Below are 142,857 nucleotides of genomic sequence, written 5' to 3' on the forward strand. Positions count from 1 at the left end.
TAGGCAAGCATCTACCAACTGAGTCACATCCTCAACCCCTCACGCTAATGTTTGAAAGATATTTCTACTAGACAGAGATGGACACATTGTCTAGAATTGCAAATTAAAAACAGTTACTTCTGTAAAACTGTGACACAAACACCCAAGGGAACAACTTAAAGGAAGAATGGCTCATTTTTGCTCAGTTTCAGAGATTTTTACCCTTAGCTCTTGGCTCTGTTGATCTCGAACCTGTAATGCAACAGAACACTATGGTGGTGGGGCAAGCGGAGGAAGAGGAGGCAGGAAGGAAGCAGAGGACAACAAAGGGCCTGGGGTAGGGCACAATCTTCAAACCAGCTCTCTCCAGATAGGCCCCCCAATAGTTCCCCGAACCTCTGAAAATGGTGCCAGCAGCTAGGGAGACTGTTCATCCAAGGACTAAGCAACAGGAATTATCTGAAAAGAAACACATGAGGGGGGAAAGTTAAAAACGAAAAGTAGGCCTAGCATCCTCATTTTCATCTCTTAAAGTTCAGCATCTGTATCCTCACCCTTCCCGTGTTTTTACTTGCCACGCCTCATTTTTCCTATAGTATTCTGCACGTGCGCAAATTTCACATTACTGCATTTCGACCAATTCCATCGTCTGTGTCAGTCCAGGCAGCTTCAAAGGATGCATTTTGTCCTTCTCCTTAGGATTGCTATTCTTCTTCTTCTTCTTTTTTTTTTTTTTTTACAGGTTTTTTTTTTTTTTTAACAGGTTATCTCACAGGACACCCTCCACTGTACATTTCCTGGGTTGGATGCTATGAACTTCCAACCCAGTGTTCCATATATATTCTGGAACTTTGTCTATTCATAACTACTGACTTCCCTGTGTGAGTCCTAGGCATTGCTCCCTCTCAGCTGTTAGGAGGATATTTTCTCTTACACCTGCACGGCACGTGTTGAGCGGGGCGGAACACCCGAGCGAGCTCTGGAGACCCCTAAACGATCCTTCCCTGCAGCCCTCTCACCTGACGTTCTGCTCTGCAGATTCTGGTCTCCTTGTCCTCTCTTGAGTCCCATCCCTGTCTCAACATAGTGAGAGCACCAGACTTTTTTGTTTTCCCCCCCGTCCTGCATCAGCCTGAGCCCTAGACCTTTGGTTCTCAACATGTAGGTCGTGACCCCTATGAGGTCTGAATGACCCTTTTACAGGGGTCACCTGAGACCATCAAAAACCACAGAATTTACATTATGATTTATAACAGTAGGAAAATTACAGTTATAAAGTAGCAAGGAAAATAATTTTATGGTTGGGGGTCACCACAACATGAGGAACTGTGTTAAACGGATGCAGAGTTGGGAAGGCCGAGGACCACTGCTCTAGGCAGGAAGCTGGAGAGACTGCCTGTTTGCTTCCTGGCTCTTAGAGATCACTATCTGCTGTTGTCTCACACCTGATTTCTTGGTTCCTGTTGTTTAGTAATGTTTTGTCCTGGGAAATGTGGCTAAGAGGCTTTGTTGTGGTTCCTGTAGGAGGAAGATGAGGTGGGACAGGACAGGATCAGCTAGTTTGAATAATTTCAGCAGACTCCGGGATCAGGGCTATCTCTGCTTGTCTGGCACCAGGCCCTGGGGTGCTTAAGGTAGACCACAGAGGTTCCGAGTGTATGGGCTCCACAGGGACCTGATGGAGGAGGCAGAGGGCCACAGATGTCAAGACATCAGAAGTGCAGAAATTACAGAGGCGTGATTAGGGGCTAGAGAGATGGCTCGACAGTTAAGAGCATTTGCTGCCCGTGCAGATGACCTGAGTTTGGTTCCCAGCTCCCAGCTTGCAGTGCTCCATAACTGCGTAACTCCAGCTCCAGGGATTCTGAGGCCCTGCTCCGGCAGTCGTGGTCAACAGGCATGCATGTGGTGCACAAACATACATGCAGGCAAAACAGCCATACACATAAAATAAAAATGAGAGAGAGAGAGAGAGGGAGGGAGGGAGAATTAATCCCACCCCTGTTTGCTCAGATGTCTGCCTTGTCCTACCTGTCCAGATTCAGCCTGCCTCACCTGCAGTTCTCCCACACACCATCTGTGACTCAGGCTCAGGGGAGATAATGGGTCTGATCCGGGGCAGGAAGTCAAGGCCTTTCTTCCAGGCCTGAATCTCCTACACAGCAGGAGTCTGCGCTGGGCTAATAGTTCCAGAGGCTGGACTCACCCTTGGAAAATAATGCCACCCGGTGTTAATCCAAATAATTAGTTTGTGGTGAGTTATTCGGGTTTCTTTCTCATAGCTAGTAGGCCACTGATGCTATCACAAATTAAAAATCAGCCTTAAAGAAGATAGTCCCATGTCCCAGAAAGTATCCTGAGCCTAGCTCAGCACTGCTTGTGATAGGACTATGAGCAGAACCCAGTACTGCCCAGGCAATTGAATTCAGTTTGGAAAGACTTAGCATCCCCAAAGCGTGTGTACAGGTTGCTGTCTTTATTTGGCCCTCTGCCATGGGCTTGATTCATATTCTTTCGCTGCTAACCAAGCTGGCCAAGCCCTGGATTTGCCTATGGTTCTGGAAGGATCCCTGCTTCTGAGATCACATGTCTACAAACCTGGCATCATGTTTTCTCCCTGGGCCTGAGAGCCTATTGGACTGCCTGCCTGGACTTGCAGAGAATCACGGAGGCATCCAAAGGGCCCGCCTTTCTGGGGCGTTAGTATGTTTGGTCCCTAGACCATGGCTATTTAGACATCCTTGGACACAGTGACCTCACACAAAGTATATGCTTGTCCACAGACTAGGCATTGTCAACTTAATGGGATTTAAAATCACCATGGAAACACACCTCTGGGTGTGTCTACGAGAGTGATTCCAGAAAGATTTGCCTGAAGAGTGAAGATCCACCACTAATGGTGGAGTGCTAGACTGACACAAAGGAGAAAGGACATGGGTGTTCCTCCCTCTCCACTTCCTGGCTATGGCAGAAATGTGACCAACTGCCTCAAACTCCTGCCGCCATGATGGACTGCATTCTTGTCCTATAACCAAGATAAACTCTTTTGTCCTTAAGTTGTTTTTTGTTTTAAATCACGTATTTTGCCACAGCAATGAGAAAAGGACTAATACAACAGAGTAGGGAAGCAGCTCAGTGGTAGGGCATGTCCCTAGTTCAAGGCCCAGCATGGAAGAAGGAAATCCTTACAGCACTCCGTGTTGGGTTGGCGGGGTAGTGGCTGGCTAAGGTGGAGGTGTGAGGGGGCATTTCTCTGTGATTTCCATCTCAGTGACAATCAGATTCTCAAAGGGAAGCATTAGACACGCCTCCGCCTCCCCATCTAGCCTGACTCACGTCGCTCAGCTTCCCTGGTTGTATCAGCACTTTCAGAGCCTTTGCCTCCTATTACCTGTAGAACGCCGAGCCTCTCCCTGCTGCCACCGGCCGCTGCTCATCTTGCCCTTGTCTGCACCTGTGCTCTGTCTTGCAAGACCACTCTGTTTTGTGGAATTAGCCCTTCTTTCCTAAACGAATTTACTTCTCCCTGGCCTGGAAAGGTTGCAGAGCCTCCTGTAAAAACAGCAATGACACCTGCCTTACCTCTGCACACCACCGTCTTACCTATTTCACACGGCTGGCATCTCCTCACTAGCCTCTCCACCGCCCAGTGTTTCTTCACTCACGTCTTTATTGCAAAACTATATTTGTTATCACTAGATTATGCTCCTAAATTTTTTTTATTTTATTAATTTTATGTGTATGGGTGTTTTGCCTGCACACCCTGTGCATTCCTGGTGCCCTCGGACATCATAAGAGGGTAGGAAACCTAAGTGGTTGTGAACCACTATGCGGGTGCTGGGAATTGACCTCTGGTCCTTTTCAAGAATATCAAGTGCTCTTAATTGTTGAGCCATCCCTCTAACCCCCCTTCATGACTTTTAAATCCACTGTTATATGGATTAAAAGTGAGGCATCTGAGGGCCGGAGAGATGGCTCCAGAGATCCCGCTACGGCAGAAGAGCAGAGTTCGCTTCCAGCGGCCTGGAGGCAGTGTAAATCAGCTGAGCTGCCTGGAAGAGGTCAAAACCAACTGAGGCACCTGGAAAGGGACACTCTCCAGTCCGTGGAGCTGCCTGCAGGCTGTGCAGTGAGCTCCAGGTTCCCAGCTCTCTGAGCTGTCACCCATGCTCAGGTGGGCTTTGGGGATACAGCCGTCTCTGAGTCGTTTCTGCTCCTGCAAGTCACCCCTTCCCCACACTCATCTAAGTAACTCCTGTGAAATTCATTGGTTCACCAAGTTGGACTTTGGTGGTACCTGTACTTTGCTCTTTCCTGGGCTCCCTATCTGGGCGTGTGTTGCGCCTCCCCAGAAAAGCTTTTGTCACAGAGCAGGTGGGGTCTCGGGGGACGGGTTGAATCATCGCAAGCCTTGGGAAGGTGAATGATGGAAGACTGAAGGAAGGTGTTGCGTGTGTGGTAGTTAGACTGGAGTCGTGAGGAACAGTACACAGGGTCTCCCTTCCCCCGAGCAGTTTGAAACAAACAGATTAGCAACACAAAAGAGCGGCAGGTGGTGCGCACCGTGTCCCCTCCATTATTGATAAAGGTGAGGCTGGAGGAGTCAACGTCAGATGAGTCAACGTCAGAGGAAAGGCCACAGGCTCTGAACAGCTCTGCCCCGGGTAGCTCGCTCCAGTGCAAGGCTCTGTTGTGTGGATTGTCACCCAGCCACCGAGTGTCTTCAACGGAACTTTTCAACCCACGTTTAGTGGGTAAATGGCGCTTCCAGCTGACTCTATTATTCACAATAGTTTATTTTGGACTATCCTCCCTCCACTCCCCCAAAAGCATTGATTATGTCATAGGTCTTTCAACCTATTCACCTAAAGCAAGCTGGAATTCCATCCCGTGAGAATTCACTGTGGGTCTTCTTATTACACAGGGCTCCTCCGGAAGCCCACGCTTGAGCCGGGAGGCCTTGGCCTGCTTTAATTTCGAAGGTTCTAAATGTTAGAGTGAACGAGACTCCGTTTCTGAGATCTATCTATACCAATCCGAGCAGTTTATCACGCTGGACAGACAGCGGCTTGCCTGAGAAATCAGGTTGCTAGAGTCCAGATCTGCCGTCTGGAGTCATTCAGAGGCTGCGGTCAGGGGGGCCGCTGGAGTCTGGTGGCTAGGAGCGGGGAAAATCCTTGAACATCTGGGCGTCCTCGGAAGGAAGTGGCGTAGGTGGTGGAGCAAACGGACTAAAGAAGAGCAGGGAAAAGCAGACAGTGAGGAGTGAGGGCTTCTTGAGGCTACAGGTTCCTGAACGAGACTACTTCAGAAAGAGCACGGGTTTCCCAAGCCGAGCCACTCCCAGCATGCCTGCAGACCAAGTGCAAACTCAGCACTTCTTGCGGTGCATGCCTTCGCGGGAGCATTTTGTCATGGCAGAAGTAGATCTGTCATTCCGGGCACGGATTCTATTACAAAGGAAAGAGGGTGCGGACAGTCACACAACCGTTGCCCACTGCTCAGCACTTTCTGTAATTCTCACTACAGCTCTTCAAGGTCGACACTGGCGTCTTCAACGAGGTCCAGGCGGGGAAACAGCTCAGCGAGGAGGGAAGTGGTCTTAATGAGCCTGGAACTTCTGGCTCCCTGCCTTCAGAGATGCATTCTTCTGGCAGTTTCCAGTAGACCAGGGGCATGTCTGCTCGGGTAGGAGAGGAGCAGGGAGAAGCCGCTGTAAGGGTGTGGGCATTGGTGGTAATTGGTTGGGTCATCTCTTGGGCTACATTGGAGTTTAAGCCTGAGTGTTATGTGCGTTGAAATATGTATGAGTTGGGGGGGGGGGGGGAGAGGGATTGGCTAGAATTTGGTTCTTGAACCATGTGAATATGCGGGTTGAAGCTCTTACGATGGCAAAGGACGAGAGGGCTTGGATTTTATGCACGGTGTGTGTGTGTGTGTGTGTGTGTGTGTGTGTGAGCTTTGGGATGTGTTGGGGTGCTGGGTGGGGAGACGTCAGCGCCTGGGTCATGTATTCAGGCTGCGGTTTGCTGGACCTTGTGTTCTCCTGGGCACATGGGAGGGGGTGTCAGGCCTGGGAGGCCCGCCCCGCCCTCCTCTGCAGGTGGGCCGGGTCGGCCGCGGGGCCCCGCAGCGCTCGCAGCTCTTGGCTGGCGGCCGCGCCGGGCTAGCAGGGCTGGGCTGGGGCTGCGGGGCGGCGCCGGGACAGGAAGCGGAAAGCAGCAGAGAGCGGCGGCCGCGGCGGGGCTGTGCCTCCACTGCAGCCCAGCGCAGGCCGCGGAGCCGGGGCGCGCAGCCGAGAGCGCGGGCGTGGAGCGCGGCGGGCCGGCGCCGGGGTGAGTCCCGGGAGTGGCTGGAGCGGCACGACGGCCGGGGACTGAGCTGGGCGGGAGGTCAGGCCCAACCGCGCGCGTCCCTGCGCCTCAGCACTCCGACTGGGGTCCGGGGCCTCGGGCTGGGAGCCCCCTCGGCCCCTCGGGGGTCTTGCTTCCTGGAACCCGGATCCTTCCATCCCTGCCCCGGGCTCTTCCGCCGCATCCCACTGCCCCGAGTCCCGGGGCTGCCCGCGCTACCTCGGACGCCCCTTTGCCCAGGCTGGCCTTTGGAGTGCGCCCCTGGTTGCGCGTGCCGAGGCGGCGGCCGGGGAATGACGGCGTGTCGGAGGGAGCGGGTGGCTGGACGCGCCGTGCAGGGCAGGACACGATCGGGGTCCCCGCCAGGGCTCGGGGTCACCTGGCCGGGCTTCGGGCACCCGGACGGAGCTGGCTTGTGTTTCTCCCTTCGTTTACAAAACCGCAGCCCGGAGGCCTGGGGGGCGCGGCCCGCTGCGCATCGCGGAGCGCAACAGGCAGGTAGGAGTTTACTTTCAAAAGCGCCGGGGCGGAGCGGAGAGGCGTGCAGCCAGTCCCAGCCGGAGGAGGAGTCCCTGTCCCGGGCAACCTCGCCGCGCCCGTCCGGGCAGCCTTTGCCACCGGTAGGGACTTAGTTCATCCCGCAGCCATTGAACTGAACCCCCTCGCAACGCGCCCAGGGGAGTGCGAGGCTTTATAAAAATTAAAAGCGTCGGTGGTGGCAGCAGGAGAGGGGCGGAGCCGCAGCCTGGCGGCTCGGTGATGAGAAAGGGGAGACTCGGAGCAGGACGATCTCCGTGTTCACGTCTCCGAATCGGCTGTGATGCCCTGACCGCGAAGGTGAGCTCCTCCTAGAGAGATGTCAGGGCTCTTCATCGTGACGGTTGTGTGGTTGGCGCGTGCGTTTTGATAAAACCCACTTGAGAGGTCTGTGGTCAAGATGCGTGGGTTCCAACAGGCTAATTCTGAAAGCTAGCAAGCTGTGAAGGCCGGTGTTTTTACTGACATGTTTATGTTTTACAGGGTTTGCTGAAAATACTGTAAGTTGTATCACCAATCCACGCTGCTAATTAGCCTTCTCCTTCCAGTGGGTGTGTTGACTATCCAACTCCTAGGCTCTGTGCGTGAGACAGCAGAAACAGCCTGCACCGAGGAAGGCGTAATTAGCCATTTTATGTAACCACTAATTAGAGTTTTTAGAATTGAATTAAATCAGTGTGATAGAGATGGGACTTTGATGTGTGGGAGGAAACTGTTTTATTCTACATTTCAAAGACGTATCCAGGAGCATTTAGCATTTCCGAAGGTTGGCGGCTCCCAGGACGATTAGCCAAAACACCCAGTGTGAAGTTTTCAGGGTTGGCCCTGCTGACAGTGTGTCTTGGTGGCAACTTAATTTGTAAGTAAAATGAGAGGGTTGTGAGAGTGTCAGTTTTTTTTTTTTTTTGAAACTGCCTGCCAAGTCTCTCTCTCTCTCTCTCTCTCTCTCTCTCTCTCTCTCTCTCTCTTGTCTTATTTATTGAGCAACAGGACCAAACCATACAGGAAATTGAGTTTCCTTACCAGGCAACAATTTTGTGACATCGTCTGTGGAAGAATTAATGTGGCAAGTGTGGCAAGTCTGCTTTAGTGTATCCCCTCATGTACACCTAAAGCCACACCCCGCTCTGCCGCTGCTGTAGTTTGGATTGAACGGGCGCTCACCATGCTGGTGAATAGTCAGAGGTCTCATTTGGACTTGGAGGCTGCTCCAGATTAATTTCCTTTCTCCTTAAAGGTCCCCCCCACCCCCTCGACTGAGCCTATGAGTAGGAGTTGAACTGCAGGATTCTTTGTAAGGTTATGTGTGGTTTGGAACAATGCACTATTGTTGCCTGCTGCCTCTCTAAGTAAACAAACAATTCTGGTAATTGCTACATAGCATTCAACTTTCCATGGCTCCCTGAAATCCGTCTCCTGAAAGTCAGACCCTTACTGGGGCACTCGCTTGTTGTGTGTGTTAATTTGTGTGTGTGTAACCTTGTTTCCTCAACTGTGCCCTAGCATTCTCCTTTGTCTCCCCTAAAGACTTGTTCCAGAGATTGAGATATTTCATTAAGTGATGTCAGGCTTACCGCACAGTAGGCGCTTGATGGTAGACTCTAACTGCCATTATTTCAGGGGCATGAACTAACTGTGGCCAGCCCTGCTCCTGCAGGGGTGTGAGTGCTCGGCCACTTTCCATAAGGAGGATGAGATTCTGTGGCTGTGGCTGGACTCTGTTTTTTGCTATCTAGGTCCTCCTGGAGACAGAAGAAGAGCCGCCCTCATCCTCTGCTGCTCCTGCCCCTCCAAATGCCACTTAGAGCACCAGACCTGGCACCGTGGGATGTGTGCTGTGCGTCACATCTGTTTCTGAAACTTCCAAACCCACTAGGGGGCAAGGGTTTGCTTGAAAAGAAATATCCATTATCGATACAGTAACCAATCCATATCCAACTGCCAGGGATGTTCCAGGGGTAACTAATGACTCAAGCAGGTGGCAGTTAGTCCGGGTATGTGAGTTGAACTAGTTGGTAAGCCAGGTAAAATGAGGCTGACATTTTCTTTCCTGATGAATGAACAGTGGCCCATAGCCATACATTTTGAAGAGCTCTGTCACTGGAAGAGGATCATTGGTTTGTCACAGGTGCCTGAGGTCTGCGGAGCCTCATGTCACAGATTTGGATAATGTTTTATCATTTACAGGTGTGAGTTCAGCAAAGTGTCTTACACACTTTGTCATACTCTCTGCACTGTTCTTCCTAACCGGAGACCCTCCAGATAAAGCCACATCTGCTGTTCTCTGGACCCCTTGTACAGAAGTGTTCTACCTTCCCAGGCAGAGTCCCTTTAATTAATAGCTCTGAGGAGAGCTGTTGATGTTCTTATAACTTCCTTTCCATAAAGGTTAGCTTATGTTTACCAGGTCATTATCATAACCTGTTATTTCCCATATATGTTTATTTATTTTTTCTTTTTTTGAGCACTGTTTTTCTCTCAAGTAGAAGTCATATATTTTATTGGAGTAAATGTGAGTTTAGGGGAAGATTCTGCTTGGGGTCACTGTCTTTCACCTTGTTTTAGTACAGGGTGAAGGGGGAGATTCATTGCATGCTATAAGATGCTATCTTGTTCCCCAGGCTCTGTGGTTTGCTGTACTCCGGTCCAGACTGGAGCAGGATGCTCTTGGGCACACGCTGAAACAATGGTACTGGTCTTCCCTGAGCACAGCTGGGCTGTATGTTCTGTTGCTGAGTAAGCTGCCCTGTGAACCAGCAGTACAGCTTTGTTCTGGATAGTTCTGAAGTTGTTGGGTTTTGGATTTTGTTTTGGTTTTTTCTACTCTGTGTAAGCTTTCTTCTGCGGTGAAGGCATGCCTCTGTGTCCTGAGATCGGCACATCTTTCATTCATTCATTCAGCAAATGTTTATTAGGTGCCTCTTGTTTGCCAGTTGCCAGGGAGACAGTAAGGAACATGGTCCCTGCACCCCAGGAGCCTCTTCAGTAGCCTGATGGTCACTGATCACATAAGTGAATGTGTGGCCTGGAAGAGCTGTCAGGAGAGTACAGGCGGTAGGTCGTCTAGATGTGGATTGAAGGCTCAGCAAGGTCTCTCCAAAGAAGTATGTTTATACTGAGAGGGATTAGCCAAAATGGTGTGCGTGGAAAGAATGAGTCCCAGCAGATACACTAGGCTCAGGTCAGGTTCCAAGGGTGGAAAGAACCAGGACCCAGGAGCTGGACTGACCAGACTGTTGATCAAATGAAAGAGTCTGTTTTAAAGTTCAGGGGATGCCATGAAAGGATTTGGAGAAGGAGATTAGATTAGCCTGGCTGCTGGCCAGCCTGGACCAAACACAGTACAGGTCCTGTCAGGGGCCAGCATGATAGACAGCTGCAGGTTCTAGGATTTCCTGTGTTCACTTCTGCTGTATCCCATCCTGGCCACAGCAGCAGTTCATGAGCTTGCTACCCAGGGAAACTGATTTCTTTTTCTTACTTTGTTGTCTTTGCTGATAAAGGTGTCCCTCCTGGCCCTGTCCTGAGTGTTGTTAATTCTTCTGTGTGTACATTCCTTACAGAGATAAGTACCAGGATTTGTGTCTTTGTGAACTCATGGTAGCCCTTACCTGAGGCCAAGCCCTTTCTGGACGGAGTTCACTCTGCCTATTACTAGTTTACTTCCTGACTCCTCACTTAGATCTGAGGTGAGGCAAGAGTTGGTAACCATGGTAAAAACAGAACAACCTAGGAGGACCAGGCTCTGTGTGGGCCAGGGCAGGTGAGGAAACCTGGAGATGTTTTCTAGGTTAGCTCTCTATCACTGTGAGCTGGGAGAGGATGGGGAAGGACCTGAGGACAAGCAGAGCTTGATGGTGGTGGGATGTGTGGATGAGCGGGAAAGAGCACAGCACAGAGTGGGTCCATCCACCAGACAGGAGTACAACATCACTGGCAGAGGGAAGACTAAGCCAGGACCTACGAGAGAGGCTGTGGCTAAGAGCTGAATGAGTGGGAAAGGAGCATTTGGCTGGACTTTTCAGGAAGTGTTTGGTTCCTGTTGTGATCATAATATTTGGGGGAGGGGCTTATTGCTCCTCATGCTAAGGAGTTTATCCCCAGAGATGGAGAAGAATAAGGGGGGATGTGCCCTGAGTGTTACGAGATAACTTGAAGGGGGATGGGTGAAGGAGTGTCATCAAGCTAGAAGCTGCATACCGGCAGAGCTTGACTAGGGCAGATGGAGTGCCTCGTTGATGCTGTCTTCCTAGCATTGCTGAGCAGGGTCTAGTGGCTACTCATTAAATATGGAGGTAAATCAATTCGGTAAGAAGGGCCTGGGAAGAAAAGGATAAGGATGTGATGTTAAGGATTTGAGTCAAGGCAACGGAGGGAGAAGAATGGAGGATTTGGTGGCAGCAGAGAGGGAGGGAGGGATTGCAAACATAGCTTTTGCCCTTTGGTTAGTATAGGCTGGAACTGTGGGATAGAACCTGGGCAAAGGTAGTTGATAGAGTTAGGAAAAGGCTTTTGGGAGGGCTGTTGGGAGCTGTGATTTCCATTGAGGGACATGCCTGGAGTTGCCTTAATGGATGCTCCACATTTTGATGGGGACAAAGAATGATGACCTTCAGCCAAGGCGGAAGGAAATGAAATTGGATTATACTGGAGGTTTTACCTCTGAAGACTTTTTAAATCCTCACAATAATCTTGGGACGGGAATATTAACGGTGACCATTTTTCTGTGGGGCAGAGCAGAAGTGCCTGCCCTGAGGTAAAACCTATAGGAAGTACAGAATCAGACTCAGGGGTGGTATGCTGGGTTGAGTCTACCTTTCTCTAAGATACTCCTCAATAATTGGTGAGAAGTCAAAAATTAGAGTAGAATGGGGAGCCACGTTTCTGCTGGAAGGCAGAAACAAGCGTAAGGATGAGAGGAGTTAATTATGAATCTAGAGAAGAATGCTCAGTTTTCTGAAGAAGGTGCCAAGGCTTGGAATCTGCAGGTCAACACAAAGCCGGGCTAGTGGCTATCAGGAAAGAAGATTGTCTCAGGCTAGGCTCCACATCCTGGCTGTACCTCCTATAGCTGGTTGTCTGGCAGCCAGAAGGCCAGTGAGAAATGAGTCCAGCCCAGAGCAGAAAGGAAGGGAGACTCTAACATTGCTGAAAGTTCACTGAATGGCTGGTGAAAAGCCTGGGACACAGTAGGAGGAGAAAAGGCTGGACCTGCTTAATCCAGGGGCTGAGCTGATGTTTTGAGAGATGCCTGTTTGGTTTCATGTTTAGTCTTTACAATCACTCCCTTCCCCTCAAACAGGCTGCTTGACTTTTTTTTTTTTAATTTATTTTTCAATTATATATTATTTTACATACCGATCATAGCCCCCTCCCTCCTCTACTCCCGGTCTCTCCCTCCCACTTGTTTCACTCTACCCCCCCACTGCCTTGACTTCAGAAAAGGGGAGCTCCCCCCCAACACTAACCCCCTACTGCACATCAGGTTGAATCATCCACTAAGGCCAGGCAAGGCAGCCTGGCTAGGGCAAAGTGATCCAAAGCAGGCAACAGAGTCCCTGTTGTAGACAGCACCCTCTCAACTCCACATGAAGATCTAAATGCCCATTTACTGGGTGAAAACCCCACAGCTCAAAGGTTAAAATGCCTTGTTTCAGTACCCAGCTGACAGTGAGCAGGTAGCCTAAGGGGCAACCCCATTCTGCCCTCCGCAGCTGAGCCTTGGGTGGGGTAGCCTGGAGGGAGGGGCTGGCTCTCCGCCCTGCTGCTCTCTAAGCTTTAGAAACCACCAAAGGGAGTCCTCAGGGCCATCCACTCTTACTTTTACCCAGTGCATCTGGTGCCCACGCTGAGTGTTGGCACCACCGTCAGCTCATACAGGCATCAAAGTACTCCTGGTGCTCACGTGTTTTACATGGGACTTCAAAGAGATTGCATCGTTTGACTGAGGTCCCACAGCTACGAAGCGAGGCAAGTCTGTGTGTGTTTATAGCTTCATCCTGGGAAATGGTGGCTGGTCCATCAATTCCTGATTGACAAGCAAGCACACTGAGACTCAGGAAGGCAAGGAAAGGGTGATCACAGCTGGCTGAGCTTCCTAGGTTTTGGTTCTTGATGGCAGACGGCTGTTAAGTAATAACGTGATGTGGAACAAGAGGACCAAGTGTCGGAAGAGACTGCTACAAGTGGCATCAAAATGGGAAAGTAGCCACAGGCAGGGCCAGGGAAAGCAGTTCGCTCTGTCATTGCTCTATGTACGGCCCTAGCACTCCTGAGCAGCCTCTCCTGGCTGCTTACAAACGTGGTTGTGAAGTGGATGAATCAGTGCAGTGAGCAGGGCTTGGGGAAGGAGTGCAAGGCTCTGGCCTTTGGATTTAAGGCCATAAGTATCATTTCTTACAAATATGTGCTAGTTAGGGGGTTGGCTAAACTCTAAGATAATCTCTAAGATAAATTCCTAGTGAAATCATGAGCTGAGACATCTAGGACAGAGCAGGTTCTCTGTGGAAACAACCTTCTCCTCCACCTGGGAAGTGACAGATGCTATGTCTACGGTGTTCCCAGTTTGAAATTTCTCCCCGTGTGGCTGTTGCTGAGGTCTGGGAGCCTGAACCTCCTCCCACTTCAGGCAGGAGTATGGCCTGTCTCCTTTGTTTTCCTTCACGCTTACCTCACTGGCTCTGTTTGTAGTCTTAGCCTCCAGGACAACTGCAGGGTGGGGAACCGTGTTGGGCCCTAGACCAGCCTTGGGAGAGGGGTGCAGGAAGAGGCAGAACTTAGGTCCGACTTTCTCGGGGTGAAGGCTGAGCAAGTGGAGGCTCGGGAATGTACTTGGGAGTGTTTCTAATTTGTTTTTATTGCAGAGCAGTTTTTGAGGGAAGTGGGAAAGGACCTGGGACCTTGCAACTCATAAATCACCTTTGCTGATGTCCCTGCGTAGTCCCTTCCATACGTGATTGTACATCATTGTAACGGTTATATGGATTTGCTGGCTACCTGCAATCTCGTATCCTGCTTGTTAATATCTCAGTTCTTTATAGTTGTCATTTTGTACAGAGATGTGGTCTTTTCTTTGACTGACCGAATCATATTTTGCTCCAGCTATTCCTTGGCTTGGGGAGGTGTTTACATTGCCTCTAGCTTTTTATTTTCCTAGGCAGCAAGGCAATAGTGGTGGTTGTTGATTTTTAATTATCTAAGATAAATTTCTAGGAGTTTGGGTTCTCAAAGAGACTAAGGAAAAAAAAACTTTAATTGACTTTTGGGAAATGATGGCCAAATTGCTGAATAAGTGATTTTCCTGAGCGTTGTTTTTATAACTGACAGTTGCAGGTGGGGTAGACATTTGTCTGGGCGTCTGTGTGAGAGTCAGTTAGTTTTACAGCCAAAGCCATGAAGGTGCCCAGGTCTCTCTCAGACTTTCTTCCTGCTGTTGTGATGTGTGGTCCAGCTTGCTGGACACCCCACTTGCCTCTCAGATGCCAGAAAAGCCTGTTCCTGGATGACTGGTGCATTTGGAGGTTCGGGTTTTATGTTGACCGCAAATTCTGTAACAGGGACCCCAGAGGACAGTTGGCTGTTCTCCGTCTTTGACTCCGAGGATTGATCTCTCCTTTTTCTCCCCTTTCCAGAGTCCTGTTGAAGAGTAGCGTCTCTGTGTCCCACAAGGCTTTCGGAGCTAGTAGGTGAGACTGCGTGGGAGAACAGTGCCTGCTCCTTCGTCAGAGGAAGCTCGCCATTGCTATGGATACCGAATCCACATATTCTGGATATTCCTACTACTCAAGCCATTCAAAAAAATCTCACAGGCAAGGGTACGTAAGTGACCCACCCGTCCACCCTCGTAAATGGGAATGCCTGCTGGTCGGTCAGTAGGGCTTCCTGTAAAGAGAACCAGTTCTTCAGCGGCCAGCCTGAAGGCTCAGGATGCCGAGGGTTCGATCTGCTGGTGCGTGAGAAGCCAAGCTGTAAGGCGGTTGGCATGCTCGGAGGAGTCACCACACTGCCAATTTCCATTTTATAGCTGCCATTAGAGTTGATGGCCTTAATGTCTCACGATTGGTTTTAAATTAAAGTTTCCCCGGCAGCAGAAATGCTTCTCATTTCTAAGTACTTCTTATGGATGTCATTTCTCTCAGAGCTTTACCAATTCTGTAAGTGAAAATTAAAAAGCCGATGTTAATTTGTTGCTTCACCCGAAGATGCTAACTCACAGGCATCTTCCCCAAGAGCATCTCAAACATAAATGCGCATGCGTGCACGCACATAGGTGTGACTGGCCTGGCATCTGATCTCTCTTTGACTAGTCTTCAAAGTGAGAAAGCCTAGTGGGCTCTGAAAACAATGTCCTGAGTCTTGGGGCCAAATTCTCCTTCCTCTGCTGAATGAAGACGCCTGCATTGTACTCAGAGTGTCATGTGCATTCTGACCTGCAGAATGGTTGCCAAGTGGGGGAGTGTGTGTACATGGATGAATGGATGAGCAAACAGCTTAGGGACGAAATGGTGGTCTGTACTATGCAGAGGAAGAATGCAACTGTGAGATGGGTCTAGGGCCCTCCTTGTAGAGCTAGTGAAGGCTGAATGAAATGTGCATGGAAAATGATTAACTCAGCCCATGGTAGGTGGTCCCTCGCTAGTAGCTGTGTTACTGCTATTTATGGCCTTGCTATTTCAGCACCTTTGTTTGAAGGTGACAACTGATCCTAGCTCAGTGACCCAACTGTGGCCACAGCTGTGTGCTGTGTGGAAATGGTGACCGTCCTGGTGTTTGCTCTTCCCAATGAGCAGATCACCATAATCTGTGCCCAGAATAAGATGTACGTTCCATGAGTCCAGTGTGAACAGCCACACCTGGAAAGCAGCCTGCAAGTGTTTTCCAAGATGCCATGTGTGACATCTTCAGAGAAGGGGCTCTTGGCAGTGGTGACTTAGGGATGGGGAATTAGCCACTTAAACTGTTTCTCTCTACTAATTAGTATCTTGTAATTTCTTAAAAAGTGAATGGAGGCCACATAAAGGGGCAGAGGCCTTTAGTCCTAGCACTTAGTGGGCAGAGGCAAGCAGATATTTGTGAGTTGGAGGCAAGCCTGGTGCGCATAGCAGGTAGAAAGTTCCAGGCCAGGCAGATCGGGCTACACAGTGAGATTCTGTCTTAAAAGAGATGATAATAATAATAAAGTGAACGGAACAAAAATATAAAGCTTTTCAAAGATAATGCTCATGAGGCTCCATTATCTTAAGGGAATGGACCTCTGGGCATTTTGTTTGTTTGTTTGTTTGTTTCTTTTGCTTTATTTTCTAAACATTTCTGTATTGTTTGTGTGCTGTGCTAGAGCCCAGCTTGCCTTTCCAGTGGGGACCCAAGACACTTGGTTCGGGTGCTTCGGGGGCAGGGAAGGAGAAGGCCTCTAGTGACACTACAGCCCAGATCCGGAGAAAGCCCTGTTTTAAAAAATAATCACAGATTTTGATCAGTGGACAAACTTAACAGATTTATTATAAAACACTAGAAACGGCTGTTCCCAAATACCTGCTTTTGGGACCTAACTGGAAAAAGCAGCTGGCCTACAGCGTGTCACAGGCTTCCTCTTCCATACAGTATGAATGGGAATTTGGGGTTCCTTTGGGGGCTGGGGGGTGAGTAGGGTGGCTTTAGAATGGAGCCAGCCTTGGTTTCTTTTGTCTGCAAGCCCACCAAGACTTGCACACTTCAAGGCCCATTGCTGCTTTCTGCTGCTCCCTAGGCCTCCTGGGGACCCAGAAATGGATTCTCTAGTGCTGTTATGGGAACTGTAAGAGACTATAACTTTCAATTAAGATGACATGCAGAACGCTTAGTTCTTTTCTTGATCCCTTGTGGAAAGTACTTGGCAAATGTAAGTTGGAGCTGAGGCTTTTAATCAATTGATCAAGGAACGCTGCAGAGCGCCTACTGGGAGGAGAGCTGTCTGGCACTCCAGCTGGCTCCCAGTTGATCAGGGACTATTGTTGAGTGCCCATTCCAAGTGAGTGAGGGGTTTGAGCTTAGGGCTGAGTAAGTGCATTTGGTGGCTCTTTGAAGCCCTCTCTCCTACTGTTGCATTGAATTGTCTGAGGGAGGACCACAGAGGTCATAAGGAACTATGGGGCAATGGTTGTAATCCACTCACAGTGGAATGCTCAGCCAAGGCAAGGACAGTGTCCAGCAGCAAAGGAGCCCTCCGCAGTCATGGGAGCCAGCTGCCTCAGGCATTTCTTGTCCCAGGAGTGCTCCGTGACAGCCTTCTCTGCTTGATGATTTGTGGGGAGTTTAAATGGAGGAGTAGGAAAAGAAAGGGACCTGGTCTTTTGGTAATTTTAGTGCAGCTCCAACTCAGAAAGGAATAATGAAGTGCCTGATGACACTGATTGTCTTGGAGGATTGGCTACTGTCCAAGCCGTTTTCAGACAAAGCGGTCACTGATGCCTGTGGTCTCCAGAGAAAGTCCAGTTCTCTCTGTTGAGAGAGTGTACAGACTATAGCCAACCTCATCTAGCCTTTTGGTTTCCCATGTCAACAGCCACTGGAAGCATTAAGTGCCATTTGGGGAGTACCTGCAAGGTCCCATATGGCCAGCTTCTCCCATGCTCACAACAGTCCCGGAATAGTGGAAGTTGGGGACTCTGCTTCATAGGTGGTGGAACTGAGGCACAGAGAGGAACGTGCTTACCAGACATTGCCAGGCCAGTAGGATCCCTCGTCAGGTTTCAGGCTTGTTGGTCCTTCGGAAGGAACGGGCACCTTTAAAGGAAAATGTGACTAATACGCTCTAAAATGAATTGTTCTAAAGGGCCGCCCTGGCAGTGGAGGATTCCAGAGACCCAGAGCCTGTTTGTTCCACGCCCAGCAGGCCTAGCAGTCCATAGGCAGTGGACAGGTCGTGAGTGGGTGGGGGTAGAGGAGGGAAGGGAGGAGTAACCGGTGGGATGGCTTTCCCCATTTAGAAACAGACAAGCAGCAGAACAGGAGGAAATAGCCTTCCCAGGAAACGCTGACTGTAAGTAGGGACAGTGTGGGAATCTCGGGCTTTCCGGCTGGAGTTGTGTGTGTGTGTGTGTGTGTGTGTGTGTGTGTGTGTGTGTGGCTGGGGAGGGGGGTTTACAGCAGCTCCCCAGGGCTCGGCCAGCGAATTATCTAAACGATGATGCATTTACCTGGGCACATGGTTGCCTCTTGCGTGCTGCCACTTGCTCTCTCCACCCTCTCACGCATGTGTGCATGTGGATACACTTATCTTTGCACAGACAGGCTTATCTTTATTCCTGTGGACCCAGGAAGCAGGAAGACAGATTCAGAGATAAAGACAGAGATTCCTGTGGTCGATGAAGCCGCCCAGAAAGGGCCCTCGGGTGATCCTTACGACTCAGGCTGTTAAATCTTGAGTATCCTGATGTTCCATTTATTGGTTTATTAAACTGTTTACTCTCCCCGGAGTCTTACTTCTATACTCCTAGACACATCTTCATCGTTGGGGAACCCTCTCCTAGGATAATGGGCAGCGACAGATAGAGGCCCCTTAAACTTAGCCATCCCAGGCTAGCCTCAAATCCTGTATGTCACCTAGGGTCACAGGTATGTGCCATTAGGTCTGGTCTATGCGGTGTCAGGGATTGAACCCCGAGCCTCAGTGATGCTGGGCAAACACTGGGCTGACTGACCTGAGTCTCCACTCCCCTGTTCCTGCCTCTCCAGCTGCAGGGATGACTGTTTAGGTATGATCCACAGCGAAATGGCCTCTTGGAGGTTTGCAGTTCTGCAAACTAGAAAGCACTGGGTGGATGATGAACAGTGTTTTTCTTGGACATCACTGTTACGTCCTGGCTCAGCTTGGAGACCTGCCCAGAGCAGTAACTAACAGCAGTGATTTCTGTAACTGCCGTGTGCTGTGACTCACTCCCTTCTATGGTGAGGCAGATCCGAGGAGCAGCTCACTCGGCACCGTGCTTGTAGGGGCCTCACTGGGTGCCTCGCTGGGTAGCCCTCAATCAGAACTGCCCTCAATCAGAACTGCGTGCTGCTCTTCATCAGAACAAAAGGTGGATTTTCCTTTATGCGGATATGTCTGTGTGAGTGTCTTCAGGTGCCTGTGGAACCCAGGAGCTGGAGTTACAGGTGTCTGCCAGCCTCTGGATGTGGGTGCTGGGAAGAGGACTCAGATCCTCTGAGAGAGCAGTCAGTGCTCTTAACTGCCAAGCCATCTCTCCACCCTCACTATTTTAATAAAGACTGCTACACAGCTGAACACTCGCGAGTTTGATCCCCTGCCACTCACACGGCTTCGTACACAGACGCAGACTTCTAAGTAGGAATTCCCACAGCCTCCCCAGAAACAAGGGGTGGGAGAGTCTTCAGGAACGATTCTTGCGGTCCCCTGCATCCTGATGGCCTGGGGTGCTGGTGGGAAAGTGTAGATTCCTGTTGTCTCCCTTCCAGACAAATTCCCCCGAGGGCAGGGCCACCCACTCTCTGCACTCCTGGTGGTTTGTCTGCACAAGGGGTCTGAGACGTGAGAATACTGGTGGCAGGTGCGAAGATGAAATGTTCTTTGGGCTCCTAGATAAAACGTTCTTACCCTGGTTTTACCTTGCGTGTTATCCAGGGAGTCCTGAGATGAAGCTGCTTAGAGGCTCTCATCTCAGTGCTTTTGCATCCTTTAGGAATCCAGCTGGGTGGTCCAGGGGTTTCAGACCTGGTTGGTTTCCACCTGCTTTCCGCCTGATGATGTTCAGGAATCAGAAAAGGCTTTGGTTCCAGTGGCCTTCTCTGTCACAGGATTTGACCTGTGGGATTTTTCAGTAGAGAGCCAGGTTAGATAAGCATGTGACTATCAAGAGAGTGGCAAATGGAATAACAGGAGGGGGGAGTGGAAAGGGGCAGGATCATTCCTCCGGGGCCATCCAGCTGACTGCAGGTGGGACCCGCTGGATTAGCAGTTCTGGATTTAGCCTAAAACTCACTCTGAAGCTTGACCAAGCTGGGAGCAGGAATCTCCCACTGTTTACCGTTGCGCACAGAGAATGCACTTTGGGGTGCTGGTTAGACAGCCCCGAGCACAGAACTAAGACTGTCCACAGTCACAGCCGTCGGGGACTTCCAGTATCAGCTTCAAAGGCCCATTTCCTAACCCCAGCAGTGTGACTGTCTAGCGGTATAAAGAGCGGGGCTAGGAATAGTTTACTCTATAAAATATCCCAATTTTGGATATTAGAAAGAGGAAAGGGACCAGTGTAGGAGGGGGAAAGAAGGCAAAAGGGGGAAAGATGGTCAAAGTACGTTATCTTCGTGTATGAAAAGTGTCATAGTAAAATGTTATTGTTTCATATAATTCTGTATGCTATTTAAAAAAAAAAACAAAAACTAATTGCTCCTCATAGTGGCTTTGATTAGAAATGGTGGCAACAAATTTGGCTTTAGTTCCTGTTCTTCTTCTTACCACAACTTTTGGAAGGCACTTAAACATTCCGGCCTAGGTGTTCTCATCTGTGAGACGGGGCAGTAATACAGGCTTAAGTCATTTGTTAGAACTGAGTGGCACTAGCACAGTCAAACAGCTAGCCAAGTGCTGTGTAAAGGAGACAGGGGAGGGGAAATCGGCATCATTCTCTGATTATTTGACTATCTGCCTGGTTGCCTGGCTCAAACTACACACAGCTAACCATAACACATCATTTCTAGTAGTCAGCTAAGAATGGAGCTATTGTCACTGGAAACCCTTTGTTTCTTGAAGGAATGAACCACTTGCTTATCCAAGGGAGGGATACCCAGGATGGGAGGAGTATTGCAGTAGCTCTGCCAAGTGGTCATTTTGTTTTAGGAGTTTTTGTTGTTGTGTGTTTGCTAAGTTAGCAGACTAGTAGGAGATAGATCTGTAGTGGGGAAGAGGATTTGGTGATGTGCTCATTGCTTTTTTCTGTCATGTGGCATCATCATGGCCCCATTTCATTTCCCACATAGGGAAAACTGAGGTCAAGTAATGTGTGCAAAGTCACACATCTAATATTCGGATGGAGAACTGACTGGCTCTACATGCAAAATGGGAAACCTTGGGCAAGAGGACAGGTAGCTATGGGAAAGACTGATGTCAAGTAGCTTGTGGGACAGGAGGCCAAGAGAACACAGGGACTTTGATGCCACTTTACTGCTGATTGACCAGCTTGTGACCTCTAGGGCTTTGCCACTGTGGCTGATTCCTTTTGTAGTTTTAAGACTCAACAGCAGGGTGTCCTCCCTCTGTCTCTGGAAGACCACCCACAAAGTTCCTGTGGCGTGAAAGCCTGCTTTTTTCTTAGGTGGCCTGAAGATGCACACCCCTGGCTCATTTGTTTCACCTTTGTTTTTGTGGGTATTTTTGAACTCGGCCAAAACCTATGGGAATGACTTGTCCTGTTGAATTTGTAAGAATGAAAAGTCAATGATTCTCTGTCCTGGTTTAGGATTTTCTTTCTTTTCTTTTTATCCCAAAGTGTAGGTGGCATCATGTCCCAGATTTATATTTCTCTTTTTCTTTTCTTTGTTGCCAGATCAAAGTTTGGGTATGATTCTGTGTTCTTCCAGTAAAAGACATTCCTAAGTAGTTTAGGCAAATGATAACCAAATCAATGGAGTAGTAATTATTACAGTGAAATGTGCCCCCATCCACAGTCCTTCTAAAATTAGCCTCTGATAAAATTTGATCACTGTTGGTGGAGGAATGGCAGGCTTTGTTTCTGGTGTTGAACTGGCAGAAAGACAACACTAAATAATGAGTTCAAGGTAGCCCTTCCTTGCAGGTTGTGGGGATGGACGGGTATCAGTGCCCTGTATAGGGTAGGGTTGGGTATAGGCCTAGAACTTTCCTCAACTCAAAATAATTTGTGTGTGTGTGTGTGTGTGTGTGTGTGTGTGTGTGTGTGGCTAGAGAATAATTAACCTGATGTAACTCTGATATCTGATGATTGGATTATTTCCCCTCAGGGAAAGAACAAGAGAAAGACACAAATCACCACGGAATAAAGATGGCAGAGGGTCAGAAAAGTCCGTCACTATCCAGGCTCCCACTGGAGAGCCCCTGCTGGCAAATGACTCTGCCCGCACAGGCACTGAGGAAGTTCAGGTAAGGATCAAAGGCACCCCTCCAAGCCTGCTGCTCCTCAAGTCTGGCTCCTCTAGGCAAACGTTTTCCTAAGCCTTGTTGCAGTAAGTTCTCTTGGGTTTTTAACCTTTATTTTTCTAGCATTTTAATGAGTTTATCTACTTCTCTGGCTTGTCTAAGGACAGCGTGTCCTACCATTGAACAGCTGGTCCTTCTGAAGTCTGATTGGTTGGCCTCCTTTGAATGATGTTGGAAAGAAGCCAGCTTGGCTGATGACAGGTCAGAAAAGGGAAAAATTGCAAGCAAGACTCCCTGGAGACTCATTCCAAAATGGAATAGGACCGCAGAGGGCAGGAACCTCCCTCTCAAAACAAACAAACAAACTAAGGAATGCTTGACATTGACTCGAAGAGACAGTCCAGAAACCAGGTATATGAAAGAAATCAAGGCATTGGCAATCAGATGGCAAGCATAGAAATCAGGGTAAATGAGATAATACTGAGTCAAAGACCAGAAATGCATCCTGCAAACTTTGGGGTTAGCAGTGGTGGTCTTTGGGGTACTCTGTGTTAAGGCCATGGGTTGGGGCTGGGACAAATCTAGAGAATGAGTTTCCTCTGTCCAATTCTAGTGGCTTCTCTGGACCAGACTGCAGGACTGCAGGACTGCACCAGGACTGCAGGAATTTCGATTGTTAGGCCTTGCATATTTGAGCAATATTCGCATTAAGACTTTATATGAAGTCAATCAATTTTAAATATCAGTACTTTGTTACTTAAAAACTCGTGTGGGGTCATCTTTGAGTCCCAACTGTCTGGCAGCCTCGTTGTTGATTTAAATAAACGTATGAGTTATATGCAGAAGTATGTTTGAACCACCCCCCATCTCCTGAAATGTTGCATGCCCAGCCTTGCCTCACATAAACAAAGCATTGTGTGAATACACAGCTGTAAAGATATGGAAGATAAGCTGTATCGTGTATACCTGTAGGTGCCTGTAGGTACAGGTGGCATTTATAATCAGATAGGAAGACTGGAACTACAATCCCTGAAAGGATGCAGGTGCCATCAGGATGCATAACTATGCTTCCCCACCGAATGTGGGGTTTGTTCAGAAGTGAGCAAATATGGATGATGGATGGATGGATGGATGGATTGGGGATGGATGTGTATAGTCTTAGGACTGGATCATTCTTAAAAGCTTCACAGCTCAGTTTCCTCCTAGAAGTGTATTCTGGGGTGCTAGTAACCACTGTGAAGACATTTCCATCTTTGTACCCTGAGTTCCCCGGGAAGCTGTTGGTGTTTACAGTGGGATGGTGTGATGAGAAGGCCTTTTAGAGGTCCTGTGTCTCAGCAGCCCTATTAACTTGAGGAACTAAACTTTTGTTGGCCTCAGCTTCTGAGAATCTAGGGGATTAGATTGCTCAAGTTCAGATCCATCCCCTCCTCCCAAGACCTCAAAGTTGAGAGAAGCCTTTGTAGAGATACACTTTTTTTAGACTGAGATGTGCATAGGTTCTTAAAATGAGCAAGGATTTAGTTAGCAACTCCCTGGCAGGAAGTTGGATGTACAGCTGAGTCAGAGCAGTGGTATTACACAACAGGATGTCCACATGATATTAGTAATGGTTATCTCAGCAGGGATATCAATCGAAAATGCAGAAACCAGCCTTTGTCTTCTCTGGAACACTTACTGCAAAGCCAACTGTTTTCTATAGCCTGTGAATTCGTACTATATTAAAAGCAAGTTGTATGCCTTTGTGGTTTGTCTTCTTAAACTGGCCACAATTTCACACAGAAATGAAGTAGTTCTCAAGGGTAATCTTTGATAAGTTTTAACAGATGAACCCACACCCTCAGCACAAAGAATTCTCCTGGCTCTTCCTAGCCAATTCCTACCCCCAACTCCACCTCTCCAGGGCAACTGCTATTTTGATTTCCATCTCAGTGGATTGGGTTTTGCTTGTTGTAGAGTTAAATATAATTGGAATCATATGAGTTTTTCCCCACTCAGCATGATGATTTTGATATTTATCCATCTCCTATGTGCTTCAACAGTTCACTCTTTGTTATTTTTGCTGACTAAGTGTTCCGTTGAATTGACCACAGTTTGGTCTCTGTCCCCCTAGTGGGTGGACATTTGAGGTACACACATTCTAACTATGATGGATTAAACTCCTGTGAATATTTGTATAGGTATTTTGTGGATATATTTCATTAACTTTTGGTGAAACCTAGGAGTCGAGTTTCTAGACCATACAGTTAATGCATATCTAAATCGCTGTGGAAGTGTCAGGCCGGTTTTCTTTTCTTTTTTCTTTTTGTTTTTGTTTATCTGAGACAGGGTTTCTCTGTGTGGCCTTGACTGTCCTGGACTCACTTTGCAGACCAGTCCTGGCCTCAAACTCACAGAGCTCCACCTGCCTCTGCCTCCCAGAGTGCTGGGATTACAGGAGTGTACCATCACGCCCGGCATATTAAAACACTGAGAGGAGACCTGGCTGCTTCTAACCATTGTCTGTGATCGTTTCTCTCATGATCTGTGATACTGTGACTTTCCTAGTTGATGGCCTCCGTGTTCCTAAGCTGAAATCTTTACTACCCACCCCCATTAATGCTCATGCAATCATGAATTATTATTAATTTTTTTTTAGTGATAAACATTACTTCTTTGCCTGGATCTTTTAAAAATGAAATATAATGTTTTTATTAATCCTTTGAGAATTTCATACCTATATGTATATTTTGATCGTAGTCACTCTTCCTAATAACTTCTCCCAGGGGTCTGCCCTTAGCTTCTCCCCGTTTCCAAATTAAACACACAAATCCACACATTCACGGCTAGGATCTTCATATGCTACAAACGTGGTTTCTTTGGTTATGAGTGATCTGTGTTGCTGTTTTATCTGTGAACTGAAACCCCATGTATCATAAGCCGATGTCTTCACGCCACCACTTTGATACTATGTGTGACAGTTTTTCCTAGTTAAATCATACAGATAGTTTCTGGCGCATCCTGGCTCTGCTGTGCTCTGAGTCGGAGTCCGAGTTTCCAGTGAAACAGCACAAATGTTTGACAGCCTAGCAACAGACTCTTGTTGAAAGAACTGACTGAGTGACCCCGTCAGCAACAACCTAGAAACTTTAAAAGAGAAAGTAATGGAGTTAAAGATATAATAACCCTGATATTCCTGTGCTCCCGTTCAGTTTATCATGGAAACCTATTTAGAAAGAATTTTTGAGCTGTTCTGGCCATAGACAGAACTTTGAATTTTCTGTAGTCAGTGAGAAATGATGTCAATTGAGAAATGATTCCTTACTGAAGTGAGTCCTATGAATGTCATACAGAAATTTAGATAATGTAGGGTTCAGGTGTGGATGGGTTTGCCTTCGTGTGATAGGAATTCTTCTTTTATGCCCTCTGCTCTGCAGAGCCACCAAAGGGTCTAGAGTTTTACTTTGTAAGCCTAGAACTTAGCATGAGAGAGGTTTCCTGGTGTAAGAGAGGGTGTTCTCCTGTAGTGGAGTCAGCATAGGGGAGTCTAACAACTGCTACTCACGTTGGAGGAGAAAGGCCCAGAGTCCTGGCCTTTTCAGTACAAGGGCTGACAGTGTATCATAGGAACGAATCTTCAAACAAACAAACAAAAAATTCAAAGGTTAAATTGTGTTGTCTGTGTTCAAAGGGCAACTGTAGAATACATTTTGAAAATTTCAAGGAAAAACGCTCAAGTTAAAAATGTCCCTGCACTGCAAACGAATCCTATTTCCATGTTTTGAAAAAGTTGGGTGACTGAATTCTTTTTATTTTGTGTGGCTTTTATAAATGGCCGTCTTCCCTGTCATCAGGATGACAACTGGGGAGAGACCACCACAGCCATCACAGGCACCTCGGAGCACAGTATATCCCAAGAGGACATTGCCAGGATTAGCAAGGACATGGAGGACAGCGTGGGGCTGGACTGCAAGCGCTACCTGGGCCTCACCGTGGCCTCGTTCCTTGGACTTCTCGTCTTCCTCACCCCCATTGCCTTCATCCTGCTACCCCAGATCCTGTGGAGGGAGGAGCTGAAACCCTGTGGCGCCATCTGTGAGGGACTGCTCATCTCTGTATCATTCAAGCTGCTTATCCTGCTCATCGGGACCTGGGCACTTTTCTTCCGCAGGCAAAGAGCGGATGTGCCTCGGGTGTTCGTGTTCCGAGCCCTGCTGCTGGTCCTCATCTTTCTCTTCGTGGTTTCTTACTGGCTTTTTTATGGGGTCCGCATCTTGGACTCTCGGGACCCAAACTACAAGGACATAGTGCAATACGCAGTCTCCCTTGTGGACGCGCTGCTCTTCATCCACTACCTTGCCATCGTCCTGCTGGAGCTGCGGCAGCTGCAACCCATGTTCACACTACAGGTGGTCCGCTCCACCGACGGAGAGTCCCGGTTCTACAGCTTGGGACACCTGAGGTAAGGGGCATGAACACTGAGCAAGCGGGAAGGGTGACCGGTAACCCGAGAACCGAGAACGTGGCTGGTTCTCAGCCGGCAGGGGTGAGCTGCACTCCCAGATACAGACGCTAAGGCTGGGGCCTGACCCTCTCTGCTTCTGCTAGGAGCTGTGTGAGGTGAGGAGTGTCCATTCCTTCACAATGGCGCTCCAGCCAGGTTCAGGGTTTTGCTGGACTCGTCCTCTGCGTCCTCGCTGGAAGCTATCAAAGTAGTGCAGAAAAGATAGGTACTGTGATGGCTGACTTGTAAACTTGGCTTATGGATAATGGATAAGGCAGCTAGTGATTCCATGTTGTCCAAAATGATGCACCAGGTACTTAATATAGCCAAGTTTTGGAATCATCCTAGTTGTCCACCAGCAGATGAATGGATTACAAATATATATATATATATATAATTATTAGTATATTATATCATATTATATCATATTATATTATATATACATAACTCTAATATATATATTTAGCTATAAAGAATAATGAAACTATGTCATTGACAGGAAAATGGACAGAACTGGCTGGAGATGATCTTGTTAAGAAAAGTAAGCTAGACCTACAAAACAAATAATCACACTTTTTTTCTCATACAGAACCTAGGTTATTTATATATATATATGAAGCACAAAACACAGAAAAATAGAAGGATATCTATATAGGAAAGGGAAATGGAGATGTAGGAGGGGAGGAGGAATGGGAGAGGGTGGTGGGCGTTGTGGGGAGAGAGTAGGGTTAAAGTGCATGATGTATTTTATCAAAAACATCATTATGAAATGTATCACTTTGTACAACAAATATACATCGTGCTTGTGAGCTCAGTTTTTAAAAATATAATTTTTAAAATAGCGCTTCTGCGTTACCTTGGTGCCTTGGTGGGATTAGTAGCTCTTCTTTTTGTTTCCACTCTCACAGATATCCTGATTTGGTCAACCAATTATGTAGTCACCCTGGTGACTAATAAAGAGTCAGTCTCCAACCAGGGTTGGTGGCACATGCCTTTAATCACAGCATTCAGGAGGCAGGAGCAGGCAGAGCTCTGTGAGTTCAAGGCCAGCCAGGGCTATGGAGAGAGACCCTGTCTCAAAAAATGAAAAAGTGTCAGGCTCCAGCTAAAGAGTAGAAATGTGTAAGGGTTGAGTGTTTTGAGAATGTTTGTGAGTGAGAAGGGTTAAAACTCATTTACATCTGTGCACAAAGTTAGTGCATTATTGTTTGGTTAACTCAAAAGGTGAGAATCATTTTTGTTTATTTTATAAATAAATGAAGGTGAGCATCCTATGCCAGTTATTATTGTAAAAACATCTGTGATGTTATTAATTCCAGTGTTATGGATGGAGAGCTCGGGGCTAGAGGATGTAAGTAATTTACACAACATACCATGCCTTATTTGGACTCCCTCCAGTGTCATGGGGTTGGGTTGGATTAACGGTTCAATTATGACATCTCTCCTTCCATGTAGTATCTTGCTCTTCCATCTGCTTCCTTTCATAAATTTTGTGATCCCTGAGGATATACGCTGTGTCTTACTCTTCCTGGCATCCTTGGTGCCTGGCATGGAGCATGATACATAGTTGGCAGTCATGTGGTACCTGGCTGAGTAGACTGTGGTGGTTTGAATGAGAAAGGGTCCCATAGGCTTACATATTTTAATGCATAGTCCCCGGTTGGTGGAACTGTTTGGGAAGGATTAGGAGGGGTGGTCTTATCGAAGGAATATGTCTCTGAGGGTGGGCTTTGAAGTTTACATTTATTTATAATTTCCAATTATCTGTCTCCTCTCTCTGCCTCTGGCTGCGAGAGATGTAAGCTCTCAGCTGTATGTTCCCTGCTATGAGGGACTCTAACCCTCTGCAACAGTGAGCCCCCAAATTAAATGCTGCCTTTTATAAATTGCCTTGGTCATGGTGTCTCTTCACAGCAGTATAAAAATAACAAGTCACCCACCTTGGATGTCTGGCTTTAAAGTTTCACTGTACTGATGTATGTCATAAGGCAAAGCAGCCAGGACTGGTGAGGACATCTTTATGGCTACTAGAATAACTGGCTTTGTCACCGTTTTGGCTATTGTCTAGAGAGGTGGCCTTCCCCCAGTTTGGAGTCAGATCCCACTGTTCAACCAATGTCACATTGGTGTGCTCTCTCCTTGGTATTTCTGGCCCAGCTCATACTGCCTGAGGATAGGCTGGTTTAGTGTTCAAGTGTGCCATGATTCATTCTTGGGGGAGTTTCTGTTTGGCTGAGTGTCCCACGAAGGATAAGTTGCTGTTTCAAATCCTCCATAGATGCCAGTAAAGCTCTAGAAACAAGTAAGTCATGTAGGGGGCATTGGAACCTTCGAGAACTTTCTTCCCGCTCTTCATACTGGAGAGAGACCCCTCGAGAGAGCCCAGAGCCCAAGCCTGGAGTTTTCTGGAGCTCCCAGGAGAGAGACTGGCATATGGCTTTGAAGTGCTGGGCCAGGCCTGAAGATGGGGGCCTCCGGCACAGGAGGACAGGCAGTTTCAGACAGTGACAGCTGTGAAGCCTATTGAGAGCCAGCCTGGCTCAAGGCAGGCCTTGCTGGGGTCAACGCTGGACTGACAGACTGTGGTCTTGGGGCAGGTGAGCAGCGTTTGGGGTTGTGGCAACCCCAGGCTGTGAGTGAGGCCAGCTGCAGTTCCGTGTCTCGGCCGTCGTTTGAGTAGAGTAATTCCCACCTGCACAGGGAAGGGTAATGTCTTCCTCACTTTCAGTCAGTCCAAGCTGATGGGACAAATGGCTCCTTTTGGGCTCCCACACTTCTCTAAGAAAGGTTGACCTCACCCTCACCTGAGATCTGGGTGCAAATGGGAGGGACCAACCCAACAACTCCTAGAAAGTAGGAAAATAAATAAATAACTGACAGCATCCTCAGTATCTCATTGCCCAGCTGTGTGGGTCAGGGACAAAACTATGTGGGAGAAGGGGAGAAGACAGTCTTTACTGTGGCTCCTGGCCTCCTGGTGATTGCTGCAAAAAGCAGTCACCTCAGGTCCCCTGGAGACCTGCGGGTGACGTGTATCTAACAGGCTTGGCAGGGGCCATTTGAGTGGAATTTCTTCCCTGGCTCCTCACCCCCCTTCCTTTTGTCCCTAACGTGGTGATTTTGAATTCTGAGGTGGAAGGAAAGATGTCCTGTCTCTCCTGGGGCAGGCTGAGTTTTCCTGTGACATCCAGGCTGAGGGAGCTGAAGCAGCGTTGTCACCTCCCCCTGGCACTGCTGGTCGTATCACCAGCTGCTCCGTCGGCTAAATCGGATCCAAACCCAGCAGTGGCGGGAAGAGTCACTGGGCCAGAAATATAACTTCTAAGCCCTTTTGTAAATTGTCAAGGCAGGAGGGAAGTGGGGAGCAGGAAGGACAAAGCAAGCCCCAGACATCAGAATAACAGGGCTTGGCCAGACCCGAACCAGAACCGCAGGGTCTTTCTGCTCTCCCTTTATGCAAAGCCTTTGCTGCGGAGTGACCTATTGCGCTTAGGTGCGGAGTGGTAGGGAGTGCTTTCTTCCCCTTTTCAAAGGAGGTTTTTTCCCTGAATGGATTGGGGCTATTTTGAGAGTTTTCAAAAGAATGCCTACTCTCCAGCTTCCTAAAGAAAATGGGCTTCTTGTTAGCACTTGTAAAAGGCCCTTGCTGTGGCTTCCCTTGTGGGCAGGGATCGTTTGGGGTTTATTTGAAAACCATCTGAAATGGAAGAGATTATTGTTGTAGGGCTGTGAAATTCCATAAATAGGTGTAAGATGTGACCTAGCCTTTAGTTAATGCCTTAGGAGTTAAGAGGGCTTTTCCCTGTTTCTACTTAATTTAAGCCAGGTCAGAACAGGTGGGACAGTGGCTTATTATCTTTTCCAGTGGAGGACAGGTGAAGGGGCCTGTTCACAGTCACCAGGAGGCACAGGCTCACAGCTCATTACCTACCCACCTACATTTGCTATAGCCCCCAGGTGTCTCGCCCATACACACCCCACTTGTCATGGCCTGGCTCCATTCTCTTTCTCGCGGTTGTTGCTAATTTTTTGGTTTTTTGGTTTGGTTTGGTTTTTGGTTGGTTGGTTGGTTTCTTTCTTTCTTTGGTTGGAGGCAGGGTTTCTCTGTGTAGTCTTGGCTGACCTGAATTCCCTTTATAGACCAGGCTGGACTCAAATGTATAGCGATTCACCTGCCTATTGCCTCCCTGGGTGTTGCACCACCGCGCCCGGCTGCTAACTTTTCTCTAACTTTACTAGAAATGTTTATCTGTCTATCTGTCTCTCTGTCTGTCTGTCTGTCTTAGCTGACTATGGGGGGCGGGGGGGAAGATACCCAGAAGAATACAGAAAAACAGAACTTAAAAGTGACATTTAATAACTTCAGTATTTCCTGTGATTTGAAGTCTTTAAAGCGGAACTCAGTGTGTATTTGAGCAGACACGAGTGTAGCTGACAGTGAGCAGCAGCCCCGCCGGCTCCTTGCTGGGGTCAGGCGCCTCCGTGTTTGGAATGCCGAACTCAGTCTCCAGGACAATCTTGTGGGGTAGGCACTGTTTTCTTCGTCGGTTGGTTGAGTAAATGGAGGCTCAAGGGCCCCAAGCATTGGTAACTGTGAAAGACAGGATTTGAGCCATGATGGTATGGTTTCAGAATGATCTTACACTCACTGTTAGGGCACAGAGGATTTACGTTCACGGTCGCACTCCTAAGCACACTTTGTGGGCTTAGCCGGCACTGAGTGGACAGGAGGCCGATGTCAGGGGTGGCTGGCTTGTTCTCTCTGGTCTTTTACCTCCACCAGTTCTTTAATTCACCAGTTGGCAAAGACTGGGCCTTAGGGCAGCAGTAGTAGGTTGGAGGCTCTGGTCAATCATTTTCTACCTTCTCCTCTTTACCTGCCTCAAAGATGTCTTTGATCTAATGCTGTGTAATGTATAGCCTAAGACACCGTAGCTTAACACAACCACGTTTCATTTCTAATGGTTCTGCAACATGGGTCAGGCTCAGCTGGGTGGTTCTTCTGTAGGTCTTGACTGGGTTCCTGTGTAGTTATATACACATAGTGGGCCAGCATGGCTATGCTTTGTTCCTTTTCTATGTACCCTGAGATGCTCTCTGTACCCACATGGATCCTAACACTTCTGCCTAGATGTCATGCCTAGTACCTAGATGTCGGAAGCAGCTCAAGGCTTCGAAGGGTAGTCAAGTAGAAGTTCTCAGGCCTGGTAGAGCTGAGGCCTCGAGCTGGCCCAGTGTCACTTCTGCTATGTTCTTTCTTGGTTAAAGCAAGCCCACGTTTCAAGAGCGTATTATGGCTCACAGTTTGAGAATGTGGTCAGCCATGGTGGGCAAGCCTTAGCAGCAGAACTTGAGGTGGGTGGTCACATGGCACCCACGGTTAGGAGGCAGAGAGCGACGAATGCTGGCACTCAGCTTACTCTCTCCTCTCTATTCGGCCCAGGACCCCAGCCTGTGGCATGGTGCCACCCACATTGACTCTCCCCACCTCTGCTAACCCAACCCAGGGAATCTCACAGACATGCTCAGAGGCTAACTTAATCTAAATAATCCCCTACAGTCTCATCTCTTAAGAGCTCCTACATCAGTGGCTCTCAATCTACGGGTCAGGACCCCCTTGGGGGGGGGCAAATGGCCCTTTCACAGGGGCCACATATCAGAGATCCTGCACAGCAGACATTTCCATCACGATTCATAACAGTAGCAAAACTACAGTTACGAAACAGCAACAGAATAATTTATGGCTGGGGTTACCACAACACGAGGAACTGTGCTAAAGGGTTCACGGCATTGGGTAGGTGAGAAACACTTCCCTAGATCCTGTCAACGCCTCCACCTCAGGCTCAACATTCCCAGCCTGCTTAACTTTATTTTGCCTACAGTTCTGATACTTAACTTCTGTATCGTAAAGGATTAGAAATGTTGTAAGTGGGGATGCAGTGCTGCTCCAGGGGTGTGCAGGAATGTTTATAACTTGCCGATAATCACCAGCAGGAAGAAGAAAAAGAACCCGCAAAAACCCACACAACCCACAGCACTGTGGGGTTTAGCTATTTTTTTTTTTTTAATGCTTCATTCGGTACGACTCTGTGTATCTTAAAAATTGGTATTGGACATGAACCTCTTCTTCACAGGGTTGGTAACTGACCAGAGAACCTTTTTTGCTTTAAAAGAAATGACCCCCAAATTGCTTTTTAAACCGTAGGAATGTATACCTGTATACAGGTGTTACATGGCTTTGTTTAAAAGGCATTTTTATCTTCCTTCTTCCACGCACATGCAGAAACCTTACCGTAATGTGGCTGTATTTGGAGATGGGCTTGAAGTCATAGGCTAAGAATCTAATCTGATAGGATTAGTGCCTTTATGCATAGAGATGCCAGTTAACTTGTTGTGTGTGTGTGTGTGTGTGTGTGTGTGTGTGTGTGTGTGTTTGCCACGTAAGAGATAGAGAAGGCAGCCATCCGGAAACCAGGATAGGAGTTCTCACAAGCACCAAATTGGCCTTGAGCTTGGGTCTTTGATCCAGCCCTCAGAACTGTGGGAGAACAATTAATGTTGCGCAATCGACATGGTCCTCACTCGGACATGTTGTCATAGCCCAAGTTAAGATGGGGATGTTATCAGCACTAGCAACCGTTTACCCTAAAACCCAGGAATCTGTGGGGACAGTAAGCAAGCTTCTCCCTAATGAAACAGGGCTGGGTCTTGTCCTCTGGGCGGCTCACCCGCACATCTCCAGGCTTGAGAAGGGGGCTTTGCTTTCCCTGTTTATTCTGTACTTTTCTGATTAAAACAAGGAAGGGGTTTGAGTTTACTCCAGCACCTTGGGAAGCCTTAAGTCCCCGACTCTAGCAGTGTCCAAGCTGGTCTTCAGGCTACAGATCAGGCTTAGCTGTGGGGCTGGCCCAGGCCTCCCCTCCCACCCTGGGGCCCGGCACCAATAGTCTTGGGCGGCTGCTGAAGGCCCAGAACCATTGGCCGTGACATTGAGGAGTGTTTTTAAATGCCTACTGGAGTTTTTGGCTCATGCGATTACTATCGTGGTTTCATATATAAACTGTTATTTTTAGAAATGGGTGTTTTCATTTGTAACTACTTTCCAGTAACGGCATTTCACCAGTCCCCGTGCGCACTCCCTTGAAAAGAAGCGGATAAAAAAAAGTGAGTGCAAGCTTAAGACTAGAGGGTGAAGGGGTTTGTTCAGGCTCTAGGAGAATTTTCAAGGCTAGCGCAGAGCTGCCGTTTGTGGTTTGGTCCTGTGGTGCCTCTTGAAAGTGGCTTTAATGAGAGTGTAAGTTTTTGGACACTGAAGCCCTGTGTTTATCCAGCCGCTCCCGGGCAGCCGCCACAGCCTGGGATGGCTTGCTGTGCATGGCGTCTGCCTGCAGCCTCACGCTGAGGCCAGAGGATTCACCTCTCACAGGGCATGGCACCCATGGAAGGGAAGCCGGCTTCCACTGCCTGGGGGGAGGGGACCGTGGCAGTTGAGAGTGCTCTCCTAAGGGCTACGCTTGTATATGCCTTCCTAGGAGCCATGGTGCTGTGGAAGGGCTTCCGGGGTATCGCGTTTGTATGGAGGTTATACTGGTATTTTCCTAAGTTCTTTGCTGGAAGAGTAGCTTACCTGGGACCCGTGCTAGTGTAGGCAGCCTACTTGGGGGCCATGCTGATATACAGAGCCGTCCTCTGGGCAGGGTTAGTATAAGCACTGAGGACCACGTTGGTGAAGGTAGCTGTTCTAAAGAGAAACAGCTGAGATTCCCGAACAGGATCCTTTCCCCTCCAGGGCTCCGGTGGGCTGGTCCCATCCAGCTCCCATCCATAAATACAGGTGTGATTGTGCCTTTCAAGGCGCTGGAAAGCAGGGAAGTGGTGACAAGGGCCTCCCTTCTGTGACTCACTCGAAGGCCTTCAGCTCTGTGCCAGGTATAGCCTGTTCCCGTCTTTGTAGTCAGAGATCCCATTGGGTAGCTGTTAACCTTTGGACCCCAGGATTATCATCTGTGTCCCCACGGTCTTTCCGAAGCCAGCAGCGCTGATGCTGAGGAGGGTGAGAGGCAAGAGAAGGCCAGGGTCTCAGGTGTGTGTGCAGGTGATCTTGGTCTCTGTCTAGAGAGATGTTTTCAAACACATGAGGCAGGTACTTGTCTTTGATCCTCAGGTCTCTGGTGTTTATCTCTGTGTGATTCACCACAGTAATGCCTGACACTAAGAAAGGCCAGTTCCCAGATAGGGACTGTGGCACAGACTGGACTGATTCCAGTTTCTGCCCCGTCTTGTCCGCTTGAGTTCCAAGGTACATGTTGCCTGTTATCCGTGTGGGACTTGATCAAGCTAGCTTCCCAAATACGAACATCTTAATTAAAAGGCAGAGGGTCTGGAGATGTAAACACTATTTGTGCCTTACTGAGGCTGCAGTGCTCGGGGCTAATTCTGTTTGCTTCTCTGGGACTCACACAGAGCTTGCTGCGAGTAGCCCCGGCTGTGTCTTTCTCCCAGTCTGGGACAGTGAAGCTCCGTGCATGTGATTCAGCTCTCAGAGATATGGCTGCAGATTGTTGGCAGTTGGCTGAATGGCGGGCATGGATGGTTTTGTTAGTTACTTATCTGGTTGCTACTGTCAAATGCCTAACAAAAGCACCCTAAGAGGGAAAGGCTGTATTTTGGCTCAGGGTACAGCCCATAGTGTTGGGGGAGTCACAGCAGCAGGAGCGCAAGGCAGCTGGGCGTATTGCATCTGCAGAGAGAGGTGAATGTTGCGCCCCAGCTCCTTTCGCCTTTTCATGCACGTCTTCCCAACTCAGTTTAACCTAAGGTAGATAACTTCTCACAGCTTGTCTCCGGGGTGATTTTTAGATCCTGTCAATATTAACCATCACTGGGATGGTCTTATCCTGGCTGGGAGTTTTGACAGACAAGCAAAATCAACTTTAATTCAAGATACTGGGTTTCAACATTTTTGTCGGAAGACCTGGTTTAAGCCCTAAAATGTAGCCACTGGAGCAGGCCTTATAGGTGACAAGATGGCTGGGGGTCCGGGCAGTGTTTTGTTGGTATCCTTGTGCTCTTCTCGGTCCTGATGCCACTCTTCCCTTTGCGTTCCTGCAGCGCCTCAGCTACCAGCCAGCTCAGCCCTGCCTTCCCCTTGACTAGCTTCCTTTCTTTCCTAGCTTCTGAGGGCTGCAATAAGAAAGTGCTACAAACTTTCTAGCTCAAAAGAGCTCTCCCTCTCAGCGTCCCAGAAGTCTGTGATCTCTGTCTTGGCAGGGCCTCACTCTTTCTGGAGACATTAAGAAGAACCCTTCCTCAGTTCCTTCTCCTTCCTGTGCAGCATGCTGGCAGTCCTGGCCCTCACTGGCATAAGCTGCATCTCTCCCACTTCTGCCTCCTTGGTTCTTCTCAGGATACACCATTGTGAGTGTCCATGACATCTGCCATTTCCTCATCAGGTCACACTCGGAGGTTCCAGAAAGATAGAGATTTCAGGAGATGGTCTTCCTTGGGTTCCTCAGAGCTGCCCAGTGATGAACACTGACCCTGCTACTCCCACTACATATGTTTCAGGACAGCAATTACACCCATTTCTCCTCATCCTGTTTCCTCTGCTTGGAATTTCTGGAGCCCAGTGTCCACAGAATGGGACCAACAGTGATTTGTTAAGACTCAGCTCGGACACTTAGCATTGCCTGTTGTGTGGACCCCATCTCCTTGCCTTGCCTGTGTTCGCATTCTGCCCCGGTTTAAAACTTTTAAGGGTGCTCATCATTTGGGTCCTTGTCAGCACCTGTTGGAAAACTGAACTTCCTTTTATATGTCTGGCTTGTAGCTCAATGTCTGGAGCATCACAGGGGTTCAGGGTTTACAATGGCTGTGGTGGAGATGGGGCAGCTGCTTCTTCATTCTTTTCTGGATCTTTTCTGGATGTCAGCATAGTTGGCTCGAAGGATAATGAGTCTATAATCTAAACGGAAGTCTTTCCAGATCTTACTGTGCTGAGAAAACTGTTCAGCACTCCACCTGCCAGCACAGACTGAGGCAGTTGGAATCGCGGCACTGATGTGGGCAGTTGAGTGTGAGAAAGATGTTCACATTTCCCATGCATGGAGAGCGCTGTTTTGTTGACAGAGCAAGATGAATCGGAAGAGGCTGAAACTTAAGAGGGTCTTACCTGTTTGGCCACATTCTCTCCACTTGCTCCGGGAGGACTTGGAGTTGTAAAGGCATTAGCCTGCTATATCCTCAAGACCAGTGCTATTTCTGAATTCAGTCATGTGTCCTAGTTTGGTTGCAGAAGGCACACTCAAGGGGAGTGCAAATGAACAGTAAATAAAGGGATGTGTGTGGAGGTGCGTGCGTGTGTGTGTGTGTGTGTGTGTGTGTGTGTGTGTGTGTGGTGTATGTGAATGCATGCTTTTCTAGACTTCAGTCCCTCTCTTTACAACCTACATGGGTTAAAAAGAGATGATTTATAGCCAAAAATGTTTTCTCCAAGTCTGAGCTGTTTTCCTAAGTAAGAGGACCCTGTCCCCAGGGAAAGCAGAAGTTAAAGATTAGTTTGGCACAGTGGGAGAATAATCTCTTCAGAGGCTGGAGTTGCCTGGGGTGCTCTCAAAGGAATCTCGGGCGGAACACAGAGATCACTTTCATTTCTAGAATTCTGGGAGTGTGTTGGTCATTTTTCTATTGCTGAAGCAAAATACGTAAGACTATCAGTTTTTATGGAGGAAAGATTACTAGGGCCCACAATTTCAGGTTTTTGTGTGTTTGTTTGCTTTGCCTATGCTCACTTAGCCCCAACACTTTGAATCTGCAGCAGGGCAGAGCATTGTGGTGGGGAACATACAGCCCAACAAAGCTGTTCACCTCAGAGCAGCCAGGAAGCAGAGAGAGAGAGAGAGAGAGAGAGAGAGAGAGAGAGAGAGAGAGAGAAAGAGAGCAAGCAGATCAGGGCTCCCAAGGTCCCTTTCAAGAGCACAATCCTAGTAACCTCACTTCCTTCTGGGAGGTTTTTACCTCCTGAGGGTTTTGCTACTTCTGACAGCTCCTCAAGCCGGCAGCTGAGTCTTTAATACTTCATCTTTGAAGGGAACATTAAAGATACAAAGCACAATAAATCATTCTGTATAAATGGATATTGAGCCATGGTTTTATGCCCAGGAATGGCATGAGCCAACCAGCCCCATTCCCTATTATAAAATGTTTGGGCCCATTATCAATAATATGATACTACTTTGCATAACGCTTTAAGGTTTATAAACACATTCCCTGGCATGATTTCAGTTAATCTTCTTAACAACCAAATAAGGTAGTCGGTTTTATCTCTCCATCACAGGCCAAGAGGAAACAGATTTTAGAAAGTAACAGAGTGGTAAGATCAGGTCTGGAATCTAGACTTTCTGCTTCTCAGGCCAAGGCTTTCTCCACCTGTGAGTCATGGCTACCTCCCAATAAGTGAATTGATTGTCAGGAGACAGAGTTGTCAAAGAATGCTGTGACCTTATGGTCCTCATGGTTCCTATCCCCAAGCAAAGCTATTTGGAGGGATCCACCTTGGCTCACTTCCAAAGGCAGTCTCTCTTGGCGAGAGAGATTGGCACAGGTGCACACAAGGGACAGAGAAGCCTCCCCAGGACACACGTGGACACAGAAACTCATGGCTATGACAGTATCACTTACAAGGCGTGCGCTTAGTCTGTGCCCTTTACATTATGTTAAATCATTATTAAATCTTACCAAACCTCTAATGGTTTTATGAAGTACTAAGATTTCATAAATAGACATGTTGAGCCAACAAGTGTTATGTGTGGAGGAAGTAAAGGAGGCCTCCCTTGTGTGTGAGGAACTTCTGCAAGCAGTTAGAGAGGCAGGGACTGCACGCCTAACTCCTTGTAGGATATTACCAGTCTGTGTAGTGCTGGGGTTCTCTGAGTGTAGGGACAGGCCACGGGGTCTACAGAGGGCGAAGGGCTCCCTGAAAGAGGCCTGTATGGTACCATATGTGCAGCATACAAAGAGACAGAGGCAGGGGAGATAGATGTCTGAGCACTGACATTGGAATGGATGGACTGTATGTCCTAGTTTTGCAAGGCTCTGACTTAGTCAGCACCTAAACCACCGAAATGATTTTGATAGCTAACAGCAAGGGAGAAGGCGGAAAATGACATCAGCCGTAGAGTTCTGAGTATTTAGACTGTTCCAGCAGCCTAGAGCAGAATGTGGACACAGGTGGCCTTTGCCTACTGTTTGGCCCCATGTCTTCAGATGTTATGTACAAAGCACAGCTCAGTGATGAACACGGGGAATCGCCATCCTGGGTCTCAGCAAGGCTTCAGGCATGTAGCACGTGGTTTATTCTATAGAAAGATGAAGCTCCGTAATGTTGGATTTTTAACTCAAACAGTTGCAACCTCTTTAAAGTTGGACACATTGGTTGTGTATTGTCTTCGTTCGGTGGACATTCTCATTCCCTCCTATTGTGGGAAGCATTGAGTGCCAGACAAATAGTTCTCTGTAGGCGAGAGTGTGCACAGCTCTTGGAGGCGTTTATAAACTTGGCGCGGGAGTACTTCTGCTCCTGCATTAGCTTGTCAGCCTGGGCATCCGGCCAGGACTGTGCCTGGCTCTGACGCACCCTGGTGCCTCTGTGAGATGACGGGGTTGGAGAAGGAGCAGGGCACCCGCTCTTCTCTTCTGTGGTTCTTGGGAGATGGGCTTCTCTGGCCTTGGGAAGACTGAGGCCCTGCACGAGGCTCCATGTCTCTTGTCCCACAGCACTAGGCCTATCCTGGTAAGTTCTTAGGGGATGCCGAGGGTTTTGCTCAAGCATTGGCAGCCACGAGCCTTTATTATTATCATTTATTACAATTTACTCAATTTCTACCCTGCTCTGGCCCCCTCCATCGTCTCCTCCTAATCCCACCCTCCCTCCGTCTTTTCTCCCTTTGCCCCTTCCCTAGTCCGCTGATAGGGGAGGTCCTCCTCCCCTTCCATCTGACCCTAGCCTATCAGGTCTCATCAAGACTGGCTGCATTGTCTTCCTCTGTGGCCTGGTAAGGCTGCACACCCCAGGGAGAGGTGATCAAAGAGCAGGCCACTGAGTTCATGTCAGAGACAGTCCCTGTTCCCCTTACTAGGGACCCCACTTGGAGACTGAGTCTATGGGCTACACCTGAGCTGGGGTTTTAGGTCCTCTCCGTGCATTGTCCTAGGCAGTGCTGGAAGGTAGCCGGGTAGGAGCTCTGCAAGAGTGAGGCAAGGACAGAAGATGGCACTTGCAGGATAAAGGCATTGGGCAACGACACTGTTTCCTCAGCACTGGACTGAGCCCGTGGGATTCTCTGGGCTCCGCCCTGTGACCTGGATGAAAATCAAAACCCAGCAGCCGGCACAAAGGTTTGCTTTGAAAATGGCCCTGCGAGTAACTGCCTTTAAGTTCTTAGGTTTTTTTTTTTGAAAGGGGGATTTATTTATTCACTTCTTTGTAATGTGGATGTATCTGCAGAGTTCCTAGGCAGCACATTGCCTACAGGAGCCACAGAGACCAGAAGGGTGTATTAGATCCCCTGTTACAGGTAGAGCCATAGAGGTGCTGGGAACTGAGCCTGCGGCATCTTCAAGGGGAGCCAGTGCCTAATGGCTGCGTCATCTCTCAAACCCTTCGCCCCTAGCTTTTTAACTTTGGATGAGGGACATGGTTTTCTGTTATAATAATCCCAGCACCTAGTGAAATTCGTCTGCTGGTCTAAAAGCATGGTATAAAAGCATGGTATAAAAGCATGGAGTGAACTAGTTTGAGCCAGTGTGTCTGTCTAGCCGAAGTTTGTTTTCACACTTAGGGGCTTTGTCTCATCCTAGGCCCAGAGGTTCTGGAAAACTAGCCCGTGGGCAGAGCCAGAAGAGCAGCCGCAATGTTTGAGGAAGTGTGTGATGGGAGTGGGTGCGCCTCTGCATGCACTGGGGGTGAGGGGACCCCTGCCCCTCTCTGGAGAAGGTCACAACAGAGGGCAGGGAGGAAGCTGAAAGCAATTGAGCTGATAAAGCTCTGCAATGACACCCTTCAACTTGAGGGTCACCTCTTGGGGAAGTGACTCTTGCATCCCACACTGTCCTAATGCCTGTTAGGATCCCAGGAAGTGCAGAGGAGAGCACCCTCCCAACTAGGCCTCATCCCCAACCCTGTGTGGAGCGGAGGGAGTCAGGGGAAGGGGGGAGTGGGAGGTGACACACAAGAGCTTCAGCTAAGGACTGCCTGGTGAGTAGGGAGTGAAGTGACAGTCTCTGAGCCACTGTGAGACCATGTACTCATCCAGGAATCCAAGGCAGCCCCCGTCCTGGCATTCTGGCTAGCGTAAATAATCCTGATAAGCCCATTATCTTAGAGTGCCGGGAAGGAGCCTCAGAAGGCAAGATAAAACAGAGCTGTGGTATTTAGCACGCCGTGGTTGGTGAATGGCCTCAAGAGCTGCAGGTGTCCGGTGAAGAGCCAGCATCTAGGCTATCAGTTTGCAATGCAGTTAGTTCCAACCAGACCACAGCGCACGCCATGCCATTGTGTGGCTCGTGAATTTCTGGACCTTTGTTTTCTTGCCTGGAGTGATCACGAGGGTGAGCCGAGATGGGGTGAGCGAAGGCACTTCCTGTATCAATGCTGGTTGATCTTGGAAACAGCAGGTGTTCTGCATCTGCAGCAGAAAGTGTTTCCAGTCAACTCCCAGCATGCACCCACACTCCTGGGAAGGGGTGTTATCATCTGCGCTCTGAAATGGTAGCTTGGAGCTATCATCTGTTGAGTGTCCAAGACAGCGGCTGAAGGGCAGGGGCTCGTGAGGATCTTAGGACCCAGATGATCCTAGCTGAAGCCACGTTTCAAGTCAACTCTGCTTCATAGGAAAGCCAGGGGCAGTGTTGTGTGTGAAACCAGCCACTGAATGAGGGCCTCAGAACTCTTGACCTTCATTCAGGAGCTCTGTGACCATCATCAAACCTCCTACCTTTAGTGGAGGGGGGGCTCCTCAATTTTCTTTCTTTCTTTCTTTCTTTCTTTCTTTCTTTCCCTTTTCTTTTTTTTCTTTCCTTTCCTTTCCTTTTCTTTTTTCTTTCTTTCTTTTTTTTGTAAACTAAGGACAAACAGGAAAATTTCCATGTACACCAAACCCAAATCTCAGTTATAGGTTGTAACTTTCTCCTCTTCCAACTACTGGCTGGATGGGATACTGGGAATGGCAGAGCCTGGGACAGAGAAGGAGGCTATAACAGTGGGACAAGTGGGGAGTGCAGGAGCCAGGGACTTTCCTGGGAGATTACCCTGACTTGCTGTTGAGCTGACCTAGAAGGACTTCTCATTTCAGACCCGCTGTAGTCTGTGAAAACCCTGCATTCATTTTTGCTCTCGTTTCACAGCATCCAGAGAGCAGCATTGGTGGTTCTGGAAAATTACTACAAGGACTTCACTATCTATAACCCAAACCTCCTAACAGCATCCAAATTCCGAGCAGCCAAACACATGGCGGGCCTGAAAGTCTACAATGTAGATGGTATGTGCTCAAAACCGTTTGTGGGGCGTGGGGACACGGTTAGGCTGCTCTGCGGCTAAAACTTTATGGTACATTTTGCTTCTACCTGTATTCCATGCTTGCCTTATGGTCTTTTCTCACTTCAGAACAATTTCTGTTTTTGATTTTAAAGATAGGCAAACATGTTTTCCAGGGGAATGTCAGTTTACCGTCTACATACATGTCAAGTTCATCCACTAGGGGATTTTGGTATTAGAAACTGTATTCCTTACCTCCTGCTGGGAACACCTTAGGTGAAAACCCTTAGGAAATGAATGCTTTTCAAAATCTCAACAACTAACCCAAAGACGGAGAATGCTCCCTAAAGACAGCAGGCCTAGAAGCACAGTTCAGGCTGGGAGCCACTCTCCTGCATCTCAGTCCTGGCTGGGAGCAGGAGCCGAATGGTGACGAGAGGCTAAAGCCGGACTAGAGGAGTCAGCACCCAGGTTCATTCAGGGTGTCAGGTGACCAAGTGTGAGAAACAGGACTCCCTGTCATTTCTTGCTTGGCACCTGGGATAAGACAAGGGTTTTGCAGACTCCAGAAGAGAATCGTGTTGTCGCCAGGTCAGCTGACTTACATAGGTATCAGGTTTTCGTAATGGTATGCTGACTAATTTTTTTTTTTTTAATTTGGCTATCTAAGGTGTATGACTGGTAAATTTCATCCCTGATGGGAAAACTTAATCAGCAGAAACAGGTCCCCCAGAAGGAAGCCTGAGGTCCTGGCCATGTCTTTCTGCTAAGAAACTAAGTGGGGTAGTCCTCAGGCCGACTCACAGACGGGGAGTTCTGTGGTCTCTGGGCTCCAGTGTTTGGGGTGACAGCACCCTGGCTTAGCTTGTTTTCCCGTGTGTGATCACTGTACGTGTCCCTTGACGCTCTTTTTTCTCTGTCTGTCCTTGTTCTCCCGTCCTCCTCACTCTCTCTCAATGTTCGCTGCATGCGATGTCCCAGCTGCCCTTATGGCCAAACTGAAACTCTGTGTAGCAGACGGTAAGTGACATCTTCGGCGCTCTCTGGCGGGTGTCGCTCTTGGCCAACATTTTCAGGGGTGAGCGTCCAACAGCCCCTTCTTCCACGGCCCCCATCAGACTGGGGTTAGAGCTCACGGCGGCTGTGAATGCGTAGTACCTCGCCCAGGGAAGTCACTCTTAGGATCCGTGCGTTCTCCACAGGGCGTGGGCGGGAGAGTACCAACAGACCCCGGCACTGTTTTTATGTTCCATTTCCTGGCCTTCCGTGTTAAAGCTGCTCTACCGTTTTCCTTCCACCAAAGGGCCCAGTAACAATGCCGCCGGCCAGTCCCGCGCCATGATTGCTGCGGCTGCTCGGCGCAGGGACTCCAGCCACAACGAGCTGTATTATGAAGAGGCTGAGCACGAACGGCGGGTGAAGAAGAGGAGAGCGAGGTCAGCGACCCTCACAGCCCTGGCCCCTCTTGTCAGATGTTTTATTTTTCACTTTTTTTTTTAAAACTTCCAGAATTAGCTCCGTGTTTGTAAATAGGACCTGTGTGAATGTTTACAGTCCACTTCGTTCTGTGTCTCAGACTTTGTGTGTCATCACCACCAGATGTACCTCTAAACACCCAACACTGGCCCTAGGCCCACTCACAAAGCTTAAGGTCTGTGGGGCTGGGGCTGGGGCCTGGGCCTTTGCATTTAGAGCAGATTTCCAGCAGCTTCTGCTGCTGCCCTTGGAGAGGGCCAGCCCTACCCACTCAGGTGAGGTAGGTGGCTTCCCTTGTGCCTGCTGCCTCACTCTTCCCTTTCCTGAGCTGCTGTCGGGGGCTATGAAAAGTGGGTCGATCAAGGGGGGTTGAAGCTCTGCTTTATCTTCCTTTTTTTTTTTTTTTTTTTTTTTTTTTTTTTTTTTTTTGTAGCCCAACCAGGCCTTGAACTCTTTGTGTAGCTGAGGATGACGTTGAACTTCTTTTTAAAAAGTTTAAAAAAAAAATCATATGTGTGTTTGTGTGTGTGTACGTGTGTGAGTGTGTGTGTGTGTGTGTGTGTGTGTGTGTGTGTGTACATGTGTGCCACATTGCACATGTGGAGATCAGGACAACTTTTGGGGATTGGTTCTTTCCACCATAAGAGTTCCAGGGGTCAGGGATCAAATTCAGTCTATCTGGCTTGGCAGCAAGCACCTTTACCTGAGCCATCTTGTCAGCCTGACTTACTGGACCTCTTGCTCTACCCATGTACTGCTAAGGATTTACCCCAGGTCTCTGTGGTACAGGCCAGGCACTCTCCCAAGGAAAGCTCCCCCAGCTCTGGTTCTTCATCTGCTGCTTCTGCATGCTCTCACCTTCTTCCCCATGGCGTGTGAACAGAAGTCTTTCTGTCTCACCTTGTATTGGAGAAATCAAAACACAGGTTGAAGTGACTTTTCTGAGCTTGTTTTTGGCAGAACAGAGAGGCCCAGGCACACCTCCACCCTCATCTTATTTCTGCTGTTGTGTTTCTTTCTCCCAGGTTCTTCCCATCCCCTGGGAGGACCACTAGGGATAGCAGTATGACAGAACCTTGGGGAAGTTGGTAGTAGGCCAGGGTGCTGCAGTGAACAAAAGACTCCCTGGGTCTTATGGATTGTCCCCAACTCCCTCCCTCCCCCGCAATGGGCACCGCCTTGATGCTATGCCGAATCTCCTTCCAGACTGGTGGTGGCAGTAGAAGAAGCCTTCATCCATATCCAGCGTCTCCAGGCTGAAGAACAGCAGAAAGCTCCCGGGGAGGTGATGGACCCCAGAGAGGCAGCTCAGGCCATCTTCCCCTCCATGGCCAGGGCGCTGCAGAAGTACCTCCGCACCACACGGCAGCAGCACTACCACAGCATGGAGAGCATCCTTCAGCACCTGGCCTTCTGCATAACCAACAGCATGACCCCCAAGGTGCGCTTCCGGGGCCGGTAGGCAGGCAGGTCCCAGGTTCGGCCAGCCGCCTGGCATCCTGTGTCTCTTCTATGGTTCACCACGTCATTTGGAGACTTGTCTTTTATCTCTATGTACTTGTGTGTCTCTGTGTGAGCATCTCTTGTGTGTGTTTGGATGCCCCCCTGCAAAGGCCAGAAGACCGTGTTAGGTCCCCGGAGGTAGAGTTACAGGTGGCTGCTAGTCTTCTGATATGGGCACTAAACTTGGGTCATCTGGAAGAGCGGCTCGGTCTGTTTAACTGCTGAGCCAGGTCTCCAGCCCCACCTACCCTATTTGTTGACACAGGGGTGTCTCACTGATCCCGGGACTCAGTGATCCTGCTAGACTGGCTGGCCAGTGAGCCCTGGGCTCTTTTCTGTCTCCCCGACGCTGGGGTTACAAGTAGGCACTGCCATGGCCATTTGGGGGGGAGGACACTAAGGATCTAAACACAAATCCTCACACACACTTGTACAGCAAGCCTTTTACCCACCGGACCAGCTCCCTGGCCGAGTTAAATTGCTTTTTAAATGTCCATTTTGAAGGTCTCCCAGCAGGACAGAGTAGCGGCTAGGGTGGACGCTCGTGCTAAACCGACCCATTTTAACCTGGGCCCTTCACCAGCTGTCTGGCTGTCTGGCTGTCTGGCTTCGGTACTCTGCCTCAGTTTCCTGACCTGTAAATTGAGGCTGTTCTTCATACCTCATGTTAATTCATGTCATGATATGCTAGAAGTCATGCCTGCCATTTGACAAAGTCCGACTAAACAGCTGTTGGTTGTTGGTAGAAATGATGCCACCATTTTGGGCGTTGTAGAATTTGTTTTTACGGAACTGTCTTTCAGATGATGGCATTAGTACGCTTGTAGGGAGAGATATTACAGTATCCATCAGTGTTATCTAATGTGGGACTATGGCCAAGAGGGAAATGCATCCGATGTTCACATTCTCACCCGAACCACTCAGTTGGCTTGTAGCTGTGCACAGGTTTTTCTGTACTTGACTCATGCCGTGTAAAATAGGGCTATCTGCTTGATGGGGTTGTTGTGTAAGAAATAATGATAAAGGAGGCTACAAAGCATATACGTCACATGAAAGCATGAATGGCCTTGGCATGGTGCCCGTGGAACATTTGATAGCTTTGTCCCGAAGACATCTAATTCTTACGCTTCCCACAGGGATCGGCACTACCGGCCTGGAAAAGCCATGTAGAAATATCCAGAGAGAAACTGTTAGGTTTTCCATTTCTTTGACCAGTGGTCCCTCACCCAGGAAAATTCTCCAACACAGTCAGGTCCGTTGTGATCTTGGTATCCACGGGTCCCGCCTATGTGGAGTCTGCTGGCTGTGGGTGGAAACACACACCCCCACGCTTTTCTGTAGACACGCTTTTCTGCCCCACTGAGTGGGTGCACACACTCCTGTCACTGTCCCCTAAACAGCACAGCGTAGCAGCTACTTAGCGTCACCGTGTCAAAGGTATAGCAAGCCACCAAGACATGACATATCCTAAAGGACAGACGTGTACAGGGTACATGCAAATGTCGTGGCATTTTCTATGAGGTGTGAACATCAGATTTTGCTCTGTGAGGAGCAGCCTAGAACCAGCTTTTCAATTACTACCTGTAGGCACAACTCTCCATTAAAGGTGGGCTGTCCAGCCCCCGAATATTCTATGTAATTCCAAACTGGCAATCATTTACAAGTGAAAGAGTGTCTAGCGTGCTATAGTATATCATCTGTTGAAGACTTACGCTTTCTTGAATTTTTTATTGTAAAAAAAAAAAAAGAAAGAAAGAAAAGTCTAATGTAGGAAGTTGTTTTCACCCAGTTGTGGTAGCTTATGACTACAATCATAAGGCTTGGGCGGCTGAGGCAAAAGGATCATGAGTTCAGGGCTACCCTGGGCCATGTAGTAAGTTCTGCTCCAACCTGGGCTAGCTAGCAGAACCCTTCTCAGAAACAACAAACAAAAACAAAACTGGATCTGGTGAGATGGCTCTTTGGATAAAGGTGCTTGCCGCCAAACCTGAGTTCAAGTCCCAGAACCTACATGCTGGAGTAGAGAACTGACTCCAAAGTTGTTTTCCAGCTACACAGATACCATAGCATGCATGTGTGTGCATACGCACATACAGACGTGCAGAGTAAACATTTAGAAACCCCAAAACAAAAATTAAAAAAAAAATTTGAGAAAAAAAAATAATCAAACACTGTTTTTCCCCACTACACAACACGCACACACACCCATGCATGCACGCGCATGCACACACACACACACACACACACGCACACACGCACGCACGCACACACACGCACACACGCACACACACACTCCCTGCAGTTTTGGCTCAGGTTGATTGCTGTATGTTCTTGATTGCTGTGTGTTCTAGTTTTTAAGGCAGGAATGCTTTGATATTAGACACATCTGTATTTTGAAAACCTGCTTTCCCTGCTCAAAGCTTCTTGGCTCCTTCCTTCCGCACACGCAGACCTGGCTCACGAAGCTTCAGCTCACTTCCCTCGAGTAGCTGCTCCTGATTCCACCAGATCCGTAGATGTGCCTGACCTCTTGTCTGTTGACACACATTTGAATTAAGTTACATGAGTCAAAGCACCTTCTTCTGTGCCTATCGCCATGGCTGCAGCTGCTTGCCCTGAGCTGCGGAGTGGAGGAGTTACGAAAGAGGACTGCTTGAAAACCGAAAATGACCTCGGCCCAGGACCAGATGAATACATGCCAGTATTTTTCATTGTATATCATCCGTTCATTCTTTCTCTCGACTAAACCGATTCATGTATTTAAGTCTATGCCAGACAGATTAGAAAACAGTAGTGACATAGTTCTTACCCTCAGCACGTGTGAGGCCTGGTGGGGAGTGGGCAGCAAGTCATTATAGTTCAGGAAGTGACCTATGACATCATCCCGGTGATTTCAGGAGCTTCTGCAAAAGAACGTGTCAAGCCGTTGGAGAGGTTCAGGGAGATAGTGTAAGATGGGAAGGGCAAGAGAGGAATTTGGGCAGCAGAGCTCAGCAGGAGGAATGAATGGCACACGAGAGGATGTAGTGGCATCAGAGAGCTTTGGCTTGTTTGGTATCCCTGGAGTGAGAGCTCAGAAGAGTGGAGGGGGACAACGGGTCTGGCCATCTCTAGACAGGGCAGCACCGGCATCAGTTCTGTATAAAATAGCCACCGTGCAATGAGCCCACTGGAGCTGTGAGTGCCTTGTGTGAACTGAACGTTCCCCCACCTCCTGGCAGCCCAGTGAGTGAGGTCCGGTCGTCTCTGCCCAGAGAGAGGGCACAAGACTGAGCAAAGGCACGCAGCCAGCGGGTGGTAGGGCATGCGCTGTTGTCTGCACGGTGCTCGTCTGTCTGCCTCGGATGCAGCGGTGACTCCTACGCTCCAGGTGCTCAGTCCACCCTCAAGAATCTTTTGCTATGGTGGGTGGGGTGCCTGTGTCTCCAGGTGGCATTTATGTCAGCAGCGGCTTCTGACAAGCGTGAGCAGGTAGGCCGCTTCCTTCACCTCACCTCACCCTCTGGTTGCAAAAGAGAAAAATGCAGTAAGTGGTCTGAGGAGTCTTCCTCCCCCAGAGAGGGTCTCACGCAGCTTCAGCATGCGAAGCAGAACTTGGGTCTAAGGTGTGGTCGGGTAATATTTCCCAGGGACAGGAAAGATGGCCCCTAGCCACGAAGCACAGCAGCCCTTGTCGCTTCCCTGATGTTCTTCCTTGGTTTTCAGGCTTTCCTTGAACGATACCTCAATGCGGGCCCCACCTTGCAGTATGACAAGGATCGCTGGCTGTCAACACAGTGGAGACTTATTAGTGACGAGGCTGTGACGAACGGGTTACGGGATGGAATTGTTTTTGTCCTCAAATGCTTGGACTTCAGCCTCGTGGTCAATGTGAAGAAAATCCCGTTCATCGTACTCTCTGAAGAGTTCATAGACCCCAAATCTCACAAGTTTGTTCTTCGCTTACAGTCTGAGACATCTGTTTAAAAGTTCTATACTTGTGGCTTTGTGAAAAAACAAAAAGAAGAATATATAGATAGATTTTATATATAAATATATATATATGTATGTCCAGGGGGAAGTTCTTTTATAAAGACTTTTTTTTTTTATTCTTCAATGCTGACTGAAACTGGCAGAGGATAGACCAGTATCCTTCGACCATCTGCACTTTATTGGAAAGGAAGCAAGTGATGTCCACCCTGACGAGCAGCTGGTGACATCTTTCTTTAATAGATGGAACTTCTGAAGAAGCTGTTCCCTGGAGTTTCTGCGACAGCTGAAAACCAAAGTGTAGCTGCTGTGTCCTCGGGAGCCTCGCCTTACAACTGGTCCCTGCCTATGGCCCAGTACCACATCCCCCTATATTTCTGGTGTCCCCTTATAGATTCTAGGGGACTCGCTGTTTTCTGCTTCAGGAGACCAGACACTACACAGCCACATGTGTGTTTGTACATGTAATTATCCCTATCACTACACCACCCTGGGGAGTGGTGGGCAGTCCAGGAAATGTCCACACGCCTGAGTCTTTGTTCTTTGTTGCCTTAGATTCTGATAAGAGCCTAACAGAAAATGTGCACTGGCGGTTTGCAGCTGCTAAGTGATTTGCTTTTTCATTTTCCAGAGTGAGAGAGAGAGCCCTGCCTGCCCTGTTTCTGGCCCTGTTCCTTTTGGCCTGAGGCAGGTAGCTCTTCCTAGGCCGGATTGCCTACCTGGGCTCCACTCTAGTCCACTCTCCTGAGCACGGGACCAACCACAGCCCCGCCTGGTGGGCAGCCCTGGGCAGGCTAGCTGGGCCCTCAAGACTGACAGGGACTTGCCTTTCCATGTATGCCCTCAAGCTCTTTGCACAGCCTCAGCCCCTCCCACAGTCTTTCTCTGGAGAAGTGGGGTATGACCCTGGGGAGCCATTCAGCTGCAGCTCCCCTAAAGCTTCAGCAAGAACCCCATCCACCTAGTTCTCCTTAGCCCTGCTTTTTGCAAACCAGGGGAGACCAACACTGTGACTCCCAGTTGGCAGGTGCCCCTTGGAGCCATCCAATTTCCCAGGGAGACAAGCCCTCACAAAGCTCATGTGCCAAGCTGCCCTGCCACGGGAAACCAAACAATGCCCATCACCCTGGCAACTACTGCTGTCCCATCCCCGTGGTCTGTGACCACCACCGCCACTGTGCAACTTACCAAAAGGAAAAGGGTCGCTCTGCCCTTGCTGTACAACTTGCCCTTAATTATTAGTCAGGAAGAGAGGGAAAATGGGTGCTGCAGAACTGGGGAAAGGGAGAATAGGGGTCAGTGCTGCAGTCCAGGAGGCCCCTTCTGTCTGCATGTTTTGTAGCTGGTTTCAGAGGACTGTGCAAGGGAGCGCCCAAGGACCTATCAATGCCCTGACACTTTGAAATGGGCTGCCCTGGTCTGTCCGCCTTCCTCTATCTGAAGCGATGTTTCACCAAGTCCTCGCTCTTTCTTTTTGCCAGCTGCAGTGACCTTGTTTCAGAAAAGGAGGACGCTGTCAGCATGCTCCTGTACCCTTCCTGCGTAGGCACCCCAACAAACCATACTATTTTCTCTGTCATTTAAAAAAAAAACCAAAAAATCCAAATTGGCTTAGGATATTTGTGATACTTAGAAAAGCCAGCGTTACTCTTCGTTGGATTAACTTTTGGCTCAGAAAGATGTGTCCGGGAAGGAAGGCGAATCCCTGGACAAGGCACGGAGCCAGGATGCCCCATGTCAATAGTGTGGCTCCATCTGAGACAACCTAGTGTACCCTTGGTGCTCTGCTCTTAGCTCTTCCCTTCAGGTCCCTTCCGACTGGAAGTTCCTCATGATGTCTATCTCAGGAAATATTTTAGGAGAGAAGGTAAGGGGTGGGCAGCCTGTGAGAGACTGGCTGTGTGTGGAGGGGAATGCCGCAGAGCAGCCGCTCCACCACCAACACCACGCGGTCGCCAAGTGCCATAGTGTGAATGATGTAGCGTTAAAAGCAACGCTGCTCGCCGGCGTTTTGTAACACCGTGCTTCCAACCCTGTCTTAAATTAATGGGTCTTGAAGGGGTTAAATTGGAGATATGCGTTGGCATGTGCGTGCCCAACAGGGCAAAGAAAGGTTTAAATTTTAAATTAAGGAATTAATTTGTTTGGTTTTTTTGTTTTGTTTTGTTTTGTTTGTTTTTTTTTTTTGTTTTTTCTCCTGACCCTTCTCCCTCTGGTTTGCATAGGAGAATCTCAGACTTCCTGAAATTATTGTTTGGGTTGTAAATTGAATATTGATTTTTTTTTTATTTTTTTTCAAAATGCTAAGTTTGCATCAATTCCTTCCAGGAAGAAAAACAAAATTAAAGGCAGGATCCTTCAAAGTTCTTGTGTGCCCAGGATCTTAACAGCCGGAGTGGAAGTGGGAACCACGTGAATGATATTTTGTAAAAGAAATGTAAAGTTGCAGAAAGCTGCATCGCGCCACTGAAGACAATAAATTTTTATTTCACTTATTGGACCCTCAGTAGCCTGCTCTTTCTAGAGAATGTAAATCATGCCCTACGGCTAGCACAATGCATGAGCCTGTTAGAGGACACAGGATCCCATTACCTTGAATGTTTATAGATTTTTTTTTCCTTATAACTTTAAACCTAAGTTATTAAAATGCTAACATTAAATGTGAAAGAACTCAGTGAAGAGTGTAGTCTGATATTGCTTTCTTCTCCTTGGTGATTTTCATTATTTACAAAAGCAGACAACTTTTGTTCGGAAGTATGTGCTTTAAAAAAAAAAAAAAAAGTCTTTAATAGTCCATGAATGGAATGTTCAAGAAGTCAGAATAGTTTTAAAGGTTATAAGGCGCATTCATTCTTTGATTATCCATGGAATCAAAACCTAGCTAAAGTTTATAAAGTAAGCCCCAGAGAAAATGCTTAGCCATCTTTTCCCCCCAACAATTATCACCTTCCTTTGTTCCTCTGACTGTCCCTTCTGAGATCTGCAAGAAGACAGATTCTCTACAGCAGAGAGTGTGAAGCCAGTGGCCTGGGTATGTTTGTGTCACTGCAAGTCCTTATTAGGAGCGTGGGACTTCCTAGTGAGTGGGGAGATTGGCCATGTTGGTGAGTCTTAGAAAGGCTTATGGTGCTCGCTCTTGCCACCCCCTGAGTCAGAGGTGGTAGTTCTACTGTCTATGTCATCACCTGGAGTGGATGGATTAAATGTAACAGCTTGTCTTAGTAAAGGTCATTGCTGCTGTGATGAAACCCCATGACCAAAGCAACAGGGGAGGGAAGGGTCTGTGGTTTATGCTTCCACATCACAGTTCATCATCAAAGGAGGTCGGAACCTGGAGGCAGGAGCTGATGCAGAGACCATGGAGGGGTGCTGCTTACTGGCTCGCTCCTCATGGCTTGCTCAGCCTGCTTTCTTACAACACAACACCCAGCACTAAAAAGCCCAGAGGTGACCCCACCCACAGTGGGCTAGGACCTCCTCCATGGATTACTAATTAAGAAAATGCTCTACAGGCCTGCCTCTGCAAACAGATGTTAGGAGGGCATTTTCTCAATTGAGTCTCCCTTCTCTCTGGTGACTCTAGCTTGTGTCATGTTGACACAAAACTGACCAGCACAGAGCTCTGTGTGTAGCTACTACCAACATATTGGACTCACGGAAATGGACTACTCACGCCTCCTCACCGACAATCTTTGACCCAGTGAAACAACAAAGCAGATTCCCCGGTTTGCCCTCTTCATCCCTGGCCCTGAGTGTGGATGATTGTTCTCACTTATATTTCTCTGAGTGTGTGTTGCTAGGTAGGCGTGTTTGCATGTTGGCAACCATAACATCCATGTGAACGGTCACAAGACGGTATGTGTGTCATCTCTACATGTACATGTGGCTGAGCCTGGGAGGGTTTCCATCTCTGCTGAAGAGAGTTCCTCGGGGCTGGCTTACGTCTGTACTCTCCTCTATTCCTTATCCTGGCTTCTCCCCAAGGAGATGTCTGTGGGAGCCTGTTGTCACCCAGTGGTGGCCTGCTCACTAATTTTTTCTTCTTGTATAAGGACCTCTATGACCTGCAAACAGCAAGAAATAGACAAAAAAGGAGTACAAACTCCATCAAGTTTACTGCTCAGGTTTCACTACCTTGGAAGCCTCCAGCGCATTTATTAATGTAACTTAAAAAAAAAAAAAACAAAAAAACAAACCAATGATTAGTTATTGGGATTGCCAGGGACGGCCATGTGATCATTTAAAGAGTCCTGCAGCAAAGAACCTACGATTATCAAGTGGCATAAAGTATTCCTGGGTAGTGTTTGCTCTTTATTGGCTCTTGTTACACACACACACACACACACACACACACACACACAAACACGATCACTACTGTGAATTTACCTGTATGTAACCTTGTCATATCCCATTATAAATAAAACATACCTTTTTTTTAAAGCCCGTAGTGCAGTTCTTGAATGGTACTCAGCAGGGTCATGAACTGACACCAGTTGGTTCCATTGAAACCACCTTACTGAGCTTTAATCAAATGGGTGCTACAAAAACCAGATTTGGGGTCACACTTTTTTATTAACTTTTATGGGTTAGTGTGCAGAGTGACGGATTTCATTGTGGCATCATTCTACTGAAAATGAATGGAGTCCCTACTTTGACAAAACATTATATTTTGGTCTAGAGGAAGGGAAGGGAAAGAAGGGTTGCTGATATTCTCCAGGTGGTACATATCAGACACTGGCCTGCACAGCTTGCCCTCCCCACATTTCCTAGAGGTCCTTATATTTGCAGGTGAGAAAGAAGGTTGAAAGCCTGGCTGGCAACTGGTATTTCAGACAATCTCTTAGAGCCCAGCCCTTTGCCCACTCTACCCAGAAGCATGATCTAAGCAGTTTGGCATTTCTGGGTGTGGAGGAGGGACCTGCAGACAGCAACCTTGAGTGGGAGCCTGAGGCGGAGAATTCCTCAGGAGAAAGGTCATTTCATTCACTTGAAGTTTATACGGTTTGGTCCCGTGGGAAGCCTCTTCACCAGGCTGACCATTGAGAGCAACGGAAGAAGGTCCTCTCCTCAGGAAAGCCCTAACAGGCCAGGGTTGGGCTGCTGGGCACCTCGAGCAGCCACCTCCATTTGCTTCCAACCCAGTCTTCCTCTCCCTGCTGGACCTGGCCAGGGCAAGACACTCCCTTGGGTCTTGGGCACAGGGGCCTCAGCTTGGCTTTTTCAGGCGGGAGGGCTAAGTCAGCCCAGCTCAGGTGGGATAAGAGATTGGCTGCAGCCAGTCAGGCGGGTGGAGATCTGGGGCCCCTGGCCTGGCTCAGCTTCTCCCCACTTCCCCATACCTACCCTTTGGACTGTGGGCAAAGTACACATACAATAGAACTCAGGGGGCCGAGGGAAAGAAAAACAGACCTGTTTGTTCTCTGTCCCACTGTCTGTGCTGTTTCAGTGAGAGATAGAAGAAGATGGAGGGATGGTGTTCACGTTGTCACTGCACTGGGAGTTAAGATGAGAGATCCCCAGAGGTTGACAGGGAGTGAAAAGCTGCAGAATGAAACTAGAGCGTGACACTGAGTCCCTTTTAACCCATCCTGGCCCATTTCTACCTACATTCTCCAACTTGCTTCACCTATGAAATGCGTGTCTCTGTTGGATTATCGTGGAGTAAGGTTTCCAAACACAGCAGAGATTCCTGAAGCCTGAGGCAGTGCAGGTAAGGCGGCTTTCTCAGAAAGCCCAATGACTTGTTCTCATCTAGATGAAATAAAGACACTTTTGTGTTAACTGCCAGGGACAAATGTAACATTCTCCCAGGCTTTTATCTTGAGAGTCAGATTCTTTTGACCCTGACCCAGCATTTGGATAAAAGCATTTGAGCATGCAGTTTGTCTGGCTTTGCCTATCTTTCCGTTTCTCTGAGCATTCAGGCATGGCCAAGAGCATTCGCTGTGAATTTGTTCGTGTAGGACAGTGGTTTTCAAGCTCCCCAAGGCTGTGACCCTTAAATTCAGTTCCTCATGTTGTGCTGGCCCCCAGCCATAAAATTATTTTTGTTGCTACTTCATAACTGTAATTTTGTTACTGTTCTAAATTGTGATGTAAATGTCTGTATTTTCCAGTGGTCTTAGGATACCCCTTGTGAAAGGGTTATTCAACCCCCCCAAAGGTGACCCACAGGTTGAGAATTGCTGATGTAGGCATTTTCAAACCAACAGCCTATGAAAACATCAAATGACAGACTTTCGCCCAGAGAAATAGTTATGACTTTAAGACCCCTGAACCACAGTGGCAAGTTTAGCTCAATTTGCATTAAAAGTAATGTAGCCAGGAGCATGCCACTTCCATCGTAGGAGCCGGGAAAGAACATGTGGCCATTGCTTTCAGGTGCTGCTGTCCCTCCATTACAGACAAAGAAATAGTCATATAGTATGGTTGCTCTTCCTTCAAATTTTCAAACAAGAAAATCTGATGTTAATATCTTATTTTTATGATGTTTACTCCATGCTTTAAATTTCCAGATCTCCTGGAATCCCAAAATTATGACCTGCTTAACCAAAGTTCATTTTCAAGTGGCCACAGACGAGAGCAACTACTTCACGGAGTGCAGGACACCAGCAAGGATGCAACAGTGACAGACACTGTCACACTGGGAAAATGACCCGAACTCCGGTAAGGACGAGAAATGCCTGGGCCGGGCCTTAGGAGAGAGGTCATCTGACGGTTGCTTTTGTGAGCAGAGATTCTAGTCTCTGGATTCTGAACCCACCATCTGTCCTCATCTGGTAGAGTCAACAATACAGAGCAGGTGGCCAGGGACCACGCTCTTTTTGAATCGTTAATGCTGCGCTTTGAAACCAGGAGGGACAGTTTTAGCCTAGCCTGCGCTTAGAGTCAGCAGATGCCTAGATGTATGCTGCTGCATTGATTGGGTGGTCCACCCTAACTGGGCGTCTCTGAACATGTAAGGGACTGAATTACGTGACTCGTTGCCGTATGCACAAGTCCCTCTGTGTCGCTAAGGTTTGTTGAATGGAATGCCCTATCATGATGTTGGTAACAGGCTGGGGTCTCATGGACACACTGCACCTAATATCCAATGTTATTTGGGTTTCTTTTGGGTCCTCCATCGCTGCCCTCCCCCGTTCCTAATGAACTATGAAGCATTTTACACATTACATATGCTATAAGCTTGGAAAATAAATTGAGACCCCCAAGTTGTATCCCATCTTCCTTTCTGTTGTGACTATTTTGGTTTTAAGTTCTCTCTATTTTTTGAGGAATGTTTTCAGTCTCAATTTGATTTTCTGGCAATCTCACATGTTTCTATGAAAATCAAGTGAGTTGTGATAGAGGAGAAAGGGCAATGAGCACCGTAATAAAACGAACAGTTGCTGATCACTTTATGTGGAGGAAAATTCTAAGTGAATACATAGCAAAAGATGAAATCCTTAGGCCCTAAAACCTGGAGAGGAAGCCAACCTTTTGAGTAAATCAAGTGAAAAACATTTGAGACAAGGAAAATAGAAGGGAACCGTCTTACCCTAAAAGGTGTATAGTCAGTTGTGTTTGGTAATTCATTTTACCTTAGTAATTGGTTTGAAACCGTTGACTTACTTGAGATGAGGGAAGCAGAGTTCTTGATGAAGAAAGTTGATGCTTTCTGCTTCTGCACTCAGCTACCCTCCACTTGCATGGAATGTTTGCAGCACACAAATTTTTACCAGTTGCATGGACAGGGATCAGAGAAAGCAATTGACTCAGAGATACTCATCGTATAGATTAAAGATAAGCTATTTCCTTGGGCCATCGGCCCAGATGCTCACAGTTCATAAGTTCACAGCAAACCCTGCTAGAAAAAAAAAATCTAAGCCACATGCAGATAGGAACCAAAAACTCTTTTCTCTTTCAGTCCTTACCAGGATGTAGAATGCTGAGGAGTTTTGAGACAAACAATTGTACTAAAGAAGTGGAAACATCCTGATGAAGACATCAAGACAGCAGTAGGTAAATCCCAGAGCAAGAGGCAGGACCTGCTGGCAGCTGAGTGCCCAGGCAGGGTTGCAGCTTTAGGAGAGAGGAGCCTATTTACCATTAGTGCCAGTGTGCCATGCGGGCATCCTCTAGTTACACAGGCTCATGCTGCCGTGGAAAATCCAAATTATAGCTGACTTTTGGTTTTACTGTCTAAGTCAATGCCAAAATGTGTTTCTGGGCTATGAGACCTCATACTATTTCAGGAAATAGGAAGATGCATTTTTTTTTTCTCAGAGCTGAACCTGGGCACTTCAAACTCTCTTCCTCCTTTGCTTTTCTGCTCAGCTGCTCTATTTACAACTCACTCATTCTTGCCTTCCTTAATACGTATGCAACAAAGTACTGGAGCCTACTAAATATGGACTATTAAAAAGCTATACCTTTCAAATGCATGGGTGAATGGAGGAGAGCACCAAATGTACTCAACACCAAAGTACTGACTGCGCATGATTGCATAGAAGGACTGTTAGGAGCTGATGGCACTCCCAGGGTTATCACTCTGACCTGTAGTTATCTCCAAAGAGTTCAGATTGCTAAAATAACCACAGTGATTCCAAAGCCTCCTCCTCTTAATCCAGCCTGCAAATATTTCTGTCTGCTAGGTGGTTGTGGTCATCCCATTCCCGGATGGTGTGACACTTCCATGCCCTTCCCAGGCTGCTGCTCTGTCCCTTAGAAAGGAAGGCTATGTTTCTGGAGGACTTCTCTCACTTGAGGGGAAACATCTTCCTACACTGCAGATATCCTTCTTGAGCTGAGGAGCATCTGCAGTCCTGTTTCTCTAGTACCCGGCAATCCTAAGCCAATCCCAACCGCTGAAACCATGCTGCCAAAAGCTTTTTGGTTAAGATTCACTTCCAGTAAACATTAGGTTTACTTTTGTGTATTCTTGATAGGAATAATAGCCACGGAGGTCAGTTTATGCCATGCTTACAAAGCTGTCAAGATTTACCGCTTGCCTACCCAAATTTGGGTAGAGTAGAAATAAGTAAGCTGGTCTTCCCTCTAAGGTTGCTATCAGACCTATACGTGAGAAACCCCTACCAATAAAGGTGAAATGTGCTGTGGTCAGTACAGAAGACAGTCATGGCTCCTCACAGGGTGACAAATATGAAGACCGGAGAGGTCAGAATCCCTTCTAGAAAAAAACAAGCTCTTTCAAGTTCTGAGATGACATTTCATCAAGAAATACTGAAAGGGAGTCTTTGTCCCAGATAATATGCTGTATCTTACTCTTCCTTTTCAAAAGAATAGAAGACCTTGTGTTTTTCATTAGCCCACATTTCTAGTTTCATTTGAGTTGATTATGAACTCAGAATGGGAAGATAAATGGGTTCAAGCAATAAAAAGAGTTCCTGGAAATTGCGTCCATCTTAGGACATGCTCTGAGAGAAAAAGAATGCAATGTTTTGGTCCTTAATGTAAATCCTTTTAAGTATAAAATGTAGTTGTAGCTATGACCCTTCAGAGTGTTTGTGTAATCCTGAGAGGTTGGTTGAGCCCTCTATGTCTCGCTGTATTAAGGACAATAACCAGACGCAACTTCTAATCTGCTGTCGGGATTATCTGTGATAACATATGTAAGGCACTAAGCATCGTGCTCTGGGCTAAATAACAAAATGCTCAACCATATCAGTTTGGAGGGCTTTAGACTACTCACTGACCAGCACTGTCCAGGCAGAACCAGCTGGACTCCCAGGGACCCTAATACAGGGACAGCAGAGCACAATTTCAGCTTCACACATATACCTAAGGCCTCTAAGAACACCAGAGCTTCCTGGGCTGAGGAACAGACCATGTTCACAACCCACTCCTTGAAAGTTTAGCATCAGAGACTTTGTGGGACAATCACCTCCCCAAGAGTTTGCCTGAGGTGTGACTGGGCTTGGGTGGATGGAACACAGCTCAACCTGCTTGGTTTTATAAGGGGAGAAAATGATATCGAGGTCCTGCATTATTAACTGAATTGTCCACCCCCAAAATCGTGTTTTCGAAGGCAAGGCCCTTTCAGGTGATAATTAAAGTTAAATAAAGTCCTAACGGCAGGACCTTAATTTGACAGGACAGGTATCCTTCCAGAAGAGAATCATCTATGTACTGTTGTAGATTATCTATCTATCTATCTGTCTATCTATCTATCTCTATCTATCTATCTATCTATCTATCTATCTACCTATCTATCTACCTATCTACCATGTGCAAGCAAACTGAGAAGCCAGGAAAAGAGCCCTCAGAAGGAACCAACAGAGTTGGCAACTTGACATTTGATTAAACCATGGGAAGGCAGGCTTTTGCTGCTTAGGCCACACAGACTGTGGCATTCTGTTCTGTTATGAATGTAAACATCTTTAAAAACTAACGCATTGAAAACTCAATCCCCAACGCAGCTATATTCAGAGGTGGGGCTTTGAGAGGTGACTGGATTATGAGGGGACTAACCTCATCTTGGCCCACAGATGAGATCATAGTTACATGGACTATTAGGAGGCTGGAAAGTAGTTCACCGGAGGGAGGGGCTCTGAAGGATAGTTTGGAATCCTGGTCCCTCCCTCCCTCTTTCTCTGTGATTCCTGATTGCAGTGAGGCAAGCAGCTGCCTCTGCTACAAGATGCTGTTGCCATAGTGTTCTTCTCCGTTAACTCCGGCCCCAGGCAATGGAGGCAGCAGATCTTAAACCGAAACCACTGATATTGTGAGCTGAGGTAAAATCCTCTCTTTTAAGTTGTTTCTCTCAAGTATCTGTTATGGCAACAGAAGCTACCTAGTAAGGCATGAGGCACCTAATGTGCCCTGTAAGCTTTCCTCCCTGGAAGCTGAGCAATGACAGTGGCTATGGTTGACCAGTTGTTCACATAATGACTCAATAAATAAGATCTGCTTTGTGATAGGCAAAGTACCAAGTGCTGGAATACAAAGATAAGTAAATGTCCTGTCTCTTAAAGCCCGTATTTAATGGAAGGATGACTATGCAATGTATTATCATTTCAATGAGAAGTGCTGTGACCGTGGGTGGGCACCCAATGGGAACAAAGGTGACTGAGACACTTTCAGTCACCTAGACAATTACATAGATAGTGATGGTACTCATCCATGCTGGGACTTCATGAAAAGGACAAGTTTAGAGGGGAAAAGGGAATGGGTTCAGGCTTTATTGTGTTGAATTTGAAGTTCTCAGCTAACATGCAAGTGGGTCAAAGACCAAAGATCCATGTTAGAGAGCCATAGTGGAGGTCATTAACACACAGGTGGTCATTGCTGGGCATGGATGAGAGTGCCTGGAAACATGTAGAGAGTTGAGAGACACAGTGACATGCTCATCGTGGAAGGGAAAAGGGCAGAAAGGCAGAACTGGAGCCAGGCAAAACCAAACACTAAAGGACCAGAGTAGGGTTATCCAGATAGCCTCAGTCTTTTCAAAACATGAGTTTAATGCCCATTAGCTTATTGCTATTCCAGAAAAGGACTGCCCCAATTTCAAAAACAAAACCATACAGGGTCTTCTCCATGTTAACAGATTTCAAAAATAAATTAGAACACTTAGCATCTAAAACTACCAAGCACAACGTTATTTCCAGATAATTCAAAAGGCACTTGGGGATCATTTATCTCAGTGCCTCAGGGCATCATGAACTCTAATTATCACTGCCCTGGTCAACTATGGGAGTGCTGATGAATGGAGAGTTAATTGACCATTGGATAAAGCAATTTTAACTCAGAATGGGACAGCTCACTAGCGGGAACAGAGAGGGGGCATTCAGTTCCCAGCTCACCCTAGGCAGCCAGCAGACCCATTCAGAGACCTAAACAATCTCCATCAGAAAAATGAAAAGCCTTTTATCTTTCAGCCTCTTTCCTCGCTTACAGCTGGTGAATATATGAGGTTTGCCAATTGATGGGATGTTCATAGAGCTAAGTGACCCAAACAGAGCATCCTATTCCAGAAATGATGGTGATGCCCACACATTTGGTGATGCCCACACATTTCAAGGAGTCCTTGTAGCCATCCAAAGGCTCGAGTCTGAGTTCACAGAAGTTCTAGGTTTGGGGGACTGAATTGAATAATCATGTGTCCTTCCTGGGCTCTGATTAGAAAGCCACTCCCTGCTGGTGAACTCACCATCAGAATTAAAGACAGTAAGTAAACTTGAGTAAAGGTATCAGGCTGTCCCCCAGACTCCCAGAATTCCTTGACCCGAGATGGTCTAGCAAAGAACAAGAGCTGTTTGTTCCTCCACGGTTAAAAGAAATCAGCATGGGAATCACACCCCTTCTGTCCCTGCTGAGGACTGCGGGGTTTAGAAAGGCATTCACTGAAACGCACCACTTCTGCCGAGGACAGAATATAGAAAAAGATGCTAGAGAAAGGAAAAGAGGTCACTGGGTGTGGGCACCACTGCTCCCTGCCTCCTTGAGCTGTCTGTATGGTAGGGGGTAGTTGTGATGTAGTTCTCATTAGAACCACCCAGGGCTGGAGCTATTCATCATCATCATCATCATCATCATCATCGCTGTCATCATCATCCTCATCATCAGAATTATCATCCTCATCCTCATCATCATTGTCATTATCACCATCATCATCTTCTTCTTCATTGTCATCATCTTCAGTGTTGATCTTCCCAGAAAGCACATCCTCAATCCAGTCTTCCAGCTCCTCCGCTGTGGGCAGATCATCATCATCTGGAATCTCCATCCAGACGCTATCAGCCTGCAGCGAGGGGCAGGACGAGCCGATGAGTAAATGGGTAGAGGTTGAGGGTTTGGTATCAGGGTGTTCTGGGTAGCTGTGTTGAGTGGGCCTCTGAGATTCTCACACCTACCAGGAATGTGTACAGATAGACAGATGGAAAGGCCAAGCTGCAGAACCATCTTATGCAGTATTCTGTTTCAACACAGTAAAGGAAATATGTATTCTACCCAAGAGAATACGTATGTGCACACACTCACTTAATTATTAATTAATTAATTAATTATTCAGATTTCAAAAGTGGCTCACAAAAGTCAAGAAATGTACAGATTGCTGAGACGCTGTGGACCCTCTCTCTTAGTTCCTTCTCCTCACCTCATTGAATCTTCCCACTTCTGTCTTGTTACCAGATATCTGGGCTCAGTTTAAATTTCTTCCCATTCTGTCAATTCACTTAATAGCCCTTCCCACCCTAGGTACATCAGTGTTAAAACTTCTGTCAGGGAGTGGGGGGGGGGGCTACTCTCATGTCATCAGGGTCTCCTGACTCTAGGGTGGGTGGCTGCTAGCATGGGCTTCTGGATGTCAACCTCTTTATCTTCCTCAGGCAATGGTAGCTCTAGGCATGCATTGCCTGGCCTTATTCTTTAGCTTGGGGAGTGAGCACAAGGAAATATTCTTGGGTGGAAAGTTCTAGGTCAATGAGTCAGGTTGGACTAGCTCCACAAGCAAGGAAATGCACTTCTAGAGAAGCCTGGGACTGGCTCTTGAGCTGTACCGCGAGAGTCTAGAAAAGAACCAAGAGTTCCTATTGCTGCTGTGGATTCCTGAGTGATTTTGTAGTCGGGGCTGCATAGCAACCAATAGGGCAACTGAGACCAACTCACCCGGCCTTGGGGAGGAGGGGAGTTACTCACATCAGTTACATTCACCACCCCAATCTGTGGCTTGAACAGGTCAATCTTGAAAGTCTTCTCCCAGTAAGCAACAAGCTGCAGCAACAAAAAGGCCAGGTTAGACAGTGGGCGGAGGGCTCTCCCTGTGGCTAGATTCACCTGCTAGCCTACCACAGTAACTGGATCGAGACTGGGTGAGCGCTTTTAAAACAATTGTGGACACTTAGGAAACGGAAGGCTGGCTCCGGCATTAAAGTGCTTTAAGCATTAAATAAAAGATACCATAGTACTAGCTGTGTCAACATAGAACATAAATGCTTCCGCAGCTCCCAGGAAGACTATCACAAAGATGGCCAATGCCAATCCCCAAATTACGACTTGTTGGTAGTCTGTGGGTAATGAAAGAGCCATTTCTCTCCACCTCCCTTTCAATGTTCCATTCTTAAAAGCCCTTATCTTGTGTCGCTCTGCCACATGAGATGGCTGGGAAATACACTGATATGCTGTAACTTGGCCTAAAGTGCAAACACAAGCCAGGTTTCTTCAGCCCAGCATGAGCTCCATCTGGCTGGGGCGGGCTAATGGAGTTCGTGAAGCTAAGAAGATTTTTCAGGGGCAGGGGTCTCCTTGGTAAATGGAGGGCCTGAAAGGGACTGGGATGTTCATGGATCTGGAAATTAGAAATACCTGAAAATTGCTTTGCAAGAACCAAGGTAGATGTAGGACTGACCAAACGAATGGCAGATCATTTCAAAGTTTGAATAATGAAATAGTTCAGGTAAAGTGGAATATAGCCAGCAGAAAGTAAATTAACAGATCGGTCTTTTATGCTTATATGGCCATGGCTTTCTTATGCTTACCCAGAATTATGCCATTGGCCTCAATTACCAGGGAAGTCTCTGCCTTTTGTTCCCCCAATCTCTATGGGTATAGGGTTCGTCGTAAAATTTCTCTGTCTCATCAGTTTCACAAGTCATAACCTAAACAACTCATAGGTAGAGAATAACCAAACTTGTAAAATTGCCAGCAGTTAGCCTTACCAGAAACAATCAATGGACCAAGCTTTGACTTCACTATGATCATGGTGGGGCTTTCACATCTGCTAGGTTTACATCCTCAGGTGTTGCCCCTTCTCAATAAGAAAGAGATTATAATGGTCCCTGTTTTTAGGGCTATTGGGGGAATGAGCTACGAAGATCTTCAGACAAATCACTGTAACTCAGTACCTATGTGTTAGTCTTCAAGGCACGTGAAGAGACCCAGGTTACGTACACCTCATGTGGTGCTGGAGATCCTGGTTCTTGGTGCAGCATTGAACTTGGCCAATAGAGAATGGTCATTACAGTACAGGATGTAGTGTCCTTTGTTATATCATTATTATCATCACTGGGTTCATGCATGGCATGAATTCTGTGGACTTTGTTCAAAACTGAGAATTATCAAAACTTTCTCGGTAGTGTTCATTGACACAGACTAGCACTGGGGTGGTAAAGTTTTGTGCCTTCCATAGAGCTGTGACAAACAAGCCTGGCATGGTCTCTGCCCTCAGACAGGCTGCTCCTCTGCAATTATTCTCTGATAATTTAGGTTGCCTCTAGAGTCTCATGGAGAGGCAGGTAGGTAGTGATGCAAAGGGCCCATATTGTTGCTTAAAAAAGGAATGTTCCCAGCTCTCCTGGGTAGGCCTCTCCAAGAGGAGTCACCTCTTGGTGCCCCAAAAGTGAGGACAGTGGTAAGGCTGGTCACTACAAAGACCACATGGAGCCAAGTTCAATGTTGTATTAAAAGTATATGCACCCACTCTGTATGCAGTGGCCTCGGGGTTTCTTGAAGCACCTTTAGTTACTTCAGTTTGTCCCTAATGCTTGAAGGCTTTGTGCCAAACACAAATATGGCTGGTGAAGGCCCCCAAGGGATGGGACTTTGGCCTGGGCCACTCACCAGCGGAAAGTCATCTGGGTCAATCCACAAGATGCTCAGGTCAGGGTTGTCAGTGTTGTCCCGGGCAACCTGTTTCAGGATCTCCAGGAACTCATAGCCATCTGAATAGGGTTCAAGAAAGTTGAGTCACCCAGTACGTCACCACTCCTCCCATGGAGCGCAAGAGCATGATTTTTCCACAAGGCTTTCCTGGCCCTCTGGTACATAGCCTCAATTACAGAGTGAGTCTATAAAATGAGCCAGATGAAGAGCCGCAGACACAAAGAAGCTTATACAAAGAAAACGATGGCAATTTTAAACAAAGACATTGAAAGGCCGCATGGAAATGGCCTCCTTCTAAGTGAAGGTTCACCTTCATTTGTTCATTGTGAGATGGAAACTGAGTAGCCTTGGTGAGAAAGGTCAGTCCTGGGGTAAAGGACCCTCTCTGCTGTCCCCAGTGATCCTGTGTGTTACAAACGTGTACCATTCTTGGATCCCTACACCTGCTCTATGGACCAGGAGCAACCTGGAATTCCCAACACCTTCCAATTGGGTAGGCATCCCTCTGCACCACAGTCCATTTCTTGCCTCCCCTTGGGTGCACCCAGCTTTTCCTGTACTCTGCCAGCAGCATTCTATGCCCCAGAGGGGAGTGATGAGTCATAGGAAAGCAGAGACAAGCCCTCCACACTTTGAGCCTGAGCCCTGCAGCATACAGTTTTTTTCCATAAGCAAAATTTTCGAAAGAACATTCAGTAAGCGACACTGTAAACCCTGAACACCCCCCCCCCCCACAAACACACACAGCTAGAGCAGAGACAAGTAGTCTGATCCTGGCAGATCCCTGACAACAAATACTCGTGTGTGTGTGTGTGTGTGTGTGTGTGTGTGTGTGTGTGTGCGTGCATATCCGCACTTTTGTTGAATGATGAATCAGCATGAAGTATTTCTGGAAATTCAGGGAATCCATAATAGAACTCATATTTCATTGAGCAATTAAATTAGGGAAAGTGGAAAAATCAAGGAAGCCCTTAGCAAGCCTCCTAGCACTCATGTAGGTCCTGCATAAGACACCAACAGCCTTAGAGGAATGATTGAGGTGGCCAATCTGATGATGCCTTGCAGGTGGGAGGAGAGGACCGGTGGGGACCTGCTTGGAGCAAGAACCACAGAGCCAGCAGAACAGCAGACTTCAGCTGGCCAGATGCCAATGACCCCACCCAGCCATGGCTGGGTACCAGGGTGGCTGGGTGGGACCAAAGGACCATTTGTCAGACCAGCCTCCTCCATTTGGTAGCATACAGCTCAAGATAGAACTTAGGTTTAAACTTAGGTTTAGAGCTAAACCTAAGTTTAGCTCTAAACAATAGCTACATGTCTCTGAGTTTGTGGTCTGAGGTTCACAGCCTCTGTGCAAACAGGGGGGCTGTGCTTTAGAGCCCCAGTATTTGCTGTTTGGAGGATGGGCAAGAGAAAAGTGTATTCTGTATCTGCCACAGGCTCAGTCAGGAGTTTCCCTCAGTCATCTGTGAGTCTTATGTCTGAATGCAAGGGAGCTGAACACCTCCATTCAGCCCAGCCATTCATTTGATCCAATCCATCCATTGGATTCCTTTGTTCCTTCATATGTCAGTGGGGTCCCCGGAGTTTCAGGAGGTTAGATACAGTATTAGATGCTCACAGGAAACTCCCTCACAAGACAGAACACCAGGAGGTGGTGAATACCAGGAACACGTGACTTCTGGTGCATGTTCCGTGATAGCAGCTGCTGTGGCTATGAGATCCCTTCCTCAATGACTGGGTACAAGCCAGGTTTAACTGCTTTCAAAGCATTAGTTGCTAGGGCACTCCTGACTTGGGGCTTGCTGGCCTCTGCCTCCTTCAGTCCTCAGCCTTAAGTGGATTTATTTAAACGATTCCTTATCCATCTGGGGCTAGAGAAATGGCTCAGCGGTAAAAGAGCACTGGCTGCTCTTCCAGAGGACCCAGCACCCACATGGCAGCTCACAACTGTAACTCCAGTTCCAGGGAATTGACCTCTAGAGCACCAGGTACACAAGTATACAGATGAGGAAAAACACCCACACACATAAAATACAAACCAAAACAGCTGAACAATGGCAACAGTCACCCCGGGTCTTCCTGTCCGACCAGGAGGCAGGAGGAAGAGGCTTGTTTCACTCTTGCCACACATGGTGATCACATGGTCAGGACACAGCTGGAGTCCAGTGAGCCAATGGGCAAGGATCAAGTGAATATTTTTTCTGTATCAATGACTGAAGTGGAAAATTCTGATTTGTTTTTTTTTTTTTTTTTGAAGACTCAGTTGAGTCATGTGATGTTTTGTTGGAGGCTGGCCTGTGAGAGAGCACGTTATGTTTTGCTGCAAGCTGCCCCGTGCGAGGGGTGTGACTTTGGTCAGCTGAGAACATCTGTGGGTTGATTCTGACGAGAGTAGGTATATAGAAGGCCACAGTCAGTGAGACATTGCTTTTTGGATCGACATCGCTGTGCCAGTCTTTGTGCTTTGACACTTGACTTCACAGGGAGAAATGTTCCAGAGAACTTCTTGGGGCAATCCACAAGTCGTGTGGCTTTCTCCAACTTATTCCAATCTGCTGAATTGTGCTGATTCATGTTGCTGTTTTATGTTGGCCTTTGGACTGGACTTCTGGTATCTGGACATCAAAGAGTAGACTCACCCCACTCTTTTTAGAAGGGACTACTTCTAAAAAGGTCTACAATACCCTTTACCTAATAACCTTCTTTTCTCCCACACCTCTGGTCAATGGGTGAAAGGGAGGTTGAAGTATTGAAGAACCCTAAATAATAGGTTTGTTGGAGAATCTAAGCCTACAAAGGACCTGGCTGAGAGGCTTTCTCAGAGCATGACTGTCTGCCTTTCGGAAGGAATAACCCATCATCTGAAATAAGTAGGTAGAGAGCCATGTGCTAGTTAAAGACCTTCAAGCTTGAAGCTGCGCAGGATAGACAGCAGAGGAACACCCACAGAGGTTCCCAAGTTTGGAGGAGACTCAATGCCCCCAGTAACCAAGCTGGTGGAGAGCCCCAAGCTGGTGGAAAACCCTTGCCTGAAACCTCTGTCTCTCCCTTTTATTTCTCAGGTAGACCCTCTGCCCCTCGAAAGTTTGACCCCAGAGCTGTAAATCCTAACAGCCACAAATCCCCCTTCTACCGTCTTCCTTGATGGACACAGAGCCTGCCACAGGCGACCCAGCCCTCCCACTAAGAGCATTGGTACTGAGCACTTACGGGGTAGGATGTTTGCATTTCAAGTCTTTGCATCTTTGGAAGATTTTATTGCCTTTACTTTCCACAGAGCTCAGAGGAGGTGACTTGCCCTTGTCATCTGTGAGTAAGGAGCAGAGCCAGGAGTCTAACTCAGGTCTTCAATCTGTACATCCCAGCACCTACACCACCATCCCATCTTCCTTCCTCACTTCTGCACCTGAGACTTCCAAGCCCTCTGTGAAACTTTGTCCTCAGGGAGGCCCAGGCTAGGTGAGGGAGAAGATGCACAGTGTGGCCTTGATGTTGGGGGGATGTGGGAGGGATGAGGGCTGCTTCTGACCTGCTGACAGAGAAATTAGAGCAAAGTTTCTAGCCTGACTCTGAACACACTCCTGAGTGGTGCCATGCGTGTGGGGGCAATATGGTGATGCTTTATGGAAATCCAGAGTCTCTAAGATGTCCTAAAAAAAGAAGTCTGTGAGAACTGTAGTTCCCTCCCAGGCCCTAGACTGCAGGTCTGGAAGTTCAGGACCCAGGGCTGAGGCGTGCCTGTGTTGGGCCAGGTTTCCCACGACAAGCAAGTGGCCTCTGGGAATCGCATCCTTGTGGGAAGAGAACCCGGTCATTATCCTTTCTTGCTTTTCTGGCAGAGGCTGGTGGGAATGAACCCGTAACAGGCCCTGGGGGACCAGGTCTAGGTCACTCAGAGCCATCTAGGGAAAGGCCCTGTTTGCAGAGGTGATTGTATCTCAGACCAAGCCATGGCCCGGGAGCCAACAGGTTTATCATGCTGTCCACTCTGCCGTTTCCTCCAAACCTCCTCCTGGTTGCTGGATCCTCAGTCTATGCAGACTGAAGGACCCCATTCCTGACTCCATGTTATGGGCAGCTGTGAACGGACGGGTCTCTGCCTGTGGTCCTACAATGGCATCCTGTCATTGTCCATGTGGCAGGTGAGGCAGCTAGGCTAGTTAGAGGTCAATGTCGGGCAGCTTGGAGGTTGTCTTGAAGGATCTGCTCTTTCCCTTGGGCATGTTTTGACTACTCTGAATGCTTCAGAACCAGAGCCAGGATGAGACACAGAGGTGAATAAAGCAGGTGGTGCCCGGGGCCTGCCTTCTCTCCAAAAGGGCCATTGCTCCTCAGTTGTATGGAATACTCCAAAAGCAGAATTCACTTGTCTTGGGCCTTGTGAGGAGTGGTAGGAAGCCACAAGGCTGGGCACTCCCCCTTTCAAAAAAAGTCTGCAGCAGGAAGATGGCCTCTCGGGATAAGAGATGCTGTGGGGTCCAGTGGCTTTGGAGATGAGAAATGGCAGGCCCTGCCATGTCTTACCCAGCCTTCTTTCTCTGCTCTCCTGCTCTCCAGAATTGGTGTGAAAACAAGTCAAGCAACACATTTCCACAATGAAGAGACACACGGAGATAAAGGAATGGACTGCTGGGCTGGAGTTCCAGTTGTATCACTTTCCATTCGTGAGAGCTGGGGGTGACATCTCACGTCATGGCGCTTGCACTCCCTCCTCTGTATACCGGGGAATATAGAATAACTGTCCTGATCTGCAGGGTTGGTATTTTCTGGGTGTATGGGTAACAGTCAACACCAAGCAATAATCAAATAGTGAGGTCGATCTATCAAATTTAAATTTATAAAGCTCCAGGAAGCATTTAGTGTTCCTTTTTTGAGACAGTGGGTCTCCAACCCATTTCTGCAAGGACCCCCAGGGCAGGAAGAGCTCAGGTGCAGCAGGGATTGAAGCATCCTTCCAGGGCCTGTTGCTGAATCTGTTCGGTGCTTGCAGACAGCAGCCATCCTCGTGTTTCTAGCTTGTTAGTGTGAATATTCCCAACCTTGGAGGGTTTCCATCCAGCGCACTCATGTAGAAACACTGCTTGGCAAACCTTTCATCAGATACTGTAAAGAAGATGTCAGCCCAACGCAGACACATCTGGGAGCAGCAAGGGAGAATCTTTCATTTTCAAACCTGTCACATAACTCTGCTCTAAGCGCGGCAGCTTAAGAAAAGGGGCAGGCAGAGAAGGCTGGGATGCAATAGGCAGCTGGAAAAATACGGAGGGTCTAGGAATGTCCTAATGTCCTTCCCAGCCGGGTCTGCCTGTAGGCACAGAGATGAGATCTCACAGCAAGAAAAGCCTACAGGTCATGCTATAGAGCCCAGAGAGCAGACAAGGACTCCTGCCAGGGAGACCCTCCTGCTCTCACCCTTGTGCCAAGGGGAAACACAAACGTTGTCTGGAAAGGTCAGAGCTGTAAGTAAAGTTTGGGGGAGGGGGTCAGGTCACTGTTGTACCCTAAGTTCACAGTCTGCAACAAGCAACATCAGGGGTCCCTAGGAGGATGACTTGTCATGAATGGGATGCTCACACCGCCAACTGATTGGCTCAGACTTGCTTCCTTGGCACGGTCTTTTGATCTACTAGCCCTTGTCCCTTTCCTGTCGTCCCTCGCCCTGAGGCAACCACTGCACAAGCTTCGAGCCTGCCACCAGCTGGGTCACTGTTGGGAAGGGTTATCATAGAGAGGCCCACACCCAAGACGAGCCCTCAGAGGAGATCATTTCCCTTTTCTGCCATGCCTCTAACCCTGTGATCTGGTGCGCACCCCTGAACTGTCTGCGACTCTGCTCTCTTGTGGTTGAGGGTGGAGGGATGGAGAAGGACAGCGCAGACGAAGGGAGGCGCAAGGAACGATCACCTGGCTGTCGTCGGCCTGCCTTGTGGTTAAGGGTGTGGGCTGGGAAGCCAGACAGCCCTCACTCCATTTCTCTGCTCCCCAGCCCGGTAACCTCCCTCAGCCTCAGGTGTAAAAATGAGAATCAAAATTAAACCTTCCTTGTCCGATTGTTCCCGCAGTAATGGTCATTATTGCCACTTAGCTCCCCTCTACTCCCCAGACAAGGTTTTTCTGTGTAGCGTTGGTTGTCCTAGATTTGATTTATAGGCTAGGCTGGCCTTGAACTCACACTGATCCACCTCCCTCTGCCTCCCAGAGTGCTGGGATTAAAGGAGTGCGCCGCCACCATGCCGGGCTTGTCATTGTCACTTTCATCATTACTCCTGTTGCATTTGGCTATAACAGGCCTGACTGCAGTGTTGACCTTGGCTTACAGACCCTGAGCAATGTGGCCCAATTAGCCTTTAAGACTCACTTTTCTCATCCAACACCAAAATAATAAATAATTATCGCTGTATGCATCTCACAGCGTGGCCCCAGGCTTAATGTCTCTTCAGCTCCTCAACAGGGAGGGACATTCTCTAAGAAGTATCTGCTATCCTGGACTTATCACCTTCCTCTTTCAGAAAGTGGGTGCAGCCTGCGTAGGCCATAAGCTTTCAGGTGACCTATTACAGGAGCAAGGGAATCTGAGCAGCTGTCTGCAGGAATGCACTCTCCAGGACCGCAGCCGGGCCTCCGGAGCTCAGGTTGCACACCGAGGCCCAGCAGGTAAATAGTGCCTGACCACCGAGTTGAGGTGAGGAACTTTCGTCAGAGCTGCTTCCAGTTAGAACCCTGAATTGGAAGGCATTCTGGGCTAGCCGATGAAAGGCCTTGTTCCTGACCTCCCCTCCCAGGAGGGCTCTGTTCTTCAGGGACAAGCCCCAGCTTGGGATCTGGAGAAAGGGCAGAGCTCCAGGGCCCAGGGGTATTTGCACAGGGAGGAGGTGGAAGTGGTTTCAGAAGCCTGATTCATTACTGCCGCAATCTCTGTCAAACAGGTTTCTGCAGTTTGGGGAGACCTCTTTGTTCCATTGTTCCAGAGGCCAGATTGGCCTCCCTGCAACCCTGGAAGGGGGCAGTGGGACGGGCAGGAAGCCCCCTGGAGTCTTGCCAGCAGGCAGCTGCCAGTAGCTACTCTGATCACACAACACCAAGGATCCGATGCTGCGTGATTATAGCCTGTAAACCTTGGGAGCTGAGGGTAGTCAGAATCTGTAAAAAGCAGCTGACACTACAGTATAAACAAAAACAAAAAACCTAGATTCCCCCTGAGGAGCATGGAAGCTCTGGAAGTCTGTGATGGGAAATCTGGCACAGCCATGGACACTTAAAAGACTAGCTATCAGATCATTCGGTTTTGATGCGATAGAATATTACTCAATCTTAAAAACAGGTAAGTACTGATAGATATTATATAGTGGGACTATATATCTGTACATATATCTGGAAATGTCAGTATGCTAAAAGATGCCGGATATTAAAGTCTATATATTACATGACTTCATATAAATGAAATATCCCGAACAGACAGACCAATAATAAGCAATTGGTGGTTGTCGTTCATGGAGAGGGTCAAGAATGGGAGTGACTATCGGTGAGAATTGTTGGTAAAGGTCCAGTGTGATATGGCGCTGACATCTGCACAGCCCTGTGAGTATAAACCACACTCAGATGTTATTTTTAAAGAGTGACTGTTACAGTGTGTGGGTTGTCTTGGTTTTAAATATTACATGATTTTAAAAAGTCTAAGTACTCACTCCCCAAACACTTGCTGGGCACCTGCCCTGTCAAGCCACCGTGAGGAATCAGACTTACACTGATGGCTGAGTCAATAGGTCCCTTCTTTAAAGTGCCCCTGTATCCTCTCAGATTGGGTTGAAACTTTTTGACTCTGTTTCCTAGTCACAAGCTAAGGTCTTTTTTTATTGATGTTGGTTGGCTGGCTGGTTTGGGGTTTGAGGTTGTTTGTTTTTTATTTGCTTGTTTGTTTGGAGACAGGGTCTCAGGGAGCGCGGGCTAGTCTGGATTTAACGAGTATCTGAGGATGACCTTGGATTTCCCATCCTTCTACCTCTGAGATCACAGGCCTGCACTACCACATCCAGTTTGTGTAGTGCCAGGGATGGAGCCCAGGGCTTCATGCATGCTGGGCCTGCACTCCCCAGTCCTGGGTGGAATCTCTGTTGGAGCTCGTCTCTCAATAGCGCCCTACCCCGAGGTTCCGGACAAACACCATATAAGTCTGCATTTCCGGAGGCAGTGGTCCCCACACCTGATGGTCTACCATGACTTGCCCCAGAGCAGAGCCCCATAAAACCATAGGTTTTGAAGATGTTGTCTGAACCAACCCAAGGTGGCCATTCCTATCACAGCTGTACACCTGTCAGGCCCTGGGACCCCTGTTCCGACTCTTCACGGCAGCTCAACTTCCCTGACTGCATTCTGGATTGTTCCAGGCCTCCCCACACATCACATTCCTCCTAGCTGCACTTTCACCTTCCCTCCTTCCCTCAGGAGGCTCTGCCTTGTGAATCACTGTCAGGGGAAACTAACACTTTGCCTCTTGCAAAAGTCATTGTTCTCACCCTTCTCTCTCCATTGGCGTTCCTAAGAGGGAAGCCAGGGAACACTGTCCAAGCGCAAGAACACAGAAGTCACCCTTCCATTGGCAGACAGTCATTGGCACTCTAAAAGCAGGTTGCTTCCTCTACCCTGTCCTCACTTTTGGGTAGATGTCTCTAGGCCATTCCTATGCACAGATGATGTTTTACGGGGGGAACACATCCCTTATCATTATCTTAAGGTAGGATTAATTTATATAGGTTTGGTGATAAACTGACAAATAAACATTTAATGTGAACAGAAGCTCCACGCGCGCACACACATACACACACACACACACACCCTCACCCTTACCCTGTAAGACTGGGATTTTTTTTTTTTTTTTAGTGCTCTCCCTGTGTGCTCATTCCCAATTTGAGTAGTTAAACACAATGTCTCAAGTTGCCTAAGCTGCCCTTGAACTGCTGATGCTCTTGTCCCCAAAGCTGGGATTGCACGCCCAGCTGTGTGGCTTTCTTTGACATTCTATTGTTTTCTTAGCTGAGTTGACCACTGAAGACACACTTATACCTGCCAGGTGCCCTTGAACTGGAACTGTGGGGCTTGGAAAGGTGAGAAGCCGGTTCCTGCCAAGGGCTAAGCAGATTTGGTTCAGGGTGGGAACGGGCGGGAACGGGGTGGGAAGGTGTCCTACCTGGGTCACTTTTCTCCGCAAAGGCCACAATGTGGATCCCATTCAAGTCGTCTTCCTGAAGGAGGAAAGAGTCAAAGGCTCCTCTTAGGAGGGGAGAAACACAAATGGGTATCAGGGGCAACAACATGGAAGCTGGCAGGGAAGGGAGGACAGGGGCTGGAGGACGGGCATGGAGAATGAATTCACACGGAGGCTCACGTGAGCGGGACAGGCACACACAAAGGAAACGCGTGCGGATCCGATGGCTGGCAGCAGCACAATGAGCTTTGGTAACGGACTCGGATCGATGGGTTTGTAAGACAGGACAACAGACAAGAGTCAGCAATAAACGTGTCTCACTCCCGTAGTCTGGTGAGTCCCGAGAGCAGCAGCAAAGGGAAAATACGAAGAGCATGAGTCTGGCTGAGGCTCCAGGGGCAACCAAAGCTCTGGAAACAGTTCTAGGGAATGTGACCTTTCCGAGATAGTTGTGCAAATGTGAGTTTTGAGGTTCCCCACCAGGAGATATCACCGGGGATGGACCAGATTACAGGGACTCCTGAGCATGGCTGGCAGATCCAAAACCCACCTAGGGCAGTAAGGAACCCTCAGTGCAACTAAGATTTGGGCCACTGGTGTTCACATGAGAAGTGAGGATTCAACCAATGCAGAACCCATGGAGGAAATCAGGTACTCCTTCTGATGCGCTGACTCTGAGCTCCAGATCGTCTCCCTGGAGCCCTTTCTAATCTCAACTTCAGGCCAATAGCAATTCTTTTAAAAATGGTTTAAAGTTGTTTTTTTTTTAATTTTTTTTAATATGGATGAGTGTTTGTCTGTGTATATGTCTGCATAGCATATGAGTGCACGGTCCAAAGAGGCCAAAGAGGGCGTTAGAGCCCCTGAAACTAGAGTTTCAGTCAGCTGGGTGTGGCCTGCTAGGAGCGCTGGGAATCGAACCCGGGTCTTCTGCAAGACCAGCAAGTGTTCTTAACCACTGAGCCATCCCCCCAGTCTCCAACAGACACATTGCCACGCATGTGAGAGGCTCCGAGAAGAGGTTGGAATTTGGGACTCTGGTGGTTTGGGGACATCGCTGGGGAGGGAATGTCAGAGCAAGGAAAGCAAACCGAGAAGCAAATCAGCTGGCAAAGAGCATTTCGTATTTGCACATCTGGGTGGGGAAGCCCACCTGCCTGTACCACCTTCGCGTTATTGTTACTGGAGAAGGAAGGGTGAGCAGCCTCTTCCTTTGGAAGAGCAAAGGAAGCAGCCTCCTTTGGAGCAGCCTCGCGTATAGGAAATGTGACCCTCGGGGGACTCCATGCTATGAGATGGAGAGACAAAGCCGAGTGGATACTGATGACGGACGGCTGCCACGGGAGAGGTGCTCACTGGGAACCTAGTGTCATGTCAAAGTCATCCTATGGGGGCCCAACCCCCACTACCCCTGTTTCCATTTCGATTGATTTTAATGCCGCCACAATCCTATCTAAATGCTAATTTTTCCCCTTTGTGTTTGGGCTGAACAAAAACCTCCAAAAGTTCTCAGATAGATTAAATAGAAAATATTATTATTAAAAACAAGAGAGTGGGCTCTGCGTCGGCCAGATTCCCTGGGGAATTGAATGTTACAGACATGTGTGTGTGTGTGTGTGCACCAGGTTATTAGGAAAACCCGACAGTGACCAGAAAGAGAGTTCACTGCTGTACATTTGCTATTATCGCCAGACAGACTATCCCGATCAGGTCTCATTAGGCGGCCCCGTGTCTCTGTCGCCTGTCATCAGCTGGAATTGGGCACCCATAACTCTGCGAAGCAGGCTTCATTTCTGCCTGCCCTTCTAGACTGCACTTGGAAATTGGTTTTCAAATTAAGAATCCATATTCATTTTCTGACAGGCTGTTCCAGGTAGGCCTGTCACCACTCTGGGCTGAGATGGGCCCTGGGAGAGCACCGTAACTGAGGCCCAGAGGGGCTTTGTGCAGGCATGTCAGGGATGCGAGGCATGAGCCGGTGTCAGGCACCTGTGGAGACCAGGGGCCCTGCTAGGTGCTGGGAACTTTCCTCAATAAACTCGTGAAGCAAGAATCCATGTGCAAGTCCATGAGTCAACTGGCTGGTGAAAACCAGCACGCACAGGGAGGAAGCGTGTCAGGGGCCAGGCTGAGGCTTCCTCTGAGTCCAGAAGCCTAGGCTCTGTAGATGACATGACTGGCCTTTAGACGGTGCTGCATCTGCATCAAATCCTCCCTCTTCTTCCTTTATTTCCCTTTCCTTTTCCTTCCTTCCTTTCTTCCTTCTTTCCTATTAAGTTTAGGTTAGCTTACAAAGCATTAAGTTTCGATGTGGCGTAGAAGTTCTCTTTTGCTTATTTTATTTTATTTGGGAAAGGGTCTCACCATGGAACTCTGGCTGACCTAGAACTCCCTATGTGGACCTGACTAGCCTCAGACTTAGAGAGACCCACCCTCTTCTGCTTCCTACGCTGGGATATGTCACCACTCCCAGCTGCAAGGTCTCTCTTGATTTGAGGAATCTGCCCTCTTCAGCCAGAAGATAAGCTCCCTGGGAGAAAGGACTATGCCTTAAAATAACAGTCACCAAAATGGCAACAATATTTACCACTGGCCACCCCTTTACGTAAGGCCTTTGTGGATATGAATACACGGGCTCTGGCACAGCATATTCCTATTCAGTACTTAAAGAATCCCAGTGACAGCCAGGCACAGTGGTGCACGCCTGTAATCCCAGCACTCGTGGAGGCAGAGGCAGATGGCCCTCTGTGAGTTTGAGGATGGCCTGGTCTACAAAGCAAGTCCAGGACAGCTAAGGCCACATGGAAAAGCCTGTCTCGAAAAAACAAAACAAACTAAAAGAATCCCAGTGACTTACACTAAGAAGCCACAGAGCTAGCAATGGCATAAGTGGGATTAGCTGGTTCTGTCTAGCCCAAAGCTCTCTGTGCTAGTCCCCCCTGTCTGCTGTAAGGTAGCTTATCAACAACAGGAATCTGGGAAGCTTATTTCTCGTTGTTTTGGGGGTGGAAAGTCCAAGGTCTTCTCAACTAATGACTTTAGTGTCAGATGAGGGCTTGCTTCCTCCTTCTCCTCTTCTTCCTCTTCTTCTTGATAGCAATTCCCTATGTAGCCCCAGCTGGCCCCAAATTCACTATGTAGCCCAGGCTGGAGGCCACACAGTGGCCTTACTAGCCTCCTTCTGGGAGAACATGCATGATTCACCAGGCCCCACTTGGGGCTTCTTTCAAAGATCAATTCCCAACTATGAAGATTCTGTCACGGTGACCTGTCATCTTCTAAAGGCCCCGAATTTGACATCAGGTTTTCAAAACATGAATTTGAGTGAGATACAGATATAGACCATGGTAGCAATAGTGAAGAGCAGGGCAACCTCTGTGAATAAGCTCATTGCTGCTGCGTGCTGTGAATGTGCTTAAAGGGGCTAAAAAGGGGCCTGAGTATGCTGGGGCCAAGCTCCAGACTCTAATAAGCAAGGATGTGGGACCCACTAGGCAATGCCCTCCTGTAGATTTCTCAGCTTTTTGTATGTTCTTGCCTTACAATAAATGTCCTGGCTTGGGGCTGTGGATGATGATGATGATGATGATGATGATGATGATGATGATCATGATCATGATGATCATGATGATCATGATGATGATTACTATTATTTGAGCATGATGTGAAAAGGGAAGCATGCCATAGCATGCATGGAGGTCAGAGAACAACTTCGTGGAGTCATTTCTCTCCTCTCACCTTTATGTGGGTTCTGGGGGACCCCAGGTTCCCAGGCCTGTGCAGCAAACGCCTTAACTAGCTTAGCCTCCCCCAAAACCCCTGTCCCCACGTGTTAGGCTTTGAGACTATTTCTTCTATTAAATCCTCAGGATTTGATCATCTTGAGTGGGATAGAAGCAAAAAGACACATATGGTATATATTTACTTATAAGTGGATATTAGCCATATAATATAGGATAAAAATACTAAAATCTATAGTCCTAAAAAAGCTAAACAACAAGGAGGACCCTAGGGAAGAGGCTGAAACCTTACTCAGAAGGGCAAACAGGATAGACATTGGAAGTAGAAGACAAGGAACAGGACAGGAACCTTCCACAGAGGACCTCTGAAAGACTCTACCCATCAGGGTATCAAAGGAGATACTGAAACTCATAGCCAAACTTTGGGCATAGTGCAGGCAACCTTATGGAAGAAGAGGGAGACAGAAAGACCTGGAGGGGACAGGAACTCCACAGGAGACCAACAGAGCCAAAAACCTGGGCCTGCAAAGACTGATACTCCAATCAAAGACCAAGCAACCTAGATTCCTGCTCAGAAGATGCCCATAGGAAGCTCAGTTTCCAAGTGGGTTCCCTAGTAAGGGGAGCAGGGACTGTTTCTGACATGGACTCAGTGGCCAGCTCTTTGTTCACCTGCCCCTGGGTGGTGAAGCCTTGCCAAGCCACAGAGGAAGATGATGCAGCCAACCCTGATTAGACCTGATAGGCTAGGGTCAGATAGAAGGGGAGGAACTCCTCCCCGACTAGGGAAAGGGCACAGGGGAAGAGAGGGAGGGTGGGACTAGAAGGGAGAGGACTACAACGGGGATACAAAGTGAATAAATTATAATAAATAAAAAAAAAGAATCCTCAGCATTTAAATCTGAGAAAGCAGCCCTCACTTTATCAGCCTCTTCTTATCATAACGTAACAGATTGTTACTAACGTCTACCAACTCAAAAAAGTGCCTTCATCCTCTATGGGAAGTTGCCAAGGACCCTGGCTATTGACAAGTGTTAAGAGAGGCTCAGAAAAATGACAGGCCAGCCCTGGGTCTGGACAGGCTGCACCTTGAAGTTTTCTGAAGACTATGAACCATGGATTCCCCTTAGATTTCCACACAGAAAGCAGCACTAGCCATTTTCTTGGGTGATAAGATACAGTATGCTTTTGTGTGGTCTGTTGTCTTAAAATCCAGTACATCTGTAGAGGGCAAAAGGTAAACCAGGCTTTAGCCAGGCTAGCTTTCCTGTCCTAAGCCACTAATTTGTAATGTCATCAAGAGCGAATTTAAGTGAAGACCAAGTCCATGAACCGGTCCCTTTCTACAACATCTGTGGTTTAACTTGCTGTGGCCCAGCAGCCCATGTGGAGATGCTGCTCTTTGAAGCAGTCCCCCATAGCATGCCCCAGTGACTTCCTCAGAAGTCCTTCAGGCCCACTGGTGTCTGCTTCTCTTTTTCAAAGATGGAAAAGATGGACATAGAAGGACCTGTGCTGTCCCCTTCCCTATTTGGAAACTTGAGTGAGGGCTGGTCAGATCATGTGACCAGCCCACAGCGCAATGTTGGCAAGGAATGAACCATTCTACATATCTTTTTCTCCCTTTTGATTAAACTTACTAAGTAAAAAGAAAGCTGAGAGCTAGTCCTGGCAGGGCCAGGCAGACATGTTCCCCCCACCTCTGCCTGTGCTGAGAGGGACGGATTTCAGGGTCTGATCAGCCGTGGAGGTCCTGGTTCGGGTTGTGATATGTTGTCAGACGGGAGAGTCTCAGGAGTGGGAATGTGTCTGCAGTTGTGTTTTGTCTCTTCCCAGAGTCTAGGAATCAAGAATGGCTTTTGGAGAAAGAGAGAGAGAGAGAGAGAGAGAGAGAGAGAGAGAGAGAGAGAGAGAGACAAAGAAACAAAGAAAAGTACCGAAGACACCACAGATGAGAAAAGCAAGGAGTATTCTCAATTTAAAATGTTATTTCATGTTCTGAAACACAGGCTAGAAGCCTGTTCTATGTTCAAGGTCAGTGAAGAAATACAACAACCACATATGAATGTCAGAATCTGCATTAGATGCTGGGACAGGGTTTAGAAAAAAAATAAAATAAAAGGCTTTCTCTTGCAATAAAAGATAACCAGCAGTACCCCTGGCCAATCTGAGTAAGCTCTATACAGTTAGATGAATATTGATTTCTGGATTTTGATCACCATGGCTATGAGAGAAAAGCTCTTAAAGTATTTTGGGATTCTGTATCAGCTACAGAACTCTCAAATATCACAGAAATATATTTACAAGTTTGTATATGTGTTTACTTATGAACATATTTATATATATGAGAAGATTGAGAAAAAACAAGGTGATAAAATATCAACATTTAAGGACTCTGCGTGAAGAGATAATAAAAATTTTCACATTATTTTTATATATGAAATTATTTCAAAGCAAAACAATTTTTAAAGGGGATGTTGGCTTGTCCATCTTATAGCCCACAGGCCATGTGGGGACATGTTTAGCTAGCTAAAATGAGATCTGAGACAAAACCATAAACTTCCTTAAAACATTATAAGATTTATTTGGGGTAGGGGGAGTGTTGCTTTGCTTTTTATTAGTTTGTTTTTTATTTTTATTTTTTAATGTGATCGTGTGCTTCTGGAGGTTGATCTTTCTAGATGACATCATGTCGGAAGGTCAGAAGGTTGGCCAAATGTTACAGGCATTTGATATTCCTTTACATTCAATAACAAGCCCTTTAAAGGTTAGTTCCTTGCTCGCCATGCCTTCAGAAACTGAAGCAAGTCCGATGCCAGGAGAGTCAAGTTACTCCCTGTTCATCTATGACACTCAACTACGAATTTAAATCTTACATGAACAAATATTTCCATCTTAGTGCCCAATACCACAGTAGCAACCTGTGAGGACATGGCCACTTTAGGAGAAAATATGAGATTAAGGTTCAGATAGTTTTGTACCCCAAGAACTAATGCTCATTAGTTATGTGTACTTGAGTAATTAGCCTAGGAGGATGGAAGTGTTTCTCTATGTAAAATTGGCTAAAATAGTGTTTTTCCTAGATCACTTGGGAGAGCTAGAAAGGTCTAAGTGAAAGGACAGCAGCCTAGAAAATGTCCCACGGACTCTGTTTGCTTTTGTTCATAGATACCACGTGAAGCTGAGGTGCGGAAGGGTGCCTCTCTGAAGCCTCTGGATACTATTTAAGCCACGTGGGGGTGGGGGCTGGCTTCTATAGGCCTTCTATAGGCTCCAGTTGACACTTTTTGAAAAGCTATCATTCATTAACCAAGCACCTGGTCATGCCGGGAACACGGCATCTCTCTTGTCCTTATGAAAACAACATTAGGACAACATCTCTCTTGTCCTTATGAAAAGCCCCTGTTTTAACTGGGGAAACAAAAGTCAGAAATGACATAGACACAAGGGTAGTTAGTACTGAATGGTAGTTGCTGAACTTGAACCCATATCGCTACGACTTTGTAGACTTGGGCCTCTTCCTCTCTGCTGCCCTATAGGTTGCTGGTGGCACATGAGTGGAAGCAGGGAACTAAGGGAAATGAATGTGAGTAGTATTCAAGTGGATCACACTGGACCCACAGAAACCCAAGCTTCATAGGAGCATGAAGCCGTCCATGTTCTCCATACTTCCCTCTCTAGATGCCCACCCTACTCAGTAAGACTTGGTCGTTAGAAGGCACCCTTGCCACTTCCTTACCCATGTTTCAAACATGTCCTCTGGGCGCAGGCGACGGAGGGTGGGCCTGAAAAAAAGAGGAACATTTTTGAGTAGGGATTACCCTAGCAGAAAATGAGCCTCAGCCCAGTGTAAATGAGATGCTGGTTCGTCTACTTGACCCTAAAGAGCCCTGAGTCCACCTCTGCCCACAGAGCTTTCTCACCTGCCATGTCGGGAGAGAGCTAGGTCCAAACCACTCAACCTAGTCGTAGACCTGTTTGATCCAAGGCACACCAATTTATGGGCACTGGCAGAGGCAATGGACACAGCACCTTCCTAGTGTCCCCTCCTCAAGGATAGGGACCCCTCCTGAAATCCCAGAGCCAACCCAGAGCAAGGAGATGGGACAGATAACAATTATTCAAATGTAGAATGCCAGTGCTGACTCTGCAGAGAGAAAGGCCATCCAGGCATTGGGATCACATTGCTTCGGGTTCAGTGGACACATTTGTCCACGTCAGGGAGGAGAGACGGTGAGTCCATGATGATAGCCCATATTCTCAGAGAGCTCTTTCCTCCCAGGCAGAGGCAAAAGGCTCTAGCTGGTAGGCCAGACCAGGCCAAGGCCTCTTGTTTGTATCCTAGGCCCTGCCTGGGACCCAGCCACACCCATTTGTTTACACACGAGCACGGGCTGCTTACATGCTGGAAGCCCAGAGCTGAGCAGCTGTGACAAAGGCCCCCAGAACTGTTTAAATATTTACCATGTGGTTCTTCAGTGAAAAAAATACTTTGTGGAGCCCTGATACAGATGCCAAGTCCTAGAAAAGACCACTATTCCAGAAATTTTCTATAGAATGTGTAGAACCATGCCTCGTTATATTACTTCATTGATCAACCTTATCCCATGGCCTGTGATGTTGGGAGAAAAATAATAACTCAGTAAGGTTGGGAAGTAAACAAAATTACTCCCATAAAGCACCTGGAATGTGGTTCCACATACAGGATATTATCTTGATAAGTCTAGGGTCTCACCTGTATCTTATTTTGGCTCAGGGTAGGGGTAGGGGTAAGGGTACAAGCTAGAAGGAGGTGGTAATACATGGCATTGATATTGATCAATGACTGACAAGGCCACATTGGCCAGTTATGTTCTGTTGGGTGTCTTACTCTAGGTGGTTGCTCTTCATGGCTCTGGACTGTCAATAGTGAGAGGCTCTTAACCATTACCTGGCCCTGTCACCCACCCCCAGCCTCCACGTGTCATCTCAAGCACCTTTGGTGTTCCTTTACAAATTCCACAAGCTCCTCTTCTGTGTAAGGTTTGTTAGGGATGACATTGGGCTCATCCATAAATGGCTCATAGAAGCCGACTTCATTCATTTTCAAGGACATCTTCTTTGCGACCTGTAACAGGCAGAAATCAGATAATGGTTCATTTGAACATTAGTGTAGAGTAGCAGTGGGCTCTCTACCCAAGAGAGGGTGCTTGTGTTCTTTGGCAGCAATGTGAGGTCCTATGGGTAATTTCAACTTAAATGTTGAAGTAGCAGGGATTCATACCACCTGTGGTTTGGGATGGACTCATCTTCAATCAAAGAAGGCCCAAGAGAAAAAGTCCCATCTGGAGAATGAGAGTCTAAGCATGACAAGGAACGGTTGAAATAAAGAGTGGAGAATGTAAGTGCGTGATTCTCTTCCCTCTGCTGTGTTTGCCAGGGCTGGCAGAGCAAGCAGATGGTAAGACAGCATGCTCACTGGATGGCTTTCACTGAACTAATTTGGAGGGAAAAGGCAATTGATGGAAACCATTAGAGCACACAGGTTACCAGAATCAAAAGCCAATCCATTCACCTGTCCATGACTGGTTAAGCCGGAGCATGGAACCTGCTCGGGTTCAATGTCCGTTACCAACCTTGATAGAAACACTGCATACACATGGTGCACATATAAGCACAAAGGCAAAACATTCATACACATGGAATAAAAATGAGGGGCTGCAGAAATGGCTCAACAGCTATGAGCACTGATTGCCCTTCCAGAGGACCCGGGTTCAATTCCCAGCACCCACATGCCAGCTCACAACTGTCTGAAACGACACACACACACACACACACGAAGGTAAAACACCAGTACACATAAAATAAATAACAAATAAATAAAATGCTCTGTTGGGCCTGAGAACTTCCCAGGCAAAAGATCACTAACCATCTTGCTTTGTGTCGGAGAGAAAGGTTTTCTGGGACATAGAACTTTCAGTGCTAAAATTTGGATTGTTCCCAGGAAACCGGGATGAATGGCTCACCCTATAACCAGCCTTGAAGAGAGCGCCCATAGTCTGACAGAGATTTTCTCTCTTGGTTAAAGGGGTCACATACCAGTCTGTTGTCAAGGCAGAATGGTTGCTGTGTTTGCCTGCAAAGCTGCTGAGCTCAGGACCTCTCACTTTGACGTGCTTTGAGGGGCCTGGAATGTGCAAGGCTCAATAGGAAGCCCAACGCTATTCTCTAGCACAGAGCCATGGTCCAAGGAAGCACAGGATGGGACAGTGGCTCCCTTTAAACTGCACAGCATTGCCTAAGAGCTGACACCTTGTGGTGGTAACCACAGGGGCTTTTACACAAGGAGGTCCGCTCTGTGGAAACATTTCTGTCCACAAGTATCATCATCTGCTATTAACTCCAGGTCACTATATTACAAAGGACAAGTTTTAAATTATTAATTCCAACAGTGTATGCACAGTTAGAGCAAACGGGTCACATAGAGCTACCGTCAGGCTGGGCCTTGGTTGGTGTAAAGCCCAGCCCTAGGCAGGCTGAGACAGGAGGATCCTAAAGTCAGCATCAGGTTACACGAGAGTGAGTTCAAGGCTAGTCTCTCTGACAAAGGTCCTGCCTTAAGATGAAAAAGTTAAATAGCAGGCTGAGGATGAAGTTTGGTATTAAAAACCTTTGTCTGACATGCCTGAGGTTCAATCTCCAGCACACAGAGGAGAGGGACAGCGAGAAACAGAGATAGACACAGTCAGAGAAGTAGGAGGCCTGAAGTTTTTCTTATTCTCAATTGCCTCGCCTTGGGCGGGGTATAGTGTAAATAACGGCATGTTGAGGCGGGGATCTGTGGGGGGTAGGGTGAGAGGAGCAAACAGACCAGGGTCTGTACTGACACAGTCCTCTGGTACAGCAAGCTTGAAAATGACACACTCTGTGGAGTTCACTCACTCACTCACTCACTCACTCTCTACGTGGTGGGAACCAGGCTTCTGGTGGGATGAAGAATGATTAGGATGAACAAAAACTGTAATAGGAGCAAGCACAATGCCTGCTTACTATGTGCTGGCCACAGCCGAAAAGCGCTTTAGGTTGGTCATGCTCTGTGATGCTCACTCTGATTGAACTTGGGCAGAGCTGTCACTCTGCTCTACCTAACATACAAAGAACGACTTGGGTGGGCGATTCATCTGTTCATGTATGGAAAGACGGACAGGGCCACAGTCTATGCGCAGAGGGTAAAGAACGCACTCTCTCTAGTTTCTCGTATTCCAGCATCCTCTCCTTTTGAGAATCCCCTCCTCCTTGACCATGCAAAGAAAGGAACCTGTAGCTATTCTCTGAACACTACACTGGCCCCACACATTTCAGCGAGATGCTTCTTTTTTCCTTCTGCCATTAGTTCTCGTCAATTCATCCCACAACCAGGGAAGTAAATGTGCCCTCCTGAAGCGAGAGCTGTTCAGAACCACATGTCATAGCAGGATATGCATGTTTGTGTGTGCATATGTGCCTAGTGCATGGGGTCTCCGGTCCCTGGATGCCACTGCCGAGGTCTGCCATGGTGAGTCTATGAATGTAAAACTGGATTGTTGAGGCCTCAGGTTTTAGTCTGGAAGAGCCTGAGTAAAGATTGCCAATGGTCTTTTGGTTCCTCCCTCCCTCACTACCTCCACCGAGCACTCTCACCCAGCGCTTGTTTTTCTTCCAGCCTTGTATAGTTGCATCTTGGATAGCAAGGGCTGAGGGAGAGCTGAGGCTGGGGAATTTGTTAGCTCCATTTGTCGGTAAGTATTTAGTGGGGCGTGCTGTGTGTATGGCAAGACTCTGGCAAGACCTGGCTCAGTTACCAGATAGTCCCAGAAAAATAAAATTGCCCGTGCTTTTCTTTCTCCCTTTAGTTGGAATAAATATTGGCACTTTCAAACAAACCTTGAAAGACAATGGAGGCTTTCCTGGCATTTGCACACATGGGGGTTTTGACTCGTGACTTTGCTGCAGCTTAACAGGACAGGTTTGTGGTCCTCAATGAAAAGTGAGGTGTGTAGGAACTTGGGCTGCTTCCACATCTCCTTTCAACATCATCTTTTTCAGGTCCCAGTGCGATTCAGAACTAAGTTTTCATCTCTCCGGCCTCCAGGCAGAAGAGGCGCAGGCCAGAGTGGTGAGAGGACGTTAGAGCTGACACATCTCAGGCTGCTGGATGCCGAGGAGGGCTCCAGCCTCTTGCTAACAACACCTCACAGGGGCTAAACTTTAGGGTAGCCTGATCTACACCACAGGGACCTGTGCATCCCGGGAACCGTTTGTTCTTCTTAGACTTTCGATTCTGGGGCTAGAGAGATGGCTCCGCAGTTCAAAGCACACACTGGTCCTGAAAGAGGGCTGGACCTGTGCCCAGCATCCAAGTTAGCGGCTCACAGACACCTGTAACTCCAGTTCCAAAGGGGACCTGATGCCTCAGATGTTGGTGGGCTCTTGCACTCTTGTACACACACATACACATGTAGATAATTAAAACAAAATGAGTATTTCAAAAACTAATTCATATTCCTGTGTCCTGTCACCCCCCAAAAAAAACCCAATAAAACAAACAAACAACAAACAAACAAAAACAAAATCTCTTGGGATAAGCCTATAGATTAAGGTTCTTTTTTTTTCTTTTCTTTATCATGTTTGTGTGTATGTGTGTGTGTGTGTGTGTCTGTCTGTCTCTCTCTGTATGCACATATATGTGCCAAATGGGTATATATGGAGGTCAGAGGACAACTTATGAGAGTTAGTCCTTCCTTCCACCACGTGGGTCCCCAGGATTGAACCCAGGTCACCAGGCTTGACAGCAAGCACCTTTACTGCTGAGCCCTCTCGTTGGCCCACACCAAGACTTCTTAACACCCATTAGTGGAACCAAGATGTGTTGACTGCAGTTCCAAACTACTGATTTTCAAGTTTCCACCAGCGTCCATGTCCTCTCACCCTCTTTACAATTAAACTCTTGCTAAATGAATGGATGAAGCCATGAAGGAAAGAAAGACCATTGTGTTGAATGTTTTCCCAATGTGTGAAAAACTGATATTGTGTTCCTAGCACTGGCTTCTTTCTGGGATTTTTAATGTCCTCTGTAGCTTCAAGTCAAAAGCTCAGAATTGTAATATCCAATTATTTGGGGATTTTCTCTCTTTGGTTGGTGGCCAAATGCCCTTGTTCTTCTGCCTCTCTGGTTTTATTACTTTTTCTGCTCGTCAGCTCTCTCGCCACCTGCTGGACATTGCTGAGGCTGCAGGTGTGCCTTCTGATCCCACCACCTCCTGCTGGGCACCGCTTTCTGCAGGTGAAGTCCCAGGTGGCATCAGCCTGGTGCTGGTTCTGTGTTCCACACAGAGGTGCAGAGAGCTTTTCTTTTTGCAAAGAGGATGAGCCTCACAAAATCACTGAGCAGCAGCACTCAGAACTCTGTTTTAATGGTTAGTAAAGCAGTTTTGGAGATTCCCTGGCCTCCCCTTCTTCATAGCCACAGACATGGAATCACACTCTGGGTAAAATGGAAGGAACTAAAAACAAATACTACCCTGGACTCAGACTAAACTATCACTCAGAAGACTAGAGTGATTAGCCAAGCCCACGTAGGATTTTTTCAAGAAGCTGTATAATCCCTCTTATATATCACTGCCCTGGCCTTTCAATGTCCCCTGCCCGGCTTCCTTTTTTTGTTTTCCCAAGAAGTTTTCCGTCTACTTTCATGTCACGTGTGCCAGAGGTTCTTCATGTATCTACATAAAATAGAGAGCCCGTGCATGAGAGCAAATGTGATAGCTGTGCTCTTTAGGCTGACAGTTCACTCCTTCGGACGCTCTCCAGCAGCACCCATTTTCCGGCAAACAGCTTAAAGCCATTCTCTTTTATTGATTTTATTTTTTATGTGTACAGATGTCATGTACATCGCTTGTGAATGTGGCTCCTGGAGAGGCCAGAAGAGGGCATTGGAAACCCCTGGAACTGGAGTTACAGATGGTTGGGTTGCACAGTATGGGTGCAGGACGCTGGGTCCTCGGGAGGAGCAGACAGTGCTCGTGACTGCTGGCCATCTCGCTAGCCCCAAACTTCCCTTAACACGCTTCTGCTGGTGAACGCCTGGGCTGATTCCTTAGATTGGTTCTTTCCTTTCCAGCAGGGTCTCAGGCAACCAGACTGGCCTCGAACTCCCTATATGGTTGAGGATGACCTTGAACACCCTGCTTACGTATGCAGTGTTGCAGATCAAACCTAGGGCTTGGTGTGTGTTTGGCATACACTATAACAACTCGGCTACATCCCCAGCCCTCAGAGTCTTAACCTATAGTCGCTTAGTCACCCCTGGCTCAGCATAACCAGAGGCCTGTGACGGATTCAACTCTGGCTGCTGCGCTCATCCACGCCAAATACTGCACTATGAACCCCCTCCTCCCCAGTCGAGATGTCTGTCTGTCTATTAACAGCAGCTCTTATTTTGAGCTAACATCTGCGTGCTTGCGATGGCCAAGCTCCCGCCGCGCACTCTACCCGTGGCTTTTTTTCTCTGAGCATAGCTATACAGAACAGTCTTCGACATCATGCAGGACTCAGACTACATCCAGTCTTACCAGTCACGGACTGTCTGACTGACTGAATCCATTTATCGTTCCTTGCTTTGGTTATTCCCTCTCTACAGTCAGAATACTGGGCACCATTGTATGGGCCTTTGAGAGGATGGGATTGGTCTTGCCCGAAATAAGTGCTTAAGAAACAATCATTATCACCATCTTGCTGTTTTCACTCAAAAGTGGTCCCAATTCTAAACCTCAACCAATTAGAGCAAACTTTCTTTGGATTTAGATTACATTGGAATGATCAGTTAGCCCTTCCATTCGGATGATGTGCTTGAAGACAGGGACAGCAGCCTCAGAAGTGGTTTTCCAGCCTCTTCGAACACTCTGGGTAAAGAGGCAAAGAAGGATGGCGGAGCGTTCAAACCTTAATTGCCTGTGTGACTGAACGTGTTTAAATGGGGTTTTCATAGGCACTTACCCCCTTGTCAAAGGTGGCGAAGAACTTAATGTAGGGCTGGAAGTGTTCGGCTGCCTCTTGGAACGCTTTGTAATCTAGGAGGAAAGACACGAAAGAGAGAAGCATTTGCAAGGGGCAAACAGCACACGTGGAGAGAGCAGTGTCAGATAACTATTTAATACCATTAAAAAATAGTTGAAATTGACTGGTGTCCAGTCACCCTAGAGAATACCCCTTCCTCCACAGGTTTGTAGACAGAGAACAGGAAATAAGAGAAACTGAAGAAGAGGAAGAAAAACATACATGGAAACTCCCGCCTCCCCCCACCAAAAAACAAAACAAAACAAAACAAAACAAAGAAACAAAACTCCTTTCACCCAAGTTGCACCTGTTGAAGACACAGTTTCTGCATAAATGAGCCCTGAGTAAAAAGGAAATTCAATGCACACACTATGTATACATTTAAGAGAAAACAACAGGACCCATAAAGTGCTTTAAGCTTCTCAATGGAGGGTTTCTAGGGTTCTTTTCTTATTTCAAAATTTGAGACAGGGTTTCTCTGTGGAGCCTTGGCTGTCCTGGGTTCACTTTGTAGACCAACTTGGCCTTGAACTCACAGAGATCTGCCTGCCTCTGCCTCCCTGAGTGCTGGGACACACACGGCATACGTACACACACATACATGCTCACATACACATACATACACACACAAAAAAACCACAATACATGTGTCAGTTGTCCTAAAAGAGATGACAATGCCACGCATTCAAGAGAGGGTTGAAATAGTTCGGGAATGCTAATCTGGTACCTACTGATGATGTACACTGATAAAGACAGGCCTGGGGTAGCTAAGTGTTTTGGGTAGAGGACAGGGTTGAGGTAGAGAAGGTGGGTGGAAGCTTTTGAAAGAGCAGAGAGAAGAATTAAGCAGAGGAAGGGCGACAGTGAAAGCAATACCAGAAAAGGAGCGGAGGGCATCAGAAGCCCTGTTCAGACTGCCTGTCCCAGTCCCCACGATCTCTGCAGAATTCCTTGCCACCTGCGTGAACCGTGAGCTCCTTTCCCAAGAAAGAATGACCTGAATCTAAGTAGGGAGCCTCCTCCTTCTCTTAGAAGTCTGGTCCATGCTTTCAAGATTAAGGATGGAAGAGGTGGGCATGGGGGTACATGTCCTTGATCTCAGTACTCAGGAGGCAGGTGGAACTCTGTGAGCTTGAAGCCAACTTGGTCTACATAGCAAGTTCCAGGCCAGCCAGAGCCGCATACTGAGAGCCTTTCTGGAAACAAACAAGCAAAAAGATTAAAGGTGGAGGAAGGGACTCCCAGAGAAGTGCTTCCAAATTCACTAGATCTTCAGTCCGTCTTGTCACTAGAGCACTATCTTCTAGGAAGCCTGGTTTTGTCACCTGCATGGTTGGTGTTGTGAAATCTAAGCGTTCAGCCCCCACCTCCAGTAAAAACTAACTGTAGTGTTTCCAGTCTCTTTTCTTGGTCCCTCAGGGGTTCACACCCATTTCAGGGCCTCTGCTTTTAGTGACTGGTGAGCAACACGAGTTAGAATCCGTGAAGACAAATTCCCGAAAGGCCTTCATCCACCTTACAAAGAAGGACAGAGCCAAGCTGTTTGGGGTTGAGTGTTCAGTAGCTAGCCCTGGGACAGTAGCCTTTCCGGTCACTGCCCAGTCTGTGTGCCAATAGTGTCGCTGCAGTGACCACAAGTCATAAAGGACTTCATACTATGGTTTCCCCCCTAAAAGTCCTGAGGTTCAATATCCACAGAAAGACTGTCATGAAGGCTTGCTGGGGACTCTGAATTTCACATAAAAGATATTATAAAAACCTGGCCCTGACAACATCTAAATCTGGCCACATAATCTCTTTTCTTTTAACCTTTGGCTTGGAAGTTCTCTCTCTACCATTTCAAACACTAACAATAAACAGTGTATCAACAACTAAAAAACAAAATGGTGAATTACAAACACTGAAGAACCTGGGAGGTTATTTGGTGATTTCAAAAAACCGTAAACTTAACTGAGCATCTAAGTAAATTTAACTTTAAATTACAGGGTCTCAGAGAGCACAGGCTGGCCTTGAACTCATGATCCTCCTAACCCTACCTCCCAAGTGCTGAGATTATAGACATATACAACTAACATAAGCTAGTATTTAATTTTAATAATTACAAAACCAGTTGGGTAATATCTGTGTATGAACTCCTAAGTAAAAGCACCATTGTTATTTTTCCCACACATAGTATGCTATGAAAAGATATAGCTGGGTTTCAATCCCATCAAAGGATCACAAGAAATATAAAGATTATAACTGTGACCAAAAAGAAGAGTCAGTTATCTGAACTAGGGATGCTTTTGTCAATGAAGAACAGGGACCAAATCAGCTAAATTGTGTCCAATGGTGAGAAAAGAGTTCTATCAATGAAGCTGGGCATGGTGGTGCATGCCTGTAGTCCTGGCATGGAGGCTGAGGCAAGGTGGATCTCTGTGAGTTCAAGGCTAGCCTAGTCTACAGAGTGAGTGCAGGACACCAAGGCTCCACAGAGAAACTCTGTCTTAAAAACAAAACAACAACAAAAACCTAAAAAAAAAATTAATCTTTTTTATCAAAGAAAGAAAAGGCAACCATTGTGGTCAATTCCTTTGCCACCATCCAATGTGTGAAGACATCCACTGTCAATGGTGGTTTTCAAGGAACTGAAGAGCCTGACACTTCAGGAAATTGCATGCTACAATTTAAAGCCTAATACCTAAAGACATAAGCTTCATTCTTGGAAGCGACTAAAGATTCTCCGTCAAAATCAGAAAATGTACTATGTGATTTATTCCCCAACTCATATCTTATTGCTACCATTATATAAGGAAAGTAATAAATAAATCAGTAAGTAAGTAACTAAATACTCAAAACTGAGAAGCCCAAATTCCTTGCAGGCTACTCTCATTTTATGTCTACATCCACCTCATTGATTAGGTTTGCAGGGCCTTGCAAGTAGAGCCCACTGGTTAGGAGTATGAGCACAAAAGCCAAGCCCCTGGACTTTCATCCTGGCTTCTGCATCTACAGGTGACAAGATAGTTAATCAGACTGTAGCGTTCCACCACCATTAAAATACAGACAACTACCCAGACAGACCAACCTCAGGAGCCTATCATGGGGCACCCTGAGGCACAGGCCCTAGCCATCGCAGATGCTAATAAAATGGAGCCATTCTGGTTTTCATTAGCATGGAGGAGAGGAAGGGAGTACTGGCAAGCTCTTTCTTTACTGATCTTGGCCTTGGCCCCTCCTGATCTGTCACACCATGCTTAGTGGAGGAGGAGGGAGGACGGGCAGGAGAAGGGCAGCTGGCATTCAGATAAAGAGGAGTGAGCAGAGGCGGCAGAAGGGTCCCCTGCATAGCAGCGCCCACAGGACCCCCTTCTCCTGCTCCAAGCACTGTGTGTTGGGTGGAGCTTCTCAAGAAGCACGTGAGAAGAGAGACACAGTTGGTAATGGAGGACAGACAGCAGGCAAGCTGCTGTTGGGGAAGTGACTAGGAGCGCTAGTGGGCTGACTAGATAAATAAACAATTCTGGAAACAATTTCAAAACACTTTGAGATTCCAAAAACAAGCGTTGGAGAGCTGCAGTCCCTAGTTGTAGTAATGAGTGAATTTTCACCCCCGGGGCCTAAGGGGACCAGGTCAGTTTTTTTTGTTTTTTAACTATTTGATAATTTCATACACACCTATAATCCACCCCCATTCCCTGCCCTACAACGGTCTCCCTATATTCCTCACTTACTTGCCACATCTGTGTGGTCTTGGTGTCTGTTTGTTTTGAGACAGGGTCTCACCGTGTCGTCCTGGCTGTCCTGGAACTCACTATGTAGATCCTGGTGTCCTGGACCTCGCAGAGGTCTGCCTACCTTTGCATCCCAAGCGCTGGGATTAAGGGGTGCGTCAGTACTCCCTGCTCGCCCGTGTGCTCCTTTTGAAATGCATGGAATCCACGGAGAGCTGTCAGTATGCACACGAGTGCAGGACAGCTTCAGCTGCAGCAGCGGCAGCTTCTCAAGGGCTTACCGCCCTGAGAGAAACCAGTTCTCCCTCGCCGCCAGCAGTTGCCAAAGCTCCTCATCGAGGGGTGGAACTTGAGTCCCCTTGACCCATGCTGGAATCACAGTGTTTAGGTCTTGTGGGTGCCACCAAAACCATTGTCAGTTCGTGTGTGACATGGCCCAGACCAGGTTTCTGTTTTGTCTTTTTAAACTACTCAAAAAGTTACCCTTCTTGTTCCCTTCTCCCTGCTCCTCTGGACTTCCACCCTCCGCCCTCTCCAGCCTGCACATCTGCTGCAGTGATGCTGAGGAAGGTCCTTTTGCTCACCCATAACCTGGCCACAAAGCCTTCATAGGAATCTGTCCCAGGGTGTGGTGCCATTGTAGGCATAGACCGGTGGCCAGCTGTGGGCTTGGCCAGCAGTTTTCCACATTTTCTAGCAACTACCAAGCCTGTCCCCACCCAATCTTCACTTAATCCTCCCCAGCTGAATGGGAAGTTCTCCAGCTGGTGACCACAGGAACTGCCAGCATCAGTGAGATGGCCACTGTGTGTCCCATTTTACAGGAGACGCTGAGGGGGAGGGAGCCGAGCGGGAGAGTGGGGGAAAGAAGGCATTTATTTATTCGGTAGACATATAATAGTGCGCGCACACACACACACACACACACACACACACACACACACACTTACACATACAATAACACATTATAATAACACACACATCATACATACACATCAAAACACACATTGACATGCCAATCCACATATAATTACAATCACACACACAATCATTCAGAAACACACCCCCACACACACACCTTCAAGGCTAGAGAACATGGCCTAACCTTAATGTTCCTTCTGTCTCCCTGTTTTGCACCATTTCTGCACATCTGTCCCTTTGCACAGGCAACAGGAAGAAAGTCAGCTCCTACTGCCCCCAGCAAAAGAGTTATGAAAACTGGTCTATCTCAGCCCACCTTGTTAGGGGCTGGTCTTTAGACTCCCAGGCCTGTGCTGACAGACGACTTACATTCCGAGTCCTCGTTCTTGAAGAAGCCAAGGAGCTTGATGTGGTCCTCAATGCGCTCAAAGGCCTGCAGTTCCAGCTTGTTGTTCACGATCTCCACTGGGTCTTCAATGAGCTGAAATCACACACACACACACACACACACACACACACACACACACAGATGTTTAAATAAGAGAGATCGTCTCTCTCCAGTGGCGAGACAGAACGCTTTGGAGGGAAGGCTTGGGGATGGTTGTTCTTGGGGGAGAGAGGAGCATTCTAGTCCTCTTGCTAGCTAGTTACTTCTTTTTAGATGGTATCTTAAGCTATAAATTGACAGTTATAACTCTACTTTCATACATATACATAGAATGTGTGTATAAGAGAGAGAGAATAAGAGGGAGAGATTGTGTCGTGTGTGTATGAGCGTGTGAGACCCCTGTGCTCAGATGTGGGGGGCAGTGGTCTGCCTCCCTTGGTCATGAGAGGCTATCCCACTGAACTGGGAGCTTGCCCTTCTGGGCTAGCCTTTTCTCAGGGCTGCCTGTCTCCTTCTCCTAGGGCTTCAGGTGCAAGAAGACATGCCAGGCTTTTTACACGGGTGCCGGGATTCAAACCCAGGCCTTCAGGTCGTCGTCCTTGCACAGGGAGCGCTTTTACACACTGAGCCGTCTCCCCAGCCATAACTGCTGGTACTGCTGGAACACAAAGTGCTAGAAATTATGAATAAATTGTGAAATAATGAGATGAAGCTAATGGACGCCCATTACCTCGTAGACTTATCATTCGTGTGACTGGAATATTTGTGTCCCCTCTTAGCGGTTCTGAAGTGTATGTTTGCATTTGCTACACTGGCCACACTGTGCACCCTATCTCAAAGGAAGAAAATGCTACTTCCTCTTCCTGCCTCCATCCCTCAGATCACATCTCCTCCTGTCCGACCCCATGTTTTCACTCCTATGTAAAATTTAAGATAACTGAACGTCTTTTTAGAAGAAACGGAGAGTCTACGTGATGCTGCACTGTGTTTTGAATATCAGGCGTCTCCCAAAAGGCTCCAGTGTTGAAGTGTCCACAGCTTGGGGCTTCCCTCGCTGAGATGGGATTAGGTCATGAAGCCTCTGACTCCACTGATGGATGGAGCCCCTGGTGTCATTAAAAGCTGATGATGCTATTGGGTCGTGATGAGAATTAGGAAGGAGAGAGCAGCTCATGGAGGATTTGCCCTGAAGGCTGAATCTGGTCGCCAGGGCCTTCCTCTTTTTCCCTCTGCTTTCTGGGCAGCAGGAGGTGGCCGCCTCAGCCCTAGGCTCCTGCTGCTGTGATTTCTGCCTTGTCTCAGGCCAAATGCAAGGAACTCAGCAGACTTTGGGCTGAAATCTCCAAACCTGAGAACCTGAGATCTAAAGCAAATCCTCTTTTTTTTTTTTAAATTGTTTCCCTTAGGTGTTTGTCACAGTGATCAAAAATGAGATGCAACATGCAGTATGTGCCTGCCTACACCCAAATCCCTGAGCCCATTGCTTTCCAATTTCTTCCCTAGTGTCTTAGAAACAGGACTATTTTTTTTCCCACCAATTGAGTTGTGTTAATTCTATTTACTTTTACTTTATGTGCATTGGTATGAAGGTGTCGGATCACCTGGAACTGGAGGCAAAGACAGTTGTGGGCTCCCATGGGGATGCTGGGAATTGAACCAAGTCCTTTGGAAGAGCTGACAATGCTCTTAACCACTGAGCTGTCTCTCCAGCCCCTGGAGTTTTGTTAATTCTATAGTATCTCTTGACACTTAAATCAAGAATGGGAAAATGGCCTGGTTCTGGCTCAGTGGTGACAAGTTTGCTAAAGCTCTTGAGAAAATGATCCTTTACTCTTAAGAAGATGATGGGGGCAGGTTTTCTCCTCTCCACGAATATGAAAAAGGACGTGTGATTAATGGGTTCCTGGTGTGGCCCATCTCATCACTCACCTTATAGCACCCACCTTGAAGATAAAGGCCAAGCGCTGGCTAGTTTTATGTCAACTTGACCCAGCTGTAATCATCTGAGAGGAGGGAATACCAATTGAGAAGTTTCTCTGGAAGATCGAGCTACAGGCAAACCTGCCGAGCATTTTCTTAATTAATGATTAACAGGTGAGGGCCAAGCCCATTGTGGGTGGGGCCACCCTTGGGCTGTGGACCCAAGTGCTATAAGAAAGCAGATTGAGAAGCCATGAGGACCAAGCCAGAAGGCGACACTCCTGGTTGCCCTCTTCTTCAGCTCCTACCCCCCAGATTTCTGCCCTGCTTGATTTCCTGTCTTAGCTTCTCCATGAATTCAGCAAATGTAAGCCAAATCAACTCTTTCCTCTCCAGGTTCCTTTTGGTTATGATTTTTCATCACAGCAATAATAATTCAAATGAAGAGAGACCACAGACTTAAAGCAGAATTATCTGCGGATTACAGAGACAGCGCCCCTATTTGATAAATCACTCTGACTCTGGTTTGCTACTTTTATGGGTCAATCACAGTTTCTTGTTTAAAGCATGTAGACTCTTGCTTCCAGAAGCTTCCTCGTAGCTGGTAAGTTTGGAGCAGTGCCATGCTGGCCCGGACTTACAATGTTGCTTCTCTTGAATATTTCCTAGGAATTCTAGGTGTGGGCCAGTGGGTGAGAGCCAAGCGGAGGCTGTGGGCACTATATTTAGCAACCACTTTCTGCCTTCTCTGGCATTTAAGAGCGTGAGGAGAAAGCGATAGATTGGTTGGTGTCTGCTGGAAAATCGCCAGTGCGGATGATCAGCTGTGAGTTCTTTGTGTCATTGTTATTGTTTCATTATTGCTGCTGATATTGCTACTGTTGCTGTTGGTTTTAGGGACAAAGTTGTCCTCACAAAGCCCAGGCTGGCCTTTCATGAACCAAATATTTTGTCACATTTCCCCCTCCTTTGGAACTTGGATTTGAGGAAGTGGTACCTCCATGACTGACGATGAATGTGTTTGTTTGTTTTGTTTTGTTTTGTTTTTTTGCCCCTGGGAGTGTGTGTTTCCTTAGCCCTGTCTTTCCTTAAAAACAAAAAGCAAAACACATTTTTTTTTTTACCTTTGTGTGTGGGAGCATCTGCACACACCCTTGGGGAAGGAGTGTGTGTTAGAATGCAGTTTGGGGGAGTTGGTTCTCTTCTTCCACCCCGTGGGGCTAGGAAATTGAATGCAGGTCACCAGTGTCGGCAGTAAGCACCTTTGCCTTCTGAGCCACCTCACTAACCCACCGTCTCCCCCTTATACAGCCCAGAAGATGACCCAGAGAGACTGGGCCTACAGTCCCACTTCCATCTTCAGTGACTGCTTAGCCCCCTCCTTCTCCACATTCCCTGGCTTTTTCTCAGTGTCACTGCACCATCGTCAAAGGAATACCAGTGGGTATCGTGTGTAAGTGATGGTAAGAGAATACCATGTCACTTCCATCACACCACACACACATGCACACACCCACACTACCCTTGAGTCACTTGGAACAGTTTCTATGATTGCTTGCAGGCCCGCTTTCCAGTAAAAGTAGATCCCTTTAGAATGCAGGCACTCCTCATTGTTTGGAGAAGCCTGAGAAATGCCTTACGCCATGCCAGCATCCCTGGCTCCTCTGTCCTTGCATCAGAGTTGGAGACTCTCCTGTATGGAACAGTGGCACACAAGGCCACATGCTAAATACTCACATCCAAGAGGAATTCCACCAAGACATCCGCTGCAAACTCCCCATCAAACTCAATCGTGCGATCGCCCTTCAGAACATACAGGCTTCCTTCTTCATTGAAACCTGAAATGAACAAGGGGTGAAGGCAAGGTCATTCAGGTACAGAAAAAGCCTCCGAGTTATCCCTGAATGGCAGTGGGGTGAGGACCAGGGGAACTAACATCAACACAGACAGGTCCATCTGTCAGGGTCATCACTGAATTTGAAAGCTGCTCTCCACCCACCACTGGATACTGCAGAACCCTGCCACTCTCCTCATCAGAACCTGTCCTAGCCACAGTCTATCTCAGCCTTAGCCTGTCACCTTAGCCCGGCTTCAAGTCCTACAATCCCCTAATACCAGCCCTGTCTTCCTGCTCTCCTTGGCCAGATCCAGGCTCCTTATTCCTGAGTCTCTCTCCTTGCTTCCAGGCTGAATGCTCTTGTTAAAGGCTGTGTCCAGCGAGAGGCACAAAGCAGGGGTTTGCTTATCTTTTCCTTTTCTCTAAATATAGAGTGACCTGCATCTCTGATTCCATCTTGGTGACTTCTTAGGTTCCGGCTTAGGGCCCATTTTCATCTAAGGTTTCTGCAACTGTCTGGAGCTCCTGCTGTTATTGGTGTCCTTTTCCCCCTTCCCTCCCCCCCCCCCCGCTCCCCATTGCTCGTGGGTACTCATTCTAACAGGACAATCTCTGACAATAGGGGCGTGGTCTTCTCCAGATCCCAGCCTCTTGCACAGAGCCTGGACAGGTGGAGAGACGGCCCTTCTGGGTCACAGGCCTCTTCACTCAGGACTCTGGTAGATTCTGAGAGGGCAGATGGCAGCTTCACCTTTGCCCCAGCACCCTTGGTACAGTTGATGTATTTTTACCAGTCCTTGCTGGGACACTGATCCTTTCCCCCAAAATATTAAACAGCCAAGGTTGACATTATTGCAACTCCATAACATCTTTGATTCTTCAAATTAGTTGTTTTTAAACTCTATTATTCAAGACCTGCTTTCTCCTGATGAACCACAAAAGAAACTCAGGAGCAAGAGGGCTGGTCTGTTGCCTGCTGCCCATCCAAGGAGCCCCTGGGACACCCCAGCACAAGCAGACAATTCTTGACTCTTCTGACATCTGGTCTCAAAATGTGCCTTAGGGAATATCAGTCAGCATCCTGCTTGGGAGTTTGCTTGGGAGTGAGACCAGATCAGAGCTTCATGCACAGCTTTAGCCATTGTCAAAGTAAGGCAACTGGGAGAGGAGGTAAGGATAAAGGGGCAGGTTGGCAGAACACAATCACATCCCAAAGGTGGAACACCTAGAGGGCAGCTGCTTACATCTCTCCAAGGCAAGCTTAGAGAGAAATGTATCTAGACATACCTAGTCTCATCATGCCCTTGTCCAATCTATTCTTGTGAATTCTTACTCAGCTCGAGCTGCCTAGATTTGAATATATCTAGAACACTAGCATTTTTCTTACGTTTACTAAAAATGCCCTCAAATATCACCTGCTCGTCAAAACAGTGGTGGGCTGGGGTCAAGGCTAGGAATCAATAAGCTACTGGGGGAAAAGCAGAACTCATTAGATTGTTTTTGACTCTAGGAAGAGTTGAACGTATTTTTTGCTTCCATGCTCTGGGCGGTAAAGTCAGCCGTTCTCAGTAAGTCAGCATTTTATAGGCGTGAGTTCTTTCTTGTGTTTAGCTTAAGTAGCCTTCTGTAATATAAATCTTATATTTTAAGAAATAAGATTCTAAGAAATAGGTTAGGAAAGAGTTGTTTCTAGTTTGCTAGGATAATGCACCTGCATGGATCTGTGATATTGCATCTGTATGGACCCAGGATAATGCACCTGCATGGGATAATGCACCTGCATGCACCTGGATAATGAAACTGCATGCACCTGGGATTATGCACCTGCGTGGACCCAAAGATGTCCGCTGAACCACCACTAAGCTTTTTTCTTCTTCTTCTGTGCTTACTACTCCAAACTCAATTAACCTTTCTTCAAAAGTCCTGTTTCATAACCTCCTGCTATTTTTAATAGCCACTCTCCACTGGTCATGCGGAAAAAGCTAAATGGACAGCATTGGGGGGTGATATTTGGAAACCAGAGGGGTTCCCCGTGCCCTTTCTCCTTGGGATTATGGAGTAGGGATCTTAAAGGGCACTTGGTTGTGACATATTGACATGAGAGATTACAGCTTCCACTGCATTGTCACTTAACTGTCCCTCACCTAAATCCATCCAGGCTAAAGGTTCCCAGCTGGGGCTCAGTCTTAACACTGGGACCTCCACAAACCTCCCTGCTGTAAACGCATCATGTGTTGGCTGCTGCTGGAATGTTCCCAGAGATGTTCCCAGAGGCCCACTGAGGCACAAAGATAGAGAAGCTGGGCTTCTAGCTGCTATAGGAGCTGCCCAGAGGGCTCAAGTGCCTGTCATTAGTTTCTCTAGGAAGGAGTTCTCTCTGCCTAATGCCAGTGCAAAGATAAATAATTCCTGCCAACCCATTAGATGGAGGCCTAGCTTTACTTTTATTAGGCTTTTCTCTGATCCATAATTGTGTATGAACTATCATTTAATACGTGTTTGAAAATAATCCAGTTACCATGCAAGATAAACATAACTGCTTTTTTAAAAGAAGACACATTTGTTCTTTCCTAATAAATTTCAAATATTAAACTTACCCAGTCTCTTGGCAAGTTTGGCTTCTTTCCTTGCATCTACCATCACAAAGCCTATATTTTTATGTTCCAGAACCTGGGCCACAAGCTGAAAAGATAAACAGATAGAGGAAGTGAGTTGTGGGAAGAGAGATGGCAGAAGCCATCACAAGTGTCAGCACTCTTCCTACTTCCTGCCACTCTGATCACTGACAGATCAGCAGAATGCTGAAAATCTGAAGAACAGGCCAAGAGGAAAAACCTGCAAAAACACATCCGTGGCCACAAGCCTTTTCTGCCCCGGAGAAGATAAAATCGGAGTGCAGAGAATCAAAAAGGAACCAAGGGTGCTCAAACACACAGTGGGGAACTAGCATGGGCCTTAAGAGCTTTTGCACTTGCCCAATAAACTTGTGAGAGACACACATTTTAGTAAAGGAGTCCTGAGGGCTTCCTGACTCTGGGCTGGTGTGATGCAGGTACCCATTGGCATCCAGAGGCTTCCCACAGCCAGTAGTGAGAAAGAACTATGGGGAGTGTCTGAGAATAAAGGTATCATTGACCCTAAAGTCCAGGAGGATGCAGCAGTGCCTTGGATGGAGAGGTGGCTAAAAACTACTCTGAGCAAACAGACAGTAGTCTGCGCAGTGACACCACATATAACACGGGCATCCGGCTAAGCATCCTGAGACTCAGACATGAAAAAATAAAGAACTCTAAATTGTCAGTGTCATCACCTCTCTGTCATCTTGCCAAAAAAGGGGGCTTGACCGAAACGGAAAGATCATAAAATATGAGTATTAAACCTGGGACCTTACAAATACCAGACAAACTGAACCCCCATGCTACGCTTTGGCCCTGGTAGTAGCGTTTTAAAAGCGTGTGTTCATACACTGTTGTAAGAAATACGAGAGTGAGATCTCTTAAGCATCCTTCCGGTTTCCTACAGATACATCTTGTGAAACTGAGGTAACATCACACACCAAATAGTGCCAGTGATAGTTAAGCTAGAGAGTACGTCCATTACCACAAGGAGCCCTCTGCTGTCCTTTAGAGTCACAGCCACTCTGTGCTCTCCCACCCCCACCTCAGCTCCTGGACACCAGGAATTCCCCCATTTGTCATCAACCGTGTAACGCCGTCTAGGCAGGGAATCACGTAGCAGGTAACTTTTGGAGATAAATCTTTACACTTGGTGGAACTGTCCAGAGAGTCTGTCACGTTGCTGCCTGCGTCACCAGCTATACTCTGTCCACTGCTGAGTAGAGATCCATGGTGTGGATACCACAAGTCTGCTTAGTCATTCACCTCTTAAACCTGTGAAAGGGTGTTTGAGCCGATTCCAACTGTTGGCTATGATGAAGAGAGTCGCTATGTGGGATTTTGAGTTGAACGTTAGTCTTAATCTCTGGAATAAATGACTAGAAGGATAATTTCTGACTCATGTAGGAATTGCAGTTTTGGTTTTCACTAAAACCACCAAACTGTTTTCCAAATGGCTGAACTGTTGTGCGTCCTCATGAATAATGTATGAGTCCCCCATACGATCTTGGCAGCATTTGGTGTTATCACTGTTTTAAATTTTAGTCATCCTCATAGGTATGTAGCAATGGTTCCTTGTGGTTTTAATTTGTGCTCTGTGATGGTTTATGTGAACGGTATTCCGTGTTTATGTATGTTTTCTTTTGTGAAACGTTTCTTCATTTGGTTTTCCACTTTTACAGAGAACATGAGCTTTCTCTCTCTCCTCCTTTTCTTCCTCTCCCTCCTTCCCTCCTCCTCTCTCTCTCACATCCCCCGTGTCCACATAAAAGTCCGGCATAACAGTGAGTACCTGCAACCCCAGCTCTAAGGACAAGTGGATCCCTGAGGCTTCCTGGCCAGCTAATGTGTGAGTCAGTGAGCCCCAGGTTCACACCACCTCCAACACACAGATGGAAAATGCAATTTCAATAAAGTCTGATTTATCTTTTTATTTTTTATTTTTAGCTAGGTTCTCACTATGTTGCTCCGGCTGAATTCAGTATGTCTATCAGGCTGTCCTCAAACTCATGGAGACCCACCCGCCTCTGCTGGGATTAAAGGCACGTGTCACTATGCCCGGCTGTGAATGGGGTTTTCAATGTCAAGTCCAAGTGCTAAAGTCTGAACATTTCTATCTCTTTTTTTCTAAAAGTTTTACAGTTTTACTTTTTGTTCTGTGGGTCACAGGCTATTTTGATGAAATTCTGGGGAAGCTGTGAGACAGCCTGGGGTTCTTTTTCTTCTTGTGGCCCCATTTCTGTCCCCTGAACTTCGCCCCTGGCTCTATCAAGACTCAGCGGATAAGTCTGTGAGTGTCTAGCTCTGCCGTCTCCATGCTGTTCCACAGATCTGTGTGTCTGTCGCTCTGTCTGTACAACACAGCCTAGGCTGTAGCACTTGTGAGGTGAACCTTTAAACCTCACAGGTTTTGTGGTTCCACTCTATTCTTTCTGTGAATTGTATTGTATGCATCCATGAACACATGTATGTATGTATGTATGTGTGTGTGTATGTATGTATATATGTATACAATATAGGTGAGAGTTAATTATATTTACTCTTCTATCAAGTTGGGGAGAGTGATGTATTCAGAACATTATCTGTCAATGTGTGAAGACACTGTACATCTCCATTTATTTTACTATTTTTCTACCAGCATTGCAGCTCTGAGCACATAAGCCTTTGTAGCTTAGTTTGGTTTTTTTTTTTGAGGCAGGGTCTCACCTAGTCCAGGCTGGCCTTGAACTTCTAATCCTCCTGCCTCCACCTCCCAAGTGCTAGGACTACTGACATGCACCATTGCACTTAATATAGTGTGTAAGTCTAGTGCAAGTTTTGTTAAATTTACATCCAAATTTTAAAATATCTTGCACTATAGTGGTGTGTTTTCACTGTTTGAATATGTGTTCTCACTAGTACAGGATATATAATTGTATTTTTATGTTTATCTTGTAGCTTGTCACCTTGAACTCATTTATTATTTCTAAAAAAAAAAATCTTTCTTTCTTTGGAATTCTTGGGAATTTTCTGTGTGGATAATCATGCAAAAATTTTATCCCTTCTCCTTTGTCTGACTTTTCATTTCATTGTGTTTCCTTATGTTACCAAATTCCAGTCTTGTTTTGAAGACAGTACCTTGCTTTTTTCCCTGGTGTTTTTGTTTGTTCTTATTTTGCTTGTCTGCATTTCCATCTTACTGATGTATCTATTTTCCTGTTCAGTCCTTTCAATTCTGTTTCATATTTTGCAGTTTGCTGCTCAGTATCCTACAATCCTTTTGGGATTCCTTGACTCCCCTGAGTAACTTTGAGAGTGCGCTAAGTCCTTTCACCCTCTGTTCTGTGGCTCTCACTTTGTCCCTCTATTTCTGTGTCCTCCCTGACTGTACCAAGCATCTTCTTCTTTCTATTCCCTTTCTGGTTAGTCTAAGATTGCTGCTGGTTATCCATTCCTCCTTTTTATCTACCCTTATTCTTGCTTTCTTTTCCTCTGGCTCCAAACCATTCCCTTCTGGTAGGTAAGACTGAGGATCCTACACAGAATGCAGGTCTGAGTGCTGCTCCAGGAATGCCCAGGTGGCCAGGATGGAGGAAGGTCCCCAGGTCCCCGGGAGCAGGCAACAAGTGGTACCCTGCCCCTCCCACCCCAGAGCTTTCTCTTTTCTTGGATTTTGTTTGGGCCTGAGAAGGCTGAGAATGTGTCATCACCACCAGGATCATGATGTGACTCACCGTGAGCTTTCCTAAGACATTCTTTCTGCAAAATCGCTTGGGTGGAGGCTATTGTGTGCAATCCATCAGACCATGATGTTTGTTTGTTTTTAATAAATCTCTTTTTCTTTGCAAGCTCTCCTGTCCTATTTACTGTAGTCAAAATCTTAAATGAATGTTTCCTTGTCAATCATTCGAAGCCAGGAGACCAGCCTTCTCTTCCCCAGCATGAGCCCCTCTGACAGTAGTTCTTCAACTTCGGAATGCACAAGACTCACCTGGGGCTCTGTTAAAATGGGGTTCTCTGTCCTCCTTGACAGAGAATAGAAAATAGAACAGGGGTGGAGCTTAGGAATCCACATTCTCATAAACTGCACAGCCACAACCTGTGGTTCTGAGACCTCAGCTCTCACATCACGCTCTGGAATGCACAACTTATTAATGACTGTTACTTCAGAAAGCTACACAGCAGTGTTGCAACTGTGGGCTCATGCTGGCTTTTTTGATATCTCTTCGCTCAGGTGAGTATTCCATGGAGATGGCTCACTGACCACTGAAGGCACCTGTTCCCAAGGCTCACATCCCAAGTTCTAGCCCTGAGACCCGTGTAAAGGTGGAGGAAGAGAACCGATTCCACAAGGTTGCCCTCTGACCTCCGTAGGCATGCCATGCCGTGTGCACCGTGACATGCATGTGCCGCATTCCCGTATCTCTTCCTAACCAACCCCTCTCTGTCTCCCCCCACCCCGGACACACACACATCAATATCAGGAAAGAAGAAGAACTTAACTTAGAGAGCTAAACAAGAGCAGATGATTCAGCCTTCTCCTCTGCATACATCGTCACAGTTAATCCTTTTTTTTTAGGTAAGCACAAATGTGTTCCTCTCCTGGGCATGTGAAGTACCCTTATCTTGATAGCTACATGGAACTTTTGAATTCACGCGAGTGGTAAGTATGTATCCTGTCCTGTGCCACAGATGTACAGACAGAGCACACTGTCACAGATGGGCTAGAAAACCCCATTGCCTGAGATGGACCTTCCTCCTCCTCCTGTTCTCCTTCCTCCTCAGCATCCTGACTCATAACCCCTGCAGCACCTGAATTGCTATCAACTCCCATCCTCACTAGACCCAAAGCCTGCCCATCTACGCCTATCATCCCCACCATCAGCTCCGGTATGCACCACTCTCAAGCTTAAATCAATGGTAGCCAGACACTATTGGGGTTGGCAGACACCTCAGGGTACTGTGGGTCTGAGTGGGGAGATGGCTGTGGTGCAGACCTGGGATCCCTGGGCTAACTTTTAATGTGACTGGGTCCCTGAGGACCAGTAGTGGCTGGAGAGGCTGGAGGAGGAAAACAGGTCACTGTTACTCCTTGCATGTGGCTTGGTTTCCTCCATCCCACTCTTGCCACGCAAACCCCACCTCACTTGCCTCCTCTCCTCTCCTCTCTAAGCCTTAGCCAACCTCAGATGCCAGCCCCAGCTCAGCTTTCACTACAGTCTCCTTTCTAGAATTTCAGTGACGCCCCCTTGGGAGTGAACCCTGGCATCTAGTCTGTGGTCACCAGCACTGGGAGTCTGTATGGCAACTCTTTCCTCAGTAAGGAGAAAGGCGAGAGTCTTCTGTATTCAGCACAGTTCCTTGGAGACAGTCAGTACCTGCGTGGGTGCATGGATGGGTTGGTCCGAGGACTTCACAAGTTCAAGGAGCTTGTGAGCCAGAGAGGCAAGGAACAATTATCACCAAATACTATGAGTCCGTAGGTGAGGGGGAAAAAAAGGTTGCCTCCACATTTCTTAAATGCCCAGAAAACTCTTTACACATGACTGCGATTTTCTCCTGTTAGCTTGTTGCCATTCCACCACCAGCTGCTGTTGACTAGACTGAAGTCAAGTCATAGTCATAGTCTTGCCTGAGGTCCGTCTTAGAGACTAGTCCCATCCGTTGCCTGGTTGTGTGCAGCTTCTGGATAATATGATAAATAAACAATTCAGTAGCTGATAGTGTATGTTTCTGCTATGTCTTTCTCCTTCTGGTTATTACATTTTATAAAGAGTTATATCACCGTTGCTGCTGTCATGATGAGGTCCAAGTGGGTGGGGTCTTTAAATGAGTAAGTGACCTATGCCTCCCAGACCCCAGTGATGAAGAGCATGGGACTAAGTGTCAATTCCTGGATTGCTGACTTTGTCACCAGCCTGTGCTATGACTTCACCACACAACATGGGCAGCAATGCCATCTACAGCACAGGACTGCTTTAAAGATGAACCGGGATAATGCATAAGGAGCGCTTGACATGGTTCTTCACACACAGTAGGTGCTTAATAAATGCTACATCTCCTTCTTAGTAGTACCATGGCTGAAAAGGGTTCTGGGTCATTACGGATCCCCAAATGCCAAAGCCTGGATTATTGGACTAGAAAGAGAAGTGACCGTGGTTAGCCAAGGATGGGTTAATAAGGGAGGCAGCCAAAACAGCGGAGCAGATTTATAGGCTGTGGAGTCGCATAAGAGAGAGCCTGTGGGCAAGGGTCAGGGGCAGACCAGACAGAGCCTGGCAGGCCATGATGAGTGCTGTGGGTTTGGGTTCCATGCGCTTTGGGTGTGTCTAAACAGCCCTACATACCCACACAGCCCTGCATGGTGTGGCCTGGTGCCCCTTCAGCCCCACTGGGGACACTCTGTATCTTGTGTAATACACCACAAAGACACAAAAGCATTCCCTGCTGCATGTGTATATGCCCTTCACTCCATTGAGAAGACTACCCTCGCCATTCTTCACTAACTGTGCCACCATGGCCGTAGTGTATTCGGACATGTTAGTTCCCCAGAGGGGATCCCCCGAGCCCACTCCCAATTCGGTGCTTGCTCAGGGCGCCCTGAGCTTTTCCTCTGCCACACCTCCTTGGTTTGTCCATGATGACTGTCTCTCCATGGCTGGTGTTAAGGTCTGCAGGCTCAATGTCTGTGTATGCCTTTCTCCCTGTGCTATCTCCAGCACCCAAGAGCACTGGGCTGACCCCCAAATTAGTGCCTCAAGTAAATGAACATATTAAAAGGGAGCCTTCTCGAAAGAGCAGAGGCCAGTGAGACATTGGACCAGGACAGGCAGAAGGAGTGCGTGCAACCAGTGAGGAGAAATGGTGTCCATTCAGATTTGAAGGTGCACGTGTCAAGGTGACCAGAACAAGCTAGCTTAGTGGGGCAAATTGTATTTGGAGAAGCTGAAAGGAGTCCTGGGTTATGCCAGGTGTGGTGGCACATTCCTTTAATCCCAGCACTCGGGAGGCAGACGCAGGTGGATCTCTGAGTATGAGGCCACACTGGTCTACTACAGAGAAGCTCCAGGACAGCCAGGGCTACACAGAGAAACTCTGTCTTGGGAAAAAAAAAAAAAAAAAAAAAAGGTCCTGTGTTTAATGTGTAAGAAGGGTGGGAGAGATGGTTCAACGGTTAAGAGCACTGTCTGCTCTTTCAGAGGTCCTGAGTTCAATTTCCTGGCTACCACATGGTGGCTCTCAACCATCTATACTGGGGAGCAGATGCCCCCTTCTGGCATGCAGGTGTACAAGCAGACAGAGTACTCATCTACATAAAATGAAGTTTAAAACATGTATAAGAAAAAGAGTGAAGATTTTGGATTCTGTGATTGACTGAATATTGTAATTTGGAGTTGAGTAGAACAAAGAAGCTGATCTGAGTTTAGAGAAGGGAGCTCTGAGGACACAGACCAGACAGAGGAAAGAATAAGGGAAGGAAAGGCATCCTGGTGGCCGGCAGGTATTGTGGTCTCAGACCAAGGGTTGCGGCTGTGGAGAAGCAACTGCCTATGTGGGAGGCAGTGTGAGCTGCAACCCAATCAGAACCAGTTGCTGTTCCTTGGCTTTTGACAGAGAAAGGAGAGAGAACAAAGGAGAGCGGCCATAAGGTGATCTAGGGTCTCCAGCCAGAAAACAAAATAAAGGACAAATGGTAACATCAGGAGAATGTTCCAGAACCAGGGCCAGCTTCTTAGAACAGATAGAACGGCCATGAATTCATGATGGCAGAAGTCACTCAAAGTGCCCAAAGGAGCTGAGGATGTGAGAGGTGGAGGCATTCTTGGGGCTGGCACCGTGAGAAAGCCTCAGGCCAGAGTTGGCCATGTTAGAGGCCTGTGCCTGAAGAAGCACCTATGCTCTTCAAGGAGGATCTGTTCAGAAGGTGAAAGGCATGAACGGATCACTGTGGTGCCCTGACTCCAAAGTCGCCAAGGCATGGCGCCATGGGGAGCCCAGGAGGGGTAAGACCCCCATCAGGTCTTCTTTCTGGGCTGGTGAGTCATGAATGACCTTGTAAAGAAAAGCTGGGACAGAAGCCAATGTAGGGAACTGGACAGAGTGGGTGGTGAGGACAGGCTGGGGCAGGTGTGGCTTGCTTGTTCCAGAACTTTGTCCATGAAAGGAAGTCAGTGCACAAGGCTGTGAGAGGGGCAAGCCTCCCTCCCCCACAGCCTGACTGTGTCCTGGGCCTCAGAGGACAGGGAACGCAATAGGTCTGTGTCTCCCACGTTCTTGAATAGAATTTATCAGCTCTAACACAGAGAGAGATGAAGACACTTCCCAAGAACTGTCTTCATGGGGAGTAACTGGAGTCTCCTTGGAAGATGGGAATGCTGTGAGAGTGAGGACACTGGGAGGGTTGGTTGAAGGGATGCGGCTGTGCTTTTGCTTTTCTGCGGGCCCAAGAATCTGCAGACAGCAGAACAAAGAGCCTGAGAATTCTGCAGATATCTGCTCACAGTGAAGGTCCCCAAGACCAGCCCTGTAAGTACCCTGGCTGCACTGCTGCTCTCTCCAAGCAAGTCGGGAGGGCTCTTCTCCCTGCTTCTTCCTGCTTCTCCCTGATAGTGGTTGGCAACATGTCAAACTATTCAAAACCGTGTGTCCCATGAAACCCGAGAGCCCGCGTTTATCTCCGGTAATCTCCTCTCACTTTTGGCCACTCTCAAGCAAGACCCGTGCTATGTATAGCCTGGCAGTTGGCACACATTATGTCCACCAAGGAGGCTGGCTGAGAAAGGGTCAGCTATTTGTGAGAATCAACTATGCATTGAAGCCCTTGGGAGTGCTAAGGAGGAGGGAGAGAGGGACCTCCTCCTCAGTTTGCTTTGTTAGCACTTTGGGGACTATCACCCCACTTAGTGCCAACACAGAGGCCCAAAGGCTGCTGGCTATGTGTTCACTTCATCCCTTAAGGCTGAAAGTCTACAAAACCATTACAATAAAACACCAATCAGAGGAAGAGTGGGACGGCTCAGTGGCAAAGGCACGTGCCACTAAACTTGACCACCTGAATTTGATCCTCAGTACTCACATGGTGGAAGAGGACAAGTGACTCTACAAAGTTGTCCTCTGACCTCCATATATGCACCATGTAATGAGCACACACATAAACTCATACACACAGACACGTACACACACATACAGACATGCACATACACAGGCACACACAACACAAATAATTTAATTAAATGTTTAAAAAGAGAGCAACAGAACCAAAATATCTGGGCCCAGGGGTCTTTTCTGAGACTCATATTCCAACCAAGGACCATGCATGGAGATAACCTAGAACCCCTGCACAGATGTAGCCCATGGCATCTCGGTGTCCAAGGGGGTTCCCTAGTAATGGGAACAGGGGCTATCTCTGACATGAACTCGGTGGCTGGCTTTTTGATCAACTTGGGGAGCAGCCTTACCAGGCCACAGAGGAAGACAATGAAGTCAGCTTTGATGTGACCTGATGGGGAGGAGGACTTCTTCTATCAGTGGACTGAGGAAGGGGCATCGGAGGAGAAGATGGAGGGCGGGATTGGGAGAGGGCTACAGCTGGGATACAAAGTGAATAAATTATAATAAATAAAAAATGAATTTAAAAAGGAAAAAAAGATAACACTAAACGAGTGTTCACTATGGTAACTACAGCACTAACTCACTCACGGGAATTATCTTTTGGAATCTTCATGAAAGTCTCCCAAGAGAGAGCTTTGCAGATGAGGAAATGGAGGAAACAGAGAGGCTGGCCGATTTGTCAAGGACCCCAGAGTTTTAAAGCAACCTCAGTGAGAGCCCAACCCTGACACTGTTCCAGAATCCAAGCTCTCCTCCACTGCAACCTGCTTCTGCAGAGGAAACCAGAGGGAGCTGAGCCCATGCCTTGGCTCTACTGATGACCAGCTGTGAGCTGAACAAGTTATAGCTTTCTTGATCTTCAAGTTCCTATTCCAAAAAGCAAGAACCAACTGTTGCTGGCATTACCTGTATGGGAGTGTTTAGTGAAGGTTTATTTCCTGTAAAACCACTGCGGGGCCCACTCCATTCTGAGCCTCACCCTGACCACAAGCACACATCAGCATCTCTTGCAGAGAAAACTAGTGCTAACACAGCCCACGGAGCCCACCCAGAGCGTCTCACTCAGCAGGTCTGGGTTGGAACCCCAAAATGGACACTTTTAATCAGATCCCATGCAGCTAACCAGGGGCCCACATATGGTGAGAACCTTTGCTCCACACAGCCTCTGGGACGTGAGCACAGCCTCTCATTGCACAGCCTTGGGTAAGATCCAATATGACAGAATGAGGGAGGCTGTCCCTGGAGGTCAGGGTTTTTGTTTATCCTTTTTATACTAACAAGAGCATTTCATGGAATAAAAGCCAAATGGAGCTTATTCCCAGTAACACACACACACACATTCGCATGCATGCTCTGGCGCATACACACACAGATACACATGCACATGAACACACACACAAATTGAACAACAAAATTAATTTTATTAGTTGGGGCTGGCTGCTCAGTGGTAGGACATTTGGCTAGTATGAGCAAGGCTCTGATTCAATCTCCAACACCATATAAATAAATAAGTTGATGAATTATTAACTAACATGGAAATAGGCTGTGCCCTTTCCTAATGCTCTTAGCAGAGTTCTGTTCTCAAGGGCTTGTGGCGAGGCATTCTGGCAGGAGGGCCCCCGCACACTCTACTCCAACCAACTCCCCCCCACCCACACACACACGCCCCAGAGCCTTTCTGGGAAAAGAAAGAGAAGTCTCCTTTCAAAATCCACTTTCTCTTGGTTTACATCATCCTCCATTAGAGAGAGGAGGTAGGCCCCGCCCATGGAGAGACCTACTAGACATAAAGGAAGGGCTTAGACATCTCCGACCTACCGTGCACACTGAAAGGCAGGAATCTGCTCCTATGTGCCTCAACTTTATGAAATGCCAGGCCCTGACTCGATCCCTGCACCCAGGAGGCTGAGGCAGATGCATCTGAATCCTAAGTTCAAGGTCAGTCGGGTGACATATTGAGACCCTGTCTCCAAAAACAATAATGACGAATTCTGACTAGAATATTTTGGTAGTGACTATTAATGACAATAGATGCCATGGAAAACCAGCTTGTGTGGAGAGAGGGAGATTTTTGTAGAACGTCACTTCCACGGCAAATTCAAAAGCAGTCTTTAACTGTGCACCAAATACGCTTGGGCCACTTTACCCGCGCCTTGTGCCTGTTTTACCATCATAAGACAACGTGGAAAGAAAGTACATATTGTGACCACTGGAGTTGCTTACAAAACAAGCAGTCAGCCTTGGAGAACCCTGTCCTGCTTGCGACCACACTGTTAACACACAGACTCAAACTCGTTTGCTTCATAAGTTGACCGGGCCAGGACGGCTGTGGGAAAGGGGTAGGGCAGAAGCAGGTGAGCTTGGTAGGACAAGGCTGGCACACAGCAGATGGGCAGGAGAGGCTTCCTGGCTCAGGCACCTGGCAGCAGGAGGGGGCTCCTGGAACCAGGAACCTTGCACACTCTGATGCCTTGCCAGCCTACTGCATCGCAAGATGGCGTGCTGGATGCCTTCCTGAGTGGCCGTCCAAACAGACACAGCTCGTGTGGATAATTCAGGCCTGCTGCACCTAGCTTAGAAACCACGGAAGTTTCCGAGGCTCCTTCAAACATGCCGGCACTTCAGGCTGAACTGGCTTTCTAGGGGAGCAAGTCGCCTTAGGGGTGCACTGGGACTGAGCCTCAGGAAACACACCGCACGCCAGCCTGCAAAGCGCAAGCTGCAAGAGAGCAGGGCTGGCGGTGGGAACATAAATGTCTTCTGATTTCTCCGCAGATCCTGTGTCTTTTTCCTGTACTGCTTTGTAAGAGTTCTTACTGTATTTCCACGATGCTGGAGACGGCCTCATTTAAACATGTCTGACAGTGGGAGGATGTTCAAGACTGTGTTTGCGAATGGAGAAGCTTCAAGATGAACTGTGGTTCTGATGAAAAGAGCAGAACTTAGGTATCCTGCTCAGGCCTGAGTATCGCTGAGGGGTTTGGTGAGGTAGGACCCTTGAAAACATTTTAAGCAACTATTTTTAATATTGTACTCATGCACACAATTTATTTGGGGGTACATATGCCATGGGGTTCATGTGTCACAGCATGTGTGTGGAAGTCAGAGGACAACTTTCTCTCCTCCCACCCTTACAAGGGTTCCAGGGAACGAACTCCGATCATTAGGCTTAGGTAGTCAGCAGCCTTCCCCATTGAGCCAGCCCTCCATTTGTAAACTCTTTCTTTACTAATTCTATTCAGGGAAGGCTTAGCTGCAGTCAACTGAATCCATAATCCCCCTGGAGCCCTTCTTGTCTCTTTACCGTCGCACCCAAGATCACCTACACTACCTAGAGTGCCTAGCAAAGGCGCATTCTACAGCGCCAAGGCAAGGGAGTGGGAGTGTCAGGTGAGCTAGGGGGTGGGGATAGGGTGCGAGGGGTGAGGGATTCTCCAGGGAGAGCACGGGCTCTACGTGAGGATTCTTTCTCAGAGCCAAACCAAAATAGGCCTGAGCTCATCTGATTTTGTTCGGAGCAGAGCAGGTGTGAGACTGAAGAGGGCTGTCTTTGGGCCGGGAACAGTTGGAAAAACTCCCCGAATCTTGCGTGTGTTGCTATTCTCTGCCCAGCATTCCAACACCGTTCCATCTGTGGATCTACTTGACTCCAACCACTTCATACTGCCTTGGGGCTTGGAAGAGCAACCACCGGGACAGTTGCCAGTGCTAAACAGGCTTGGAATGCAGGGTCAACCTTGAAAAGCTTGGAGCTCTCTGCTCATGTGCACAGACACATGCTAGACTGAGAGCCCCCACGGTTTGGGAAAACAAACAAGCACGCAAACCAAAACCTTCTTTTACCCACATTTCTGTGGAAAGAAGCACAGGAGAACACGCAGATCCCTGGGTCTGACAAATTCAACCTCTTTTTCTGTTCTGTACTTTAAGGAGAAACAGCTCACCAAGACACTTGCCACCAAACCTGCCGACCTGAGTCTGATCCCATGACATACCTGACGGAAGGGAAAACCTGTCTTCCAAAAGCTGTCCTCTGACTTGTGAGCCATGGTATCCATGCCCTTCACAATGTAATTCTTAAAAGTAATCAAGGAAAAATGTATTTCCGATATACACAACTTGTGTGTAAGTCCTTCCCTTTCCCATCTCTTCTCCACCTATCCATCCATTCATCCATCATCATCCATTCATAAATGTCTAGCCGGGTCTTAAGCCTTTGCCCATTTAAACACAGTAACCACTTAGCCACATAGAGTCCAGTGGTACAGTTTAGTATTGCCAAGTGTGGATGAAAGTCCAGAGTTTCAGAAATGTGCTTTCATGACTTGGTCCTGCTTACAAACCTGAAGCCATCCCATTCAGCTGTTCTGCAGTGTAGTGGAAGGAACATGCCATCTGAACCAAACAGTCTGGGTTCAAATCCTGCTTCGTGCTATATTGTCCTTTCATAGCTTCGTGATTTGGGCCATTTTCCCTTATTCTCTGACTCACTACTCTGCAAGGTGGAAATATAAGAAGTAAATAAACTAGTGTGTGCAAAGCTTCTGCCATTGGCCTGGCTCAAAATACATTCAACACCTACCATTTCCCTTCTCCTTTTTTCCTTCAATATCGGTTCAAAAACTATTACAGAATACCCACTGCGTCAGTCTCTGACCTACATGCTGTGACCAGTGACTAGTACAAAGTCTTGAGCTTTGTAGATTTCAGTTTCTATAGAAAGTATCACATTGAGTGCAAGATGTCACCCAAGTGCCATAGGAAAAAAATATGAAAGGGAGAGGAGGAGGAGGAGGAGGAGGAGGAGGAGGAGGAGGAGAAAAGGTCTTGGAGAGATTTATATACATGGGCAAGGAGGTGACATCTTTGATAAGGTAGCTGTGGGTGGGGTGAGTTCAAATGGTCCCAAAGGTTCATATATTTGAATGCTTGATTGTCAGGGAGTGATAAACTGCTTGAGAGGGATTAGGAGGAATGGCCTTGTCGAAGTAGGTGTGTCCTTGTTGGAAGAAGCCAGTCACTGGTGGTAAGCTTTGAGGCCTCAGAAGTCCATTCCAAGCCTAGTGGCCCTCTCTGCCGCCTGCAGATCTAAATATAGAACTGTCAGCTACTTCTCCAGCACCACGTCTGCCTACATGCTGCCATGCTCCCTGCCATGATGCCAATAGACTAAATCTCTGAAACTGTAAGCCAGCTTTAATGAAACACTTTCTTATAAAAGTCTCTGTGGTCACAGTTTCTCTTCGCAGCAACAGAATCTGACTAAGACAGTGACACTTAAACATAGATCTAAAGAAAAAAAATTGCTTTTCAGTATTTACAAAAGAGGAACTTCATAGACAGCAGATGCCACGTCATCTGTCTCTGCGAGTGAGATGACTTCTTGATGTGTAGATGAAAGGGCAACTTAGCTTCACATTACAGAACATTTTCTAGTCTGCTCTGAGCCACCTCCCATGATTCCCATTGGTTGTCATGGCCTCTTCATACCCTATATCCAAATGCCCCCGCTGTCCTCAGAAGGTTTGTCTCTTTTGGGAAAGGAATAATAAGGCTCAGGAGACGTGTTCTCTCTCTCAACTAACTCCTGAGTCCTCCCTAAGGGTACTTTGAAGATCATCTTCTGGTTTGGTCTCAGCAGTCCACACAAGTCAATGGAAAACATCTCAAAAGAGGGCAAGAGTCCTTAGACACTCATATTATTCTCTTCTGAGAAGGCTCTTCCACCCATGAGGCAGGAGGCAATGGGAGAGACCTGAGATGCTTGGCTGAGTCCCACAGCAGTCTTGACTTAGTGCACCCCCAAGACTCAACTTAACATACAAAGTCATATGTAGACCAGCAGGCCAGCATCATTCAAAGGAGTCCAAAGATCAAAGACCAAACAGATGCAACATGATCTTTGGTCATATGGTAATTTATTCAACCAACAGACCCTTTCAGTGCTCTGCAAGCCTAGGGAATCCCATTTACATGTTCATTCTAATTCTAGGGTGGGCCTCCATTTCCAACACACTCTAGGTATTTAGAATCAAGGAGGTCCTGGAACTTGGCTGCACATTGGCATCACCCAGAGAACTCTCTACCTCACAGTTGGACATATAATGATCACCATGGTAAAAAACTGTGGTGTCCTTGCTGGGGAAACAGCACAGTGCGAAAGCTCTTGCTACCAAGCCTGAGGCCCCAAGCTTTATCTCTGAAATCCACATAATAATAAAAGGAGAGAACTAACTCCACGAGGTGGCCTATGTTCTCCACATGATCCCTGTCACATGTGGCCCCTGCACCCACAGTAAGTAAGAAAAAACATACAAACATACATACACTACATACTAAGGGAATTGAGAGATGGCTGAGCATTTAAGAGTACTTGGTACTCTTCCAGAAAGTTCAGATCTAAGCATCCATGTTGAATGGCTCAAAACCTACCATAACTCTATCTCTTAGAGAACAGAAACTGCCTTTGGCTCCTCAGGCACACATACACACACACACACACACACACACACAAATATTATAACTTTTAAACTTAAGAACAATATTTAAAAAGAAGGTACTTTGCTCAGAGTGACAAAAGTTAAATATAAAAAATAAAGCCAGGAAGCTGCCAAGATGGCTCAGTGGGGAAAGGCACTTGCCGCCAAGGAAGGAATCAACTCTCAAAATTTGTCTTCTGACTTCTTACACACCACAGCATGCACACACACACACACACACACACACACACACACACACTCATAAATAAACACATGGAAAAAAATGTAGTATCTAATTATCCTCCCTTACCTATCCCAGTTAAAGCAGAATCTAGGGCATGAAACGTGGGCATTTGTAGTTTTTAAGCTCCTTAGCTGTTAGCTGAGAACTACTGGAACAGGTTAAGAACATGATGGAAAATTCCAGAGACAGGTGAAGGAGTCCACTTTGGGTGAGAACAGCTGCGTTCCACAGAGATGAATTCCCTCCTATGCAACTGGCGCGCCAAAATAAGAGACCAATTCCTTGTTATAGTACACAGAATTCTTACTTGTTTGCTTTCACTTGGTTGTTTTAATCGAGTGAGTTCAAAGCTACACGACTGGTCTTACCGATGTGATGTGAAAAGGTAAATCTTTACGGCTTGCTCCAGATCAAGTAATAAGTAATTGACTGGGAGTTGAGCACATCATTATTGGCATACAAGGATGGGCGTATAAGGATGACCATGTTTTTAGAGCACATACGTGTGTCTTGGTTACGTTTCTGTAGCTATGACAAAGCACCACAACCAAAGCAACTTACAAAGGAAAGCATTTAACTTGAGGCTCCTGGCTCCAGAGGAGTACAGGAAGTCCATGACCACTAGGGTGGGGAACATGGCAGCAGGCGGGCGGGGTGCTGGGGCGGTAGCTGAGAGCTGTATCCTGAGACAACAGCCACGAAGCCGAGAAGGAGATGGCTGGAATGAGATGGGCTTTTGAAACCTCAAATGACGTACCTCCTCCAAAAAGGGCATACTTCCAAGTCCTTCCCAAACGGTTCCACCAACTGGGACCCAAGTATGAGGCATGGGTGCAGGGGGAGGGGAGAAGGTCACATTTTATTCAAACCACCACAACATGTGAGAGCTGTCAATGATGTTGGGCCCATTGCAGTGTCTGAAGAAGCTTTGGCGACAACCAAGCCGACGGCTTTCCACCAGCGTATAGACCAGACGGGCGCGGAGATGCATACCAATGGGAGAGAGCTCAGTTGACAGGAGTACTGAAGACTGGGTGAAATGGCCTATGACACCCATCAAAGAGTGGCAGAAGGGTGGGATCCACACTGTATAGCATTCCCATTGCTTCCCCCCATGCATCGTGGAACCAGCCTCCCTCTTTCCCACGGGGGCTCAGGGGAAACTCTGCCAGATTCACCACACAAGAACAATAGTAGACAGCAGCCCGTGTTGCAGTACTGGAAAAAGCAGTCATCACACAGTTATTCTTGTTCTAAAGTAGACCATTTCCAAAAAGTATAGGTAACATGCCATTTAACGTCCATTTGACTGTCAAGAGGGACACTGCGCAGACACTACATGGTATTACACATGGCTTTTTAAAGGGCAAATTTTCTAAGCAGTAAGTACAGGTGTATCTTGGAAGAGACACTGAAGAGCATCCCCAAATCCTTGGCCCCAGATGCAGCCTGTTAAGAAGCCACCAAATCAACCAGTCTTTGGGCGGAAACCCTAGGTTGTTTGCCAGTCCAAGGGACCCAATTCACCCAAAACAAGTGGCCCAGTTCTGACTGTTCGTGATAAGGGAAACATTGCTCCTTCATCACCCATCCACCCCCGCCCATGTTCACTTTGTCACACTAAGATTACCCTGTCTACGATGACAAATCATTTGCATATAATCTGTGCACACCTTAGAATACGTTTTAAACTGTACTGTATTTGTGCTGCTGAATGCAACGCAAACATTTTATACTGATTATACTGCACTGTTTGGGGAAAAAAATGTAATAATAAAATCTGCTCATGTTCAGTAGAAACACATTCTTTTATCCAAATATGTTTGATTTGAGGTTAAGAGAATACTCAAGATGTCAAATCCACAGATAGGGCGATCAACTATAAATAAAGAAATCACAATAAATAAAAAATAAACATTTTTAAAAAGATTACTCTGTCTGCCGAGAGCACTAATTATTGTCCGACCTGGATGGACATGTGTGTCCAGGCACCCATCTTGCTCATGTTCCTGTGCTAAGGCATTAGTTTGCCTGTGAAATCCCTGAGACATCTGACCCCCTAATAACTGAGTTGTTGGTTGGTCTGTTTTTGTTCCTCGTCTTCTACCCCTCCCCAACAGGACACATCACACAAAGCTGCAACGCTCTAGTTAATTTATGCTGATACCACAAGAGAAAACAAAAAGGGGAAAGGGCACAGATAAATCACTTATGGAAGAAAAATACGTGAATGACAAATTTTTCAAGCCAGGCGTGGTGGCACATGCCTTTAACCCCAGCACTCAGGTGGCAGAGGCAGTCTGCCTGGTCTACATAGTGAGTTCCAGGACAGCCAGAGCTATGAAGTGAGACTGTCTCAAAAGAAAGAAAGAAAGAAAGAAAGAAAGAAAGAAAGAAAGAAAGAAAGAAAAGAACAAAAATGTTCATTAAAACTTTGAAAATCTAAACAGACTAATGTTTTGAAAATTGTTTGAGGTACAAGAGAAAAGTGAGAACAAAGTTGTGGTTTTGACTAAGAAGGAAAACGTGGGGACCCCACACCTGCTCCTCTTGGTGTCCATGAAATTCCTGGGGCCATTTTTGTCCTGTATTCTGAATTTCTGGCAGGTGTCCCAACAAAGGTGCAGCCTTTTCCCACCTCCCCAGGGGATCCAGGCCTCTCGCCAGCTCCTGAGCAGGCCACCCAGGCCTCCTCGCATCTCAACCTTGATGTCACTCAGCTGGGACGCTCTGGCCTGGCCTGGGCTAAGCAACCCTCTTCAAGGAAGGTTCTTGAAAGACTCCTGCCCAGGGTAGCCAGCAGCACCCTTCACAAACGGGAGAAATGCCATGGAGGGGCTGTAGGAGCTCAGCCTGCCTGACTGGGATGAGTCAGGTACCACTGGGCAACTTAGTCTCCCCAGGTCTCCAGTTTCCCGTCTGTACACAAGAACGAGCACCCAGACTCACTTTGCACCATGACTGATGATAGCGTGCTACTTTCAATGGTCTGCTGAGCAAGCATTCCATAAGCCATCACCCTTATTAACTCTCTCATAACCGGAGGGTTTTCATATATTTCATAGATAAGAAACTGCAGTGCCAAGAAATAGTTACCGGCTCTGCCTCATGCCTAGTAGGGGTAAAGCCAGAACTTATAGCCAGAGTTCCTGGCAACCATTCCTATACTCCCTTTCCCTGAGAAACATCAGCCTAAACCCTGTGCTCAGCTCCCCTTTATCAATCCCTGCTAGCTCAGCACCCACCCAGGAAAGGTGTCCGGAAGGATGGGGAGCCTGAGGCCACCCCTTCTTATGATTTTGCTTGGGACACTAGAACTGAGCATTCACAAAGGGGCATACTTGTGGTAATGTGTGCACAGGTGCGATTAAATAAGGCAGATATTTAAAAATGGTTGTCACTGTGCCCTGGCCATGTAGGAGTACTTTTGAGTCTGGTGTAACTAGTCAGTGATGAGCTTACGGGATAATATCATTATGCTTTCTGTGACGTGCTTCATGAGACAGCCTCTCGGTAGCTGAGAATGGCAGCTGGCAATGGAGATGATCCCATGTCTATCCATTTCATGGGCTGGGCAGCAGCTGTGTTCTAGGCCTGTTCGTTTTCCAGCCTGTGGCTTTTACCATCTCTATCGCTTTAGGATTCCACTTTCCCTCCACCCGCTGCCCACAGAATGGACAAAACTGTCACCCTTGCCCCAGGGTGGGAAGAGCCTGGGAAGAACATAATGGCTGTGGAAATATTTTTAAAGACTAGTGCTCTTAGCTGATTAGGAGGCACTTTGAATTCTGAAACGCCTTTTCCATCTTTTAATGTTATTTTGATTTTTGCAGGTGCTTTGTTGGAGTTTATTATAGCTTTTTTTTTTTTTTAGACTTTAAATCTCCCTGGTTTTTACGTGGTGACTTTGTTAATCGTGTTATTTAATTAGCCCGAGTGTCCTGGAGGTACTGCCTGGTTAATTCTCGAGCAGCCCTTCTGTAGCTGTGCGGTAAGCTGGCCATGGGAACCAAGAAGGACTCTGGCAGCGTGGGTATTCTTGAAGTGTCAGAGGCCTTTAGCTGTCCAGGAGGAGACACAGAGAGTCTTTCTGTGGTGCTTGCAAAGGATTAGACATGCCTTCCCAACCCTCCAACCCCAATGCCAGATGACCAACAGGTCATGTAATACAGATAAATTAAGAAATGACTTCAGCGTGGGCCCCAAGCTACATCAAGAACTTTCAGAGAAAAAAGAAGAAGAAGAAGAAGAAGAAGAAGAAGAAGAAGAAGAAGAAGAAGAAAAAGAAGAAAGAAAGAAAGAAAGAAAGAAAGAAACCAAGCTGCCCATTAATGAATGCACAGCAGCCTGGAAGATCACACATCCACATCCTAAGGTTGCCTTGGAAAATGAAATGGAAACGGCATGGTCACCCTCTCTCTGACCAAGAGCAGAGGCAAGGTCAAGGACCCTCACTTCCCCAGGGTCCAGAGGGGAGTATAGAGGAGAGCATGGGGAATTGGCATGAGATGGACTCACAAAAAAATCCCTCAGTTTCCTTTAAGCTGGTGTTTTTAATAAATACCAGGAACATTCGGGGGTGGGGGGTGGGACAAGAAGTCCTGGCGAATTAGGACATGTGAAGGAAGAGCTTTAGATTGGTTGTCTGTAGTGTGGGCTCTGGGCCTCCCATCCTGCCCTGCTTGGGTTCTGCACGCCTGTCCTGAGCAGTGATTGCCCGGCTCCCCGGATAAAGAAGGGTCAGTGTGTAACCCCTTCATCCCTTCCACCTAAAGAGTGTGTCTACACAGTCTACTTCCGCAGGAGGAAAAAGAAATCCTTCAGTTTATGTGAGGCCACAGCACATGAGACCTCTGGATCTACTCTCTGTGCCCTGGTTTCCACATCCCTGTTAAATGCTACGCTCGCTGGCGCGCTCACTCAGACAGGTGGCGGCTGCCCCACTCACTCACCTCCAGCACAACCTCCTTCAGCTGGAACTGTTTCTGCGCAACCTTGTCCGAAGGCACTGGTTCGTGGTAGTAGAGACAGAGCAGGTCATATCTCTTCAAGATCTGCTTGAAGTTCTTCTCCGAAAGGCTGACCACCCGGTCCTTCCCGTCGTACGTAGGGAAGTTCAGCCCTTCTTCTGCCCTGTTAAAGGACAGCAGCAAGGAAACCCCCACCACGAGCAGGTACGTTCTCTTCATTTGGGAAAAGTCTTGTTTCTCACTCCCCAGGATACCCATCACGGTAGACAGGACGGAAGGCCCTAAGGAGGCTTTGCTGAGCTCGGTAGGGAGCAAAGAGGCTGATCTCGCCTCCCTGGGTCCCACAGCTGTGCAGTCTTGGGCTCAGGACAAACTGGGGAGGCTTAAGGTGCACATGCGCACAGAGCAAGAGCCAGGCAGGAGGCTGGGAGGCCAAGCCCTAGATACCTCGCATAGCTCTCCCAGCCTCTGTCTCATTAAGAACTCCATTTTTAGGATGCAGTTGTTTCGGGCTAAAAATAAATCATGCAATGAACAATAATAAAAAAAAAGAGTCAGATATGACGCTGTTGAGGGATTTGTCTGTACAGTGGATTTGTCTGTCAGTAGTGGAGGGGCAGCAGGCAGGGGGGAGTGGAGAGACTGTGTGTGTGAGTGAAATAAGGCAGCAGCAAAGTCAAAGAAGAGAAGGGAACTCGTGGAGGTGGGCGGGGGTGTGAGGAGGAGGAGGGAGAGCAAAAGGGATGATGGTGCCAATAAGAAGGTGGACAGCTTAGAGTATCAGAAACGCCACTTTCATAGTGAAAGTGAACTGCCAGGGCCACTACACAGCGCCTTCGCCTGGCTTTCCACTGACGGCAGGCTCCCCCTCCACGTGCCTTTCTAGGTCTTCTTGGAAGCCCAGCGCTGGCAACACCATGCCCACACGTCCTTGGCAGTCAGGGACATAGAGATAGGCTTTCCCACTAACCCAGCACATGAAGCCGCGGTCCTGGCCCACTTTCCTTTCCAGTTTCCACGGCTGAGGGCTGCTAGAGGCAGGAGAACTGGTGATAATTTTAAAAAGTCAAAAACTTAAAAAGTTTACCAGTCCCCACAGGAACACCCATGGGCTTTTTGCCAATGCCCTGCAATATTTTTCCCCTTCCCTTACCCTTTCCCTTTCCCCACCCTGAATGACCTCTCCATCCCACATCCTACCCCACCTCCGCTTTCATTAACTGCCACCTGCCCCTCTCCCTCCCTACACAGGGTTTCTTTGTGTAACAGACCTGGCTATCCCGGACTCAATTTTTAGACCGGGCTGGCCTCAAACTTACAGAGATCTGCCTGCCTCTGCCTCCCTGAGTGCTGGGATTACAGTCATGTGCTCATTTATTTATTTATTTATTTATTATTTAATTTTTATTTTATGTGCTTTGGTGTGAAGGTACCAGATAGTTTGGAATTGGCATCACAGACAGTTGTGAACTCCCATGTGGTTGCTGGGAATGGAACTCAGGTCCATCTGGAAGAGCAGACAGCGCTCTTAACCACTGAGCCATCTCTCTAGCCTGCTCATTAACTCTTAAGGCACTGTTTTGCCCCTTTCTTTCTTATAGACAGATGGATAGGGACTTTATCCAAGCAGGGAAAGATCAGGATTGAAATCTCCACTCTGCCTTTTTAGTGGCCGGTAGACTCTTGCAGGATCGAACACCCTCTCTGAGGCCCAGGTCTCCATTATTTAAATGGGGAAGATTTAGAACACACAGATAGAAAAGCCTGGCCCAAAGCAAGCCCTTGAAAACAGTAGCCATTGTATGGAATTCCTTCTCACTGGAGTGGTGGGGCATGGATAATAAGTTTGTCCGTTTCTGATATCCTGTGTGAAACTTGTCTGGTCCACTCCCCATGAGCTCAGACAGCAACAGTGTAGGTCTGATTCCTGTGCGTTGTGCGGACCAAGGTGGACTGCTCTGCCGTGGGTGGGCCTGGGATTCAGAGTTCTCAAAGGCTGCACACTGCTGAAGGCAGGGCTCCGGGCTGTGTGGCTTTTCATCCAGCCGTTCTCCTGCCCTTACCCCTCTGGTGGCTCTTTGGTCCTTCTTCTGGTCAGATAATGGCTCTGTCATGCTCTTCAGAGGAGTGAGTGCCGCTTAGGAGTCTGACCAAGGCATATCTTCTTCGTGTTAGAAAGCAGTTACCCGTACCTTTTCCAGGGGCTGGAAGAAAAGCTAGTCCTAGTGTCCTGTCTGACTGTGTGGAGGCCCTCTGCTGCCTGCCACGAGAGCTCTGACCACTCTTTGCTTTCGTGCCCGGGAAAACAGGGCCTTGGAGAGTCCAGCACTGAAAACCCTGACCACATGCTGTCCTCTCAGGGTCGCTGTCCTCCCAGGGGCGCCTTCTCAACACTGTCTAAAGGGAGAGTCCTGGCCAAGCCTGCAAGAGTCCTCTTTCCTTAGAAAAAGTAGATGGCGGTGGGGGTGGGGGTGGGGTGGGAGAGGCTTGTCTTTTTGAGGTCAGCTTTGCAAACTGTTCCCAGTTGTCTGAATCTAAATAAAGGGTTACCTTTATTTAGAAGTCGCTCCACTTTTCTCAAGCTGTTTTCTTTTTTTCCCTTCTTTTTCATTCTGCTCATCCCCTCAACTCCCCCACCTTCCCCACCCTCCCACCTCCCCCACTCCACCCCCGCCGCCACTTTGAAACCCTTGACTCTGCATTACGCATTGATTTGCTATCAGACTTGGGTGTCATAACCTGTGCCCCACGTTAAATCCAGGACCTGTTCTCAATAAGCCAATGAAAAGAGCCAGATTAAAAATGGGGAGCAGAAAACAGATTTATTCAATGTGTGCGCAGTGGGAAGAGGGACAGTGCATCTAGTGGCTCCTTCAAGTTCATCTTCAGGGTTCTGAAGTGAGACTGAAAACCTAACTAGGGGGGCCAAGGATATTTCACCTAAGTGGGACCCTTTGCCATGAAAGTGTGACCTTTAAATGTAGGTGAGAATCGTGTGTTTGAAAAGATAAAATGATATGAACAAGAAAAGTAGTGTTTGGGAAGGTGGGCCAGCTTTCTGCTGCGGCCCCACCGCATTGGCACACCACAGTCTGGGCTTCAGCCCTGTCTCTTAGGTGGTCTAACAAGTCGACAGGACTGTGTGAAAACTTCGTGGGAGACAAGTTCTGCCCTTCCCTGTGCCTAGCGTGAGCTTCCTGGGGAAACTCCCGCTTCTTTGGGGCCTATTGTTTCACAGATTGAGAGATAGAGGAGTCTCTCCAGAATGTTTTCATTCCTGCTCAGCCTACCACAGACTTACAACTGACAAAACTGCAAGGGTCGAGGGAGAATTGTTTGTTTTCAATTGACTCCTGCCTTCAGCCTGGCTCCTGATTGATGGCTGCAGGGAGGAGTTCTTGTCAATAGAGAATGTCTGTGAGGGGCCTGCAGGCCTGCCTGAGGATGTGGTCTCTGACACACCTGAGGTGGCGCGTTGAGGGTCCCGGTGTAACCACTAGAGGGTAGGGGTTGGGGAGGGAGGGGAATGCCTACGTCCGTCCACCCTGTTGGAAAATGCACGTTTTTCTGGCTGATGTTCCACTGTAGCAGCCTTCTCTCCTCACACCTGTGTTTTCCTGGAGTCTCTTCTGGCTTTAGCCTCAACAGCCTCGCATTTGCTGTATCCTGCCTGACTGCCTCAAATCAGCTTTCCGCCTCCATCCAAGCTGCCCACACCACTGTTTAGGACGCTCCTGGATCTGTGTGGGTCTGCTGACACCCGTGGGCTTGGTTATATGTGCAGTTAGTGGCATTTTCAGTTCTGTTGCAATTGATTTTGAACAAGGAGTAAGTAAACAAACAAACACACACAGAGATAAATGTTCATTGTCACGCTGTGATACAAGCCTTTGGCTTTCTAGCAGTTTCTACCTCTTTATCTCTGTGAACAGGCACATCAACCCCAACCACATCCTTTTCCACTTGTTCTGCCTTGAAAGGTGGCGAGATGATTTCAAGAACATGATCCAGTTTGATCCTCTCTGTACTCGGCTTCACAGGGTGTCTTCTTTGCTAGTCCATTATACAGGTTTTCCTAGAGCATCTTCTATATGCCAATTTTTGGGTATAGGGGATAGATGCACCGTAAACCTGAAGTCACAAATTTACCTGGGGTGGGGAGAGAGAGAGAGAATGAGCACGCATGTGTAACCACATTATACAATGTGCCACATAGGAAAACATGCTCTCAGGAACAGTTGAGAAAGACAAAGGAAGAGATAGTGACAACTGACAAGTTGACGGAAGGAAGAAGTTGAGGGAGGTAGAGGCAGGTTCAAGACCAACCTGGTCTATATAATGAGTTCTAGGCCATCGAGGAATAGAGAGAGACCCTTTCTCAAAAAAAAAGTACCTTTTGATACCAGAGTGAGGGTCAGAGCCTGTGCCCCAGAGGCCTCCAGCTGTCCATTTGTCCTCAATAGGCCAATTAGAGGGACAATAATGAAGAGCAGAGAAAGAAGTTTTATTCAATATGGCCACACCAAAAGAGATCAGTAAACGGGTCCAGGAACTGTCTTGTGTCTGTGGGGTTCTGTCCTGAGGTGTAGGTTTAAAGGAAAAGCAAGAATTGTGCATGCTAAGCAATCCTGGTCAGGGTGTGGCCCTCTCAGACACTGATCCATTGTCTCCAGTCTCTCTGGGGAAGCAGGCTGACAGATGGATGTCAGAATGGTGTGAAATCCTCCTGGGAGACAAGCTGCCCCTCAGGCAACATCAGGGCTTTAACCTTTTCCTCTCCTTAACCCCCAGCGTTAGATTACCAGCTAAATTCCAATTTCTTAGGGTCTATTGTTTCCATAGTCTGGTAGCCAAAGGAAGGCAGGAACTTCGTGTCTCTCTAGAATTGCTTCTTTGCTTCAAGGGCAGTTACTTTCTGAGGCTAGACTCCACCAGAGTGGACAGCTGAAGTAGGGGAGGGATGAGGCTGAGGTCTGGAGAGGGGAGCCCAGGGGCTGGTCTCTATCTGCAGGCTCTTTCCAGCTCTAGGGAGACTAAGACCAGAAGGGCTTCACTGCCCCCCTGCTCCTCACCCCCCAACACACATTACTTTCCTTGATCATATTGTTTTATCCTTTTAAACACATACATGCTCGTTACATTTCAAGGTCACACCTACATGCAAAGGCACAGGTCAGCTCTCTTCACCCCTCCTTGGATCTCAGATTTCCAAGTTGTGAAAAATTGAGTGAGAGTTGAACTCTTTTCTGGCTCTAAAGTTTCCTAATTGGTTTTGAGAGTTTCTTGAGTTTCTCGGACCTTTCCTGGGTGGGGCTAGGCTTGAGGACGTGTGGCACACATTCTAATCTCTGAAGGAAGGTTTTGACAGGCGGCATCCAGGAGATGCCCAAGCTGGCCTCTCTCCTCGGGGAAGTCCCTGTCTGTGGTGACCGCCTCCACAGCGTTCTTCTTTGACTAAAATACTCCACCCAGTGGACAAAGCCGAATATGGCATTTTTCTTTGTGTAAGCCTTTGGAGCCCTGTGGCCTTGTTGGGGCAGCTCGCTGCTGCCCTAGGGGAGAGCAGACTCTGGTGTCCACATCCCCACGTTTCGAGACTTTGCCAGCACAGGTGTGGTGGCTGCCCGAAGCCTTCCTTCCCTCGGAGCTCTGAATGTCAGGTGCCTCTCCGAGCCTTTCGACTTCCCCAGCAATGGAAACTTAGCAGAATCAAGTACAGAGAGAATAACTTTGGGCTGACAAGCTCCAGGGCACCACTAGCACGATCTGATCCCAGCTTTTGACAAACGTTACTTCCCTTGGGGAGACTGTCGGTCTAGATGGGCGCTGCCATTTGCTTCCGGATACGTGGCGCTTCTCCTTGGAAACACCCCTCCCACTGGGGTTCTTAGCCTCTTCCATAGGCCTGAAGGTTATTGGATCAGGAAAACATCTGTTACCAGCGTTCTCATAACTTGCCTGGGCCCAGAGCGGAGCTCAGTAACAATGTATTAAATAACATCATGGAGTTCCTTTGCTCCTGGCCTTTTCAGAAGCAACACCAATTTATTCCCTTTTAGCAGCTTGATGAAGCTGGTGATTTTACTCCTTTTAGCAACTGTATGTAGCTGGTAATTTTACCCCTCCGACCGAACAGATGGGCAAACTGAGGGACAGGGAGAGGTTAAGTACATTGTTTAAGGCCCACATGGCTAGGACTGGCAGAGCTGGGATTTGAACCCAGCTGGGGAACTCTTGTGTCTGTCCCCAACACATGTTTCCCAACCAGCTTTCTCTGAGGTCTTGTATCACTTACACAAGCCAAGAACTGCTACACAGCTGTAGGAGGCTTGCCCACGTGGGTTTTCACACTCAACCAGATAAATTCCCTGATAGTTGAGATTACAGAAAGAAAGGAAGAGGCTGTCCTTACTAAAATTATTGCTGTGATGAAACACCATGACCAAAAAGAGCTTAGGAAGGAAAAGGAGAGAGACATTCTAGAGAGACATTGTTTCACTTACAATGGCAGTCAGGGCAGAAACCCAAAGAAGTTAGGAAGCCAGAGGCAGGCGCTGATGCAGAGGCCATGGGGGAGTGCTGCTTACTGGCTTGCTCCTCATGGCTCTCTCAGCCTGCCTTCTTAGAGAACTCTGGACCAACAGGCCAGGAATGGCCTCACCCTCAGTGGGTTGGAGTGTGTGTGGGGGGGGGGGGGTCCACACCTTACATGCTTGCCTCCAGTCTGATATTCTGGAGGCGTTTTCTCAGTTGGGGTTTCCTCCTCTCAGATGACAACAGCTTGTGTTAAGTTGCCATAAAATTAGCCATGGGGCGGCTAATGCTTCCTGCACTTGCTCTGGGGCAGCCGCTGGGCTCATCACACTTCTACACTGTTTTATTTCAATCGCATTGAAGTGAGTATCGAGGCTTCCATTTCACAGGCGAAGAAGCTGAGGCCGAGTAAGGTCAGGTAACCAGCCTGTTGTCACACGGCTGTGAGGAGCAGACACTAGACTTGGGGTTGACTCTATTGTCTCTATCTGGCTTGCTATGGCTTCAGACGGCTCTACATAAGGAGGGCAGCCTGCCCGACTAAAAAGAGGGAGAAGGTCAAATGCCATAGGATTTACAAGGCAGGAGAATAAGGGAAAACAGGAGGACCGAAAAACAAAGCAAAGGAGTAAGGAGGGAAGAAGGAGGGAAGGTACTTAGTTTATTGGAAGAGGTAGACAAGGAAGTAGAAAGATTAGTTTGTCCTGTGATGAGAAGGGTAGCAGAGAGAAAACAAAAGGTGTCAGAGAGGACGTATGGAAGGGTCCAGATGCAAGAAGTTGAGTGAGGCTTCCTCCCATGAAGACGCCAAGGATTCAGTGCTCAGCCTCTTCCAGGGCCACAGAGACTTTGCAGGTATGGTTGAGTACATCCTGAGATAAGAAGATCAAACCCAGGTTATATGTGTGTGTGCGTTCGTGAGTGGGTACGCATGTCACGGCACACATACATGCAGAGGTCAGGGGAAAACTTGGGGGACTCGGGTTTTTGCCTTCCACCAAGAGGGTCCTGCAGCAAACTCAGGTCACCAGGCTTGGCAGCGAGAGCCTTTCCCGCTGAGTTCTCACCAGTCCTGTTATGTTTGCTTTCATATCATTCACAATCACTGCCAACAGATTAAAGGTGAGTCTCAATTTGCTGGTTTACAAATGATTCATTCTGTTTGTATTTATTAAAATAATTAAGCAAGAGAAAGGTGACTGTGTCAATAAATGTTTACATGACACATTGGCTAAGCAAACACACATCAGATATAAAGCAAAGTTTTTTTTTTTCTTTTAAAAGTTATATCTTTACGTGCTGTTTGGGTGAGAATGATCTCCCATAGGCTCATATATTTGAATGCTTTTTCCCCGGTGGGTGGAACTATTTTAGGAAGGACTAGGAAGTATGGCCTTGTTAGAGGAGAAGTGTCACTGGGAATAGACTTTGAGTTTTCAAATGTCCATGCCAATCCCAGTCTCTCTGCCTATTGCTCCTGGGTCAGATATGAGTGCTTAGCTACTGCTCTAGCATCATGCCTGCCTGCCAGCTGCCATCTCTCACCGTGATGGCTATGGACTCACCTTCTGAACCTGGAAGCCAGCCCCAAGTTAAATCCTTTCTCTTATAAGTTGCCTTGGTCATGATGTCTCCTTATAGCAACAGAAAAATAACTAAGACACTACAGAAAACTGCGAATAAGTAAAGTATAAAATTTGACAGGCAAGAAAGATGGCTCAGCACTTGCTATCAAGCCTGATGACCTGAGCGGGGTCTGAAGAACCTGCATGGTCAAAAAAGAGAACTGACTTCTACAAGCTGACCTCTGATCTCCACATCAGTTCTCTGGCACACGTGTGTCCACACATGTAAACACACACAAGAGTAAATAAATGTAATGAAATATAAAATTTGAGGCATTTTGACCTCAGTACATCCACATAGCCATCATCACAGTCACGACAGTGGCTATGTGTGTCCACCCACGAACTTGGGAGTCTTCTATACTATGCCCCTCCTCCACATCCTTCTCCTCGGCTTTTTATTATTTTGACTATCGATTAGTTCACATTTGGTGCAATTTTCTTTTTCTTTTTTTTTTTTTCTGGTTGGCACTTTTTTTTCTCACCATAATTATTTTGAGATCCAATCAGGCAGTATGCTAATCGTTCATCATTTTTATTGCTAACTAAAAATTACATGATGTCAACATAATCAGTTTGTTTATCTATTCCCCATGGTAGAAATTTGTTGTTTTGTTTTATATTCCACAGAGCTACTAAGAGCATTTCACTCACGCCTGTGATTCCTATCAGGTCACTGCAGAACGAAGACACAGTTTGTTTATTATTTACTTGTGAATATTCCATCAGTTTTTGTGCCATCTCTTGGCACGACAGTTTATCTCCGCTGCATTGCTTTGCTCCTTTGTCAAAAGTCAGTTTTCTGTGGATGTGCAGGCCTGGCTCTATTTGTTCCTCAAATCAATAGATCTCTTTAAATGTTAATAATGCAGCCTCAAATTCTGGAGCTTTGAAAGTCTTCAATGAAGCTATAATTGTCCCCATCTTTTGTTTCAGGTTTTTTGTTTTGTTAGTTTGTTGTTTTTGTTGTTCTTGTTCTATTTTGTTTTGTTTCTGCATTTCCACCTGAACTTCAAAATTAACTTGTGATTTTAAAAAAATGACTAGTTCTTGTTTCTTTGTTTTAAGAACTAGAAATAGGGGGCTAGATGTGGTGATGAGTGCGTATAATCCCAGTGCTCAGGAGACAGAGACGGGCAGATCTCTGAATTCGAGGCCAGCCTGTTGTTGGGACAGCCAGGGCTATACAGAGAAACCATGTCTTGGGAAAAAGAAAGAAAGGAAGAAAGAATGAAGCAATTGGAGGGCTGTAATGGATGCTCAGTGGTCAAGAGCACTTGTTCTTTCAGAAGAGCTGGACTGGGTTCTCAGCATCAACATGATGGCTAACAACAGTCCCAGGGGACCAAACACTCTCTTCTGGCCTCCAAGGGGACAGAGCATGCATGTAATTCAGACACGCATGCAGGCAAAAATCCATTCACATAAAATAATTAAGTCTTTTAAAAAACTACTCTGGAAGATCTTTGGATACTAGATAAACAGTTGGATCAGTTAATACCAAATAGTAGTTATTAACAAAATCATTCATCTTCATTAAAAAAAAAAAAGAAATAGAAATAGAGACAGTTTATGGAGACAGGGAAAGCATTCCTGGGAGTAGAAGTGAGCAGGAAAAGGCAATGAGCTCCCAAAAATGGTGGGTGGTCAGAGTCTTCCGGCCTGTTATAAGACATGAATGCAACACAGGTCTGTAACATGTGGAGAAGCCATTGATACCAGCATATCTCACAGCAGGATATTCCTGTGGTATGGGTCTCCTGGTGATGATTCTGTTTCTTTTTTATTTTTATTTTTTTAGTATTTTAATTATGTGGTGGGGTATGTGCATGCCTGGGAATGCCAGCGGCAGCAGCTCCTTCAGACCTAGAGTTAGAGGTGGTGGTTGTGAGCCACGCAATGTGAGTGCCAGAAACTGGGCTCTGGTCCACTGCAGGAGCAGCATTGCTCTTAGCCAGTGGGCCCTCTCTCTTACCCATTACTATTTTTAAAAAGGTGTTTTTATTTTGCTGTTGTCTCTGGAAAACATATTTTTCTGGGCAAGCCAGCAAATGCTGAGGCTGACAGTTTCTGCTGTGCTGCTGTCTTTCTGTGTCTTAAGGTTGTTCACTAATCTCTTCAATGAGTCTGTTGTTCTTGGCAGTGGTGCATTTTTCACTTTGGGCATTATTGTTTTCATCTCTAGAAGTCTAACCCTCTGGCTGGTTCTGTGTGAACGCTGCTTGATGAACCCTCCTGTCTAGCCCTTTCGTCATTCTTTCCTCATCTCAAATAGTTTCCTTCAAAATCAGCGCATGGACCCTAGCACTTGGCTCAGGGCTCAGATCCTCACCATGTCTTCACATATGTCTCGGCTCACAAACTTCTGTTCTTATCTGTCTGTCTGTCTATCTATCTATCTATCTACCCACATACCCACCTACCTATCTATTTAGATTTATTCATTTTGTCTTATTTGTGTGAGTGTTTTGCCTACATCTGTGTCTATACCATGATACCCATTCCTGGTACCCAACGAGACTCAAAAGAAGGTCTGAGAAGCCCTGGAACTGGAGTTACAGATGGTTGTAAGATACGGAGATGGTAGGAACTGAATCCGGGTCTTTTGCAAGAGCAGCAAGTGCTATTGACCGCTGAGCCATCTCTCCAGTCCTGGTAGCAGTCTTCACAAACTTGAGCCTTCTCATCTTCTTGAACCCTCGGCTCCATCTCAGCATAGGAACTCTACATCTGTCATCCACTTCCCAGAAGCTCTCTTCAGGAAAATGTGGAGCTCAGAGACCAACTTACTGGAATTGGTTCTCTTCTCGCACCATGGGGGTCCTGGAGATGAAACTCATGTCCTCGGGCTTAGCAGCAAGTGTCCTTATCCTCTGGTGACCTCCTTCCTCTGCTCTAGATGGAAGGTGCTTTGAACACTGTTGTAGCAGGTGTTTGGTTTTGTTTGTTTTTCTTGGTGAGGTGGGGATTCTTTCTAATAGAAAGATACATTTGCTCCTGCTGCTCTGTTTAAGCTGCAAGCTTCTAGAAGCCTTAGAAATCAGGAATTCAGTCTCAGTCTATTGTGGTTACTGTAACAGAATATTATTAAAAATGGTTTATACACAGCAGAAGTTTACTTTTCATAGTTCTAAAGGCTTAGAGCTCCCAGCAGACTTAGTGGCTCTTGAGGTCCTTCCTGTTGTTTCCTAGAAGATGCCTTTTTACTGCAACAGTGCAGGAGAGAAGGGAGGAGGGACCTCCCTGCAACCCCTTTTATAAGGACAATAATCCCACACATGAAGGCTGTATCTAATTGATACCTGATGCCTTCAAAAATGCTGCTCTAGTCCCACAACACGGGGCGAGGAGCCCAGCATACCCATCACTCCGGCTGGTTGCAGTTATTTCAGGTTGTTTGGGATTTTTTGTTTGTTTGGATTAGGACTATTTCTAAGAAATTAGAAAAACTAGAGATATTTAAATGAGATTATGGTAGGACTCAGGTAGCAAAACCCTAGTGCAAAATAGCTTTGGAAAACTGGAGATGGCCACTGTGGATTGCTGTGTCTTCGTTACTTTTCCGTTGCTATGATAAAACTCCATGACCAAGGCAACTTGCAGGAGGAAGGGCTCATTTGGCTCATGGTTCTAGGGTGATAAGAATCAATCCCGGCAGGGAGCCACTGCAGTAAGCAGCAGGAATGATGGGAACAGGAAGCTGAGAGCTCACACCTCAACTGCAATTGTGAGCATGAAGCAGAAAGAGTGAACAGCAAGAGGAGTAAGACCATAAACTCTCAAAGCTCATCAACAGTGACACACTTCCTACAGCAAGGCTGCTCCTCCTGAGCCTCCCCCAAACAGTGGCACCAGCTGGGGACCAGTGTCCAGATATCTGAGCCTATGGGGGAGGGGACGTTGCTCACTCAGACCATTTTACTGTGATTCTTCTCAGCAATGCCACCAAGCTTTCCCCCATTTTCACTTCTCTGCTATACTTTCTCCTGCCTTAAGCACTCATCATGCTATTGGCTGTGTCTTGTTGCTGAATAGCGATTGCACAACTTCTGGTCTCTCTGCTCAGTTCTGTCATCTAAAAGATATTATAGTGATTTTCTTCCTAGAGACCACAGCAACATTTTCCCCAATCTCATAAGCTAAATCTGAGTCATATGCCTCTAGAAGCTCCAGGCCAGGCACTGTGCTCACCCTGAATCCTTCAGATGCTGGATGGTGTGACTTCCTCTAGAGCCTTGGACTACTCATCATTGTCGAAAAGTAGGAGGAATGTGGGAATGCATGCTAGTTACTTTTCTCCTTGCTACACCTACATGGTTGACAAGGAGTCACTTGGGGAGGAAAGGCATATTTTGGCTAAGAGTTTGGGGGTGCATTGCAGAGAAGGCATGGTGACGGGAGCGTGAGGTAGCTGGTCACACTTTCTCCTCAGACCAGAAGCAGAGAGAGGGATGCTGGGGTTTTGCTCACTCTCTCCTGTCTATTCAGTCTGGGGCCCTAGCTCATAAGATAGTTACACCAGAATTCAGGGTGGGTTTCTTGCTCAGTTAAACCTTCCCGGACAGTCCATGGTGGACACACAGACAGGTGTGTCTTTCGGTTGATTTAAAATCCCATCTAGTTCATCAGTCAGAATGACTGTCACAGGGAGCAATCTCAGTGCTGGACTAGGTGGGTGGTATGCTATTTATAAGCACTTCAGACAAATAACCACACACAGATAGGAACAAAATAACCAAACTGCCCCTTCATCCCTGAAACACAAAAAGCCAGCTTCATTATGATGACAATAGCATTTCTTAACTCTGGTGGAATATTTTGGAGACGTCTAGATGTGCAAATTTGGATTTGAGTTTGATGAATGAAACGAACAGGGCTCTAGAGAACATCTTTTCTTGCCCAGAATTAATAGTGTTCGTATGCTTGCTTCTTCTTAAGTTGTATTTCAGCCTCGACATTCCCTAAAGTTCTTGCCTTTTATAGCACAGTGCATTATAGGAACAAATTAGACAGCCTGGTGATGGCTAAGAATAACTGAAGTTCTACCATGGTCAAAACCGTGGTGATAGCTGAGCAGTGGTCAGTGTGCCTGAGTCAGGAGCTGGCCCAGCTGACACCCCTTAGGACCATGTGGGCTCCTGGGAAGCTGAAAGCCTTTATTTTAGGTGGCAGGACATCTCAAGTTATTATATGGGGTACCTAGAATGCTTAGAGCACTGAGAATGCTGTCACCTCCCCCTTCCACTGAGAAGTTCGAGAACTGGCCATTTGTAGAGCTCACCACTCTCATCCAGGGCGGTGCCACGCCCTCCATCTCCATGGATGAACACGATGCCTGCCTGGCAGGTCCACGGTGAGAGGGCTACTGCCTTCACCTACCTTATGGACAAAGAACCTGAGCTGCGGAGACAGGATTCCTTTGTCCAGCATCGTGCATAATGAAGGAGGAAGCTGGGACCCAAGCAGCTGGGCCTCTGGCTGGAGAGCATGTGTAATGAGCCGCTGTGTGCCTCTGCTAAGTGCTGGAGGGGAAACATAAAAACAGTGCCTCATGGCTTCACAGACAGAACTAACTCAGCGTAAGTGCTGGATTTATTTATTTTTTAACCATAGATATCTCTCTATTTCACGCCAAGCTCTAGCCCTGGGAATTACCACCAATGTTACCACTTTGGGATTTAAAGCCAGAAGTCTCCATCGGAGCTGCTCATTGGGGAACAATTTTGCCTCTCCACTCTCCCCCTCCCCCCCACCGCCTCAACGTCTGTAAACACTGTTGAGTACTTCGGGAGTGGGTCGATGCAGGGGTGCAGTAAATGTCTTACAAAGCACGAGAAGGAATTTTCTGGCCCAAGCCTGTCACTGGAGAAGTTTTAGGCGAGACTGAAACAGAGCTTCCAGGCTGCTCACTGAGGTTCCCTCTCTGTGGACACTACCAGGAGAGTTGGTGAATTCTGGAGTGGCGGGGATCTCATTGCCGCTCACACTGCCTGGATAAGTGGGTGGCACACGTCACTCCTGTAAATGAGCCTGCACCTCTATCACCGTCCTGTAGCTGGTTGCTCTGTATGGCTCTCGCTTTTTGTCTAGCAGACTGGGGGTTAAGTGCAGGCTGGGAAGAACACTATCCTTACCTGTCCCCAGAGAAGCCTCTGGGGTTACCTACCTCTTTCATCCTTCCTGAGTTATAGTCCAGTGTGGTCATCAACTATTTCTGCTCTTCTGTGGTAGCAGACTCTCAACCCTGTCTCAAGATTTCCTGATTATTATCCACAGTAGACAAGCAGGCTGATGGCGCCAAGATTCTCAAGGTTCTTTGAGCGTCTGCTCTGTGATTTGGTTTTGAAGTACACAGGAATGTGTGGACACATAATCTGTGAGGCTTGAGGCAGGTCGTCCTCGTGGCCTCCAACACCTGTGGGCTCTTAGTATCCCCATTTCGTCATCTCAGCAAGCTTCCAAGAATAGACTCTGTATCTTGCAATGTGTGGCCTGGGTCCACGGTATCCAGAAACATCCCTCGGCCCCTCCTTCTGAGGGCAAAGGGACTGCAAATCTTCCCTCTGACTCACAACTAAAGCTCTGACTCACAGCTTCCAAAGCAGTGAGGTTGGAGAGCTTGGAGAAGGGGACTTGGATGCCACAATTCTCCTCCACCTGTTTGTGAATTCAGCAAATGCCTACACAGCTAATATTATTCTCGTACCTCAGTTGCTAGATGGGACTCTATAAACTCAGAAGTCAAATGATTTTCTGAAGGTGACCTCACTAACAAGCTTGGCGGCCCATGTCTCCAACTGCGAAGGTCCTGGCCTTTGCATTCCCGGCCAAGAAATGCATTGACCTTGTTAAGCATGGTAATGTCCGTAAACACTGGTTGCCTTAACTAAGAAGGGGAGTTGGTGGAGGGGTGACTGGAGTGGGTCAGATTTAAGTGCTGAAGCAACAAGAGTATGTCCTCCCTAGCAAAACAAAATGGAACTTCTAGACATGAAAAATAAAATCCCTAGAAATAAAAGAAGGTTTGACATTGGCGGAGAGCAACAAGGCACAAAAAGGAACGATGAAAAACTGGTCTAGAACAGAAAAGAAAGGAAAAGTGGGTGGAGAAAGGTAATCAGGGGAAATGAAAGCAAGGAATTAGGAAGGAAGGTAGAATAAGGAAGGAAGGCAGAAGAAAAGAAAAGAAAGAAAGGAGAGGAAAGAAGGACAGGCTGGCAGTCTAAGCTCTGTCCATCTATAAGACACAAGTGAGTAATCTGGGACACGTGTAACTGGAGTCTGTGAGGAGTAGAACAAGAGGAGGATCAGATACACTGTTTAAAGCAATAAATAGCTAAACAGTCTGATGGAAACTAAGTCCACAAACCCAAGTAGTATAACAAACCTCACCAGGGAAAGCAGGGAGGGGGAAATAGGTAAGGCTAACAATCAACCTCTGGAAAGAGGTGATACAAGACATAATGAAGACTGTTGATTTTCTTGTGCAGCTCCTGTCTCCTCCAGGTCCTTCTCTCCCCCCACCCTTCCAGAAGACACCCAGCTCTCTGCCCAAATCTTGGCTGTGAGTCTCAGCATCTGCTTTGTTCCTTTGCTGGGTGGGGTCTTTCAGAGGACATCTATGGAAGGCTCCTGTCCTGTAACCTTTCTTCAGCTTCTTCAGTGTCTATTCTATTTTCCATTCTGAATGAGAATTAGGCATCCTCTCTAGGGTCCTCCTGGTAACTTAGCTTCTTAAGGTATGTGGATTGTAATATGGTATCTTGTATTGTATGGTTAATATCCGCTTAAGGGGGGCCTGTGGAGACTGATGCAACACCCAAGTACCATGCATGGAGAGGACCTAGGCTCCCTGCTCAGATTTAGCCAATAGGTAGTTCAGTCTCCGTGTGAGTCACTTAGTAAGGGGACCAGGGGCTGTCTCTGGCATGAACTCTGTTGTCTGCTCTTTAATCACTTCCCCCTGGCAAGGCGGCCTTGCCAGGCCACAGAGGAAGAGGATGCAGGCAGTCCTGATGAGACTTGATAGTCTGGGGTCAGTTGGTAAGGGAGGAGGGCTCCCCTTTCCTGAGGGCTAGAGGATAGGGATGGGGGGGAGGGGGAGGGAGACAGGGTAGAACTGGGAGAGAGAAGACGAGGGAGTGGGCTACAATCAGGATGAAAGGTGAATAAATGAAAGAAAGAAGAAAGAAAGAAAGAAAGAAAGAAAGAAAGAAAGAAAGAAAAAGAAAGAAAAAGAAGAAAGCCAGAGAAGGTGACATGTAAAGGGACAGATGTAAGGATGCCTCTAGCTAGACATTTTGCAAGCCAATGGTGCAGCAGCCAGCATGTTATAGGCAGCATCTTCCTTGCCTGTGAGGAGATGTCCAGGGCAGTAGAGTTGGAAGTGATACCAGTGTGAACTGCATTAATGACTGTGGGTTCCTGATCTGCAAGCACTGCCCTGCGCACATGCAGCCTGTCTCACTGAAAAAGGTGTTGAGGGAGTCATCTCTTCCTCTGACGGTCTTGGCACTTGGCAAACCAGGCTAGGTGCCGTGCTCCACGTGGTGAGCTCTCAGATGCACTCATACACAGCGGCTGAGGAGAAGCTGGCAGGGGTAAGAGGGCAGAGTGGCCCCTGCTTCTTAGGCAGTCGGTGTGAGGGAATCTACTGCATTCACTACTTTTGTTGAATTTCTCACTGGAGCTCTCTCCTGTGTGATACGGCAAGAAATGGAAATACAACATATATGGGCTTTACAAGATACAATACATTTGTCACTATTTGTCATGATTTCCAGCAACCACGTGGCTCATAACCATCTATAATGAGATCTGGTGCCCTCTTCTGGCATGCAGGCACACATGCAGGCATGTGTATAAATAAATAAATAAATAAATAAATAAATAAATAAATAAATGAAAAGTAACCTCAAAAGTTACTTTCCAGAAACTCTAACACTGCTAGTATGCTGTACCATTTACTATAAAATGTTGCAGTGAGAAGCTACCTCAGCCAACGATGGTCATACACTGAAAACTAAATATTAAAACTTAAATTCTTTCCAAATTGATCTCTAGGAGTGAGCAAGATGGTTGAGTGGGTAACAACACTTGAGGAATACTAAGCCTGAGGACCTAAGTTCAATCCCCCGGTGTACTGGCTGGTTTTATGTGTCAGCTTGACACAAGCTAGAGTCAGAGAGGAAGGAGCATCAGTTGAGGAAACACCTCCATAAGATCCAGCTTTAGGCATTTTCTCAATTAGTAATCAACGAGGAAGGGCCCAGCCCATGGTGGCTGGTGTCATCCCTGAACTGGTAGTCCTGGGTTCGATAAGAAAGCAGGCTGAGCAAGCCATGAAAAGCAAGCCAGTTAGAGGCACCCCTCCAAGTCCTCTGCATCAGCTCCTACCTCCAGGATCCTGTCATGTGTGAGATCTTTTCCTGACCTCTTTAGTGATGAACAGCATGTGGAAGTGTAAGCTGAATAAACCCTTTCCTCCCCAACTTGCTTTTCAGTCACAGTATTTCATTGCAGCAATAGAAACCACAACTAAGACAGCCAGGATCCGCGTGGTAGAAGGAGAGAACCAGATTCAACAGGTTGTTCTCTTAGCTCCATTGGAACCCACTCACCCACAAAATAAATAAATGAATAAACAACCAGGTGAGCTGAAGCTTCACCTTAATGCTAATGACCATTTCAGGAGTCATTTTGATACAAACTGTCAAGTTGATTTTAAATTTTGTCTGGAAATATAAAGGGCTAAAAATGGTTTAAAAGTTTCAAAGCAAGAACTAAGGGGTAATTTCTTTGCTTAAGGAGTTATCTACCTTGATCTCAAGACACTATGAAGTTATATTAATGAAGACAGAATTATATTCACATACCCCTAGAAACTTTCATCAATGTATCAAAGCGACGGGCCGAGAAGCAGAGTCACACAAATATTTGAATAGTTGACTGTTGAAGATATAATTTAATGGCAGGCTGCTTGCCCAACGTGAATGATGGCTTGGGTGTGATGCTCAGTACAGTAAAATGAATGAATGAATGAATGAATGAATGAATGAATAGATGAATGGATGTGAGAGAAAGGTTGATTGACTATTAATGATGTTGCTAAGGTGGTTTATAGAATAAAATGTGGTTCTCTTACTGTGCAGCTTTTTGAAGTTTTAACTCGCTGTGGCAGGGCAGGGGAAACTCCCCTTTTCTCTGCTTCTTAAAGACCAGTAGTCCAGAGCAGACGCTTGCCACTTCTGGGGACTTCATGGGACCCACACTCAACAGAAACAGGGAAGAGAGAAATTCACAGTCTTGTTTCAACCATCTCTAGGTCATCAAATCCTGTTCTTCCTTCCTGGAGTTGAATGTGTGAGCCATTAAGTTGTTACATCCCCTCCCTTTCTCCATCCCTTCTTCTTCCTCCCTTCCTCCTTCCCTTCCTCCTTTTTTTCTTCCCTCCCTCTTTCCTTTTTACCTTCTCAAGCAAGATCGTTTTTTCTTGTTCCATGCCACCAAAGATTTGGGACCAAGACTCAATGTTCGGGAATTTAAGATATACTCAAACATTGCCTCCTGCCCCCCAACCCCACATTTGGATTTGTGTGTAAAAAGAGCATGCTAAGGAGAATGGACCCACACAATCGGCAGGGAGATGTCCTACCTCAGGGGACTGGACAGCTCCAGCCTTTCTTCCGGTGGGATGATGTGGTTTTGGGGTGAGGTAACGGGTGGTTCTTACAGCAAGGGACCTGGACTGGAGGGAGGTTCCTTAGGATTCGAAAGTTGAGTTTTGGAGCTGTGGGCTTTGGCAGACATGTCTCTCAGGAGAGGTAAGACACAGGCAGAAATGTTCCATGCTCCCCGATTTGGTGAGGCCCACACAGCTGCTGCTGGGCACCCGGAGTCATTCCGGCAGACTGCACATAGTATTGACATATACTGTCATCTGACACATCTCACACACTTCACGGCAACTGTTTTCTTCTGAAATTGAACCCTGTACTCATCCCCAGAGCCAACAGAGGAGAGTGCTGGAAGGAAAAGCCCTGAGGACTAGGGCTCTTGAACAGGAAGTCTTAGAAAATGGTCCCCCGAGTGTCATCTCCCACTTGGGACTCAGGCACACTCATTTCCACTTACTGCTCAGGCTCAGCGGTGGACAAAATTGTTTCCCTTCGTTCTTCAGAGCACAGCTGAGACAAGCTGACATTTCCAGGAAGAGTTTAGCTGAATGCTAAGGGAATAGTAGGTAGTTCAGATGCCTGTTTCAGGCTGGGCTGCTCGGCGGATGGTGTGATCATCGGGAGTATTGTGGAGCAAAAGCTGGTCCCCCGCCCTTCCCACTGAGGGTGGAATATACGCCTGTCCCATTGGTGGCTTTATTTACCCCATGGAATGTTAGTGGGTATAATGTGGACAAAGCTTTTATTTTTGCCAGGCTTGGCTTTATCTCTGGTCACCTGTCCTGCAGTCAGGCCTCAGCATGACCCATGGAAAAGACCCAAGCCGATCCCAGCCTGAGTCACTGGCAGCTGACCCGCATACCCTGCTGTGTGACCTCTGGCATATTAACCAAGATTTAATTCATCTTGTAAAAATAAGCTCTTCCATCTCATCTATGTGAAAATTTGCTATATGTGTATGTGTTTTGTTTTGTTTTCTTTCTTTCTTTCCTTCTTTCTTTTTTTTTTTTTTTGTTTGGTTTGGTTTTTCAAGACAGGGTTTTTCTGTATAGCCTTGGCTGCCCTGGACTCACTCATTTTGTAGATCAGGCTGGCCTTGAACTCACAGAGATCTGCCTGTCTCTGCCTTCTGAATGCTGGGATTAAAGGCGCGCGCCACTGCCCCCTGCTGCTGGTGTTTTTAATAAACGACAAATTTGCATATACAGCAACCAATTGTTTGAAATATATGTCTTTATAATCTTATTACCAGTAAATGTTGGCAAAAAAGGGATGACAAGTGAAGAAAGCTTTTAAAACCCTGAGTATACCTACTATCCTGCTACTATTTACGGCAAGGAGTCTGGGCTTTTTATTCCTGAGGAGGGTGGCAAACTTCTTCTTCAGCAGAGGGTTCCCTGTGCTGTCTGGCCAGTAAGAACTAGGCAGAAGTGGCCTGGATCAGTGCCTGAGCAGTGTGGGCAGGACTTGTCCCTTGGCACTGTGCCAACTGTATCTGTCAGCAACTGCTACTGTAATTCCAAGAAACAAGTCACCCAGCACCCAGAAGCCACCATAGCTAGCCTTGCCACATGGCTAGGGTGTACCCTGTAGTTCCACTGATCTGGGAGGGCCTCCCTCCAGCCCCATCTCCTTGCTGTAAGCACTATAGTATGGTATTATCAGGCTCCCTAAGCTCTTCTACTTTCAATCATTTTGTGTGAGAAAATTTTCCACGACTCCAGATACACAGGTATATAAAATAGCAGTACAAATCAAAACATTTAAGGACAAACACGTATTTGCATTCTGATGAGATATGCTTTTTTTTTTAATAAAGAGTATTCGAACTTTTCACACTCTGGGACACAGCATTTTCTGCATTTTCAGAGTTGACCTCTGTCTTTATTTTATAAGCTTCATTGATGAGGCTGGTGCTTTGTACAAATGCAAAGCACAAAACGGCAGGGGTCTTTTCCAAAGTTGTTGAAAATTCTCTCCTAACCCCAAGCCAAAACTCGGTGATTATTTAAGCAAAACAAAACAACCAAACAAAACAAAAACTTCAAGTCAGCAGTTGAAACAGCTTTCCATAATTAAACACTCTTAACACAATACAAGCCAAACATACCCTCATTGGAGACTTGCAAGCTGAGGAAACATGGCAAGAAAATATTCCATAATTAAACCACGTCGTTTCTTGCAGGGCAGAAAACATGGTCCATATAGCAAAACCACCGAAGCCCATACATAACACACAGCCGCCTGGGCTCTGAGTGAAGGTGTTTCAGGCCGACTGCGCGGGCCTCACTGGGCTTGCCAGCGTGTGCAGCGCAAGGTGTTCATAACCAGAGCTGCGGCAGCGTCACGCGGTGCAACTGGGGCCAGCATCGTCCAACACGCCTCAGACTCACTGCGTGCCAGCTCCGAGTCTGATTCCAGTCACTGTGTGTTTAGAGGCCTTTTACTAGACAACGTTCCCCGTCCCCCCAACCCCCACAATTCCGTACTCAATTGCTTGAAGCCCCAGTGTAATGAGCTAGTGTAGGTCGCGTGGCTAAGGCTGAACGGCACACTAACGCCGAAAAGGACAAGCCCTGGCTGCTGGCAGCTGCCACGCTTCCCCAGCTGTTGGGACACCCGCGCTCTCCTCTCTGCAGGATTGGCTAGGTCACTTCTCTTCTGGCTCAGCACAGTTGCCACCTTCTCGCTGGCCTTTCCTGGCCGGCTCAAGTCCACTGTCAGGGACACTCCCATGCCTTCCTCACAGAACTTAACAGCTTTATATTGTCTCATGGAAGCATTTGTTCAGTGTTCATTCACCCCCCAAGGGCTGCGAGCCTCGTGAACGCAACTCGGCACTGTGTGCCCCGTGCCCAGCTCTGTGCCTGACACAGAACACTTCATAGTCACCTACTGAGTAGACCAGGACGTCTCCCTCCGAGCATCAGAGCTGTCTCTCTTCTACACAGTCTCTAGATTTCCTAAGTGTTCTTGCCTCCGAGTATTCTTCTTCACACAGCCTGTGAACTCAGAAGCTCCCAGCCACAATTACAAAGTCCCTTCCACAGACCCCCGTGTCACAGGTACAGGAATAGACATGGGGAAATTACCCTGGGAAAGGGGGAGGGGGCTATTACCGTCTATATATATACCTTATATATATATACCTTCATATATATATGAAGGTGGGTGCACATCCCCCTCAGTGAATAAAAGAAGAAAGGGAGGCACGATGTCATGCCCATTTACGCAGCTGGCCATTTGCAGGAAATTAATTCTGTTCTCCTCTCTTGCAATTGGGGGCCTA

The 142,857-nt window shown here is 47.4% G+C and overlaps 2 protein-coding genes and 1 long non-coding RNA gene across 6 annotated transcripts; 2 read left to right on the top strand and 1 right to left on the bottom strand.

Annotated features, from left to right (window-relative positions):
• The first annotated feature begins 5,396 nt into the window (after positions 1 to 5,396).
• Vangl1 (VANGL planar cell polarity protein 1) lies at positions 5,397 to 51,633 on the top strand. 4 transcript variants are annotated; one of them, XM_060392965.1, is made up of 9 exons: positions 5,397 to 5,667; positions 14,501 to 14,683; positions 21,843 to 21,981; positions 25,812 to 26,419; positions 41,864 to 41,997; positions 42,975 to 43,013; positions 43,297 to 43,429; positions 44,676 to 44,910; positions 48,678 to 51,633. In XM_060392965.1, exons 2-9 carry the CDS (start codon positions 14,613 to 14,615, stop codon positions 48,936 to 48,938), a joined length of 1,620 nt encoding a protein of 539 aa, XP_060248948.1. In that variant the 5' UTR covers positions 5,397 to 5,667; positions 14,501 to 14,612; the 3' UTR covers positions 48,939 to 51,633. The 4 variants fall into 4 exon arrangements, with proteins under 4 accessions (XP_060248948.1, XP_060248946.1, XP_060248949.1 ...); XM_060392963.1 differs by lacking the exon at positions 5,397 to 5,667 and adding an exon at positions 6,047 to 6,314; XM_060392964.1 differs by lacking the exon at positions 5,397 to 5,667 and adding an exon at positions 6,722 to 7,169.
• A 1,780-nt stretch (positions 51,634 to 53,413) lies between these two features.
• On the top strand, positions 53,414 to 69,396 carry LOC132656950 (uncharacterized). The gene is made up of 4 exons (XR_009594791.1): positions 53,414 to 54,651; positions 55,457 to 55,607; positions 56,848 to 56,942; positions 69,099 to 69,396. It is a non-coding gene; the product is annotated as an uncharacterized LOC132656950 (long non-coding RNA).
• On the bottom strand, positions 60,383 to 121,182 carry Casq2 (calsequestrin 2). Its single transcript, XM_060392967.1, has 11 exons — positions 120,716 to 121,182; positions 99,933 to 100,017; positions 97,236 to 97,336; positions 93,560 to 93,671; positions 88,497 to 88,570; positions 82,460 to 82,590; positions 81,223 to 81,268; positions 73,726 to 73,780; positions 64,497 to 64,597; positions 62,577 to 62,651; positions 60,383 to 61,680 (listed from the first exon to the last, which is right to left on the bottom strand). The coding sequence occupies exons 1-11, from the start codon at positions 120,989 to 120,991 to the stop codon at positions 61,447 to 61,449; spliced, it is 1,290 nt and encodes a 429-aa protein (XP_060248950.1). The 5' UTR covers positions 120,992 to 121,182; the 3' UTR covers positions 60,383 to 61,446.
• Between the last annotated feature and the right edge of the window lie 21,675 nt (positions 121,183 to 142,857).

Source organism: Meriones unguiculatus, chromosome 10, assembly GCF_030254825.1.
Source record: "Meriones unguiculatus strain TT.TT164.6M chromosome 10, Bangor_MerUng_6.1, whole genome shotgun sequence".
NCBI classification, from domain to species: domain Eukaryota; kingdom Metazoa; phylum Chordata; class Mammalia; order Rodentia; family Muridae; genus Meriones; species Meriones unguiculatus.

Coding starts and splice junctions, on each gene's coding strand:
- Vangl1 (XM_060392965.1), top strand. CDS start 14,613: ATGGATACCGAATCCACATATTCTGGATATTCCTACTACTCAAGCCAT. Junction 21,982..25,811: donor CAGGCACTGAGGAAGTTCAG/GTAAGGATCAAA, acceptor CCCTGTCATCAG/GATGACAACTGGGGAGAGAC. Junction 43,014..43,296: donor GAAACTCTGTGTAGCAGACG/GTAAGTGACATC, acceptor CTTCCACCAAAG/GGCCCAGTAACAATGCCGCC.
- Casq2 (XM_060392967.1), bottom strand. CDS start 120,991: ATGGGTATCCTGGGGAGTGAGAAACAAGACTTTTCCCAAATGAAGAGA. Junction 64,598..73,725: donor TGCGGAGAAAAGTGACCCAG/GTAGGACACCTT, acceptor AACCCTATTCAG/ATGGCTATGAGTTCCTGGAG. Junction 61,681..62,576: donor GGGTGGTGAATGTAACTGAT/GTGAGTAACTCC, acceptor CCCTCGCTGCAG/GCTGATAGCGTCTGGATGGA.